Raw genomic sequence first — 144179 nt, forward strand, 5'->3', positions numbered from 1 at the left:
CCCTTTACCATTATGTAATGACCCTGTCTCTTTTGATCTTTGATGGTTTAAAGTCTGTTTTATCAGAGACATTTTACTTTTTTAATTTAGTTTTTTAAAAAAGAGATGGGATGTCACTATATTGCCCAGGCTGGTCTCAAACTCTTGGATTCAAGTGATCCTCCTGTCTTAGCCTCCCAAAGTGCTGGGATTACAAGTGTGAGCCACTGTGCCTGGCCCAATTATGAACATTTTAATTGATAAATTAGAAAATGTTCAAAACACTTAAAATTAGGTAGTGATGCCAACAGCCTGCCTCACTCATGCCAGGAGCCTAACCATGTAAAGCATGGTCCCCAGCTTTTTTGGCATCAGTGACTGGTTTTGTAGAAGACAATTTTTCCATGGACCAGGAGGTGGTGGGGATGATTTCAGAATGAAACTTTCATCTCAGATCATCAGGCATTAGATTCTCATAAGGACCATGAAACCTAGACCTCTCTCCTGCACAGTTCACAACAGCGCTCACATTCCTATGGGAATCTAATACCACTGCTGATCAGACAGGAGGCAGAGCTCAGGTGGTAATACTCGCTTGCCACTCACCTCCTGCTGTACGACCCAGTTCCTAACAGGCCACAGATCAGTACCAGTCTGCAGCCTGAGGGTTGGGAACCCCAGATGTAAGGCATCCCTTTGTGAGAAGACAAGCTCTGGGCCATTAATTCCTGCAGCCAGCTGCTCTGTGCACCTGGGGTGAGGGGCAGGAGGGAGTCAGGCAGGAGACTTCTGGTCCCCGGTACAGCTATTCTCACAATGGCCACTGGTCGATCTCCCCAGTCCCTGCCACGGCCCCTCTGCTCTCTGCACCTGCCGGCCTCAATGTGGAGCCTCTCTGAGAAACAGCTCCTCCCTCCCCAGCCACCTTCTGTGTACAGTTCAACTTCTATCTCCTTAGATCTGCTTCCCCATCAGTCAAAGCCACCTCTCCTATTTCAAAAATTACTCAACACTGTTTGTTTTTGGCCTGTTACAGATTTTTTGAAGGTCAGTGATATTTTGGAAGGACAGATAAAAGTGAGCAGTTTGCATCTCAAGTCATGACATTTGCCTTGTAAATGACCTCTGCTTCCATTTCACTGGAGGAAGCTGGCCAGGTGGGGTCTTCTTCCCCATAGGTGGCTGCGACATCAGGTGAGCTGCTCAGTCTCTTCTGACTTACTTCCTGTCCACATGACGAGGTCCTGGATGAGATTAGTATCCATCAAACTTGTTCCTGTAATATACCCCTTCTATCAGGTAAAACTGACAGCAGGATTTCAGTATATAAAACAAACTAAACTGGTATTTTCTTTTTCAGAATACATACTTAAGTGCTGAAGAGTAACTAAAACATTTTTTAATCAGAGAAAAAGGCCCTGGCCAGGGGCAGTGGCTCACGCCTGTAATCCCAGCACTTTGGGAGGAAGAGACGGGAGGATCACGAGGTCAAGAGATCAAGACCATCCTGACCAACATGGTGAAACCCTGTCTCTACTAAAAATACAAAAATTAGCTGAGTGTGGTGGCATGTGCCTATAGTCCCAACTACTCAGGAGGCTGAGGCAGGAGAATCCCTTTAACCCGGGAGGTGGAGGTTGTAGTGAGCCGAGATTGCATCACTGTACTCCAGCCTAGCAACAGCAAGACTCGTTTCAAAAAAAAAAAAAAAAAAAGGCCCCGAGGAGAAGAGAGAATGTGATGGGGCCTTCGGAGCTCACAGCTCCCCTCTTCCCCTCTAAGTGGCCCATGGTGGCAGTGCTGGCTGCCCCTGGGCAAACTGCAGAGGCACCAAGGAGCTTCCAAGGAAAGGCTGAGGCCTGGCCCTTCCCAGAGGAGGTGCAATGGTCTGGAAACTCATCAGATGGATCAACGGTCACGGTTTCTGGTGGCAGACACAGCTCGGAGGGACGTGAAGGTGTGTTTGGATGAGCGACTGTATTGCAACTATGGGATGGGCTGGAGGATAGGCCCAGCAGGTGGCCCAGGATGGAACCCCTCTGGAAGTGCCTGGGCAGGGCCGGGTCAGCTGCAGCTGCAGGTAAGCATGCATGGGACCCCACAGGAGTGGCTGTCAATGACATCAATGTGGAGACAGGTCTGTGGCCTAAGGGCAGAGTGAACCCCCAGGGTGTCATGGGACAGGAGGGAAGATAATGTTTTCCTGCTAAAATGGGCGGGTCAGACCTCAGTGTCTGAAGAATTTGACTAGAATTGTGCTTAGGATCAATGAAAAGGGAGGGGAAAGTCACAGTATTCGAGGATAAACTAATTTTTACCTTATTCTAGGATCAAAGTGACTATCAATGCTTTAAAATACAGTATATAAAGTGTTAGAAAAGGTATTTTTTTTTTCTTTTAAAGCATACTAGTTTTTATAGTATATAAATAGTTATGGAATCTAGGTAGTGGGTTTATGAGTGTTCACGGTAATTTTTTTCAGCTTTTCTGTATGCTTTAAATTTTTCAGGACAAAATACCTAGAAGTGGTCAAATATTTTATTTTGTAGTCGAGCATTTGAGGAACCCCTGGACGATTGTTGGGAAGCCTTCGGGTTAATGCAGCATGAAAACCACTGGGCCTCTTCTGAGCCCTCTGAGCTTGAAAATCTCTAACTTCCTAGGGGCTTCTCAGGCTCAGACCAGGCCTGGAGCTGATGTGTTTGAGAAGCTGACGTTTTTAGATGACTGTCATCTAAAACCTCAAAGCCTCAAAAGCGGTTTACATCAGTGGGGCTGCACCTGTATTCTGAGTTAGTTTTATCATAAAAATGGGTCATTGGCAGTTGCCTTTTAAAGGTGAAAACAGATGCAAAATATATTTTTAAAAAACTCAAACAAACTTTCAAAAACCACACACAGTGCCAAGTAGTCAGTGGATTTGTCAGCACCCTGCCTGAGAACAGCATTTTAATAAAGGCCCAGCTGCAAGGGTGCAAAATACCAGAGCTGGAAGCATTGCTGCCCTTTCTTTGTTCTGCCTTTCAGGACAGCTGTCCTCAAATATGGGGTGGGCAGAAGTGGTGTGCTTACTGCCAGCACTGCCTGCTACAAGGAAAAGAACTGTATGGCCTACTAATGTGGGGGAGTGCTGGATTAAACAGCATTAAGACGCTTCTCAGACTGTTCAATACACTGGTGTGCACTGCCAGTCGCCCAGGGATGGACACAATTGTGGTCCCCAAAAGTTCTACAGAAGACTTTTAGGGGAGGGACCACACTCTAGGACTCATGCTTTAAGAAGGCAAAAATCAACCAAGCACTGTGGCTCATGCCTGTAATCCCACAGCTTTGGGAAGAGGGAGGATTGCTTGAGCCTAGAGGTCTGAGGCTGCAGTGAGCTATGATTGAACCACTGCATGCCAGGCTGGGTGACGGAACAAGACCCTGTCTCTAAAAAACAAACAAAAAAAGGAAGCAAAATGGAAAATGCTTCTTTGCAAACTTTATGTCAATTAGTGATATATCTAAAATACAGCTTGAGAGGCTGGGGCAGGAGAATCACTTGAGGCCAAGAGTTTGAGGCCAGCCTGGGCAACATAGTGAGACCCCATCTCTAAAACAAAAAATAAAAAATAAATTAAAATGCAGTTTAACTGTAGCAGCTACACCCTTCAGTAGCATCTGTGAGAGAAGTGTTATTTCTGACCAAGCAGAGCTGTGTTTTAAAATGAAGGCTCCCCCAACCTGTGAAAAACATTCCTAGCTCAAGGATAACTAACAATATCAACAAAACATTACTTTAGCAATGCTTCTGTCTTCCTACCCACCGGGGACAACTGTCTCCATGGCTTGTATCTTACATTCTCAAATAACATCTAGTTTCTGGTTCCCGAGACCAGGCGCATCCTCCGCCTACCCCACTCCACTGAACCAAGGATCGGCTGTACACCCTTCCTCATTAGAAACTTCATCTCCACCCTCTTTCCACTCCCCCACAAAACAATCAAAGCACATGCCCAAATTTATTTTTATTTTGCACACATAGGAAACAGGATCCTATCAAAAGAGAACAAAAAAGAGAAATGAGCCAATTATCGCAGAGGAAAAGCATGCACAGATCTGCTTCAAGTTTACTCTGAACCACGGACACTCCAGGAATTCCACACACCAGGAGTTGTCTCACTCCAGGAGGTGGGCACAACCCACCATCTACACAATGGAAACAAGAATGGCCAGGAAATGTCAGCGAAGTGGGACTTCCATATGCAGGATCAGTGTTCACAGTAGCACAATTCTAATCAAGTTCAAGGGAAAACAAAATCTGTCTCACACAAACGTGGGAATACAAAATTGTTGAGCCCTAACCATCACTGTCTTTTAACATCATTTGCTATCAAAAAGATAAACAAAATTTAGTCACGGACCTTTGGGTGCCTATTTGGCTGTACCTGATTCCAGGGGCAGCTCTTAGTGTGCTTTTTCATCACAAAAAATAAAGGGAGAAACTGACATTAAAAATGCAAAACAAATGACCTGGAGAAAGAGGAGTGTTTGGACCCACGTAGTTGTCTTGATTGTAAACAGTGAACATTGTGCTTTGTTGTCTCATTTAGATGTAGGCCTGCAGCATGGGAGGTACCACCCTGGCAGTCAGCAGTCACACCAGGGTGGTCAGAGACACTGGTGGCGGCATCTGTGCTTGCAACTGCATTCCCAGGGTGTCTGTTTTGTTCCCAAGAGTTTCCCACAAAATTCCCCAGGAGGTTCTCTAATTCAATGTCCTCAGAGTGAAAAGCACAGCCACCAAATCACTCCATATCCACTTCCGTGAGATGTCTTGATGTTCCAGTTCAATGAGTAACAATTTCTCAAGAGGCTCTGATTAGTTCATTAAAAAATAAGCACCCCCACCTCATTCCCCGTGATACAGCACATCTAGTAATCTAGGCGCCTTGGCTAAGCTGCATGGCTCTTAGCACACAGGACAGGTCAGGGTTCACACATCAACACTATACGCAGCAGAACAGAGCTAGCTCCCTGCTAGCCAAACTACTCAGGAGACTACCTGTGAGATCCTGGGGTGAGCTGTGATTCCTATCCAGGAATATGCATTTCCAACCACATCTTCTTCATTCTAATTATAACAACATGGTCAGAGCAGTTGAGTCAGTACTTTTCCTGTCTTTTCCCAGCAAGCTCCTCCTCCTTGGAGCCCAGCACATACCCGCTTAGACCCAATACAATCTCACAGAGACACCTCAGCTGGTCTCTCTCCCTGGAAGGGTCCAAGTGACTTCCCAGCCAGATGTGCCCCCTGCTTTGAAAGCGCCCTTCAGAACCCACCACTGGAGCTGCCTGAGGGAAGGAGACTCCCGGGCCTGAGAATGCCCTGGAGAGGCGGTGATGTCCAGGGAAAACACACACCCAGTCTGATCTCAAAGGGCAGGACGCTCTACATACACTTCCATAAACACACCGAAAGAAAGGGTAACAGTCCTTTCTCCAAATCAGACCAAGAGCTCACAAAATGCAATGTCTTAGTTTAGGGCAGGAAGTGATTTCCCATGAATCTAAAGAACTTTGCTTAGTGGACGTCAGATCACTGTCAGGCCTCCAAGGCAAGCCTGATTCTAGGCCCCATCGTGCGGTGAGAGCCGCACGCACTACCCTTCCCTGGCGGTGCAGGAGAAGTCTATCTTTAGGATATGAACAGAGACAGAAACATGACAAGGGGCTTGCTCTCTCCTGAATGTCTCTCCAACAGCTTCTGGAAGAGGAAGGCTGACGACAGGACAGGCTGGAGCAGACGACCTGCTGGGTTCAGCTCAGCCGGCTGCTGCTTCGTTGGCTGAGCTGCCCGGCGTGGGGCTTCCTATGAATACCTGGCAGAAGGATGCTTGCCTGGGATGCTTGGTCTGGCCCTCCACATGCCACCTGCACCTCCAGCACTGCCTTCTTCCTCTCAGTCTCTCTCCTGAAGATCTGGTCACGCCATCGTAAGGACATCAGCCCTCAGGGACTATCACCACACTACCACCTGAGAGCACAGACTGTGTCAGAAACAGAAGCAACAGAGGAGACATAGTGTGAGTTCATATATTGTCCTCCGTGGAAAATCTGAAAGAGAGCTGTGCTTGCCGTGAGGATATCAGAGGAACTGCCCTTAGCGGCCCATGAGACCATTCCTGGAAGTGAACATCAACGGGGACAGAAAGGCCAGGGAAAGGCCTCCTCCTGTCGTTCCTCTTGCACGTGGGCGCCCCGCTACTTGGCCTTCACTACCTGTTCGTAGGGGGGCGGAGGCGTGTTGCAGTAGGCTGGAGGGGGCGGGCAGGCCACACTCCCCTGGGGTGAGTTGGGTGGGACCTGGAAAGCCATTGCCATGGAATTGCCGACAGGGTTCATCCCCGGTCCTCCTGGGTCGGTGTAATAGGGCGGCCCCGGCTGCTGGGCTCCTGAAAGACAGACGAACATAGGTGAGCACAGAAGGGAAAGCTCCATCACACCCGAGTATGCGCAGGCTGCAGCGCCAGCAGACCACGCCCCGCCGTTCACTCAGCGACAGTGTATGAAGGACCCAACATGCCTGGTAAGGGGGCACCTGGGGTGTGGTGACAAGCCCTCTCGGGGCTTTGATTCTAGTGGACTACACTCCACGCTACCAGTTCACACATTAGGGTGGAGGGAACTGGGTCACAGTAAGGTAAGGCCGTCTGCGGTGAACTATGGGAAGAGCTGCAAAGACCACCCAGGCTTTGCAACTCAGCCTGGCATGATCACAGCAGCTCCACAACCCCTCTGGGCACGCCGTTGCCTGGTGACCATTTCTTAAGTAGGGTCTCCATTCTCCCCTGCTGGGCTAGCATGTCCTCAGGGCAGGAGTTACTCATAGGCAGGGAGGCCGTGCACCTGGGCACACATAGCCGGGCTGCAGCTGATGGATGCTCCACGGGTCAGGAGTGGAGCCGCAGGCAGACTCCCTAGTGACAAGCTGAGGAGCAGGGCATGGGGGCACCACGGAAGGTGACGGGAGGGCACAGGCTGGACACCCGACCCCAAATCTAGCCCTCACTCTGAGGTGCTGTTTTTGGTCTTGTTACTGTGAGCATGCAGGTTAACACTATAGAATTCTGCATATGTAAATAAAGTATCAGGAGAAACTGTGGAAGTGCTGGGTGTTCCCTGGGTAAAGCTGATTTTGTGACAGGACTCAGGTATATTTGAAGTGAGGCTTCATTTAGCTCAAGGAGACACTCAAGTGTCAAAGAAGCTGCCCCTGTGTGAATATTGTGTAGGGTTTTTTTTGTTTTTTTTTTGCAATTCTCCCCCTGACACAGTGTGATATAGTTCTGACTCTAGAAATATGCCCATCAAGGTACACAAGATGTCCCAAACCTCCAAAGCCCACATAAGTCAGACCATGGGAATCTGCGCATGTGCAGAAGGAGAGCATGTAGAACAGCAGCACAGGCCAGGCCTGCACTGTGTCTCACCGAGCACTCTCTCCTGCCAGGAGGGCACTCGGCACAGACACCACCTGTGTGAGCCGCCGCCTTGCCCTGAACTGTGCCGTCCCACAGACACTACCTGATTGAGATGCTGTGTGGTCCCACAGATGCCACCTGCGCTGCTCTGATGCATCTCGCCCACCGCCTTGCGTGTGTTCTATTTACAAGTCGATCTACTGCCATTACCATGAGTTTCCCAAGGGGAGAGATTATGTTTTATTCAGATTGGATCCTGCTATATGTTATACAATTAAAAAGCCGAGGATTTTTAAAAAGAGGGCATTGCAATAGTCTAGGCAAGACATGATGAAGGCTTCTGAATATGAGAGAAAAAATGGAGAGGAGAGAATGAGGCGCTGAAGCTGTCAGCAATGACTGGCCTGGGATTGACACGATGGGGAGCACATGGGGAGGGAGACAAGGGCTGAGAAGAAAAGGCCCTAGGTTCTGGTCTCAATAAAGGCCCCTCCAACAGGCAGGGCAATACAGGAGTACAGGGGCTCTGCAAGAGTGAGTGCCTTACCAACGTCACACTACTGCTACAGCAGCACCAGGACAAGGGCAGGGCAGATGAAAAAGTCTGTGCTGGGCTGGAGAGGGCGGAAGCAGCTCTGGGGCCTCCTGTGGGAAGGTGGTGATGGAAACGTGGGCATGCCCAGGAGAAGGCTGCAGGAAGGAGCAGCACTGAGGCCAGGAGCGGAGCATGAAGCATCTAAGGCTGATGAGAAGGACGTGTAGGCAATGGGAAGACGTGGCAGGAGGTGGCTCACCAGGAACCAGGGCAGCAAGGGGTGGAAGAATTTTCAGGAAAAAGTGATGTCCTCTCCCCAGCTGAAGAGAGATCAAAATAAGCAGGCACATTTCCAGTGGTTGTGGCCCTGGGGTTACCGTGCTCTTTCTCTGCAGTTTCACACCATGGTAGACACAGGTCCCTGCCGCAGTAGGGAGAAAACAGTCCAGGGTGGGGGTGAAGACTGTAGGAGGGGACAGGTGGCAGTTGGAAGTCACACAGGGCAAGGGAAGGTGCCTTTGTGAGGATGGAAATGCTTGCACGTATGGGCAGGGGTGGGGAGAGACACACAGGACAGAGAGGACTTTTGGGGAGAAGACAGCTCGGCGAAGGCAGGGGCCTCTGGTGAAGCACTTGGAGCCCACTAGCTGGGAGCTGGTACACAGGAAGGCACCCGAGACAGTGGGCCGAGTGGACAGAGCCATGTGCGGTGCTGCCCTGAAAAGCACAGCAAGGGACTTGGCTACCACGGGTTTGGCAGAGGGGTGGGTGAACGTGGCCGGCAGCCTCCACTACCAGGGGAAGCGGGTCCAGGTGATTCATTTGCTGACAGGGATGTGGGAAAGGGCAACAGGAGAACTAACCAGGGAGATTCCAAAAGCCTCAAGGACAAAGGGAGCAATGTGTGATGGTCACAGATGGGAGCCAAAATAGTGACAAGGAGCGACAGGCCCACTGGTGCAGGATTTGATGTGGTGGGGACAATCTGCACAGAAGTGTCAGCCAGGAGCAAGGAGATTCCACCACACCTCCCTTCCCTACACGGGGTGTGCCCTGGGAGGAGCCCTTCAGTTCTGGTTTGTGGTTGATGGTTTGGTTAAAGAAAATACACAAAACATTCTAGGAAGAGGCTGGGGTTGCAGGAAGACTTTCTCCAGAAGATGGGGTAGAAAGGGTAAGAAGAGGTGAGTAAAACCACGGCTGCCCCTCATGTCGCCAGTGTCCATCAGGCCAGCCTGTGCCGTGTGCACACGGTGGGGAATGGCACAGGATGGGGATTGGGTGGGAGAACAGAGGCTCTGCAAGAGTGAGTGCCTCACCAAGGCCACACTACTGCTACAGCAGCACCAGGACTTGAACCCAGTAGTGAGCTAGACAGTCAGACTCTTCCTACGATGACAGGCGTCTCTCGAAACAGGATGGTGAAGTGCAGAAGGAAGTTCAGGCAAGGGTGGGATGGGAGAGCCACAGGAGACTGGGGGCATCACGGGCCCCTGTGTGGAGCGCTGTCTAAGAATTAAGGGCCGCCACAGCCAGCCTCCCAGCCGGGCTGCACTAGTACCCTTGACATGTCATCTGTCTCCAGACAATGCTGGAGTCGTTTTACTCTGAACGCCATCATCTCTTCCTCACTGGGAGTCTTGGCATGGTTTGAAAGGGAGCTCTAGGCTCAGCAAAGACTGGGAGGATAAGCTGTGATGTTAACTGACAACCATCCCTTCTCAGTGAGCTGGCCCAGCCCCGCGGGTGCCAGGGGGCCGGCCAGGCAGCCTGTATTCTTAGCAGGACCTGCCACCTCTTCAGCCCAGCTGACTGGCCAGTAGCGTGTCAGAGGGGTTGGGCCAATCTTCCCTGGGGGTGCAGGAAAGTCCAGCAGGCCGCAGAGTGAAGGGCAGAAATGTAGGGAGAGGGAGAGGCGGCTGACACGGCGTGTGGCCCAGGAGCGACAGAGGCCAGGGGCCCAGGGGCCTGACTCCTGACAGCGCTCCAGTTCCACCAGGATCCCCGCATCATTTTAGTCAGCCCCTTCCAACCCAGGGCACATGGGTCTTTGGTCTCACCTCTCCTCCTCTCTAGCCACGCCCTGGCTTCCCTGCTCTGTCCCCTCTGGCCCAGCTGCCCCTCCAGCCATGGGCAGGGGCCTCAACACAGGGCAGCAGGGGCAGAGCTCATTCCTACCACCCAAGCTGTGGCAGGCGTGGCCCTACACTCCTCGCCACCCATCACTCATGGGAGGGTGAGCTCTCCAGAGGGACAGGGCCTGCTATGAGGGGCTCCTGCCCACTTCAGAGCCTTGTGTCTCACCGTGTGCCCTATTCTCCTTCTCCAGCAGTAATCACACTGCCTGGATCCAGTCTGCCCTCCTGGGCCCTCACTAGATAACATATCCCGGGCTTTCACCACGCAGACCATGTCTCCTGGAATGCCTGTGGCCACCTCATGCCAGGCTCCTCCCAGCCTCTGGTCTGGCTAATTCCCATGTATCTGTTAGTCTCAGCTCAGAATCACCAGGCAGCCCCCTCTTGCTGCCTGTCACTGCCTTCCCAGCTGAGCAGGCACCCCTGTCCTCTGGCACCCAGAACAAGGCACGCCCGTGAGTATGAAGCAATTGCCCAGTATGGTATGATTTCCTGAGCCTTCTGAACACGAGGACAGAGCATCACTCATCCTGGTGCCCTGAGAGCCCAGAATGGCACCTTGCATGTGGCAGACATTCCATAAATACATGGGAGGAGTGACTGATGCAACGAGTGACGACTTGGATCTGGGTTTTGGCGCTGCCAGATTGTGCTGGGTGTGCATGGGTTTCCTGAGACACACCTGTTTCTGACATGACAGGAGTGACTGGCTGCCCCACTCAGCAAGCCTGTGCCAAGCCTGTGGCTCCTGTTGAGGGGAGGAGCCCAACCCCCTGCTGCAGGTGAGGGAGGGGCAGGAGTGTGGTCTTTGTAGCAGAGAGGCAGCCAGGCTATGTTTGCAATGTGGCCACTCACACTGCAGAACCAGAAACACCAGCACCTGCATCCAATCCAGTGGGTATATTTGTGTTCATAGCCGCAGTGATGGATCCTGCCAGGAATTGGTGGGATGGGACTGAAATATTTGAACATGGAGATGGAGAGGTATTTGGAATATAAAAGAGAATGGATAGGAGGTGAATAAACTGTGTACTTGTCAAGAACATGAACCCTTAGGTGAAAAAACTGGTGACCACACTGGAGAGGCTGCAGTTGAGGTTAAAGGGCAGCGGGGCCAGAGGCCGGAGCCTCATGTGAGCAGCTGAGGGACCCTGGCCAGGTGGAGGCAGTGCAACCGGGAAAGCAGCACGCAGAGGCCGCGCTGACCCAGACAGCTGCTCAGCTTCTGCTCATTTGGCATCATTTTAGTCAGCCCCTCCCAACCCAGGGCACATGGGCCACAGCGTCCTCATAGGACGCTGGCCATGCTTACCATTCAGGCTCTCACAGAGAAAAGCAACCAAGACAAGGTGGACCCAGTTCTCACAGAGGCAGAGACTTATTTAGGAAAGAGAAAGCAAGGACACTTCATTCCCTGCATGAAGCCCGCGGACAGAACGCCAGCAGGGCCTGGAATGTGCCCACAGACTTCAGAGAGATCACGGCAAAGACGTTCCCACACACACACAGATGATTCTATGGCACATGGCTTTGGAATCGAAAGCACCTTAAAGTCAAAACCTCAACTCCACAATCACAAATAAGCATGGTGAGAACAAAAATGTGAGTGTTCCAAATGAAGCCCTGTAACTAAAGAGCAAAATTACAAAATGAGCTTATTACCAGTAACAAATACAGAATGAAGTCAGGAAAACAAAGCCCAAGGGAGCTGCAGCTTGAAGCAATGACTCTAGCCAAAAAAAGGTGCTTTGCATGTGCACAGAGAATAAAGAAGATTAAGAAATAATACAACTAGCAAAATAAACTACCTTAAATGGTATTCTCTCCCAAGGGGAATGGTTTGCAAACTGAAAGGGAAAGAAAAAAGAAAATGCGTGAGGGAAAGTGAAAGACCAAGATAAATGAGAACTGACTGGATCAACGTTGGGGAGAGCATTCAGATTGCCTGCCTCTGAGCAAGTACCTCTCAGTGCAGGAAGCATGGAAGAGAACTAGGACCTCAGGGTCCTGTGACATGCTAAGTGCACTTCCCCCACAGATCCAAGTATCTCACATACAGCCTGTCATTCTAGCCACAGAGGAATGCTATGAGATACACACAATTTCCATTTTATAGATTCAAAAGCAGAAACCCAAATAAATTACACAATGTGCCCAAGGGACTCTCCTTCCAGTGTACACTGTTGCATCTGTGAGGACCCAGGCGGACCTCTCTGCCAGGAAGGAGAGCTGGAGGGGGAGGAGGAGGAGGAGGTGGAGAGGGAGGAGCTGGGGGGGGAGGAGCTGAGGGGTGCAGCAGGGGCCCATGGAAGGAGACCAGCCCGAGGATGTTGCTGAGCCATGCAGTTAAACCACGGCCGCTTCCTCTATATGACTTTCATGAGAGATAATTCTTTCTTATTTTTGAAGCTGGATGAATTGGGGTATGTGTTACTTGTAGCCAAAAGCCTTGAACTAACTCTTCCAGAGAACATTTTCACAAACAACAGACATGTTGCCAGCTCAGTATTGGCATTTCTGTGTCCTCTGAGCTTTCTAGTTTGGTTTGGTTTGAGGTTGTATCTGCTCATTTTGCTAAACTGTCTCAACCCTTAAAAATATTTCTGAGCTCATTCTCCAGGATTTTTAGGTAAGTACTGATAAACTGTTTACAAATAGTAATAGTTTTGTTTCTCCTTCCTGATGCTTGAATGGCTGTCTGGAGGGTCTCAGGACAAGCCACAGGCCAGTGAGTGGCAGGAGGGGAGTGAGCCAGGAGGGGTCGCAGAAGAGGTCAGAGCCCACTGGGCAGCCAGGAGGGGTGCTGAGAGAAGAGAGGGCCTCCTTGGCCTTTCAAAGTGCTTCTGTGGGCACAGTGGGTCCATGGGAGTGCTAGGAGCACAAGCCCTGGCTCCTGTTGTGACACTGGCTGCCTTGCTGGAAGCAAGGGGCAGCAAAAGAACCAGCAGGGAGGCTCTCAACAAAGGGTGGTGGCAGCCAGGGTGGTGTCGAGAGAAAAGGCCAACTGGCCCCAAGGCTCCTGACCTGGAAGACCTGCTGGAAGAACAGAGGTGGAGCCTGGAAAGAGGGCGGAGGAAAGAATCAGCCCTGCAGGGTCCTCCACTCCCACCTTTTTGACTCAATACATAATTCATGGGAGTAGTCTTTCATTTCCAAGTGTGGGTGCAGAGCACGCATTTGTTCATTTACCGACATCTACAAACTTCAGGTATCCTACTGGGAGTAGTAACTGCTGCCCCTCACTGAGTGCTGACTCTCCGGCCTGTGCTCAGCAGGGGACATGAAGGAAGTACTCTTAGGATCCCAGCTTCAGGGGCTTGAGGTTCAGAGAACTGAGCAACTTTCCCAAAATCGCCAGAGAGGCACGAAGTTTAATTAAAACGAAGCCCCTAGTATCCGGAGGTATGCAGCTTCTATTTCTATAAACATATTCAGACACCTTTGTAGTGCAAAATCTAAGAGCTTCTTTCAAATGTTCCATTTATTTTTATATTTTGATCAGTTTAACAGCAATGCATTGACACTCCTACAGTTTCCATCACTCTGTCCTCTTATTTTTACATTTTTGTTTTATATATTTTGAAAATTAATTTAAGACATGACTATTAAATCTTCCCCTTTTATAAAAGATGATTTTTATCCATATTAAAAGGACTTCCTTTTCATAGGCATATATTACTAAATCTATGGAATATTTCTCAAATACACACAAAAAACTGGTAAGTGGGAAGAAGGGAACTGGACTGCAGACTGTGTATTTCTTCTTCCACTGTATACACTGTACATTTCCTCTTGAGGTACATACATACAGAACCTCCTGCTACTGCCTTCTGGGGAAGAGAGGAGGAAGGGAGTTAAAAGACGTGGGTATTAGGTACCCAGCCTTCAGGCCGACCTGTTAGGGTTTACAGAGACCACACACTTGAAACACAGCTGGGATGCATGTTGACATTGCTTTAGGACATCGGGCTCTGATGTCCCACAAGAAAAGGCACAAATGTGGTGAGCAAGATTAAGTAGAAAATGAAACCCCCATGCTAAAAGTTTTCACTTTTTCTTTCCTAGCTGTATAAACCAGAAGTTGAGTGAAGACAATAGTTTTGCTTGCTGCTGCTTTTTTAAAACAAAAGCAAAAATAACTGTGTTAATAAAGAGAATTCCAGTGCATCCCACAGAGCAGATCCTCGAGCATCTGCCAAAAATTAGAGCAAAAGCAGTCATGTTATTCCAAAAGATGATTACTAACTTTCACTCCGGCCTTGCAGAGTTCACAAGTGCTCACACTATTCTTAATGCTCAACTTACAGGACTGTGGCCAGCACAGTCCATCCTTCAATGTTTGTGTCTTCATCAAACCTGTAGCACTTCTCAGTGCAGGGGGCATCCTGCATCACCTGAGGACCTTGCTGAAATACAGACCTAGACTCAGTAGCTCTGAGTGGGGCTGGGGTGAGGGAGAGCCTGCATTTCTAACAGGCTCCAGGGAGCATGCATGTCTTCAGGCTGTAATTTGAGTAGCATGTGCAAGGTACTTGATAAGCATCTATGGATCCTCGTAACATGTTATGATTGCCATCCTTCCTTACAGAGGGGGAATCTGAGTCATGAAGGATAGGTCCCTCCCTTCACTCAACCCTTCAGTAAGTTCCATGAGCTCTGGGCCCAGGAAGGACTCCATACGTGCTCTGTCCTCACCACCCCAATGCCCCACCCTGGCCAAGTAGGACAGTGCCTCTTACAGCTCTCTCTCAGGTTCCTTTGCTTAGGTTTATGATTCTCTCCAGAAGTTCTCCTGTGCGGCTCTCAAGTCACCTTTGATCTCGCCCCTTCTTTGCTAATCCCTCCTGGTGAATTCCTGTTAGTTTCCCATGTCACGCATGCTCTTTAGCCTCTCTCGTTAAAGCAGAACATACTTGAATTTTGATTTTAACACAACATGTCCTTTTTTCTTTTTTTGAGATGGAATTTCGCTCTTGTTGCCTAGGTTGGAGTGCAATGGCGCAATCAGATCACTGCAACCTCCGCCTCCTGGGTTCAAGCAATTCTCCTGTCTCAGCCTCCTGAGTAGCTGGGATTACAGGTGCATGCCATCAGGCTCGGCTAATTTTTGTATTTTTAGTAGAGATGGGGTTTCATCATATTGGTCAGGCTGGTCTCAAACTCCTGACCTCAGGTAATCCCCCTGCCTCAGCCTCCCCAAAGTGCTGGGATTACAGGTGTGAGCCACTGCGCCCGGCCGTCTTTTTCTTCTTACAGAGGAGTGTTAACACATTCCTCTTCACTGCCATGCAGACTGTGGATGATCTTCCTCTGTCATGTTTTGTTTCTGTTTCCTTGCTGTTTCTTATCTAGTCTGTTTCCCTGCCCTCTCCCCACTATTTCACTTTCGTTACTATCTTTGACAGTGGTTTAGAATGTGGATATGTTGCTTTAGATTTCAAGAGGAGCTACTGTAGAGACATCCCAGGAGCTGTCAAACACATCAGACATGACTTTGTGGAGATTCAGCCTCGTGAGCCTCCTTCCAACCCCTCACCAGTCTTTCTTCACTGAACCTGGAGAAGCACAGGTGCTGGGGGTGGGTAGAAGTGCAGGCTGGAGCTGCTGAGGACAGCACCATGTCCTCAGTGGAATGGTCTCTGTGCCGGCCAGCCGGGTGTGAAGTAAGGAGATTATTGGCACGGAGTGAGCTTAGGATGGGTGCCCTTGAAAATTCCATCCAGCCTTGAGATTCTTTTGACATTTTTTCCCTGAAATAATACAATGAACATGTAGCAAAACTAACTAAGAAAAAGCAGAAAAGGCACTCCAGAAACAGAATGGAGAGAAATAACTACAAAGACAACGGTTACTGTAAAAGATGTTTAGAATACTGTAAACAAGTATGCGTTCATTCTCCCTCAGAGTCTCCGGAAGCAACCTACCCCCACTGATATGCCAACTTCTGGCCTCTAGAACTGGGGGAAGACACATTCCTGCTGTTTTAAGCCATCAGTCTGTGTAGCACTTTGTGAGGGCAGCCCCGGGACATGAATCCAGTATGCACCTTCTCCCGCTGTCAACAGCACAAGCCCACGTCAGCCCACAGCACACGAGGCAGTCTCAGCACAAGAAAACCCCAGCACTGCTCCCAGAAGCATAATTAGTGGAAACATTTTAAAACTGTGCAGGGCTTCTTTTTGTTTGTTTGTTTACGACTAGACCTGGGATTCTGTGACCCTATAATTTTGTTCTCCCTTTTGCCTAAGTTAGATCAAAGGTAACTAATAACAAATCCCCGTGGCCACATGCCCAGTTAAGCGCCTCGCTTTGTTTTCAGTAATCATCATCACGTGTGCAGGCCTCATCTCAGCAGCCAGCCCACCTCCCCACCCGCCAACTTCTCCTCCACAGGGAACCAAGGCTTAAAATACTGATACTCAACAAACAGCAGACAGAAAAACACCACTTCACATCCTTTAAAAGTATTTTCCCAAGTCATTAGAAGTCTTCAGAGAACAAAAAGTAGATTTAAGGTTGAGAGAGTAAAAGGCAGATAGAATGGAAATGCATGTCATATTTTTGCTGAATTTCCACAGGCAATTTAAACGCGTATGATAAAAGGGACTTCCAACTTCAGCCTTTCACTTTGGGTGGTGCAGCATCCACGTTTTTCTATGAGAGGAGGTCAGAAGTCACTGTCATCTTGTCCTCATCCCAGGGACAGCTGCCTCATCACCCCGGCTGTCCTGTGGCTGCACCATGCCCCCACATAGGGCGCCCGCACACGGGACACGCACACAGTATGCTCACAGAGCACTGAGTGACAGACGGCAGGCTGGACGTGTAGGCACAGGGACTTCACGTGGGGCTGCAGGCCTCATTGCAACAAGGAGCCTCCGGTCTTGTTTGGCCCACATTTTCCCTCATCCACCCCTTGGAGGGGCTGGAAGCAGCCATTTCAAATATTAATACATTTAGGGAGAAAAGTGCAATGGCAGACTTGGGAGCTGAGGGATCTGAAGGAGGCTCTGCTTCCCAGAGGAACGCAGCCAGCAAGGCTGGGGGTGCCTGTCGGATGCAGAGGCCCATGTGAGCAAACATGAGGGAGACCCTTGGTGCGTGCAGTGCGCCCCTCCAGATGCAGGCACCCATGAGTGGACGAGGACGGGCCAGGAGCTCGGGCTCCATCTCAGCCCCATCACTGGCGAAGCAGAGGACAGCGGGCAAGGGACTTAAATCTGCTCGAAGTTTCTGTTCCCACTGATCAAAGATCACAGATGTGCAAGCTTTGTTTTGAGTAATGTAACAACAGAAATTGCCTACCAACAGAGCAGGCTGTAAAAAATTCTTTTTGAAATACAGTCTGTGCAAAGTGCGTTATCTGCCATTATTTATAGTGGCTAAGGACATTAAATGCTTTCACATGGAAAAAAAACAGCTGCCACTTTTGTATGGCAGAACATTCTAGATATATCCACTTTACACAAACTGGGCTGTGCAAACTGTAACAGCAAGGCAGAGGTCACAGGGAGGGGCAGCACGGGGGCTGGAAAGAGAAGTGCTGAGTAAGAATAACGGAGACAGAGATGGGATGTCAGATGGACAGAGCTGGAGGACTTCGTGGAAACATTCCCGCTGGTGTGGAGGCCCGCCATATTGGGAGGCCCTCACCAAGTAAGACAGTTCCCACACCCACACCCCCTCACCCTGACCCTGATCAGCCAGTTTCCTTCTGCTATCAGGGATGAACGGGTAAGGAATATTCTGGTAGCTATGAGAATGTATGAATAGACTGGCATTTGTGATTTGTAAACAAAAAAGTATTTCCAGTTGATTTCTTTCAGCAAAACCATAAACTCAAAAATCTCTATCCTGAAGGCTGCCGCCCAGGGCAGCACAGGGCAGGAAATGAGTGTGAGACCCCACAACAGACCCTTACAAAACCCCCACGGCTACACACCCTGGATCCCTCTGCCCTCCTGTTTCTTCAGGAAAAAACCCAGAATGAAAATGTTGGAGCCCCAGGGGCTGAAGAACAGGGAGAGGTGGCCTGCAAGGCTGTCCCATCATCATCCCCGCACCTCAGAAGCACCCTCAGAAGCACCGTCGCACTGGAAAAGAATGACACGCATTCCACCAGTTCTGAAGCCAGATGTCCTCACAACCGAAGCATTTGTGCTTGGGCTATGACTTGAGGGTAATTAAACTGTCAAAACACCCTCCCTACTATTTCCATTTTCTCTCAGTTGGTGTCATTTAGTCACTGCAGGCTGACAGACTTATTACAGGATTGAGACATGAGAACGAATAGTCAGAAACCCATAAATGAACTCACCACAAATGGCTGCTGGAAAGGAAGAAAACTATCGGTTGGGAAAACTCCATCTACTTCAGTCACATTAAGGAAATCATTTTTAAACAAAACTTAAATCACATTAACACCACAGATTTCATTATTGACTGTCCTCTGCAATCTGTCTCTATGCATCTGCGGGATTCTCTAGTGGAACTCAGGACCATTTTTTAGAGGCAGGGTCAAGCTATGTTGCCCAGGCTGGAGGACGGTGGCTATTCACAGGCATAATTACTACAGTCTTGAGCTCTTGGCCTCAGCCCATCCTCTCACCTCAGCATCCTGAGTGGCTGGAACTACAGGTGTTTGTCACTGGGCCTGGCTAGCCTCACGACCATTTCACAAAAAACATTATCCAATGCTCTCTTCCCTAACTGCACCTTGATGGTCTTGCTGTACCAGCAAATTGTCATCTTGACCATGACCTTTAGTGGCCACATAATATTCCACAAAGAAGATGGACCATAATTCAATCATCATTTCCTTTGGAGCTCCCTTAACTACCCATTTGCCACATTCAATCACAGGGGTACCACTCTCAGCTGAGGCCACCTCCTGCCAGCCAGCCCCTCCTTCCCCCAGGCCTACAGTGCTGCCTCAGCCTAGGCTTTTACATTTTCTCCACCCTACAGTTCCTAAAGAGCAGGGAGGATTCTCACCCACACCCTCCACCTGTGTGAACACAGTGGCTGGAGCTAATTAGCTCATGTTTTCAGAGTGAATGAACGAATAAAGTGAATAAACGAATGAAGACAATTGTTCCTCTCTACCCAGGAGAACATATTGGTGGGACCCTGCCAGCATCCTGATGGTGAAGGATTTGGGGTTGGGCATTTAAGGAGCTCTGACTTTCTGCTGCTGCTGCATCTTGGCTGATACTATATGCATAGATTACATAGAATGAGGAGTGCTTTTCTGCAAACCGTCTCATTTTGCAGTTAAGGTGCTGAGGTTTAGAAGGGACCGTGGCCTACACTGGGTCTCACAGACCTCAGGCCTCTTAACTCCCTGACCAGGGCCTCTTTCTCAAACCACAGCTACTCCACACTCCTCCCACTTTTCAGCCTCTGCACAATCCGGCCAGGCCCTGAGCCCTGTGGCCAGCAGCTGCAGCCTTTGGGTCCTGGTTCCTGGGCTGGCCTTGGAGCCCCACCTCTGAACCTCAGCCTCATGCTGACTTTGCCAGCCCCTTTCCACCATGTTCAGAGTCCTGCCCCAACCCACACCAACCCCCAGGACCACGATGCTGCCAATTTCCTCCCCTTCCCGACCAGGAGCCTCTGCAATGCACAGATTATCTGCTTTCCCATGCTCATCAGTGATGCTTGTCCCAGCAGGAGTGCCACGTGAGCCCCCCACCCCCACACCCCAGAGTATGAGCCACTGCCCTCCCCTAACACAGTGGATGAGTCTGGGTCCTCTAAATCCCTCTGCTTTTTCATCTTCATTAACAGGCATCCCACGCCTAAACCCACTTCCCCTCTCAGACTAGCAGAGAAATGAGGCTCTGCCGAAAATTCACTAACACCCACCCTGCTTTGTGCAGATGCCTGCATACCTTGGCACTGCCCGGGCAGCCTCGGGCATGACATTTACCCTGTAGACCACATGGGACATTGGGATCCCTCGGCTCCTCTCTCTCCCTGGACTGCCAACCTCTGTGTGGCCCTCCTCAGTCCCCATGCTCCCAGGGCCCACGCCACAGATAGTATGGGATCTGAGCAGACAGGTGCAGCAGGGTGAAGCCACCCTCAGGGGAAGTGGGTGTCCAGACCAACAGCAGGCAGGACCCTGCTGACTCCATTCTTGTGTTCACTATTACTCTGTCTAGGAAACAGCTGAATTCTTCCCAAGCTCAGCACTGTTAACAAATGATCCAGCCCTGGACCTGGCAGGGAAATGATGGAAACTGTACACTCCCGGGAGCCCTGGGAGCCTGCTTTCCTATGATAGTCTGGATATCCTGGGATCAGCCACACCACTGCAGGCCTGCAAGAAGTATAAAATGAAAAAGGGATGGCAAACCAAGTCTAAACTTTGGTCAGAGAAGATGCGCTGGGACCAGCAGCCCCTCACTCTAGAGAGCTGGGGGCTTAATTATTCTTAATCCAAATGGCCCTTCTGTGGGAAGCCTTCCTGGAGTTGTGCACCAGATGGAGTCTCCTACTTACACGGTTTCCTAGCATTCTCGACTTTCTCTCCCTTGCAATCATGATGGTCACTCACTACAGAGCTGTTTGTGCCAAAGCTCACACAGGTGCTGGAGCTATGCATGCAGCGGTGACTGAGGGCGGGCGTCCAGGCTGTGCGGTGTTCTGAGCTCCTGCAGGCGCCTCAGCAGGTGTGCAGTAAATATGGACCAAGACAGCAATTCAGGCAGGTCTGTGCTCCAGGCTGTGACTGTGGTTGTGATGCATTGCGACCCTGGTTTACCAGGCTGCAAACCTGGGAGCTCCTGCAGTTCACCTAGCCTGAGGATGAGGGCATCTACTTGGTGCCTGAGACCATGAGTCCTGTACACAGCCCCGTGGGGAGCCCAGTGTAAATGTGGAGGATTAAAGCTGGTAAAGCCCCTGGCAGGGCACCCAGGGAGAAAGGGGAGGATGTGAAGCAGCCAGAGACAACTTCACTATGGGCACAACACAGAGCGGCACCTTGGAGGAAGGCATTTTCCAGGCAGATGGAGGGTGTGTGCAGGCCTCAGTGCGATGTAGGATGAGAGAGAGGAGGTCACTCAAACTGGACACAGAGTAGCGGGGATGGGTCTGAGGAAGCTGTGAACGCGTCCTCGGTCCTCAGCTAGGGACTCTGGACTTAACACCGTGAGCCAGGTGAGCCGGCAGAGACGCTGCCACAGAAAAACAGCACGGCCAATGTGCTTCTGTTTTTTGTTTTTTAAGACCCTTCTGGTAGCCAAGTGGAAGACAGAGGAGCTGGCGGAGACCAGTGGCCAGCAGGCACTGCGCCAGGGTGAAATAAGGGATGTGGCAGATCTAATGGCCTGGTTGTTGGAGATTCTCCCAGACAGATGGGGTGGGGGTAGATGGGGTGCAGGGTTCTGCAGAACAGAGGGATGGGTCCAGAAAGGAGTGCATATAGGGATGCATTCTCCTCTCAAAACCCTGGCATGCCAGGGTTCAAAAGAATTATGCAGCTGCAGGCACAGTCTCAGCACCTCACCTACTCACAAGAGCCCCAGTTCACATGAGCGGTAGACTCTGAGGACCACAGACCAGGGACATGTAGCCTTCTGCACTGGAGGCTGTGGGGCCTCCCATGCCAAGTGGGGCAGGGGCTGCTCCTCCCTGCAGTAAAACCTCTCTGACTGATCCAGATGAGACCCAGTGAGTGACGGCTTGCATCTCTCATTTTAACAGAAATTTGCACTTTGCCCTCTGATACAGCACAAATCTGGAATGATTTAAATATTTCCAAATATCAAAGACTAAAATCCACTTATGGATTCAAAATGGTACTAACCTGGCTGAAAGTTTAAGGCACAGCTCCCAGTGAACTGCTGTGGAAAATACATTTTCTATTTTTCTGAGCAACATTTTTTAAAATAAAGAAAATTCTTTCTGAAAGGAAAACCCTGTGGAGTATCTGGTGGAAGAAAGCCGTACAAGAACAAATACGCAAATGACTTTGCATCTTGATAACAGCCTGTTCTCTCAGGAAAACAGAAGAGAGAAGATAATTTTCTCCTTTTACATTCAATCCCTCTACTTCTCTCCCATTTAAAAATCACTTTATTGATGTCTGATTGACAGACAAAACATTGTGCATGTTTAAGACTACAACCTGATGAGTTTAAAGACAGGGGCACATCCAGAAAACCATCGTCGCACTCTATTCCATAAACATCTCTATCACCTACAAAAGCTTTCTCTACTCTTCTTATTTTTGTGTGATAAAAACATTTAGCATAAGACCTACCCTCTTAGCAAAATTTTAATTATACATTATAGTTGTATTAATTGTAGGTCTTACACTGTACAACAGATCTCTAGAACTTATTTTTCTTAACTGAAACTTTGTAAAAGCGAAGGCAACCACTGCTCCCAGAACTGACCACCTATCCACAGTGTACAATCAATACAGAGTCCCATCCCCAGGCTCCCACGTGGAAACTGTGGCTGGGAGCAGGGTGGCACAGACACCAGCAACGCCCCTCTGCCCAGCCTCAATCTACACGTGGCCAGAAGACCAGTGCTCTGATGAGCGGAGCCAGCCCAGCCCTCCAGGACCCTTGGCTCCCCGCTGTCATCAGAGAGCTCCCTGGCCTGTGTCCTGAGGGAGTCCACACCACCCACCACAGTATGTAGGAGTTTTAGATGGCCAAGGCAATGTTTTACAAGAATTAAGAAACAGTTAATTCATTTTGACCCTGGGATGTCACTTTGGGTGATATGCACTAAACAGACTAAATGTGATCTGTACAAAAACATCTATTGCTACAGTCTTTGTAAGTATCTGGAATACTAGTAACGGCACAATGAATACTTGTTGAATGCACGAATAAAAGGCGAAACATGAGAAAACAAATTATCAGCAATAATAAGCAAATTACCATTTAGTAACATAATATCTAGTCCACAAGCATTAAGAATGGCAGGGGTATTACCGCTCCTACACAGAAATTTATATGTGAAATAATGTTTAAGGAAAAAGGCAGAGAGCAAATAAAATGCTTATACAAACTGCATCACATCACGTGCATATGTGGCACACTGATAACTGTAAGAATATGAGGCGACGGGTGTGCGATATACCTTACGTTTGTTATCTGCACAAATGCACAATGGAGCTGGTCATCAGAACTAAAAAAATGAATAACACACCTGAGCTCTCCCTTCTGGCACATTCTGCAGCAGTACACTTTATAAATGTTGGCAGAGGACACACACCGCGGGGAGGAGAGACAAGGACAGGGCTGGCTGACCTGGGCCGAGATTTGGGGGCTGCCTGGTGTAGGAAACATTGAAGGCTGGCTCCTCAATCAGCGGCGGGGGGTACATGCGCCTCCGGATGAAGAAGCCGGCTCCGCAGCAGAAGAGCACGCCCATCATGAGGAGGAACCTGAGGAAAGGACAGACGTGAGGGTGGTGCTGGCAGATGAGGGCCCTGAGGACTCGGCCCTGCAGCTCAAAGGCCTCACGCACTTCTCGGGGGTCCAGGACCAATGACTCCCCAATGCACGGATCAGAGGGCACAGGCATAGCCACAAGGCTCGCACCTCAAAGTTGGTCCTCTGGGGCCCATTTTACCCAGGGACATTCCTCTAGTGGAAGGCACCAAGTAGACGCTTGATCTGCGGCCTCTGGGACAGGCCCCAGTGAGGCCACCCACACAGAAGCACCGTAAGTGAGCTCTGTCTCAGCTCAAATGGCCAGCCAGTTTCAAAAAGCTCATGCAGTCACTTTCCTGTCCACGGCTCTGACCTCAGCTGAACATTTTAGTTAGAACAGGAGATGCCGTCTGAATCCTGTCTGAACGCCATGGCCGATCCAGCCTTGGCCTTGCTGCCTGTCTCCCTGTTTTCCATTCTTCACTGTCAAAACAGCAAGGCAGAGCACATTTATCCTTCCAAACCGTGTCTCCGTGACCACATGAACACCCACAAGGAAACAGAAGTACCCTTCCTGGAGCACACCTTAATTATAGGGAAACTATGGGAACAGAAATACAATCAATAAAAATAGAATCAAGAGAAATACAATCAATAACAGAAGCAGAGCTGAGCGCTTTAAGGGTAGCACCTCTGTCCAACCCATCTGTGAATTCTCATTGACTATCACTTCATCAGCATTCAGTAAATGACTGCAGAATGAACCAATGAATGGCTTCCTTCCATTCCTCATTTGCCCTATACTTTTTGTTTCTAGAAAAAGAGGAGAGTCACTTTGAGAAGAATTAGTAATAGACAAAACTGGCAAACTGGCAAAACTGGCAAACTCTTGCCCATCTCTGAACTGAAATTATGAGGGGATCCCTGGAACCATCCAGAAACCATGCAGACACCCACATGATGAGGGCACCTGCTGCCCTGTGAGGATGGGCACGCAGCAGAGTGGGTCGCAGTCACTGGCACCAGTCCACATATAAAAAAAGCTTAAGAGCGTACAATAAAGCCTTTGAGAATATTAATGTGATATTAAGTGGAAGGTCTTCAGCCAGCCCAAAAGTATTTACCAGATAACTTTGGAAGGCTGAGCAGGGAGAAAAGCCAGAGGCATGAGACAGGAATGACTCAGGAAAGACTGAAACTGTGGCCTTGTCATCTGCTGTCTAATTCATTATTCATTCAGCAAGTCATCTTCAGGCGCCTGCTATGCTCTATCACCACACTGATCATGGCAGTGAGTAGGCAGGTGAGGGCCCTCCATGCCCCCTGCTGACACTGAGCTTACAGAGGAAGGAGACAGATACCAACCTATACAATTATTTATCCACAACCTGGTAAGTGCTAAAAAGGAAAAACGAGAGATGCAAGAAGAATTTTGTGTGTGTGGGGGGGTAAAATATACATAAATATAATTTACTGTTGTAATCATTTTTAAGTGTATAATTCAGTGCACTGAGAGGTTTGAACAAGGGTATCTGTGGCGGTGAGCAAGACTGCGAACGCACATTTCTTTTAGTGACAGCTGGGCTGGGCTCTGAAGAATGAGATAAGCTGAAGCGGAGGAAGGGGCATTCTGGGTGGAAAGAACACAGTGCAGGTGCTGGGGCCGGAGAAGCTTGGAGCAGGACGCCTGGAGGCTCAATCCCCATCATGGGTGGAGAGAGCAGCCATGGGGAGCCAGGAGACCCAAACCATTCAGGAGTGTGGCAACGTAAGGCTTAATGTGCTTGGCATCAAGAAAACTTGCTAAGTTCCCAAAGGGAAAGGCTTCCTCTCCTAAAACTGATTTCCCTCAGGTGGACTCAGTGACAGTCTTACACTCAGCACTGAGTCCTGCTGTTAGTATCTGGGTAGAAATATACAAAGCACAGAGAGGCTGTATGTGTACAGGGTTTACTTTCTCAGCGCCACTGGCCACTTTCAAGAGACCAGGCTCCCTGGATTGAAAAATGCAGAAGGCACCTGAGATCTTGGTCTTGTCTAAAAGATAAGCTAAAATGTTGGTTCCACTGCCAACAGTAGTAGGAACATTTTGTTTTTCTAGACAAAAGAAAATGACATTGCAGCTCCCACCTTAGACTGATGGAGAACAAGCATAAAGCGAGGCTGGAATGGAGTTACACGGGATCCACCTCACCCCTTACAGAAATCATAGTCTGATAACTTTTTCTGTTCATTTATGTTTATGTTAAAAATTTATTTAAAATAATTTCTGGTAGAGATGGGGTCTCACTATGTTGCCCAGTGATCTCAAATTCCTGGCTTCAGTGATCCCCCCACCTTTGTCAACCAAAGTGCTGGGGGTACACCCAAAGTGCACCACTGCACAAGGACAAGAACTTATTTTAAAAGAGAGAAACTAACAAAGGGGCAGGAGAAAGCGTTTCTAAAAACAAGGAAAACGACGCAGCAGGGTGTTGGCTGGGGCAGAGGAGCAGTAGTAAGAAAGGCAGTTCTTGCAGTGCTGGGGGTGCAGGCTGGCTGTTCCCTAGATGTCCTCTTTGGTTGCTCAACAGGTTTTGGAAGCTTTCAAAGGGATTAAGAGAGGAAGTTTGTGCCTTTTTTTTTTTTAACATTAGAAGTTACCTGGTTACTTTAATTCAATTTGTTTTTTGATTCCTTCCCCCGACCCCCAGCCCCAAGTGTAGCAGTTCTCAATTCTGCAGTCCCAAGGACTGGTGCAGCTACCGTGCAATTCCTGCCCAGACCCACTCAGGACTCCGCACAGGACCCTGCTGTGGACTCACCCGCAGTGCCACCTAGGCCAGTTCTCACTCAGGCCCACTGTGCTTCCTGAGTCCACTCAAGGGTGCCATCAGTCCACCTTCTCTATTCTTGATGATTCCATCCAGACCTCCTTGGTGAAAAGATCCTCAAGATCTCAGAGTTGGCAGGAACTCTGAAGGCATTCTCCTTCAAAACTTTTTTTTTTTATGGTCAGGAGACACCTTCAAATGTCGTGGGGCCCAGGCGGCAGAGCAGCCCCTCCCTCCCATCCTGTCCCTTCCTCCTCTCCACCAAATGCCCATCCTCACCACAGAAGCTTCCCATCACCTTTCACACATTCACTCTCCTTATGCTCTGGCCCTGTAAGGTGCTGTCCCTCTGCCCCAAACGCCCTCTCTGAAGACCCAGTCAAAAGCTTTGTAGCTTTCTCCAACTTTTCTAGCTTCAGAAGTTCTGCGCTCTGGCTTTGAAGTATCCACACCTCATTATCTGCTTAGATATCATCTTCTTCAGGTGTCTGCCTGCCTAAGGCCCTCTCCATAAAACCCCAGCACAATGCCTGGTGCTTATCAGGCCCGATGTTAATTGAGAGAGAAAAGTCATGGGGTGGAACCCAGGTGCCCTTTGTATTTCAGGTGAGGCACTGCAAGCTCATACCCCCAGGTGCTCCCTGGCTACATCACCAGCTTGGAACCCTGTGTCAATCTCAACGTTAATGACTCAGCCCCATCTTCTGGCATCTGGCACTCAGACCTTGCAACAGCCTGACCATGTGTGATGCGACTTGTGGGAGTTTCTCCAAATGGGGCCCACCAAGTCGTCGTGTGCTGCCTCGCCAAGGTGCCCTGCCTCTGACAGGTGACCCTGGCCAGCAGCTAGGAAGCACCTGGCTGCCAGTGCAGGTACAGCTTCTAGGCAGCCCGACAGAAGCTGCCAGGCCCTAACAATTCAGCTGGACTTTCTCAAATTTCTCTTCTTTTTGATCATACAATGCCTGAACACTGACAAGCTTTACAAGCATTCTCACGCCCTCATCATCATGCGTCTGGTGCTTTAGACCAAGCCAACATCCTCACAAGCCCGTTCACAGTTCAGGGTTTCACACTCCAGACGGTTCGCCTTCTTCCACCCCAAGGTCCTGGCAGGAGGATCTGGAGGGAAGGCCTGCCCTGAAGCTGGGCCTTAGGCCCTGACACTGGGCCCTCCCCATCTCTGGTACTGGCCCCCTCCATCTGGAGATCCACACAGAGCCATCAACCTTTGGACAGTCTTAGGCTACAACAATTATTCTTCTGTTACAGAGTTTTAGGTATTGGCACCTCTGCAGTGTGGGGACCTGATACCAGCTCCCTTGTTAGTGGGGGTACACCTAGGTGGGGCTTACCGGGCTGGTCCTAAGGGAGGCCTGACCAGCAGTCGTAAGGTCAGGTGAGGCCAAGGAGGTGGTGAGGTGATGATGAAAGAAGGCATCACTATTAAAGAACATCCTGGTCACATAACACGTGGAATTCCCACTCCCTACAGACTTCCCTAATCAAACCCTGGGCACAGGTGTTAAGGCAGAAAGACAAAACCGCACAAAAATTCAGGTGGCTGCTGTCACATGCTCAGTAAGGTCTTAAAGCCTCAAAAGGTCAGTACAGTCAAAATCTTAACACCATAAAAAGGCTTGCGTCATGCAGCAAACAAACTCTAATACTTTTTGAAGTTTACTGAAGGGCATCACCACTGCATGGGAAAAGAGGAGCAGGTGGGTGCAAGAAATGCTGCTTTGGTTTATAAATCCTTTCCCACATGTGCTCTGCCACCCTGGCATCTGAAGCAATACTTGTCATCTCGAGTCCAACAGATGCTTAGGGCACTCCAGCAGGCATCCTGAGGCTCCCGCCCACAGGAGGCTCCCCCGATGGAATGCATTCCCACCCTTCCAGGATGCTGCAGGCATCGCTTCAGTTCCTGCTGAAGGAGCAGACTTCGGACTGCTCCGTATGCGCCCCAGAGGAGCTGGAGGAGGCACATGGGTGCAGGCTGCCTATCTTGAAAGTGAAGAGTCAGCCAACACAAGATGGATGGGGAAGAGTCAGGGCAATGGAAACTTGATTGCCCGCCAGTCTCAGTTGGGCGATTCTCTGATCCTTCAAGACAACCAGCCTTGGCTCCATTTCAGAAACTGGCCAAGGAACTGCTGAAGGATGAGGCTGTTTTGTCCAGCCACCTTCCCAAGAGCAGAGTTCTTCTTCCCACCCCCAAATCCTTGGAAACAAAAACAGACTCCCCACAAACTCCGTGTGTGCAATTGCCGGTTATGAAGCCAACCCAAACATACCCATTTTCCTGACCAAGGCTGTCCTTGAGGCCACCACCCAAGCGAAGGTGTCACACCCAAGGCTGTGACAATACTGACAGGCAGGCAGAGCTCTCGGGGTGGGGAACAAAGAGGGAGCAAGGAGGAGCTGTGACCTACCAGAAGTACCATAGCCTCTGTATGGAGAGGGCCCGCACACAGCACCTGGAGCCACAGCAGTCCTCGTAGGAGCGGCATCTGTGGAGAGAGGCACAGGCTTGTCAGCACTGAGTTGGAAGCAGCCACCGGACCAGCCATGTGGCCCAGGCTGGGCTTCAATGTAATCATTCTTGAAGGAAGAAATCATTAAGAGCAAAAAGGACAGAACTGCCTCTACGGCATTTCACACAACCAGCAGAACAGACTGACATCAGCCCGAGGCCCAAAGCAAGGTGCTGAGGTGGGCACAGTCAGTGTGATGCAAAGCCCTGCATTTACCAAGCATCCTGTGTGCCAAATCCCAATGGATTCCTTCTGGGAGGTGGCACAACCAAAGACAAGCATTAAGCCTACCAGGAATGCTGCTGGGAGGGAGGCTCCGCAGGAGCCCAGCACCCAGGTGGTGCTCATCTCTGCTGTCTTCAGTCCCCAACTATGAGGAAAAGATGGAAATATCCCACCACACCCACTGAGGCTAAAAGCAGAGGTTGTGGAGTTAGATAAATTGCAGGTGTGGTCCTGGTCCTGCCACTTACTAGCTGTGGGACTTTCGGCGAGCCTCAGTTTCTCCATCAGCAAAACAGGTGGAACCGCAGGGGCCCTGCACAGCACTAAGTTTTAAGGCCTTTATCACCATATAAAGTGCTGATGGTTCTACTACTGCTCATGCTGCCTCCCTCCCCTCATCCCCCAATGTGTCTGAGGTTTCCGGGCCCCTGGCAGGGCATAGCTCTTGGGGGTATTCTCAGAAGCTGTTCCCAGAGAGCTGCCTGAGCATGGGCCCTTGCGCAGGTCTCGGGTGAGGCACTCAGTGCCCTTGACTTCCCTGCCCTTCCCCAACCCCAAGTCCTCCTTGAAAAGAGAAGATGCCATGAAAGGGCAAACCCTTCCGTTTTACAGAGAAGTTTTCACTGGCGCATTTCGAGCCCAAGCGGCAATGGATTGGCAGGGATGTGGTGAGGACCACTTCTCTGTAATATTAAACCTTTACCTAATTGTGATCTAGGTTCCAGCCAGTTTTTTCCTTTAAAAAAAAAAAGTAGCTGGGAGAAATACACAATTCAGTCCAAGGTCTTGGGCACTTGTAGATTATTGCAGTACAAATAGGCTTGTTTTATGTAGAGAAGTATGTGTAGAAAACTAGTTAAGATGCGAAGTGGGATAACGGCAGCCTGGAACTCAGCAGAACCAAGCTCCTAAGCTACTCTTCCCTGGTTGTGCACCCAGTAGGCCCAAGGCTCCTGGACGTGGTGCTGTCTCTCTGTAAACACCCTGCACCCAATGGCAGCTAAATCCTCTATCGTTTCAAGGACAAACTGGGCTGAGAGACACTCCCTCCCCAATCCACCCGCACACCATTCCACAGACAATATGACAGCATTCACGTCCAGTCTTCCCCTGGCCCGTGAACGTGAATTCCTACCCAGTACCCAAAGTGTTGTGATTTCCACGAGATGCTCCCAGTGGCTCCCACTGAGAGTTACCTAAATGAGTGCTCAAGAATGCTGCTGGTCCTGGCCGGGTGCAGTGGCTCACACCTGTAATCTCAGCACTTTGGGAGGCCAAGGCGGGTGGATCACTTGAGGTCAGGAGTTCGAGACCAGCCTGGCCAACATGGTGAAACCCTGTCTCGACTAAAAATACAAAAATTAGCTAGACATAGTGTGTGCACCTGTAGTCCCAGCTGCTCGGGGAGCTGAGGCAGGAGAACTGCTTGAACCCGGGAGGCAGAGGTTGCAGTGAGCCAAGATCGTGCCACTTGCACTCCTGACACTTCATGCATCCAACAAGCAGCCACCAAGGGGCTACTAGGAGCCTGCTCTGTGCTTTCCTGAGGGTGGAGCAGGGAAAACCCACAGAAAAACCCTGCTAGGGAGGAGCTTTCTCTATAGAAGGGGGAGAAAATAGTAAACAAGAAAACATAAACTGTGTTAGATGGTAATAAGTTCTTCTGTGGTGAAAAATGGAGCCAGCACTGGTAGGTTGAGAGCACAAGCCAGCAGAATGCTCAGGGAGGACATGATGTCTGAACAGAGAGCACGCAGGAATCCAGTCTGTCAATGAGGGAAGCTGGCACAGGGTCTCAGCGCTCGGGACGGGGGAATGCTGGCCACTCCATCCTAGTGCCCCTGGTTCCACGGCTGCATGCTGGCGATGAGTGTGGGAGCTCTGCAGGCCAGAGCCCTGCACAAACAGTACCTCCTGCAATTCCCCTAGGCCTTCCCCTACAATCTCACTGGTCTCGGTTGATCAAGGTGTGTGTGCCTATGTGTGTGGAAGAGAAGGGAGCAGTCGAGGGAGATGAAGGGCTTCTTGCTTTTAGGGTGGATGGAGTTCAGATAATTAACAGTAAACTAGAAGAGGTGGGACTGTTTCCTCTCATGAGTGTGCAAAGACAGGCATCCTCAGCACTCTGGTGAGGTTCGTGGTGAATTCAGGAGTGTGGAAAGCAGAACGCAACCATGGCCCTGAGAATTGCGCCCCTCAGAGAACACACCCTGCATAATCCCCTCCTCTTCAGTGTGCAGGACCCTGTGAATATCGGATGGCCCCTCCCACGATCACAGAACATTCATGGAGATGATGTGTTATCTAAGGCTCTGCCCTAGCAGACTGAAGATTCTCCTGCTGGCTTTGAAATAGTATTAATAGCAGCCACGTGAGAGGGCCATGTGGCCAGCACTGAGAGTGGTCTGCAGGCACAAAGAGCAATCCCAGCAGGACCTCAGTCCTACAACCACAAGAAACCGAATTCTGCCAACAACCCAAATCAATTTGGAGGAAGACTCCAAGCTCCAGGTGAGAACACAGTCCAGCCCACTGCTTAATCTCAGCCTCATGAGGTGGCCCTGATCTCAGAACCCAAATGTGCTTTCCCAGACTTGAGATCTACAGAGCTGTGCAGTAATAAGGGTGTGCTGTTTCAGTCTGCTATGTTTATAGTGATTTACTACACAGCCACAGAGTCAAGGAGAACACAGCTTACAGGTTACGAGCACTTCTTACCTTACACCAGGTTAAATGCTTCACAAACGTCTCGTTACTTTTCAAAACATCCACATACGAGGTAAAGTATTACTAGTGCCATGTTTGAAGTTAGCTTAGAAGCAAGACATTAGGGATGTTGCACCTCCAGCCCAGGCCACTGTCTGCAGAAGCCAAGAGTGGACTTGGCTAGCACTTCAGGAAAGCATTTTGCACAGATGCTGCCTCTCCGGTAACATGGAGCCTTTCATGACCAACGGGTCACCTTCTCTATCCCCACTTGATTTTCCTATTCTTCTTTGGCCCTGCTTTTATAACCTGCTGTGGAAATTTCAAAGACCATGGTAACAGAGACAATGTGAAAAAAACAGACCCTTGGGCAAATGACAGGAGGTCCCTGAGACAGGACCCACAGACATGAACTCAGCAACCACTCTTTAATAGTGCTTGCATGGTTCTTTGTTCAGTTTGGAACTGCATATTGACCAGAAGGATTCCCAGAAAAGCCTGTATCATTTGATGTCAGTAATGCTCTACAATTAGCATATACAATTAATCATAGAGACAAATAATAAAGTAAGATGCGATATTAGGTGAAAGGACGGTGTCGATTTGTAGTGAACGGTGGATGCTCCCGCAACATTAGCTGTTTTCAGCAGACATCCACACACATGCACAAAAATCTATGTGTGCCAGGCTGTGACATAAGGCACATCTCTTCACAGCTGCTGCCAGGGAAGCCCCAAGTTAAAAGTGGACAGGCTCAAGTTTCTGGTGTGTCCAGGACTGGCCCCATTCAACCTCTTGGGAGATTCTGGGTGGCCTTCAGGCTCAGGTCCCCCTGTGAGGTCACTTTCTGCTGTTAACAGTGCTGGGCTAATCTTCTGTCTAGGTGAAACTGGCTTTAGTCAAATGGCTACTGCCATTTTTACTCCTAATTCTATTATATTTTGTCCTCAAGTGATCAAATTCTAGGAGATACAACTCTCATGAAGACCCTCTCAAATCGGACACCCCAGCTCACTGCCTAGCCATGAACAGCATTCTCTGCAGGTGCTGACGGTGAGGGAGGGGGGAGACGGAGGTGCAGAACAGAGACGACAGACACCCGTAGCTTAGGGAGAACTGGCCGTGATCCTCTGAGCTCCTGCTAGTTCCCTCCCATAGATCCACCACCCTCTGCCACCACAATGCTCCTGTGTCTCTCCCTCTCAGGTTTTACCCCAACTATAACGGCAGCTGCTCCAGGTCAAAGCACAGCCAATGCTTAAGAGGTATTAATACTTGGGTCCCTCCAATACTGATAGCCATGCACTTGATATAAAAGAGGAAAACAGGTACACACTAATAAATTTAGTGACTGAATTGTTTTTCGTGAGCTAAATTTGCTAAAATGCTTCCCTTTCAGCTTTACACTTACAAGGAAGCATTTGCTGCCTGGAAACCTAAGCCCTATGGCATTCTATCTCCCATGCTGGAGAGAGCAGACTACCAGCTTTCAGACATATGCAGAGCCCTCGTCCAGAATTAACACACATACACCCCTCAGCCTGAGAACATATCCGTCCTGGAATCTCTGGAGTATAACAGATTACAAGTTCCTCTTTGTTGGCAAGATACAACATCTATGTGCTCTAGCTCACTTTTCAGAATCCAAATTTGGAACACCAGCAGCAAATACACGCTGTCAACTGATTATCACTTTCTTCTCTCAAAACACAGGGACGCTTTATGCTCCTTCCATGAGCTGAAGACCCATTCACTCTCCACATTCTTGCGGCTCATCTGCGGCCCTGGCCCAACTCCCAGTGTGGATGCTGGCAGGCCCCAGCTACTCAAAGGAGCACACAATTACCTAGGTGCTGACACTGTTACCCCTTTTCTCTCTGCTGCTTTCTTCCTTTTGAAGCTGCTGGTAAATTGAGGCCCTAAGCACACACACCTGCTGATGTTTCAAAACGCTGCAATTACAAAGAGGTATTCACTGCAACACTGAGCTTAATTAAAGTAGTAAACATTACCAGGCAGTCGAGCACACTGAAGACACCCATCATGGATGCATCAAGTCAAACACTCCTAGTGCCCTCAGCCTCAGAATGGCAATGCTGCTCCCAAGGACGTCACAAGACTACACCTTTGCAGAACAGATCAGAATGGAGAAAATAGCAAGGGCTTTTTCATCTTTCTCTGTGTGCCGCATGTATAAATTCTCAGACTTGCCATAGAAAGGAAGAAACATTACTCTTAACTAAATTCGCTCCACAGCATATCTAATTATAGTCCTGAGACTCTTAAATACACATGATACTTCAAACGAATGAAAAGATCACGTATAGCAGCAGACATGGGCCCCTGGACTTGACTTACTGCTGTTAGCCAAGTATTCCTTACTGTACCCCTGGATACAAATGTAGATTTCTGCTGAGGTCAGAGAATGGGTAGTCCACGCTGAGCAGCTGCTGACAGGTAACTAGGTATATTATACAGATAAAATCAGGTGTCTGGCTTCTCTCCCCTAGACAATGATAGGACCTGCAGTCCCTGGGATTCCTCATGTAAAAGGAAATGTATGTCTGAGAGTCTATGGGCCACGATTTAGACATGTGTCAGAGCAACAAACAAACGCAAACAACAGGTAGCCACTGCGGGAGTTTGGAGCCTAAGAAGGAAGCATGTGTTATGCTTAGTCCTGTACAGGAGGAAAGAGGGTATGGCCACTGGACACATTTAATTCTTAGCCTTTGGGTTACATAAATCTCCAAAGTAGGAAAGGATAACATACTAGGTCAAGGAATGTTCAGTGTTAGTGAAGTCACAGAATCTTTCTATGTAAAAAAGAAAAAAGCCAAATGTCAGTTTGTAAACTTTTCCATGTGTTGTTGCTATGGATGGAAAGTGTCTCCCCCAGATGGTTGTTGAAAGGCTACCCTGCAATGGGATGGTGTTAAAAGGTGGGGCTTTTGGAAGGTGATCCGGTCACCAAGCTGAAGCCCTTGTGACAGGGTTGGGGTCTCTGTAAGAAGAGTCATGAAGAGGGCTTGCTGCTTGCTTCGTTCCTCACCATGTGAGGATAGAACAAGACAGCGCCTACGAACCACGGAGAGAGCCCTCATCAGACACCAGAGCTGACGGCACCTTGGTCTGGGACTTCCAGCCTCCAGAGCTGTGAGAAATAAACACACACTGTTTAAGCCCCACAGCCTCTGGTATTGCTGTTACATCAGCCTGAACTTAAGCACCACTTTAGCAATAATCACAGTTAAAAGGATTTACAAAAAATCATCTCTGCATCTGGTGGAGCAGCTAAAGTCTGAGTAAAATATTCAGGGTGCGGGTCTGGAGACAGAGTTGGTGGGGACTGTAACTTTTTTGGGGGAGTTCGAGAATCCAATCCTTTCTCCTGCCTGCAGGATTAACCCTCAGCAAACCTTTCTCTTCACTAAGCACTTGCTGGCACAACACCTCCTTTCTCCCGTCCAGTCCCAGTCTCTCAGTTTGACAGCTGGTCTGTTCTCCTCAATCACACTGCCCCTACCAGCTAACCCTGCTTTTCACACTACTCATTATCATCTGCATTCTCCACAGAGCTGAGCCCACAGCACATACTTGAAGGAGGCTTCCCGAGTTAGAAGAAGGAAGTACATTCAGGCTTATCAGTGGCCTTTGATTAGCTACCTATGAGAAACTGGGCTCTCCAGTAATCTAAACACAGAGCCCTATAAAAGTTTCAGTAGAAAACTCCAAAGGATATGTGAGCCTCTGGGGGAGCAGAGGAGGGCTCCATCCTTAGCCACCCAGTGGCCCAGCAAATCTCGTAAGGACTACAGAGCTCTATGCCTCACCTGGATCAAGGAATCCACCTGATCGTTTAGTGACTGACCTTCCCCTCCAACCTGCCCAGGCAGAGGCTGCCACTCACTGCCTTCCATGACCATGGGCACTGTTCCTTGTGCAGAATCCAAGGCAGGCCCCGCTAGGTTGATTCATGACTCACACAGTCTTTCTTTCCAGTGTCCAAAGGGACTCACATATTCTCCCAAGCCTTGTCTTCTCCAGGAAACAGTATCTATCTTGGGCAAAATTATGGTTTCTCTTTAGGGAAGAATCCCAGTTTACTCTCATTTCCACACTTACTGGAGCTTCAGGCAGGATTAACCTTTTTAACAACTGTGACACAGTCAAATCCTAATAAACCTTCCATCTAAACTTCCAAGTTCTTCTCAGTAGGTTCTGTCTTCCCATGCTGTACAGGTGTAGTACAGTCTGGGACCCAAATATAGGACTTCATGCTTATCCATAAAAAGGGTAAACTTATGCAATCTGGCCCTTTACTTTTATCCTGTCAAGAGCCTTTGGATCCTCATTCTGTCACTCAAGGCATTCACGATTTCTTCCAGTTTTCTGTCACTGACATGAAGGATATGAGTCAAGTTTTCCTGGGACCCAGGACTGCTGAATTTCAGGCCACTCGACCAACTCTGCTCCTCCTCTCTGCAATGATCACAAACATGACTTAGAATGGCCATGTCCAAAAATCCACAGTTGGGTCAGGAAGAGATGAGACTGGGGCCTGAAAATGAAGAGGAATCTTTCCATGCCCTGAAACTGAAATTCAAAACCTGAGATCTTACCAAAGTCCAGCAGGCTGCCTGCAGAAAGAAAACCAAAGGGAGAGAAAGAAGGCTGCACCACGAAGTGAGTCCTGGCTTAGCTGCAAGGAGTCCAGGAGTGTGCAGAAAAGGAGGGTGAGGTGGGAATACGGAAAGGTGAGAGCCCATGAGCTCAGCCCAACTCATAACCAGATGCTCTCTACTCAGATGGAGATCAGTTTCAGCATCGGGATTAAAAAAATGGGCACGTGAATTTTATAGTATGTGAATTATACCTTAATTTAGAAAGAAAGAGAGAGGGGGGAAGGAAGGAAGGAAGGGAGGGAGGAAGGAAGGGAGGGAGGGAGGGAGGGAGGGAGGGAGGAAGGGAGGAAGGACCTCCTCTACCTACAACTTGTACATATGATCAACATGGCATGCCTTCCCTATTTTCATTCAAGTCAATGCTAAAATACTGATGAAGTCAATGGTGAATTCCATTAGAGACGTTCCTTCTATGTTGAGATTTTACTAATCATAATTTTATAAATATAGCTATTATACCAGTTATAAATCCATCTAACTGGTCTATTTATTACTGATCTTCTCGGCAGAGTCAGATTACTGATGTCCTGGTCTCACGGTCCCATAAAAGACCAACTCAATATGACCTTAGAGAGGCAAACTCAAATTAATTGTAATCAAGCACAAAACACCCTTTTAATAATTTCCTGATGCCTTCAAGAGGTCCCCACTGCTCTGGCGACTGCCCTGATGAGCCCACCTCCCATCTCTCGCCCATGTCCTTCTAAAATCTCAGCCTGGTGGGCTGTCTTTGGGCACACTGGTGCCCTGGGCATTCCTGCCTCTTCCCTCCTAGACAAGTCATCTGTGATCATCAGGACGTTGTCCACTAACTCTTGCAAGCTCGCTTCCCTTTCAGATGACATCACTGCCTCACACTCATCTCTCCCAACTATAAGTCTATTACGAGAAAATGTATTACTCATCACCATTTTTTGAGACGGAGTTTTGCTCTTGTGGCCCAGACTGGAGTGCAGTGGCACGATCTCACCTCACTGCAACTTCCCCTCTCAGGTTTGAGTGATTCACCTGCCTTGGCCTCTCAAGTAGCTGGGATTACAGGCATGCACCACCATGCCTGGCAATTTTTATATTTTCAGTAGAGACGGAGTTTTACCCATGTTGGTCAGGCTGGTCTCAAACTCCCAAACTCAGGTGATCCGCCCGCCTCAGCCTCTCAAAGTGCTGGGATTACAGGCACTTTGAGTCAGTGCGCCCAGCCCCACAAGCTTCTTTATAACATTACTTAATACACTTGCGCATTTCCAGCCTTAATATGGCATAACCTTCTGGGTCATATCCTGGCTTTGCCTTTAGGAGTGTTGGGATTACAGGTGTGAACCACTGCACCTGGCCCAGAGTTTTTGAAACTCCACCCTTGTGTTTCTGCGGTAGAGGTTTTCCCTCTTTCTTCTTTCAGTAAACTGCTGATCATTTAAAATTAGTTCTATTCAATCCTACCCTGAAAAACAATCCTCCTAGTTTCTGGCTGACTAAATATAAGGTTAAAAAAATAAATCCTGGCCATATGTCTCTTTCAGAGACACAGTAATTACCAGAAACCACCTTCTCTGGAAGGAGTTTTTCATTTTCCATACAAAAGTGAAAAACAGAAGTCAGTTTATGAACTCACAGTGAGAACCTGTCGCTATAAAAAATCTTTAAAATTAGCCAGACATGGTAGCACATACCTACAGTCCTAGTGACTCAGAGCCTGAGGTGAGAGGATCACTTGAGCCAAGGGGTTTGAGGCTGCAGTGAGCTAGTACTGCACCACTGTGTTTCAGCCTGGGTGACAGAGCAAGACCCTGCCCCAAATTTATTATCCATTTTAATTTCATAATAAATTTCCTATCATTGAAATCACACAGGCATTATAAATACTAACGGAATTAGCTGAGTTTGGCAATGAGATCGGAAGGGAGATAGATTCTAGTACCTAAAAACTCTGGAAACTTACACTGAGGTTCACACCTGGCTTACTTTCTCAGCTCTATTTTTACTTGAGTTGGTCTTAGTCCATTCAGGCTATTATAACAAAATACCAGAGCTTGGGCAACTTATAAACAACAGAAATTGATTGCTCATAGTTCTGGAGGCTGGGACGCCCAGGATCAAGGCCCAGCAGATTCAATATCCAGTCAGGGCTCCTTGCTTCATAAATGATGTCTTGCTGCTGTGTTCTCACAGGGCAAAAGAGGGCAGGGGAGCTCCCCGCAACCTCTGTTGTAATCCCATTCATGAGGACAGAGCCCTCATGACTCGGTCACTTCCCCAAAGGCCCCACGTCTTACTACTAATACACTGGGTGTTAGGTTCCAACATATGAATTTTGTAAGGACACACACATTCAGACTATAGCAGCTGGTTAGCTGTTATATGCAAATGCTCAGAACTCTTAAGTCTGCATTCCAGCTCTGGACTACATCCTGCCCTCTTCCACCTCTGCTGCAAAAGTGAATTTCTCACTGGCTCAATTTCCTGGGTATTCTCCAAGAAGTCCAAACTCCACATGCATACATGACATTCTCTACTCAGTCTTCTAACTGAATCTTTCCCGGAACCTATTCTTTCCATGGTCTTCCTCTCACTGTCTTCCCAACCAGAAACCTGTAATTTATTTGTCTCCCTTTACCTCTATATCGACTCTTCTGTGAGATGCTTTTCATGACCACCGCCTGTTCCTCAGCCCTATTTCTACAGAAGTCAGACTGTCTTGCCTTTACTACAGCCACAACCTCCTCCCCTTTAGACCAGAGGACTGTGTCGTCATACTGTTCCTAGACCAAACTGAGGGTCAGGCTGCTATTTCTTGTGGCCCAATAATGAGATGCAGATGAACTGGGGAGGAAGAGAATTTTTATTTCTGCAACCAATTACTGGTAGAAGGCCTGGAAATTATGGCCAGACTGTTTGGATGAACGGAGGCAAGATGGTGCACTTCCGGGTTCTTCATCCCCCCCCCCCAACTTTTCCCACGCGCGCGAAAATGCAGCCAGCGACCCGGGAAGGTGCAGACCAACTAGGCATGCGCCAGGTGATGTCAATCCGAAGAGACCAACATTTACCTGGTCGCACCTGCGGAACGCCCCCCCCACCCCCCCCCCCCCCCGACACGCCCGTGCCCCGCCTATTGCCCTCCCACTCCTAGAAAAGCCGCTCCGGAGGGACGCCACGCGCGGCCTTCTCACAGCCCCACTCCTGTTGGGATGTCGGGACTGTGGGAACTCCGTCCGAGAGCCCCACCGGGGGACTCTGTCGGCCTTCTTTGCCGGAGGCCGACAGACCTCTTCCCCACACCTTAGGTGACCAAAATAAACTTGCAGTTTTGCTCCTACACTTGCCTAGTCGCTGGTTCTTTTGTGCCCGCTCTGGTGGTCTTAGAAAAACAAATCAGTTGGTGCCGAACCCTGAAGGAGACCCCTCCTCAGGGCCCCCAGGGTCTGGGGAGCCTCCTCCTCCTCCTAGTTCCACGCGGCAGACGGACCAGGACCTGAGACCCGCTTCCCTCACTCTCACGGCCTCTCTGGGGTAAGTGCCCTTGTCTCCTCTTTACCTCCCTCGGCCAAAATCCTGCGCAGGTCCGAGGTCCATTTGGAGCCACCAAGTGGCTCGGGAGACCCGTTCAGGATGGAGACGTCCGCCTGAAGGTAATCTCCACTTTGGCTCCATGAGCCTCCAGTCTGTCTCTGCTGGTTCCAACGGACTCTTTGAAGCCAGGCAGGGATCCATTTCCATTTCCATTGTGTCCATTGTGTTGGTAAAGAAACAAACGGGAAACGCCCCAGTCCAAATTTCCAAAAAGCACCCCCTTAGGGTGCCTCCTAGCCAATTTAAAAACCTTACACCTTGAACAAGACCTTAGGAGGAAGCGGTTAATTTTCCTTTCCACTGTGGCGTGATCGACCTCAGCAATTTCTGCCAGTGGCTAGGCAAGTGGTCCGAAATTAATTACGTACAAGGCTTTTGGGCCTTAAGCTCTCCTCCCTATACTCCTCCTTCTCTCCCCGCTCTCTCCACCCCCTCCCTTCCTGCCCAGACTCCTCCTCCTCCCCCCATCCAGACTCCTCCTTCCTCCTCCTTATCTACTAGTAATCCACTCGGTCCCGTGCCTCCTTCGGGGCCCCCAACTGGCTGTCTTGAGTCCCCTATCTCTGCCCACACCCTCCTACAGTGTTAGCACCTTTGTGAGAGGTGGCTGGGGCGGAGGGGGTAGTCAGAGTACATGTCTCTTTTTCATTGGCCGATCTTTACAAAATTGAGAAGCATTTAGGTGATTTCTCAGCTAATCCCACCATCTACATAAAGGACTTTAGATACCTTTGTCAGGCCTATGACTTAACTTGGCATAACCTCCAGGTTATCCTAACCTCTACCCTCAACTGACTGAGGTTCTAACCCACTATACCCGGTTAGATCCGGCCTCCCCCACAGGGGCCACCATTTTGGCGTCTTATTTCATTTCTCAATCAGCTCCTGACATTCGTAAAAAACTTCAAAAGGTAGAGGATGGTCCTCAGGCACCAATACAAGACCTGGTTAAATTAGCCTTTAAGGTCTATAACTCCAGAGAGGAGACGGCAGGCTCGCCTCAAACAGAAGTTACAGCTCGTAGCAGTGGCTTTACAGCCCAGTCGTAACCCCAGGCCAGAGAGCACACACTCTGCAGACTCCAAGGCTACGAAAGGAGCCTGCTATAAGTGCGGCAAGGCAGGACACTATGCCAACAGGTGTCCGCAAGGTCCCCGAGCCCCAACGCAGCCTTGCTATAAGTGCAAGATGTCAGGACATTGGGCCAGTGAATGTCCTAACCCACGTCCACCAGCAACCCCCTGCCCTGCTTCCTAGCAGGGAGGACACTGGAAGTCTGATTGCCCCACCCTGAGAACAGGTGCTGCGTCTCCACGTGACCCCCTTTCCCAGGATCCTGGGAGCTCCTTCCAGCTCCTACATCTGGACGACGACAACTGAAGGTGCCGAGACTCGGGGACCCCCATCACCCTCGCCGAGCCGCGGGTAACTCTCCTGGTAGCGGGTAAGACAATTTTTTAATCAACAGCGAGGCTACCTATTCTGTTTTGCCGTCCTTCTCTGGACCTAGCCTTCCATCCAATATCTCTGTAGTAGGAGTAAGCGGAAAGCCATTCACTCCACAAAAACTCCACTCCTTAATTGCTGCCTGGCCAACAACTACTCTGCACACTCGTTCCTCATTCCCAGCTAAAAAGGGCCCCTACCAAAAACAATCAGTGGAAATCAGTTTGGCTTTCCCCCACTCGCCTCAAACTTACTAAATTTTCTTAACTATCTCATACTCCTCAACCTTGCTGGGACCTTCCTTCTGGGTTTTGCCCCTATTCCAACAAATGCTTCCATTCCTCATTCCTATACTAATACTGTGCCTTATTTTATTTTTCATCCATGCGTCCAAATGCCAACCATGGGCCCCGACCTTAACGACGCCCCTTAACAGCAGGAAGTAGCCAGACAGACCACGGTGCCCCTTATCACTATTACCAATAAAAGGTTGGAATGTTTGGATGAACGGAGGCAGGATGGTGCACTTCCGGGTTCTTCATCCCCCCCCCAACTTTTCCCGTGCGCCCGAAAATGCAGCCAGCGACCCGGGAAGGTGCAGACCAACTAGGCATGCGCCAGGTGATGTCAATCCGAAGAGACCAACATTTACCTGGTCGCACCTGCGGAACGCCCCCCCCCCCCCCGACACGCCCGTGCCCCGCCTATTGCCCTCCCACTCCTAGAAAAGCCGCTCCGGAGGGACGCCACGCGCGGCCTTCTCACAGCCCCACTCCTGTCGGGATGTCGGGACTGTGGGAACTCCGTCCGAGAGCCCCACCGGGGGACTCTGTTGGCCTTCTTTGCCGGAGGCCGACAGACCTCTTCCCCACACCTTAGGTGACCAAAATAAACTTGCAGTTTTGCTCCTACACTTGCCTAGTCGCTGGTTCTTTTGTGCCCGCTCTGGTGGTCTTAGAAAAACAAATCACAGACCAACTCAAAATTACAAAGTTTTCCAGAGCTTATATACCTTCTAAGCTATATGTCTACCTGTAAGTGTGCATTCATCTAGACATAAGTGATTAACTTCTTTTAAACTACAACTATAACTGGAGCCTCGGTAAATTCACGTAAATCTAAATGGGTCCAAGTGCTGGGGTGATTATCCTTATCTTGTCTCCTGCTAAATCACAGAGGTTTGGGGAGTTCCTTCAGACCCCCAATAAACTTGTTTGTGGAGGCCTGGGGACTTTCTTCAGACACCAAAAAAAAACTTATTTAATCCTAAATGGGTCATGTTAAGAATTCCTTTGTTATTTTGTCATGCTTTAAGGCCCAGGAAAGGCCTAGGCAAAACTCCTGGTGGGCTTTTGTTACATCCCAGCCTTTATATAACGGCACTGGCTTTTTTTAGCTTTTAATATTTAACTTAACCACTCAGCCCATACTGAAACACTTGTTATGGAGGCCTGTGTTGGTGAGACCTGGCCTGCCACAGTGCTGCATGCAGGAGGGAGTCTCAGCCCCTCAGACTGAGCAGTTGAGATTCTTCTCGCTAGGCTTCTCCCTCCTTTTCCCATCTCATCTCCTGCCATCAACCAGGCACCCTGGACTCCAGCCCCGTGGTCCTCACTGCACCCTGCACCTTCATGCTCCCATGCCTGCACTCTTCCCAAATTCTCTGACTGCTCCGTGCTGCTTCAAAGATCAGCCCTGTGAGGTCTCTCCCAACACCATCTCCTGCTCTCCCCGATCCGTCCTGCTCCTCCCTTGGCAGGACCCCCATTTCTACAGTTCTCACCATGTGCAATATTGTGGTTAACTGTTAGAGGCCTCTATCTTTTACACCAGACGTGAGCTTGAGAGCAACCCCATCTAATTCCTCTATGCAGAGCCCAGGTATCCACCTTGGTTTCAGAACCTTGTAACGGTTTTGACTTAAACAGAAGGGATGTTGCAGCAGAAAGGCAACTCAGCAAAGCTGGGAACAATACATTAATTAGTAGGAACTCAAAGCATACAAAGGACACTGATTAAAATGTTAACACAGTGCTGGTGAGGACAGTTTGAAACAGGTGCTCCCAGGCAATGATGGCCTATTATCATGACGACCCTCAGGGAGAGCGGCTGGACAGTATTTAGTAGAATATAAAATAAGCATAAGCTTTGATTCAGCAATTCAATTTCTGCAAATTTACCCCATATAATATGGCCAGCATTAAAATATATGAAACATCGTACCAAATGGAATTTTTAAAGACTATAAATAGCCTGTCTGTTCAAATATGTTCTTGCTACCAAGTGAATTATTAAAAATTTGTTTATGCGCACAGCTAAAAATTTTAGAATGTAAAAGAAAAATATCTTTGTCCCTGCCTTTCTGGATAAACCAATGTACTTCTTATATATACTGATGATACCTCATGTCTCCCTAAAATATATAAAACCAGGCTGTGCCCCAACCGCCTTGAGCACGTGTTGTCAGGACTTCCTGGGGCTGTGCCACGGGTGCACGTCTTCAACTTTAGTAAAATAAACTTTCTAAATTAACTGAGACCTGTCTCAGATTTTCTGGGTTTACAAGAATTACAGACAAGGAACTGAGAACCTTCAACAGTTAAACAAAACAAAAACTCCAAAATATAGGCACTACCTGTATAAATGAATGAGGAGGCATCCCCAGGAAATATTCTGCTACTATCAAAAAGAATGAGGGGCTTTGTACACTGATTTAGAAGCATACTCACAATGTATAGTTAAAAGGAATCAAGTTCAGCTGGGAGCAGTGGCTCACACCTGTAATCGCAGCACTTTGGGAGGCCAAGGCAGGCGGATCACTTGAGGTCAGGAGTTCGAGACCAGCCTGGCCAACATGGTGAAGCCCTGTCTCTACTAAAAATACAAAAATTAGCCAAGCGTCGTGGTACGTGCCTGTAATCCCAGCTACCCAGGAGGCTGAGGCAGGAGAATCACTTGAACCTGGAAGGCGGAGGTTGCAGTGAGCCGAGATCGTGCCACTGTACTCCAGCCTGGGTAAGAGTGAGACTCCATTTCCAAAAAAAAAAAAAGAGAGAGAAATCAAGGTCACATTTTAGGGGTCTAAAGCGCTTAAGCAGAAGATCACCAGCGAAAATTTCTCCCTGTTATAGAGAAGGTGTCTTCAACTTACACTAGGAATCTTCATTGATAAATCCAAGAACTGAGAGAAAAGAAATTCTGCTCTTGAATATCTGCCCCCTCCAGGTTGCAACCCGAAAGCTGTGCTCCATCTCCTGATGGCAGAACAGTGAGGGTCTGCAGCAGGCATATGGAGCGCTCAGCCAGGGAAGTGCCCCCACCCCCACTGCCCTCTTCCATGCATCCTGGAAGGCCCCAGTGCTGTGGGAGGAGAGCTCAGCAAAGGAGTCCAGCTGACTTCTGCAAAAAGGGACCTCCCCATCAGGCTCAGTGTCTGCTTGCAGAGCCATAAAGGGTGCCTGCTGTTCAGAGGTGACCTTGTGTCCAGGGAGCCTCGGACTGACTCTGGCACCTGCGCTCCTAGCAGGAAGGTAAAGCAGCCCAGCGGTGCTGGCTCTGCCAACCCTGTCTCTGGATCTCGATTTGACACCTGTGAACAGCACTTCATCCACTCACAGCATTAATTATTCACAGCAGAGAAATGAACCCAGAGGCAGCCAACAACACAGGGTAATGTAAGCACTTTAAAAGAAGCTTCACACTCCAATAGCAGACCTCGGAATAGGGCCTGAAAGCAGCCTGGTCAAAATCGATAGTGTTGGCAGGAATGGGCTCCTCCTCCTGCTGGATAAGCCCTGGACCCTGGGCTCCTCCAGGACAGGTCCTGCCTCCCTCATCCCTAACTTCCCATCATCCCTACACACCAGCTCCCTCCCACTTTAGTAGCGCTCTGGACATTACAGGTACTCGGTAAGGCATGACACTGATGATAATATTCCTTAATTCTGTTTCATGGATCCTATCTTCCCTTTATCCAGCCATTTGACAACATGCAACCGTCCATTTTTTCCCTTCCATGCTCTCCTTTGAGCTTGGCGGTGTGTCAATTCCCTATCGTCTCAGTGGAGTTGACTTCTGAGAAGCTTCCCCACATTCTTTCCTTCAATGGAAAAACTAAAATAAGTGAGCTGAACAAAAAACTAAAATAAGTGAGCAAACAGAACAGCCCGAACCCAAATACCCTGAAGCTCTGCCCCATCCATGTGACAGCCAGAGATGTGACCCAGTCATGCAAAAGACCTCTAAAGATGCTGCAGGCCCAGGGAGACCGCATCTCCTGGTGTCAGCTGCCATGTCGGTAAAACTAGATGAGGATGGTCTTAGGGTTTCCTGGCATTCTATGAGAATGGAGGTAAGGGCCGGGCGTGGTGGCTCAAGCCTGTAATCCCAGCACTTTGGGAGGCCGAGACGGGCGGATCACGAGGTCAGGAGTTTGAGACCATCCTGGCTAACATGGTGAAACCCCGTCTCTACTGAAAAATACAAAAAGCTAGCTGGGCAAGGTGGCTGGCGCCTGTAGTCCCAGCTACTCGGGAGGCTGAGGCAGGAGAATGGCGTAAACCCGGGAGGCGGAGCTTGCAGTGAGCTGAGATCCGCCACTGCACTCCAGCCCGGGCGACAGAGCAAGACTCCGTCTCAAAAAAAAAAAAAAAAAAAAAAAAAAAAAGAGAATGGAGGTAAGTAAAGTAAAACTTCGGAGTCAAATCTTTTCCTTCTCCCAGCTTTTCAAAGGGCCACAAGGCTATTTTCACTTTTAAATCATTGGTGTCCAGTCAAGAATACTCCACCATTTCTAACCCATCCTCAATTTTCTGGGGGACAGAGAGTCATTTCAATACATAGTAACAAGAAATGTGCACATCTAAATCATTAGCTCTCTCTGGCTTATTAAAGTCACATGAAACAGTCATCGTCTGAAGTCCGGGTAACTGTCAGAAAGCACCTGATATGTCTAAGGAGCCACGAGATCTGGTCCAGTGAGGCCAGGCTCCCAGATCCACCCCAGTGCCTGACTGGAAGCAGCGCCCTTTCTCACACCATCATGTCAGTACCAAGACCTGCAGAAGAAAGAAGACTCACTGGCTTGGAAGGAGACATGAGGTGGTCGCTTTGTACTTGGCAGGCAGGCTGGGCCCTTCATGAGCTAAAATCCATCTCCCATTTGTCACTTGTCTCTGCTACAAGACACATGCCTGCTCAGCCATTCATCTTTTATTCTCTAAGCTATAAATTATTCCGAGCAGCCAGCCAGAGTGCTGTGGAATAAGCAGGATGAGACCTTGAAGGTGATCTAACACAGGAAACGGGGGCCCAGAGAGGTTGGACATTTGCCCAAGATCACACAGCAACCTGATGGCACAGCTGGTCTAAAGATGATCTCTTGAATTCCAGTCCCTTAAATATTTTCCATCCCCAAAGACTGCTTTCAGAATCACTCCTTCTGTCTCCAACCCTCCTTAGGCCACCATTTGTCTCCATTCCTAAAGGTATACTGAGGGCCTTCTATGGGCCAGGACCTGTGTTAGCACAGAAGGTATAAAAATCAGCAAGACAGGCTCCCAGTCTAGGGAGGAGACACACAGATGTTTTATTTCAGCAACTGTCGTGAAGGAGCATGGAACCCATGCACCAACGAGGGGTATGGGCTGCAGAGAGGGACCCTCATCCCCAGGTCTCTGGAGATGACACCGTAGTGTGCTTAGGCAAGCACTCCACAAATGTCAGCCATTGCATTCCCAGGCTGTGTTTCTGGCAGACTCTGTGTCTCAGCTAGTTTGGGACAACTCGGGGCCGTCCTCTGCTCTGTCCTGCTGCAAAGGCAGATGCAAAGAAGTGGGCAGGTCTCAGCTGTCCTTGTGGTGAGCTGCAGCTGTGCAGTGCTGCTGGAATGGGCTCTGCCTCCTGCTGGATAAGCCCTGGACCCTGTGTGACATACTTGCACCTCTGTCAGCTGTGGAGGAGCCTCCCGAGGTCCCTGTCCACACCCTGGCATACAGGCACGCCCTGTCACCTCCAGCCTGCTGCTGCCTCCCAAGCCACCGCCCTCTCTCTGCTCTTCTGTGCACCAAGTCCTCTTAGGGTGGTGGCTGTGAGCCAGGTGGCCTCTGGGGGGCTGAGGAGCACCTGGGCTGGAAATCTCAGTGGAGAGGGTGACGTTTCTTATAGTCACTGCTCCTGACCCAAGAGGCCTCCCACTACCCACAAAGGGGTGGTGGTGTCAACTCAGGCACCGAGGAAGGCCCAGGTAACCACTGGCAGATATTGAAGACGGGCTGGGACGGGCTGCCTCCCAGAGTGTCACCAACAGCATGCCCGGCAACGAGGTGAGTTTGTCCCCTGGAGCAGAGGTCCCCAGGTAAAATCAGGAGACCCATCAGCCACCTCTGGACACAGAACCCCCGATCTTCTCCAAGCTCCATGTTAAAATCTGCCAAACGAAACTGCAAATATCAGAGAGAATACAGGCATCCCAAATAGTGACTGAGTCCTTACTCTGTATCTCACAGGCACAGCAGTATTCATACTGCACAGCAACCCAGTGCAGCAGGCACCACAACCACGCCTTTTTAAAGAGAACTGAAGCCGTAGGCTGAATAGCACCTGGGGCTACCTCCTCCCAAGCCACTCCACTTCCCCTCTGTGCCACAGAAGCAGCAGGCACAGACTCTGTGACAGGCAGGAGCTCTCTGTCACCTGATGAGGAGGATTCAGTGCTGCCTGCAGACACCTGGACATCAGACTGAGCTCCCGGACGTGGACCTGCATCTAGGCTCTTCTCTGACAAATGCCACCTTAGTCGGCAGCACTTTTCTGGACTGAGAGGGAAATGGGCTGTTTGCTGCTTTGGATCCTGCAGGACATGCTCCTCAGTCAGTTCCCACCTTTATCTTCTCATCTCTGGGCTCCAGGAAGCTCACACGGTGGCCCCTGTTTCAGGCCGTGCTGGCAAAGGAGCTGAGGGAGCAAGGCCCAAGCAGAAGCTCGTCTCGAGGATAGAATGCAAGCCAAGGGGTGGGAGCTGCTGAGGCCACACAGCCACTTGCTGTTTTTAAACCACATTACTAAGAGGAGACACCTAGTAAGCCCTGAACCAAAGCACAGAAAGGCACATTTTAATTCAGAGCTCTTGGAAGGGCAGATTGCAACAGGAAAGGCAGGTAGTGAAGGGAAGTAAAGGGGGGAAACATTATTGGAGGGAACAGGAATGTGTTGCTTTTCTGTTCAGATCCCGAAGGGTCTTTTTCTTCAAAAATAAGTATATCTTGTTTATACATGTAATACACAGTCTCCCAGACCAAAAATGGAAAAATATCAAATTAAGGAAATGAAACAAACCTTGATGCAGGGATAGGGTAGAAAGAGAGAGATCATTTAGCACAAAGAAATCAGAATAGATGAGATGAGAGAAATCAGAACATTTTTTATGTCTAGGTAGCTGCAGTGGCAAACCTACATTTCATTAAAAGAGATCAGTCTCTGTTAGCTTACTAACTGGCACACTGGAATGAAATGCAGAGACAGGCAAAGTAGGGAGAAGGCGGCTGCCACCTGGGATTTCCGGTGAGACAAAATGCAATCAGATTATCAAATATAGGAATAAAATCTCTAAAACAAGTTTGCAACCTAGATGTTCCCTCCTCAATGCATTCTGCATGGTGAGTTACACTCACAAAACAGAGATGTTGTTTGAAATATATATTTTCTGCAGGGGAAGGAAAAAAAACAACCTCTAACAAAACAGGATGTCACCTTGAGTAAACATATTTGTAAGGAGTATCTATTTCGGAGAATCTTAGCACTTTACCCAGATGAAATGAAACATAGAAAATACTGGAAATGTACTTTTTAGATGAGATCTGTTATAATTTAAGGTTTTGTTTGTTTGTTTTGTTTTGTTTTGTTTTGAGATGGAGTCTCACTCTGTAGCCCAAGCTGGAGTACAGAGGTGTGGTTCACTGCAACCTCTGCCTCTGGGGCTCAAGCGATTCTCACGCCTCAGCCTCCCGAGTAGCTGGGACTACAGGCTTGTGCTACCATGCCCAGTTAATATTTTGCGGGGGGGGATTTTAGTAGAGACAGGGTTTCACCATGTTGCCCAGGGTGGTCTCGAACTCCTGAGCTCAGGAGATCAGCCCAACTCGGCCTCCCAGAGTGCTGGGATTACAGGCAAGAGCCACCGTGCCCGGCCTAATTTTTTTTTAATGTAATGTTGAAGATGCTTCAGAAATGACTAGTCACACTCACATGACTATACCACTGCTGCCTGAGGCACAGGTACCTTCCCTGTCCTGCACACCACAACGCAACACAACTGACACGTCGTGGGCCCTCCACAGACACCTGTGGATGAAAGTGCAGCCGTCACCATCTCCAGGACAGCACCCTGCACACCGGCCATGTGTTCAGAGGCCAGGCTGGCAGCAGTGTGCAATGGCAGCCTGCCTGCCTCCCTGCATCCCCCTTGGCCGAGGCCCCCGGCAGCAGGGCAAGCCTGGGCTACATGTGAGTCTCCTGTACCTGTACTGCCTTCTGCACCAAGGCAGCAGAAACCACAGTGGGCTTCAGAGATCAACAATAATGTAGCCCTCAAGGTTAACTCTAGGGCAGCTGTGCCTCCTGCAGGTCAAGCACTTCCAGTGGGGGTGTAGCTACCGTCTCTTGCCTGTAGCAGACCTCTCCTTGAGCGAGACAAGCTTGGAAGGAGTAGAATACAGCTAAGCAATTTCTATTCATTCCCCTTTAAGAAAAATGCTTCATGATCCCAACTTGATGGACAGCAGAGAAGAGAGCTTTGGAGAAGACAGTTTTTGAGTATTAAATATCTGGACCGGTTAGGATATTGGACAAGCCACCCCATGTATGCTGGCTGGCCCCCAAAAAAACAACTTTCTCCTTGACACCACACTGAGTTCACCTCTGTGTCAAGACACTGTGGTCCCTCGCATGTGCAGGGAAGTGGCACACTGAGTCTGTAGCACTCATCTCATGAGCATATGTAACAGAAAGGTGAGCTGGCCTTGGGTAGGTTATGTTCTTATAGGACTTCTGCACTGGTCATGTGCAAGCCCTGTGCCTCAAACCTGGAGGGTCAGAATTCGCAATCACATCTCATAGAGGAAGCAGCTGATAAGGTCACAGAGCTGGTAAACAACAGAGTGGAGGGATGGGAAGACTGGTACTAGACAGAGGTGAGGACCGCATCACGTGGGGAAAGTGCTCCATGCTACTTCACGTGTCACCTTAAAATGGTTAATTCTGTTCTTTGAATTTCACTTCAATTAAATAAAAAAGTAACAGAGCAAATATGTGAACTCTGCACGAACATGATGACAAACATCAGGTACCACGCACTGGGCCACGCAGCAGGGTTACGGAATGCACAGGCCATGGCCCCATCCTGAAGAACTTGCCGCGTGGTGGAGTTTGCTGGTGTTGTCAGCACTCTCTCACAGCCAAAACAGCAGGGGAGGAACAAACTCTTATGGAGACAGGGAACTGAGTCAGAAGAGGCTCAGAGAACTGGAGAATGATCAAAGGTCCCCTACGTGGGTTGGTGCTGCTGACTGCATGGTGGGAACTGCAAGGAAATGCATCCACTCAAAATCGAGGATGGCCGCTATGTGCCGGGCACTATCCTACGCCTTGTTGGGAAGCCAAGTATTTGTAACTTGTTGCCCTCATGAGACTCACAATAAAGAAGGAAGATAAACCCAGACACTCTCTTGAAAGTCTACTGTTAAAAGGACATTGTTCCTGATGGTTTTAAGCAAGAAAGTGACATGGAAATTTAGAAAGACGTGAGGACTGGATGGGAGAAGAGGTTGAAAGGAGACTAGTTAGAAAGTTTCAGCAAGGGTTCAGAGGGACATTCGCAGATCTGGATTTGGGTGAGGACACTGGGAAGAGAGGGGATAAACAGAAAGACCAGAGGCCGAACAGAGAAGACTAGTGGGTGGGGCTGGGGTTTCCTGGCATCATGAGATCAGAAGACCTTAATTCACGTACAGGGCACAGGGCAATGCCAGGGCCTGGAGTAAGTACTTAATAACTGTTACCTGCTGTTATTCTCACACTGAGCTTCGTGTTCTCATGGTGACTTCACTTTTCCATTTTTCTGGACAGTGCACCTAGGGAGCTCTGGATCCTTCTCCCCACCATGGGAAGAGAAAAGCACGAAAGGAAACTGGGCCACAGGCCTGAGTGACAAAAGCAGGGCTTGTCTTTGTATTCCCTGTCTCCAGTTCAATGCAATGCAAAACACTTTCAAAATATGCAGGGAACAAGTGAATGAATAAAGAACAAATGAACAAGTCAATACAAGAACAGCAGTGACCTCTGATGCCCAAGCTCTGACAAAGCTGACCTATAAAACAATTGGAGAAACAGGTTTTTAAGGAAGAGCACACAGGAGGAGGCGAAAGGTCCACATTTGCGCAAGAAGCTGAACAAGGAAATAAACCATACTGATGAAAATTCATTATGCTGAGAAGAACCAAAATATTTTCTCTTCCTGTTATCCCACAACCACTTCTGTTCAACCTGACAACTCTGTAATTACAGCCCAAGTCCTTACGCTGCTGCTTTATTTTCCAAGTGGGGTCTGTCTTTCTGCAGCTGCAGAGGCTTCCTTCCAGGGCCCCCAGGCCATAGGGCACATTGACTCCTGCTTGTCAGTATGAAACCAAGATGAGGAACATGGCCAGCTTCCTTGTGCTTCACCCCCCACTCACAGATACACAGCCCTTCCCTCATACACTGGGCTCCTCAAGAATGACAGGTAGGCTGAGCGAGGTGGCTCACGCCTCTAATCCCAGCACTTTGGGAGGCCAAGGCAGGCAGGCTGCTTGAGGACAGGAGTTCGAGACCAGCCTGGCCAACAGGGTGAAACCCCGTCTCTACTAAAAAAAGAAAAATTAGCTGGGCATGGTGGCACATGCCTGTAATCTAAGCTACTAGGGAGGTTGAGGCATGAGAATCGCTTGAACTCAAAGAGGCAGGGGCTGCAGTGAGCCGAGATTGTGCCACTGCACTCCAGCCTGGTGACAGAGTAGGACTCCATCTCAAATAATAATGATAGGTAAGAAAAATGTATGTTTTGGCAGATTAAAAAATAACCCTTTTTCCTATTATATATCTCCTATCCAATTACCCTATATGCTAGAATATATAGTACTTCTGCTAGACTACAATATATATGCCTGAAGAATCTCAGGTTTTACAAAACTCAATACTAAAAATAATAGAGCTTTTGGGAAATTTTGGTTAGGGCATTCCACTCAATACCTAAGGAACTTCAAAACAGAATCAAAAACAGTGACTGATAACCTGGAGAGTTAATATGGTCACCAAGGCAGGTGGCTCCACAGGGCTGGTGGTTACCACAGCAGATATTACAAACATACAAAAATCGCACGAAGAAAATGCAGCAATGCCCTCATTACAGAAAGACTGGCAGACACCGAGGGGGCACCGGAAGGATTATAACCCACTCTGAGCCAAGAGCCACAAGAGGCTGTGATGACAGCTCTCTGGGGAGGAGGCCTCAGACACAGGTGATCATTGTGATTTCCTACACACACGCACAGACACACACACACTGTCACAGTGGCTCCGCTGAGGACTGTTTCTTGTCCTGTTCAAGGTCGTAAGGCTGCTCCTATGATTCTTGCTCTTTGCCTAAGAAAATGTGTACACGCCAATATAATATTTGCCTTCCACAGATATCTCGCCCCCTTTAAACTCTCACAAGTGAGCTCACCTGCATCACAGAACAGGGCACAGGACTTCAGGCTGTCCTCAGTGCAACTGGTCTGAGTGGGCCGTACACCACGGTGAGGTCACCTGCTAATCCCCCAGCGAGGCAGGCCTGGCACCGCAGCAGAGGCTGGGCCACGTCGGGCTTTCCCCATCCCACACCCAGACCTTTAGCAAGACAATTCCCAGGGAAAGGTACGGCCACAGAATGAAACCACAGACAGGTGCAAATACTTACATATAATAGGTTGGATAGAGTCCTTCAAAATACCAGCAATGCTTTTTGGCTTCCGTGCACTGCAAATAGAAGCAAGAAAAAGTTTATCAGCACTCAGGAATCTGTATGTTGCTGAGTAGCTCTCACAAAGGCAGCAAAGAAGGATGAGAGGATATAGCTTAACCCATGAAAAGCTGGGATATCGGGGCAGACAATGCATTACAGGGAGAGCCGCCCCCTTTCTCATGACTTTCTATTTCTTTAAAACATCTGTTTTTCTATTTTTTCATAGGCTTTCGTATCTCTATATACACTGAGTGTCAGCATTTTATTAAAAAGGTAAATTAAAGACAATCCACTGTTTAAAATGTACTCGGTATGATACTTCAGATTACACAAGAATGCTAGAAATAAAGCACTGCAAAGATTGCCACTGCCCCCCAATTTCTGTTTTAGAAAGACATCTCCAATAGATTTAGCACTTCCAGAGCTGTATATTTCAGAATATGCTAAAGCCGCACTCCGACCTACGTCTGCCAGATGCTATGAGTCACGGTTCACTCCTTGCCCTCTCACATGCAGGAAGAGAAAGGAGGAACAAGGAAAGACAATGGGAGCCTCTCCTGGGCTTTCCAGGTAAGTCCAGCTCCTAACATCCCGGAGGCAGGGCCCAGCCCCACAGGGCAGGGCAGGGCACGTGAGCGTGCACAGGCATCAGAGCAGGGGCCAGATGCCACCTGGAGGCTCTCACAAACCTCCAGCAAGTGAGGCAGGCCAGCATCCCCACTGCTCAGGGAACTCTCTATGCAGAGATGCTCTTCCTATCTGAACAAGGCTTTTCTAAAATTATTCCATTCGTGCTGTCATTTTTGTTTTAAATTCACAACTTCCTACCTCCATGATCTAGTTTATTGGCCCCCATGTGTAAATAAAACCTTCAAAACATTATGGTGCAAAACTCCCAGCAGCAGGAACACTGGCAAAGGCACAGCAAACAAAGCTTTCTTTGGGGAAGGCAGGGCCGTCCTGCCCAAATCCCCTCCTCCGGTGGGAGGGTGGCTGGATCAGCTCCCTCTTAGCCTGTCCGCAGCCCCAGCAGGTGTACAGCAATGCCCTCCTGCCATAATTGCCCTGCAGCTGGAATGGAGTTAGAGACATGCCCCACACCTACAGTGGCATGCCATGGGAGAGGTGAGTGCCATCGTCATGCTGGCGACATATGATGGGTTATGAAAATGACGTGAACCCCTGAATTTTGGAGAATGTGCTTTAAGACACTCATTAGCATACTCTGGCAGCCTGGAGTGACCTAGTTTTATTAATGGAAAATGAGTTTTATTTAGACTAGGTTAGTTCCTGTCCAGTTTAAGAAATGAAGCTCAGACAGCTGATGAAATCAATTTATTTTGGCAAGGAAGAGCAATTTCAGGTCTCTGCCCCAAATTATAATTTATTTCACTAGAGTCTTCTGTGATAAACGGAGAAACCAGGCCTGCCTTCCATGTGTCACTTTAAACGGGTCTCCCTTATTCTCCATCACCGCCACCGACAGTCAAACGTTTCTGGAACCTGACACTTCAGTTCCACGCAACCAAGAAGTGAGGCCAGGGAACATCAGAACTCAAGCCTGAAGACCCCTCCCCGCCTGGGGCCTGGCTGCTCCACGGCTTCTCCTCAGAGACAGGCCACAGCCACGCAGCGAGAGCCGGGCGCACAGGCTGGCACTGGAAACAAGGACAGGCTCTGGCCTCTGCAGTGACCTTTTCTGCAATTCCTCTTGGTCTAAAGCGTTTCCAGATCCGAAGCAGTCACTTCATACTCTGGCAGCACACCTCCATCACTAATGCACTGCATTTCAGAAAGGACTTTTTCTTCCAACCAGACAAAATAATGCCACACATCCGAATGCACACTGTCTCTGGGATACAGCAATATGAGGAACACCACTTTACAAATTAAGGCACCAGAGCCCTTGGTGGGTGTCTTCTTCTGGGTCACACAGCTTCTTTGTGGTAGCAAAATAGCCCCCAGCACAGTGTCTTCTGCACTCAAGAGAGCTCCCCTGAGGAACCCACTCTGCCCACCTCCAGCAAGAACAAAGGCCTCTGAGAACCAGTGTGAGATGATCCCCAAGATATGGTGTTAGTGAAAAAGCATACGCAAAAACAAAAACATACGTCCAGTATGCCATCCTTGATGCAAAAGGAAACGTGTACATTTGGCCTGCTTTATACAAAAAGAATCATAGTTTGCACACATCAAAACATCACATGTATCCCATAAATATGTACAATTATTATATACCAATAAATGTTTTTTCAAAAAAAAATCACAGGAAGGATAGTGTGAAAATTGATACAAGAACTGGGTCATTCTTGTCATACCCAACTAACAGAGTCAAGGCCAGAGGGGCAAAGTACTCAGGGCACATAGCACTGCTCCAAAAAGTCATTCTCGGCAAGCCTGGCTGCTGAAACTGCCTGCCCTGACTCTCAGACTAGCTTGCCCAGCCCCATCACACACCAATGAGGGCTTGCCAGCTCCCCAAAACTTTACTTAGTGCCAATGAACAACTCTCTTTCAAAACAATCCCTTACATTTATCCTTTTTATAAAACTTCCAAACTTCTCTTTGTTCTTCAGACATACTGAAGACCATGCAATATATGGCCCAGACTGCAATGTTCACTTCTTAAACAAAATGTTTTAAATTTAGAGCTCTGTCTCTGTAAAAACTAATGAAAATGCTTACCTGTGGGGGGTGGGTGGAGTGGAGTGGAGTGGAAAAGACAGGGACAAGAGCCAAATTCATCTGAGTATATCTTTTTACATAGTTTGACTTTTGAAATGTTTTTTCATATTCAGATAATAAAGTAGAAAGTATTTTTTAAAATCACTTCTCAGACTGAAAAGATTTATAAAAGACTATTGTGACATGATCACACAGGTCCCCTTTAGGCCAGGGACAACAGGGACAACTAAGCAGGGTAGATGCCTGTGAGGTCAGTGCTCACAGGAGACTCGCACAGACACGCACTCTTCTGGGGGCCCTTCCGGGTGAAGGGCACCATTTCCATCCTACTCTTCTTCCCACATTTTTCTGGGATATTCCCTAACTTCACAGCTGTCTCCTTGTTGGTTACTCTTGCTCAGTTACTTGCTAATAACCTTTTATCATCTCTCACTAAGCTACACAAATAAAACATTTTGAAAAATTTAACCCCAGTTTGTTCCTTTACAAAAACTGTTCTTAAGAAAATATTAAGGCTACATTTCTTGAAACATAAAGTACCTTTAAACAGAGTTACCTTGCATTAAGCTATAGTTCCATTTTGTTGCTGCTGAAATTATTGTGTTTGCAATTTGCTAATATCCTGGAAACTGCTTCACTGTTTTTGGTAGCTGGACTTTTGTAGTAGCTTTCTCCTGAGGAATACCAACATCGTAATAATACAGACATATACTGTCTCACTACAGTTAATACATGGCATGATTCCATTTGATGGTCAGATAATATGAAGAACGCAAAGTCACAGATCTCATTATTCAACTGAAAAATGCTAAAATGAGGACTCAGAAGTCCTGATAAGTTGTAGTTGAGCCTTTCCTTCAACAAATGCTTGCTAACTGAACACCAGGTGTCAGAGTCAGCCTGTCCAATCCAGGAGGACGCAGCCTTGTGATGGGAATGGAGACCAGGAGGTGGAGAGGCACACGCCTGCCCGAGGAGCCCATGGTTGAGACAGGTGCTGCTAAGTCGAAGTCTGATGAGAAAGGCAGTCTCCGCCTAGCAAGTCCAAACTCCAAATCCAGCATCAGCACCAGGACTCAGGACAAAGCCAGATAGCTGGAGCTGTGGTCAAAGGGGAGTTTGCCAGGGACAAGTAACAGGTATCTTCAGAGTACTCCCAACCACCAGCAGGCACGCAGATGCGGCCTCACAAGCAAGTGGGACGAGGCAGAAAGAAGGCCCCGTGTTGGGTCACACGGAAGCACCAGAGTCAACGGGCAAAGGGGAACCCACAGGGAAAGGAGGAGCCAAAGAACCAGAGCTCTGGGTTCTGAACCTGACTGCAACCTGCCAGCCACGCCGCCAGCCAGTCTGGGTCTCAGTCTCCTCATTTGTAAGAGTATGGACTCTCTTCTCTGCTTTATGAATAAACTGAGATTGAATGCATCGAAATGCCTGGCCAGACTAGGGGATCGTTTCCTCATCCCACACCAGGTAGCACCTCTGTCCCTGTGTCTTCTCCGGAACAAACAACTTCCAAGGCTCATCTTACATGGTCCTCTATCATCTAAACAGAAGCAATGCTTCCAAACCTCTTGAGAACAAAGGTTCTAAATATGTAATGCCTTACATGTGTACAGTTTTTAGTGTTCCAAAATCTCCCTAAAAGGAACAAACCTCTCTAAAAAAATAAAAATTAAAAAAAAAAAAAATAAATAAAACCTTAAAATGTATGGAAACTAACGGGGGGAAAAGTGAATTTCCAGGTTTTATACCCACTCTGGAAAAATCAGTCTACCCATTTTGCGAAGATACTTCACCATGATTTCTTAAGGATCAACCATCTCTGGAAACAGAAATTGTGTATGTGAGGAGAGGTCGACTGCTTTCTGTTACCTAGCAGGCATCCTCAGTGTTCAGGAAGCTGTCCTAGGCTCTGGGAAAACAGCAGCCCTGCATGAGTGCCTGTGGGATATTCCCTCCATGTGCACAGCAGAGACAATACATAGAGCCACATGCTTCTTGAAGAGCTCATGAAAACAGTAACATACAACTTACAAACTATGAACACAGCAGAGGGTGTGGGCTCACGAGGAAACCTTCAGGAGCAACTCCCTTGAAGGCATCTACGTTTCACACTGGAGAGGCCTGAAAGACGTCTCTGCTCAGGATGGACTCTGGACGCCTGTGGTTCAAGGACTAGGGTATCTACAGATGTAGTTCAGCCATCCCAAATATAGTTATCCCTATTTAGGCAGGATCTAAATAAGCCCCAGAGAATAAACCCTTGCTGATCTCCACTAGTAATCCTCATAGTGACATAAATGACTCCTCCCTGTGCACTGAGTGAGGAAGGACGCAGGACACCTCTGATGATGAGTGCTTCTCCCTTTTCTATCCCAGGCTAAAACAGAGCCACACCATAGGCAGGCACAGCTGACTTGGTAGGAACTGAAGCTTATGACTCTGGGACATGAGGGAGTGGAGAGCAGGGTCAAGGATCCAAAACAACATGGATTTTACCTAAATTCCACCTGTTCTGCTTTTGTTAAGTTCAGGGGATAAGGTGAGATCTTTAGATAAATAGCAGACAAACTTGCAAACCAGCAGCTCACTGACAGGACTCGTTTCACTGACCTCTGGAAAGTTAAGGATCCTTATGCTACTTATCGCGGCAACAGCTTTGGTCAACAGTCTGTCCCCGGCCAGAAGTCCAGGATTTGCTTCAGGATGGTGGGATGGCCCCAAGGAAGATCAGCCCAAGGATTCCGTCTTTTTTAAAAGGGAGGGGCCCCCTGCTGTGCCTTGCACTGCTTTTGCATTCATCAAAAGCTGAACTTGACACACAGGCAATGAGATCCCAGCTGCTTTCAGCTCAAGCCCAATTAGAGTGGGCTCGTTACACTCCGCACAGGCTGAGAACAAAGGGAGCCTCACGGGTGCTGGCAGGCTTGATGCTCAGGACCAGGGACAGAAGCAGAGGACAGGGGGTAGCCTGCTCAATGCACAGAGAAAAATCTATGCAGGGAATGACAGGCAATTATCTCAAGGTCTCTGAATTTCAATTAATAAATAGGACCGACGATGCTTTAAATTCCTGTACTGGAATTTCAATCAGTTCCCTTAATGCTAATTACTTAATCCCCAGGTTTATAGACATTCTGTTTCTCAGGAATGTCTTATCTCCAAGAAAACTTGATTTTTTAGAGATGAGAGTATGAGGTTTCTCACAAGCACCATTTCTTAGAGGGAAGAAAGCAGATAGACTCTTAAGAAAATAACAGAAATAAAAGATCCCCTGTCCTATAGAAGAAACCACACCTCAAATTCATACATGGCCAGCAAATAACAATCAGAGATGAGGCATTATTGTGGAGATTCCGAGGATGCACGCTGTAAACCTTAAACGAATCCCAACCACAGATCCCGGGGGAAATTCTGTCAGCTCTCCTAGACTCTGAACAGCTGGTCTGCTTTACCTGCTTTTGTGTTCAACAGAAGGACAGGGGAGGAGACCTCCTCATGGCCTCTCATTCCAGTAGGTAAAAAGCCTCATCCTCAGCAGGTGAAAATTAATCAGTAACCAAACTAAAAAGGTTAGTTAGAAGCAAAGGAAACTATCCAAATATAATAGGGCTGATATCTTAAACAATAAAGACTTTACATGATTCAATGAGAAAAAGAAAAATTCCAACAGGAAAAAAAATAAAAGTGATATGGGAATTTTTCAAAGAAACACAAAAGGCCAATAAACCTATTTTAACAGCCAATATTCATTAATAACCAAATATAAATCACAATAGTATGGTTTTTAACCCATCAAATTGGTAATAAAAAAATCCCATAGTACGCTTTGTAGACAACGGCATGAGGGGAAAAAAAAAAAAATCACATAATTCTGTTGGGAAAATAAAATGTCTCAAGAAGACAATTTTTCAATATACATAAAAAATCTTTAAAATGTACATAATTTCAGCAAGTTTAAACAACTGAGAACAAATGTTATTTAAAAAACTAGAAATAACCAACATTTTCAAAATGGGTTTTGCTAACAAAATTATAAGACATCCAAAAGATGTATTTGTAGGTATTTACTATCAGAATGTAGACAAACATAATTAGGAATATTTTGCTGAGAAAAAAAGATCAATAAAGTAGTATATCTAGAATTCTATTTTTTGTTATACATTATAGGAAACAGAAAATAATATGGAAAGCCATGTACCAAAATACTGACAACTAATTATGTTTTACTTGGTGCTAGAGATGATTGTTTTCCACTATACATTCTGTTAGTCAGTCTCCAAGTTTTCTGTACAGAACATTTTATTTTTAAATCTCTATTAAATTTTACTTTAAAATGCAGACCACTTAGTACCCAAAAAAGAAGTGAAAACTGGATATGAAAAGACATTTAAACCAGCCTGGCCAACATGGTAAAACCTCATCTGTACTAAAAATACAAAAATTAGCTGGGCATGGTGGCGCATGCCTGTAATCCCAGCTGCTCGGGAGGCTGAGGCAGGAAAAATCACTTGAACCTGGGAAGCGGAGGTTGCAGTGAGCTGAGATCGCACCACTGCACTCCGGCCCAGGCAACAGAGCAAGCTCTGTCTCAAAAAAAAAAAAGAAAAAGAAAAGAAAAATATTTAAAATAAGAAAATGTAACTGTTCACAAGAAAGAACATTCTCCAGCTAGGAATGAAATAAAAATTAACAGATAAAGTTTGTGAAACAATATACAAGGCTAGAAAGGGTGTACTCAAACAAATACAGAGTCGGCAATTAAAGCTGTATTCATAGAAAGTTTATCATGGGAAATGTTTATTTCATATAGTTAATTTAAACACATTATATATATTTAATTTAAACAATGTAAAAATAAACATATTCATAGAAGAAAGAATGTAACAGCATAAGCCTAAATCACAATGTTATATTTGGATGGTGTGATTTCTTTTTAAAATATCTCTCTACTGAAGCCTTCAATTCTGATGATAGAGGCTGTTGTGGCAAGAGACAAGGGACACATAAGAGTCCTCAATGGGCCGGACGCAGTGGCTTATGCCTGTAATCCCAACACTTTGGGAGGCCAAGACTGGCAGATCACAAGGTCAGGAGATTGAGACCATCCTGGCTAACACAGTGAAACCCCGTTCTCTACTAGAAATACAAAAAATTAGCCGGGCCTGGTGGTGCTTGCCTGCAGTCTCAGCTACTTGGGAGGCTGAGGCAGGAGAATCGCTTGAAACTGGGAGGCGGAGGTTGCAGTAAGCTGAGATGGGGCCACTGTACTCTGGCCTGGGTGACAGAGCGACATTCCGTCTCAAAAAAAAAAAAAAAAAAAGAGTCCTCATTGAGTGCAAAGGACTGGATTCACTGCAAGACCCAACACACATGTGCACCCAGGAGCTCCTACTCATGTCCGCTGAACACAAGCATTCTGAAAACTATGCTATCTTTTAAAACATAATTATCAATATAAATCACATTTTATGATACTTGGATCAGGTGATCCAAGTTCTAGCTCAATTTACTTAGCTTTAGTTTATACACTATAAAATCACTCATTTTCAAGATATAGTTTGATGAGTTTTAGGAAATGTATACAGCTGTGCCTCCACCACCCCAATCCAGCTTCAGAACCTTTCCTTCACTTCAGAGAGTTCCCTCACGTTGTTCTGTAGTCAATTTCAACTCCTACCCCAGCCCCCAGGCGATACTGATCTGCTTTCTATCTTTATCCATAGTCTTGCCTTTGCTATACGGTTCAATTAAAGAAAATCATACAACTTACAGTCTCTTATGTCTGGATTGTATGTTGCTGCATATATCAGCAATTCATTCCTTTCTAGTGTTGAACAATATTCCATTCTATGAAGGCACCACATTTTGTTTATCCATTCACCAGCTCATGGACATCTGGGTTGATATTGCATTTTGGCTGCTATCAATAATGCTGCTATATCCATTTGTATATAGGTCCTTGCATGGACAGATGTCTTAATTTCTTGGGTACACACCAAGAAAAGTGGAATGGGTACGTACATTCCACTCCAAGACCTGGAGTGGAACTGTCAGGTCACACAGTAACTCCTTACATAACTTGTTGACAGACTGTCAAACTATTTTCCAAGGCAGCTGCACTACTTTACATTCCCACCAACAATCTAAGAGGGCTCCAGCCTCTCCACATCATCACTAACACTTATTATCTGTTTTTTGACATTAGCCATCTGGTACTGTACTGGTATCTCATCATGATTTTAATTGGTATTTCCCTAATGACCAATGATGTAGAGACTCTTTTTCATTCCAGCTCAATGAGAAGGCAAAAACCAGTAGCTGCCATACATGGAATGCCTGTGATCCAATAGGTGTTTTTCATGTGAAATCTCACTTAACATCGTAACAACCCTGAGAATTAGGTGGTTTACAAATGAGGAAACTAAGGTCTCAGAGAGGTGAACTGACTTGCAAAGGTGACACAGAAGCAAGCTGAAAGTCAGCATTTGACTTCAGTCTGTTGGTTTCCAAAGTCTGTGTGCTTTCTGTGGTAATGTCTAGAAGCCGCAGTTTTCTGTGTCATCATAATCCACGATTCACCCTTTGGAATGTCTGTCACATCATGCGCATGGAACTGGAATGAGATGTATTGTAGGCATTATTTTGCTGTATAGAAGAAAACTAAAATGACTGAATCCACGTGAAAGACCCTATCTCCATGCCCCCAAAATAACCTTTTATGAGTTACTAGGAATTCTACCTTTCAGCGTTCCTCAACTCTCAACACTGTCAATGACTACATCTCCAGGAGCAGAAATCAAACACAAGTGTGCCCAGCAGCTTTGCGAAGGAGAGTGTCTCTGCAATCAGCATGGCCAGCCCACCACGAACAAACCACAAGAGAAAGGAAAGGAGCAAAATCAAGGAGCCCAAAGCCCACCAGGGTGCAAACCATGAAGCATCCTTTCACTCTCAGAAATGACTTTTTAGCTGCCAAAAATACTTACAGGTGCCATTTTAGGCACAGAACTATATAAAATGAATGTAAGGCCTGCAGCCAAAAGGGATCACGTGACAAATTTTCCAAATGCCAAAAAACATCATTCATTCAAAAAACTGATGAGTGGGAGACTTCATTAGAATGGCTTGAAAGCAGTGATAACAGATGGAAATATCAGTGCTACTGTTATCTGCTGGCAATAAATGAATATGATCATCCTTTGTTATGGGCTCAATTCCAACAAAATCTATGAACAGGACCAAACCTTTGAATGCTCTCCTTAAAGGCCTAATCCAGAAAGGATTTGATTTTTTACTTTATTTTATTTTATTTTATTATCTTTAGAAGGAGTCTCGCTCTGTCACCCATGCTGGAGTGCAGTGGTACAATCTTGGCTCACAGCAACTTCTGCCTCCTGTGTTCAAGCGATTCTCTTGCCCCAGTCTCCTGAGTAGCTGGGATTACAGGCACACGTCACCACATCTGACTAATTTTTTTGTATTTTTAGTAGAGATGGGGTTGCGCCCTGTTGGCCAGGCTGATCTTGAACTCCTGACCTCAGGGGATCCGCCCGCCTCACCCTCCCAAAGTGCTGTGATTACAGGCATGAGCCACCGCGCCCAGAAAAAGTTGTCTTTTTTTGATGTAATTGCAGAGTGCAAGAATAACATTATGAAAAAAAAAGTCAACAGATCAGCTCTGCTACCTCCTAATCTATGATTTGGGCACCTGGCTTTGACGATCTCATATATGACTGAGAAGAGTAACAGGCTTGTTGTTTCCAACTACTGTGCCCCCAAAATGAAATAACTGAGATATGTACCAAAAGACTACTCTCCTCCAGTTGGGCCTAAATCTTGGCCAGCAGATCCAAAACTCAACCACCACACTTAAGAGAAAATATCACCTTCTTACCTTTTGCTGACAGAAATGCCCAGAAAGATTAATAAGTGGAGCAGCTTCAAGAGCAAAATGCCAAAAAATGCATAAGGATTTTCGCACTCAGGTTGTGTACTACCCTACCTATTTGACTTCTATTTTAGAAGAAAAATGTGTTGGATTCTCTGATGACATGTATTTCTGTAAGTCTAGATTCTAACTGTAAAGAGCACAAGAAATTGAAAAGCTGAGATGTGACTAAAATCTGACTAAAGGCTGAATAAATGATGGTATTACCCACATTTAAAGACAATGTGACTTACTAGAATAAACACACGCAGCACCTGCTGCATGCCTGCTTCTGGGCCTGAACAGTGATCCAACCATGGTCAGGTCACCGAAGGTCTCTAAGCTTTGGTTCTTTGTCTACAGAATGGAGAGGGGTATTTCTGTCTTGCCTTGAGGTTTACATGAAACAGCATATGCGAACCACCTGGCACATGCCCACTATTCTAGGAGGCCCCACTAAGTCGTTACACTGTGTGCTGTGTGGGTTTATTCTTGAGAATCATGGTCAAGTAAAGCTCAACCTAAAGATGCAGTTAACATTCTCTACAATCTACTTTTATGTCTCTATGAAGAGTGAGAATATGGAACCTGTGATCCAAAATGAATCAGAAAAAAAAAAACAACAACAACCAGAAGTTAGAAACTACACTAGTTACAACCACCAGCTTGGAAATGATACCCTGGTATGGAAAAATATAGCTCAAAGCCATCTGAGGGAGCTTCCTCCCCTTTCCATGGAAGTTTTCACGGCTTATGGCGCACCCTGTCAGCGTTCTCCTCCCAGGAAGGTATTAGGAAGCACTGCCACGTGTACCTCTGTCATTCCTTTTCACTACTACCAAATTTCACACCCCCTCAATTCTGGTAATATGCATTTTCATTAAATCTGGTAATATCTAACCTGGAGTCAAAAAGCGATTTCTTGTGCTTAGAAGACTTTCTATTTCTTGTCATGAATTGATTTATTATAAATGTTAAGGAACTAAGCCGTTACAGCAAATTTAGGGAGAAAGAGAGTCAGTTCCACGTGATGCCCCACAGCAGCATCTGTGTATTAGAAAATCTTCAGGGAGTCTCTGGTGGTGTGGAGGCCTAATCTAAAACCAGGAGGACTGAGAACATATGTGCCAGGAAGGTGATTTCGATGCCAGTTCTGTCTCTCTCCTGAACCCAATCAACTCAATCATTTCTGTTTAACACAAACTCACATGAGTGCCTCCTAAAAGCTGGTTCAGTCAGCTGCCTCCAGGTCAGACCAGTGAGGATGGAGGTTGGTCACTCAGTGTTGTCTGTGGGTGCATGCAAGGGGCAGTGTGGTGCTCTTGAAAGGCAGTGCCCAAGGACAGCAGCAGAGATGCCCCTGCCTTCCCCACTCAGGAAGGGCACCACTGTCCACCCACAAGCAGCTTCTGGAGCCATCACTCATAATATATTTCTTCTCTCATTTAGATTTCCCTGTGCCAAGAAAACAAACAAACAAAAACCTGCCTGCTGTGAGTCAGCCTCAGAGATGACCGTGGTTGACTGTGCTGCCATCTGCTTTTAACCACGAAAGAGGAAGCAGCTATGTGCGATACCACATCAGGGTACCTTCCGGACCTAGGGTCTCACTGCCTGGAAACTCCTCTGAGTCTCAGTTTCTTCAGACGGGAGGGACTCTGCTAACTCAAAGAACCCCTCATACTACCCACCAAAGGAAAGTCCCCATCAGGGAGACTAGCAAGGGAGGCTGACTTTCTATTTCTTGTCATGAACTGATTTATTATAAATGTTAAGGGACTGAGCTGTTACAGCAAATTTGAGGAGAAAGAGTCAGTTCCACGTGATGCCCCACAGCAGCATCTGTGTATTAGAAAATCTTCAGTCCTTTCATATCCTCTGATCCTCCCAGTCTTTTCTTCTTACCTTTTCTCGTACCCAGGGTGTGGTGGGTGGGTAGGGAGGTAGATGAGTGAAAACACCCACAGGAAGGAAGATGGCAAAACTCAGGTCCAAAAGTAACAACTCTGCCTCAGTGTTGTAAATAAGCAACAGTTTTTCCACCCAAAACAACTCATTTGTGCAAGGTTACCAGCAAACTGTATAGCTGTCTCCCAGCCCTGTCAGCTATAATTTCTAATAGCTGTCACTGTGTCCTGGCTTGTTAAAATCCGTGAAGGAAATCATTTCATGTAGCTTTTTTTTTTTTTTTAACGAGATGGAGAGAGAAAAGAATGTAGCAGAGTAAAACAGCAAGTGCAAGCAGATGACAGAAATTTCTACAAACACTTAATAGACAGACATTCCTTAGGCATAGTTAAAATATCTAAATTTCATTGGTGGAATTGGCTGTCAAAAGATAATCATCTCTTGCTTCACTTCTCATATTTCCTAAACCCTCAGGTCTCTCAGCTAGTGCAAGGTCCTGTCATGGTCACCTGTGGCTTGGGCCAATTCTCACTTCTCCTGGAGGGCAGCTGCGTGTAGGGAGCGGGGGCTGCCCAAAGTTTCACTCTGATTGGAGGTAAACTTAACATCATTTCTGCATTAGTCATTTAGAGCCCTGGGCTCAGTACTTTCCCCCAACTGGGTTTCTGCTTTTGAGCTCGCTCTCCAATTTGCCTAATTCTGACTCAATTCTGTCTGGGCCCAGGGAGCTATCAACAGCCACTCTTCCCCACCCATTTCTCCAGTTGTAGCCCTCTTGCAGGTGTCCTGCCCACAAAAGACCACCAGCATACAATGCCATGCAGGGTCCACCCTAAGCTGGGGGCCCTCTGCCAGCTGCCACCTGGGATCTCTGCCAGATGCCCAGAAGAACCTCACACCAGACATCTCTAGAGCTGAGTGCTGCTCCCACCCAGTGCGCTGGACTTTGGGGAAAGTACCACCGCCCATTAGCTCACCCCAGCCACATGCTATCCCCAGTGCCTCCTGTCTTCCCACTCCATCCACCTGGTCATCAAGACTTGTCTCTCCCCAGGACATTCCTGCCACGCCATCAAGGAGGCCAGCCTTGCTGGCATCAAAAGCCAGGGAGTGAGCTTGCTGATGGGAGAAGAGGAGAACAGGAAGACACAGTTGAAGAGTGGTAGAGCCTGCAGCATCTGTCCCAAGACCACTGCCACATCCAAGCCTGGCCGCATGGCCTCTAGTGCCAGGGCCTGGCTGGGGGGCTCCTGACACTGTACCTGCCCCTAAACTTCTCAGCAGACCTGACAAAGCTCAGGGGGCTATGCAGTGCCCTGTCAAAGAGAATAGGAAAGGAGGGCACACAGCCCACCAGTTCCTGCTAGAAAATCTCCAGGGGCTCCCCATTCACTGTGGGTTTCTCTTTGCTTCCCCTTGAAGTCACAAGTTCCTTTCTTCTGAATGCAATTTTATCTTCAGTGGGCTTCATAACACAAACAAGGAAGAGTGGGGCTGATTGATCAGGGCAAAGCTCAGAGAGCTCAAGGGCACTGGGGCAGGCTCCCCCTGGAAACCCTGCCACCTCACCAAGGGTGAAATACAGACCCCAGGGAGTGTCCTTCTGGCTTGGCCGCCCCCCATGCCATCAGCTCTTCCTGTCTCTGCCGCTCCTCCCAGTCCCCCACCCCGCAGCCATTTCCATCCGTGCGCCTCTAGAAAAGCCTAGGTCTATTCGCTTCCATCTGGAATACACTTCTTCACAGTTTCCACCAACGAAGCCTCAGCCTCAGTGTCTCTTGGATGAAAATTTTCGAGACTTCCAGAAGGTGAGTTGTTAGTTTTCCCCTTGGGGCTCTGATTAAATTTAACTCTCAGCACCTCAGCTTACAAGGAATCTTCCCTTCCATGAACTTATTTGGTTCTAATGAGACCATGGGAGGGAGCGGGCTGCCCTCAGCCAGCAGACATGCTTAGCCCTGTGTCTGCCATCCCAGCATGCGGTCAGGGGCACTGTCCCTCTGTGCAGAGAATGGGCAGGCAGACACCAACCCACGGCAGGTCTGAGGATATTTCCAAAGGCCATGTTCTTTCCCTGATGACGACCGACTCTTTCCTACACCTGCCCCACACTCGGTGCCAAGCTAGGATCATGCACTCAGGGCCCTGCCTCCTCCTGCAGGGCTGGGTCTTCAGGAGCTCCTGAGGAGTAAGGGCCCTGCCTCGGCCACCCTGTTGGCCCCAGTGTCTGACCCAGGCCAAGTGTTCAGGAAACTTCTGGTGGAAATGCTCATATATCCATTTCCTCCTCTGCCTGCTCAAGAGTTGTACCTGAATTTGACTACACACCCTGAAGTGTGGAGACTGGCCCTGACTGCCTTATATAGGCTGATTAAAACTCAGGCAAGGCCACGCGTGATGGCTCATGCCTGTAATCCCAGCACTTTGCGAGGCCAAGGCGAGCAGATCACCTGAGGTCAGGAGTTCCAGACCAACCTGGCCAACATCGTGAAACTCCGTCTCTACTAAAAATACAAAAATGAGCTGGGTGTGGTGGCATGCACCCGGTAATCCCAGCTACTCAGGAGGCTGAGGCAGGGGAATTGCTTAAACCCTGGAGGCAGAGGTTGCAGTGAGCCGAGACCGCGCCACTGCACTGCAGCCTGGGTGAGAGTGAGACTCCATCTCAAAACAAAACAAAGCAAAAAACCTCAGATTTACCACCAGGAGGATAGAGAACTTAGGAGCACAACATGCTGAGGGAGACAAAGAGAACTTCATTGTGTCTCTCAAAACACTTTCCCAGAGGAAGACGGGATAGAATGAGGGCAGAGCACATGGCACGCGGCGGGAATGAACAATGACACTGATACAAAAACAACTCGTGTTCACACCAAGGAGCATGGCCCAGGCACGGAGTGTGACCACAGGGGCAGCATGCTGATCTTGGCTCAGACAGCACATCTGCTGCACGGAAGGGCGTACTGTACCCGGTCTGGTTGAGGCAGGCACCCAGCCTCACTCGGTAGGGCATTCAATGTAAGTGCCCAGGAATGCAATAGACAGTGAACAGAACGGCAGCCAGACAGCATGAAATGCAGAGCTCTTGAGGCACCACCAGGGGAAGGTGGGGCCTGCCTCGCCACAAAACCTGAGACTTCATGTCACGTCTGAGAGGTTGAGAGGATTAAGGAAGGGGCTTTGGGAAGGGGCCGGACATTTTCTGATGAGAAACGCAATGCAGATGGTGACTCCAGGATCTCTCGACCTGACCCATCTAATTCCCTGACCCTGGGCTGTGCCTGAGTGGAAGGCTCTGCCCTTCGTCCCGCCAGCACTGACGCTGTCCTGTCCCAGCCAGGCTTGCATCCACTTCCTTCAGCTGAACACACCTATTTTGTACCCCAAACACCCAGGGCATGCAGCAACATCTGGGAAGCCAAGCAGGCATCTCACTGGCATCTCTCACACACCTCAGCTGGCACTCCGCCCCCACCTCTGGCTCTGGAGCAAGGAGAGGCCGACAAGTCAGACAACTGACTTTGTGCTCCAGCCTTCTGGAGGTAACACATGACTGCCCCCCATGCTCCTTTCCCAGAACTGAAGCCCAAACTCTGGGCCAGGCTTCACAGCAAATTGAACCACCAGCCAAGCAAGCACCTGAGCGTGTGAGCCTGTCCTTCGCGTTCCGCTAGGCAGAAGGATGCAGGCAGCGCAACTCCTCTCCAGCCAGTAGTCCACGGTCCTATCACTGTTGGGTCATACGCAGCCCTCCAATACGGAGCACACATAAATAAACTCTGGTGCCCGCAGAGCCTGCAGTATCCTCCTCTGTTGAGTGGTGAGAACATCTACCATGGAGGACGCTACAAGGATTCAAGAAGCCAGCATTTGTGACAATGTGAAAAGCGGGTCTGGCCTCCAGGCCCAGGCCACCAAGGAGCATGCACTTCCCACAGCCCCCACTTCCCCTCCAACTTTCACTACTCCAAACCCATGAAAGGGGGAACTGCCCACGAAAGTTCATTCTCCCCCAAACCACTTATTAAGTGCCAAGTGGCCCTGCCAGGCAGAGACAGAGGCCAGTGTGAATCTGGGCCGTCTCCTGCCCACCTGCCATTCCTCTCCACCAGCTGGCAAGGAGGCCCCGGGAGCCCCCACTAGGCTCACACACCCAGACCCAAACACTGCCTGTCCAGCCTGGCCCGACCACACTAAGCTGCCCTCTGCCTCTCCCACCTTATGGCTTCAAGACACCTCTTTCACCAGCTGAAGTAGTGGAGAACTTCTGCTGATCCCCTCTAGAGACTGCTCTCATGGCAGAAGTGTTTCTGGAACATGAAGTGTTGCAAAGTCAGTCTATTTTGCTACAAACAACCCTGAGAAGCAATTTGCAAAGGCTATCCCTTATCAGTCCGCACTTGGGAACTCTCTTCTGCAACTGAGCTATACCCTCTGGTCCTTCTCTAGGCCCAGGTGAAGATGCAGCCATAGTCTTTCCAGTATGCAAAGCATTATGAAGCTGCAAAGAATAAATCCAACATCTTACTCAGACTTATTCCTGAAATGAACAATGTTTACGTTCTTTACTAACTTGATGCTCAAATGTCCTCTCAAAATCTAAACACAAGACCTTCCTGCCAGGCTACACAAACCACACAAAAGAACAACCCTATGGTCCGAAGACTGAGGATTCCACAGTCCAGCCGAGGATCACTGTAAACTGCTTTACATGGTTTAATGACAAACATAATAGTCCATCTATACAAACTTGCAAGAGCACAGAAGACAGATACCCAAGAGTTTTACCGAGTATTGTGTGCAATGGCAGAAACAGCTACAAACGACTTAGCTGTTCATCAAGAGAGGGTGGATTAAAATGAGTCACGGCCATTCCTATAAAGGAACACTTTGTAACTCCAAGGGGAATGCTGTGGGTTTGAGTTGCCGCTGAGGAAACATCTCCAAGCAACATTTCTTAAGAAAAAAGGAGAAACAAGATGCAGAACACTGTGTATAATACGATCCCATCTGCGTATTTTTAACCCACTATTTGGGTATACAAACTTAAAAAAAAAAGTAAGAGTTACACAAGAAACTTATCAGAGAGGTAAGCCTCTTTGCTGAGGGTCTAGGGTTGAGAAGGTATTGCGGAGGGAAAGGTTTCATTCCTTTTTGTTTCATTCCTTTAAAAAGGGGGGAGGGGCGGGCACGGTGGCTAACGCCTGTAATCCCAGCATGTTGTGAGGCCGAGGCAGGCAGATACCTGAGGTCAGGAGTTCAAGACCAGCCTGGCCAATATGGTGAAACCCCCGCCTCTACTAAAAATATAAAAATTAGCCAGGCATGGTGGCACACCCCTGTAATCCCAGCTACACAGGAGGCTGAGGCAGGAGAATCGCTTGAACCCAGGAGGCGAAGGTTGCAGTGAGCCAAGATCATGCCATTGCACTTCAGCCTGGGCGACAAGAGCGAAACTCCGTCCCCCCCCCCAAAAAAATGTACGTGCACTCATCGTATTTAAAAACTTAAAACCACCAAATCAATTATCTATGAGAATCAGGAACAAGATCAACACATGAAATCCCCAGATGATTTAAGAATTCCATTCCAGTTGGTATTCACCCCTTTACCACAAAGATTCAACCAAACTGAATTCAGCTTCTTCCCATTCCTCTCTCCCTGCCTGTCCTTAAAACAAAACTAATGAGCTGTTAAAGGGACACATGTGAGACTCAAAGGGAAGGAAATAAATGATGTGAATAATTCACAACTGGATCATCAGCCCCGCTGTGAGCTCAACAGCCCCTGACACGATGGAGTTGAGTCCCTCTGGAGGTAGTGTGCTGAAGGGAGACTGACTTCTTGTGTGGACCTGGGACAGAGGTGGCCACAGGCAGGCTCAGTAAGTGGTTGCTGAACCAACTATATGGACAGGAACCAGGGCTCAATGGATAAACATGTTATGTATACACACATACACGCATATTTGCACACAACATAAAAGTGCGCACACACACACGCCTCCCAAATAAGGAAACAGCAAGAAGAACACTCATGAATTAAGACAGACAATCTCCAACTTAGGGATGGTTTAAAATTTAGGGCTCATTTTCTCGCAAAAATGATGGTATAAATGTTGGCGAATTTTCCTGGCTAGCTAACATATGTCTATTTAGCTCATAAAATAAATGAACTCCCAGTCAAGCGCGGTGGCTTGCGCTTATAATCCCAGCACTTTGGGAGGCCGAGGAGAGAGGATCACGAGGTCAAGAGATCAAGACCATCCTGGCCAACATGGTGAAACCCCGACTCTACTAAAAATATAAAAATTAGCTGGGTGTGGCGGTGCGTGCCTGTAGTCCCAGCTACTTGGGAGACTGAGACAGGAGAATCACTTTAACCCTGGAGGCAGAGGTTGCACTGAGCCGAGATCTCGCCACTGCACTCTAGCCTGGCGACAGAGCAAGACTCTGTCTCAAAAATAAATAAATAAATAGATAGATAGATAGATAGATAGATAAAAATGAACGCCCATTCTGTCCTTGTGTTTGATTGGCCCAGACTGTCTGCCGAGGAGACCCCACGTGCCCTCAGGGAGGCCTCCTGGTTAGACCCCTGAACTTCACCAACATTGCTGTACTTTTGTTCTCAGCAGCTTCAAGGGATGACCTCCACCTGGTGCCCAGTCCACTACACACAAGGAGCAGAAGTTCCATGTATATGAACTCAGGGCTCCTCCAGACACCACAGGCACTGCCCTCACAGAGCCATTCACCTGCAGGCTGCTTCCCCTAAGTGTCAGGTCTTCACCTCCGCTGCGGCCTCAACGCAGGGAATTTACTACTGAATTCGCTGCCAAGACGACACTGAGACAGAGTTGATGCCACCATTTTACAGCATTCTTTATTTTTATGTCTGGCTTAGATCTCAAAAAGGGTCTGAGAAGGCTTACAGAAATAAATACCATTTTAAAATACAAGGAAAAAGGCAACACCAAAAGCAAAAGTAATGAGAAAAAAATACATAAGGTGGACTACAACGAAATTTAAAACTCTTGGGCTGCAAACAATACCATAAAGACAGTAAAAAGACAACCCACAGAAATGGGAAAAAAAAAAAAAAACTTGCCCATTATCTAGCTGATAAGGAATGTGTTTAAAGTCTTACCGCTCAGTATCAAAAACAGAAGCCATTAAACATGGGCAAAGGAGTGACTGCTAGTGGGTACAGAGTTTCTTTGTTGGGTGATGAAGATATTCTTGATTGTGGTAATACTTGCATAACTTTGTAAATATATGAAAAACCTCAGAATCGTACACTTTAAGTGGATAAATTATATGATATTTAAATTCTATCTTAATAAACATGTTATTTTTTAAATGGACAAAGGATTTGGACACACATTTATCCAAGGAAGATAATGCAAATAGCCAATAAAGAAATGAAAAGAAGCTCAATAACATTAGTCATTAGGAATTACAAGTAAAAAATCACTGTGAAATACCACTTCACACCCACTAATATCACTGACTATAATAAAAAAGACAGACAATAACAAGTATTGGCGAAATGTGGAACAATTTGACCCCTCATACATTGCCGTTGGGAACAGAATGGTGCAGCAGCTTTGAAAATCAGTCTAGCAGTTCCTCAAAAGGCTAAACAGTCATCACATAACCTAGCAATTCTACTTGCAGATATTTATCCAAGAGAAATGAAAACATATGTCCACAAAGACCTGTACACAAATGTTCACAGCAGCATTATTCACAATAGTCAAAAAGTGGAGACAATCCAAATGTCCATCAACTGCTGAATGGATCAACAAATGTGGTGTATCTGGTTATTTAGCAATGAAAGTGAAGCACTGATTCATGCTATAACACAAGAGAAGCCCAGCCTAAGGGACCATGTGTTATATGATTCCATTTATATGACATGCCCAGAAAGAGTAAACATACAGAGACAGAGAGTAGATCAACGGTTCCTCAGGGCTGGGGTAGGGTGGGGCAGAATGAGGAGTGACTGCTAATGGTACAAGTTTTCTTCTAGGAGCAAGATATTCCAAAATCGGATTGTGATGACAGATGAAAAACCGTGTAATTGTATCAAAAATTGAATCATACAATGTAGATGGGGGAGACAATGGCATGTGAACGACATCTCAATAAAGCTGTTTAAAAAAATAAGAAAAATCCAGCATGTATTTTTTTTAACAAATGTGTATGGATTCCTAATAGCAGTACATATTCATGGGTTACACATGATATTTTGATCCAAGCATACAATGTGTAATGATCGAATCAGAGTAACAGAAATATCTACCACCTCAAATATTTATCACTTCCTGTGTTGGGAACATTCCAAATTTTCTCTTCCAGCTATTTTGAAATATATAATTTTTGTTAACTATAGTTGCTCTACTGTGCTATCGAACACCATACCTTATTCCTTCTAACTGTATTTTCATGCCCACCAAGTAACCCCTCTCCATCCCCCCTCTCCCCACTACCCTTCCCAGCCTCTGGTAACCACCATTCTTTTCATTATCTTCATGAGATCTAATATTTTAGCTCCCACATATGATTAAGAACAGGCAGACTGGCATGGTGGCTCATGCCTGTTACCCCAGCACTTTGGGGGGCCAAGGCGGGCAGATCACTTGAGGTCAGGAGTTCACGACCAGCCTGGCCAACATGGTGAAAGCCCATCTCTACTAAAAATAGAAAGTTAGCCAGTCCTGGTGGTGCATGCCTACAATCCCAGCTACTTGGGAAGCTGAGGCAGGAGAATCACTTGAACCCCAAAGGCAGAGGTTGCAGTGAGCTGAGATCGTGCCATTGCACTCCAGCCTAGGAGACAGAGCAAGACTCCATCTCAAAAAAAAAAAAAAGAACAAAAAGGAACAGGCAATATTTGTTTTTCTGTGCCTGGCAAATCACTTAATGTTCTCCATGTTGATCCACATTACTGCAACTATCAGGATTTCATTCTTTATTATGGCTTCATTGTGTATATAAAACCATATTTTCCTTATCCATTCATCCATTGATGGGCATTTAGGTGGATTCCTTATCTTGGCTATTAACAGTGCTGTAACGAACATGGGAGTACAAATATCACTTCAATATGCTCATGTCCTTCCTTGGACAAATGTGTGTGCAAATCCTTTGCCCATTTAAAATACCTGGCAATGGGATTGCTAGATCATAAGGTAGTTCCATATTCTTAGTTTTCTGAAGAGCCTCCACAGTACTAACTTACATTCCCACCATCAGTGTTCAAGAGGTCCCCTTTCTCCATATCCTCACCAACATTTATTTTCAGTCTTTTTGATAATCGCCATTTTAACTGAGATGAGGTGGTATCTCACAGTTTTGGTTTGCATTTCCCTAATGATTAGTAGTGTTGAGTATTTTTTCATATACCTGTTGGCCATTTATAAGGTTTTTTTTTTTGGAGAAATGTCTATTCAAATAATTTGTCCATTTTTAAATCAGATTATTTTGTTTTTTGCTATTGAGTTGTTTGAGCTCTTTATATATTCTGGTTATTAATCCCATGTCAGATGAATAGCCTACAAATATTTTCTCTCATTCTGTGAGTTGTCTTTTCACTGCTGATTGTTTTCTTTGCTGTGCAGAAACTTTTCAGCTTGATGTAATCGTATTTGTCAATTTTTGTTTTGGTTGCCTGTGCTTTTGAGGCCTTACTCAAGAAATCTTTGCCCAAAACAATGTCCTGAAGCATCTCCCCAAAGTTTTATTTTAGTATACTACTTTCATAGCTGCAGGTCTTACATTTAAGTCTTTGTTTGATTTTGAGTTGATTTTTGTATATGGCGAGAAATAGAAGTCTATTTTCATTCTTCTGCATATGGATACACAGTTTCCCCAGCACCAGTTATTGAAGAGACAATGTCCTTTCCCTAGTGGATGTTCTCAGCCCCTTTGTCAAAAATCAACTGGCTGTAAATGTGTGGCCCAGCATTCTTCTGTGTTAATTTGTAAAACACATTCTTTAAAAGATTTTAGCTGACCAAAAGCGACACAAGAAGAAGAAAACATGATGAAATTGGAACAAAATAAATGCACACAATGGCACGGTTTTCATGGTTTGGGGCAGTAGGGCTGGTGGGGGAAGGAGATGGCCCCACACTAAGCTCCAGGCTTTGGGCCAAGGCAGAATGGGGAACGCTGTTAGTCACAACATCACAGTGTCTACCGGATGAAAAACTTGTGAGAAGAGATAGTCTTTCTTAAGAAGAAAACAGTCTTTCTCATACTGGAATGTGCTGAAAACTTTTTTTTGGGTCTTCCCAAAAAGAACGCAGCTCCAACTGGCGTGGAAGAGTGGGGGTTTCAGGGAGGACCGCACCAGAGGGGAAACTGAAACTGACGAATGTAATCTGACATTTAACTCTGGAAAGTGTTGTGGAAGGCTTCCACAGAGTTGGTGGAGACCACGGAACTCAAGCGAACATCTGAAATAAACTAAGCTAATGAAACCATGAGTCCATTTTGAACTCAAGGAAAATAAAAAAGTTGTCCAATAAAAGCGCAATTTTAGTGTTCTACACAGCTCAACAGTCAGCAAAACGGAGTCACAATAATGACAATACTAAATGTGAATTTAAGCAGATATTTTATATACCTTTTACTTTCTTGTAATAGGTACTGATATTAACAGATATGCTGAGAGGACAGAGGAAGAGAGATTAAATGATGTCTAGCACTGTTAAATCAAGAGCTAGAAGGTATGCGTATTATTTTAAAATTCGGAGGCAAATAGTAAAAGAACCAGCTAAATAAGAGTTGAAAGTAGTTCTTCTGAGAAGCAGACCACAACGGTGGGGCATGGGGAAGATTGTGTTAAGCTCTGACATTATTAAACTTTCCATTTATATGCATGTATTAGTTTATTTAAAAATGAAATAAACTTGTTGAATACAGGAAAAGTCACTTATGGTCAATGTTGCCTGTGATCACTATTTCTTCAAAGGGGCACAGGTAAGACCACACTAGGAGACGAAAACTCTTTCATCAGGAGGGGCATCCCACTGGGTCACTGAAGCCCCCAGTTCTGTGAGGTCCAAGAACGTGGTGCTCTCTCCTGGGAGGCCTGTCTTGATGTCAGGATCCCACCAACCCCAGACAAAGCAGCACACACCTGACCCGTGGCAGGAGGGGGCCACTCAGAGGCAGAGTCACGAGGGAAGAAGCTTGCTCTCCCCCTCCCTCTTTCTGGCCCAGTATGCATGGCTGAATTTACCTTAGGATAAAAACAGGTATGACTACACTCCGGTGTGACTAGAAAAATAACACAGGCGTGACTGCAGTTGGAATCAAAGCTTGTGGGCCACACTGGTTACACATCCACCAGGACTCAAGAGGGATCCACTGAGCTGAACACCGCCTGCTCGTGCTCTGTGCCTAAGACTCCCTGTCTGACAAGCCCCATGGAAGCTCACAGATCTATCATTTGTGGAGAGTTGCAGCTCTTGTGTTTAAAAAGGAATGATTTGGCTGGGTGCAGTGGCTCACACCAGCACTTTGGGAGGCTGAGGTGGGCGGATCCCTTGAGCCCAGGAGTTTGAGACCAGCTTGGGCAACACAGCAAACCCCAACTCTACAAAAAAACACACACACACACACACACATACACAAAAATGAGCCAGGCGTGGTGGCACATGCCTGTAATACCAGCTATTCAGGAGGCTGAGGTAGGAGGATCACCTGAGCCTGAGAGGTCAAGGCTGCAGTGAGCTGTGATTGCACGCACCACTGCCCTCCAGTCTAGGTGACAGAATGAGACCCTGTCTCAATTAAAAATAATAATAATAAAGAAAAGAAAAAGTGAAAAAAAGGAAGGATTTATTGAGCCCAGCTGTTCAATCAGCTCACAGATACTCACTAAGCACTCCACAGCTCTGGCCTGTGCTAGAAGCCAAGGACTCAGTCATGAGCAGGGCAGAGGTGGTGCCATCTCCTGAGTTACAAGACAGTCAAGGGAGAGGTAGACAGGATCTGGCCCATGAATGAACGTATAATTCCCAGGCAATTCACTAAGTTGAGAATAGTTGTAAAAAGAGAACACTTAACACTTAAGGGAAAGGCAGAATTATATGCTCTATGGACCGTGAGGTGGTAGGATGCAAAAGTTTTGGCAAAACTGAAATAAGCGTAAATCAATATGCCATGCTGGACTGAATCCTGCAACAGAAAAAGGGACATTAATGGAAAAACTGGAGAGATCCAAATAAAGCAATTTTAATTAATAGCAATATACCAATGCTGGTTTCCTTTTTAGGCAAATACAGCATGGCAATGTAAGTTGTTAAATTAGTGGAAACTGAGTTATACGGCAACTCTGTATTTGCTTTGCAAATGTCCTTTGCAAATTTTCTGTAAATCTAAAATTATTCCAAAATTAAAAGCTGATTTTAAAAATATACAAATATATTGTGCTCCCCTGCTAAGAAATAAGTGATACCAGCACCACCACCACCACCCCTGAAATAAGGTCCCAGTTTTGAAGCACAGAGCCCAAAGGGAGTGGTGATGGAGCGGAGGCCAGCAGGCCGAGAGCTCAGGCCACACAGACCCTGGGAAGCTAAGCCACGGGATCAGGCCTGCATCCTAAAACTAACAGGAAGCACCTCCACAAATGGGAGCTACAGGCCTTGTCCCTCAGTGCCCCTGAACATGGAGAAGGACAGCCTTCATTTCACTGATGAGCAAGCCAGAGCAGAAATGACTCAGCAATGCAGCTCTCTTGACCCACATTCTGCCAACCGCCCAGACTGGCAGAAGGCCATGCAATTTGTAATCCCTCTGACCTGGATTTTAGCAGCCCCAGGTCAGCTGTTAAGACTTGGGAGAAGTCAACAGAGCTGTAGGAGGGAATGGTGGGTTGGGTATTGATTCCACTGTTCTCACCTAATGTCAGCTAACACCCAGATCCAACTCTGTCCTCCCTCTAAGGCTGGGGATGGGGGACAAAGAGGTTCCAGGGGTTCCACAGATAACAGGACCCCAACAGGACTGAGGCTACCTTCCCCCTGGGGCAAAATGAATAGAAGGAGTGGCAGGCAAGGTGAATTCCAAGGCTTTCTAAGGTTGATGTCACACATACACCGAGGCTGGGAGTGAAATCTGGGCTAATGTACTGTGAAACCCTAGTCTTCTCTGACATGTAAGTACAGGAATCTTTAATTTAAACATAAGCCTCTGCGTACCAATAAACCTTGCCAACTTTTTGGGAGTTACAGAATCTCATGTAAACTTGAGAAACAACAGGAATACACATTTACAGAGAGCTCTGGAGCACAGACCTAAAAGCATGCCCATCATGCAACCCTTTACTTGACTGACAAACCAGTCGAGTTGGGAATGATCGTCTCCTACTAGCTACCAATAGACATGTTTTTCTTGGCCCATGATAGCTTTAAGATAAAGAAACTACACAAAATCTAGATATTCAATTTTTCCTGAAAAATCCAAAGACTCATTAACAATCAGCTAGACCTGAGTGGTGCCTGGTTCCTTCTTCTCCACCATACCTTTCACATGGCAAGATCTTTTCCATTTTACCACACTTCCCATCACTCCCTAGTAGATGTGGCTGGGTAGGCTGTGCCCTGAGCCTGCAGGCACGTGCATTTACCACTCTCTGCTCACAGAATATCTCTTCTTCCAACTTCTCTTAAAAGCACACCAGCAGTTTCAGTTACCTGTTTGATTCCCCTCCAAGAGCTTTCTAAAAATTTCCTCCAAAATACCCCTGACAGTCACCTAAGAGCGTGACTGCAGATTCTGGGAATGGAAGCCAGGTGAATGGAGATGTGGTCTTAAATGACATTCAGTGGGATGCAAAATTTCTTTGACACCCAAAGCTTTACCTTAGAAGTTCACGCCCTTGCATTTTATTTCATTTACATGTTGTATTCTATACCATTATATATTTGCATCAACTTTCATACATAACGTTTTCAATTATTTATCAATCAAAAGGTTGCCTTTAACCCCCCACCCCAAAACATTTCAAGTAAAATGGAGGCTCCAGGAAGATCTGCCAGGTTTATGCTGCCTGTGTCTTCCCCTCCTCCCAGCACACTGCAATGACTAATTTGAGAAGAGCAGCTGCTGACTGCCTGGTCCTCAGAGGCTCCGCCCTCCACCCCTCAGGACTTGGGGATACCTTGGGGGATCCTTGGCTTGGCTCCCTGTTTATTTTCTCACATTACAGCTGGGACGTGTATCTGTCCTCACTTACAGGGACCTGCATTCGTTCCATGAGAGGCAAACCTACTACTTACTTAGCATTCAGATGAGTCCCACACTCCCAAACATGCTGTCTGCTCTGTGCAGGCCATCCCCAGCAAGATGCATGGGTGTGGGTGAACAGGTCTGCTACTGGGGAGTACAAAGCTCTCTTTCATGCACACTTTCTAACGGACTCTAACCATCTTTACTTTTATTAGCCTTGTGCTTGGGTTTACCACATTCCTTTTGGCCCAAGACTACATTCAGAAATCTGGCAAATATAGTCCATAATCACCAGCATTCTTGCACTGTAGATTATAAGTAGATGAAAGATGAAAGAAAACTGGCAAGCAACTGGGTTCTATAATAGGCACTGCAGGATCATGAGATCCCAGCATTTCCCAACCCCAACAAAATCCACAACCCTGGGGGGATGTTGTTTTATCATCATTTGTATCTAGGAAGAGCCCAGGGTGACCACAGTGAGACTGGCCATCTGGAGGCATGGAGCCTGAGGGCAGACCCACCTATAAGGCATGCAAGTTGGGAGATTTAAACACAGGGGAAAAACAGGTAGGAGCGTGCCTAGAAGTGAAAACACCACTTCCAAGAGGTTTGCCAACAGACAATGGGCAGTCCAGGCAGCCAGAGACCAGGTATTCCAAATGCACCCTAAATTACCTCAAGGTTTGACAGGGGAGATAGGACCAGTTTATCACAAACCACTCCAAAACACTGAAAGCATCCAAGCTCCCAAATCCAAGGGCCATTTACATAGACAGTCACAGGCAAAAAGATGAACAAGGGGTCTAAGCCTCCCGATAATCTGCCCTTCACTCAGGGCAAGTGGCCCTCACAATCAGGCATACAGACTCCCTTGGACCAGGCAGACTGATGGCGCATGCACGGGCCCATGGCTTAATTTCTCCTAAGATCCCCAAATCCGTAGCCAGTCTGGAGTCTGGACAAAAGCTGAAGAACCAAGTGTCCCTGAAACATGGCTTCTGCAAATGGGACTAAACCAGACCTCAATCTTCTACAGAGACCTTTTCCCTTTCTCCACTCTCAAAAAAAGGCTGTGCTCCATCCAGCTGTCTGCTGCAGGCGGCTGGCAGGGGCAGGACACACAGGCAGACACTCTGCAGTGCGACCAGTCGTGTACCTTGGGACCTGGGCAGTTACCCTGGGAACAGAAACAAGCGGAAGAAGCACCTGCAATGAGCAGAAGCTCATCTACTTCCTTTCCCCAAACAGTACACTCTAGGCACACATCCACTTACACAAAGAACACCTCCTTCTTTCCAGACAAGAAAGTATGCACACATTCTGCAAGATATCCCCCCTTACAAAAATCCCACATATTAAAATGCCATTGCTCCCCTCCTCCATGAGCGGTGCTCTCAGATCTTGCTTGGAAAAAGACTTTTTCCCACCCCCATCCCCATCATGGTGACTGCAGGGACTGCCTACATTGACCAGGAAAACCAACAGTCCCTGGTCATCCACATCATGAGCCAGGCCCCTCCTCAGCACGATAGCCTGAGTGCCACCACGGGCCGGGCCAAGGGAACTGCAGAGCTGTGCACAGGTGCTATCCCCAGAACAAGGGAGGGCCCTGGCAATGCCAGCAGCGCCTGGGAGAGGGAACAGCATTTCCTTCACTGCATCAGTCCAAGGAGTCCTGGCAGAATCCACTTCCTGGCATAGCAATAAGGCTGCCATAAAAGCCAAGGGTGCGACACCAGCCCAACAGCAGCCACTAGGTGCTGCAGTCTGGCAGGTGCCACCCTCTGGAGAGAAAATGTGCCAACACAGATTGTAAACAAACATACCTAAGTGCACACAAATAAGGGCGAAGATCCAAACCTGGTAACACAGGGAACACTTATTTTTGCCCTAAGAAGCAATGATAGAATGTTTAACCCCATGGTCTCGTACACTACTGGAGGGAATATAAATTTGGTTTGAAAAAAAGCTTTCTGAAACTTGACTGTCTGGAAAGATGTATCAGATGTCTTTAAATCTGTCAGTAAGCTCTGGTCTAGTCATTCCATTTCTAGAAATCCATCCTTTAAAAAAGTCCAAAATGTACAAAGATGTTCATTTCAGCATTCTTACAACACACAAAAATGGGAACAAGTTAAATATTCAATGTCAGGAGCACTTGCGAGTCCATCATTAGCCCTATCGCGAAGTATTCAGCCGCTAACGGGCTGATGGGTAATTTTTAATGGAATGGAAGTGCTCATGACAGGAGGATGCACGATTGGGTATATGTTAACGACCAGTGTATGGAAACTGCACAGAAAATGGCTGGAAGGAAAGAAAACATGATCCGTTTTCGTGTCTGTATATTTTTCTACTTTTCAATTATTCCACAATTAGAATGCATTAGGCTTATTTTCATAATAAAACAATGAAATTTTAGAGTCAGAGACTACATTGGCTTGAATGAATCAGGGCAGACTTCCTGGAGAAGGCTGTATCTAAAATGAGAACTGAGAGACAGGCAGTGAGGACAGCCCTAGAAGAGGGAAGGGCATGGTGACAGGCAAAGGGACACATGACAGCATGAAGACGCTGAGTACTCCGGTTGGGTTGGCAAATTATCTTCCTGTTATGCAGAGAAAACAACGAGCCATGAGCCCTACCATCCACCCAGACATAACTTCCCTCATCAGCCACTGCATTTTTCCAGACTTCTCTACAGCAAGGCACTCCGGGCTGTCGCTACCAATAAGATGAGCAAGGCTTCACGTGAAATAAACCTATTTGCCATGCTTGCTGCTGTTTCATCGCTCCTAGAGTCAATAGAAGTTTTCACTGACATCAAAGTAATGTCCTGGAATGTTACGACATGGAGCACCAGAACCCCACGTGCACACCACACACACCTGTGCTGGCAAATACGTCCCGTGGGGCTGAAATAGCACCAAATGCTTTCCCTTCAAAATCAGGTTCTGAGTGCTCCCCAAAGCATACCCTGAAAGTCAATTCTCCCATCAGATGCAAATGATCAAATGCACAAACACTTGGTGTTTCTTTCCCTCAGGAACTCTGTCAATAAGCTCTGGTCTAGTTATTCCATTTCTAGAAATGGAATAGTCACCTTGTTTTTCCCCCTTTCCTTAGGAAAAAGGGAAAGAAATTCCAAGTGGGGAAGGGTTCAACACGGTGACCTGTCAGGGCTGAGGTGGAGGAAGAGGACCCCTCTTTCATCTCACATGCAGTGGGAAGGAAAGCAGAAAAACTCTGAGGGAGGAAATTATCAAATACAAAATATATGCTGAAGGCTGGGTGGGGTGGCTCACGCCTGTAATCCCAGCACTTTGGGAGGCCCAGATGGACGAATCACTTGAGGTCAGAAGTTCGAGACCAGCCTGGCCAACAGGGTGACTCCCCGTCTCTACTAAAAATACAAAAATTATCCAGGAATTAGCCAGGCATGGTGGTGCATGCCTATAGTCGCAGCTACCTGGGGTGCTGAGGCATGAGAATCGCTTGAACCCGGGAGGCAGAGGTTGCAGTGAGCCTCCAGTCTGGGCAACAAGAGTGAGACTGTGTCCAAAAAAAAAAAAAAAGGTGTTGAGTGTTGATAAGGTGTGGAGGTGCAGGGAAAGCCCTCGGAGACAGGTTAGCCAGGTCAGGGACCAGTGACCCTGTGGAAAAGGAAGCAGTGGGCCTACAAGGGTCGAGGTCTGTGCCTCTGCTAGTTATTAACATGCACTGCATGGGCAAGGCAGTCCACTGAGGGACTGGGTGAGATGGACAAATATAAGCACCTTTTGGATTTAGAAATAGCAATGACAAAAAGAAGGTAATTTAGTTGATTTTAAAACCTCTGTACAAAATGCCTCTTCTCCCAAGAAGCTCAGACTATCATAAAATGCTGTTCTTTTCATAGGAATGGGGTGGGAAACAGGTTCCCATTTTTGTCTTAAATCAAATGGCTGCCTCTATCAGAAAGCAGATGACACATACTAAGGATGCCAGCTACCCCTTATTAGACACCCATTATTTTTCAGACCTATACACTCACACAGGATCTCCATGCTTACACATGCCCAGCAACACAAGCATGATTTTCCCAGGATGACAAATGAAGTCTAGGAAAATGCCAAGTGACTGATGCCTCAAAAGAAAGTGCTGGAACCAGGTCTGTGTGGCTCCAAAGTTGCCCTTTTCCTACCACATGACACCACCTTCCAACAAATAGGGGGCACTGAGGTCCTGAAGCCCCAGCCTCTCCAAAGGCAGGAGTCTCTTCGCCAGGTTGCCGGCACAGAGTTCACGCAGAAGCTAGTGAGGAGGCAGCAAGTGGAGCCTGTTCTCCTAGGAGCCCTCCCATGGGCTGAGTCACTCAGCTCTGCTCAACCCAGAAAGGTGACAAAGCACTATGGCAACATGACAGGATTTCCTCCTAGACTAAACTCTTGAACCCAAAGAAAAAATTATACACGCTGCTAGCTGCAAATTGCTGACAAATGCTAAGGCACTTTAGGAAAAGACATGCAACTGAAATCTGTCTGCTGCACCATTCCAATCAAAGTCAGGTGGGAGCTTTTTGTCTGGGTTTCAATGTTGTTGCTACAGCAAAAATGACAAATGCTTGACAATATAATTATGACTGTCAATCTTCCTAAAATAAACTTGGAAACATTCAAAGAATAACAGTATAGGCAGACGAGTTAATTATATCTCATAATCTCATTTCTAATACATGTGTTGCCCTAGCAGGAGGCATTGTTGGAAAGGAGCTGCAGTTCATCTGTTATATAGGCTATTTTTATATTTTAGATTCATGAATTTGGTTTTTCAAAAAGGGGGAATTTGTGGGAGACAGTTTTTAATGTAGCGCCTAACAGTTTCAACACCTAACAGGATTTTATTGGGGATACATTTTCATTTCTACTTTTGCAGTACTTGGGAGGACTCACCAGTAAAAACCTCTTTAAGGGGCCTGCTTCCCACAGTGAGGAAAATAAAAAGACTAGTCTGGGGAGCAACGGGCTGTCTTCCTATAAGACCCAAAGGTCACTAGGCTTGGCTGTAAACTCCAACCCATTTACTATAAAATAAATAGTATTTAGATTACAGATCTAGGCCTCACAGTTCTGGTTTTGGTTTAAATATATCCCTTAATGAAACCAATGATACAAATTGGGGGTCAAAAGTAAATACTTTTCTCAACCCTTCCAGAAGCCGCCACTCCCTGGCCTCAATCCCTGCAACCCCACCCCACCCCCACCACACACACACCACGACTGCTTCCTTCCATCACATCTCAGAAAAAGAGCTCCATCTTCAAGCCCTGGTTCCCCTGATATCTCTGTGCTCCCTTCCCCTCCACTCTATACACACACACATACACACAGACACTCACTCTCTTCCTAGGCTTAGCAACCAGGCATCATTTCCTTTCAGACTGCAGCCGCACAGCAGGGATGCTCCCAAGTCTCTCCTGTTCAGCTGCACAGGCTTGCACTGCACAACTCAGGGAACAAATTTACAAAGACCACGCTGAGGAAGGCATGTCCTGGAGGGATCCATCTTGGCAACTGTAGCTGCTACCTGCCCTGCTCAAGACTCACCATATTAGACCTCTTTCCTTATCATCCTTCATGGTTGCAAAAATGCAAAAGCTTATCCAAAATTGTGATTACTGGTAAAGAAGAGAGACAGAGAGGTATGCCAATAAGTTTTATCTCTTATTGAGAGGTAGGCTCTAAAACTTTTCAAGTGGCTGGTCAATCCTAAAATGAAACAAGGTTACACATGTGTGATGCCTGCTGCCTCCTTTCCTAATACAGTACCTGGTTTAGGGCAAGGGCTGTGGAGTTGCCAAGGTCGGGAGAGGGCAGCTCTATCTCGTTCCATTCAGGATCTCACAAGGCACTGAAGAGCACTGGGAACTAACTTGAGGGTGACTGGAATTTTTCCCATAGGCCAATAAGGCACATTAGTGGATTTCAAGAAGAAAAGGAACAGATCAGACAAAGGTTTCGAAAGCTCACATGGGCAGAATGGAGGAGAAACATCCCAAGGACTATACATGAGGAAAATGGCCTGAACTGAGCCAGGAATACAGAAAATGGGGGCTGGGAGAGGTACATTCTAGAAACTTTAAGGAGTGAAAAAAAAAATCGCAGAACTTGGGTTGCAGAGGATGCAAGGATGGTGGGGTTTCTCGAGCACTGTCCTGGATGGGTGGTGGTGCCACAGACTGACATAGAACCAATGGGCAGAGCTTTGGGGAAAGGGTGAGCTCTGCTTCAGATACAGTGTCTGAGGCCTTCAGGCCACCCTGGAGGAGGTCTCTGTTAGACAACTGGGTTGATAAGGGCTGGAGCTCAGCAGGGAATTCTTGGGCCAGAAACATAGATTTTGGAGACATTCATATAAACAACTGTCATTGAAGATTTAGATGTAGATGAGATTCCCCAGGATGTTTCACAGAATGAGGAGAGAAGGAAGACCTCACCCAAGCCCAGGAGACATCAGCATCTGAGGCTGAGATGAGGGTCTGGGAATAGAGAAGGAAAGCTACCGAAGTGGCTGCTTTTTGCTGCATCTCACGAAGGAGAAAATCAGGTGAAAGATCCTGTTTACAAATTAAACCACTACACTGAATCATGCCTCTTGGCCAAAAGAAAAGTCCATCAGAAACTTAAGTTACATAGAGGAATATACTTTTAAAAAGGAACCAGTCTTAAAATAAATTTCCAATCCACCTGTAGAACTTGGAGAAGTCGTGGAGGGAAAAGGAGAGACGGAAGCAAAGCACAGGACCGGGACCCAAGCCTGAAGGGAGAAGGGACAGGGGAGGGAGGGTGCTCTGCATGGACAGCTTGCCCTCCTGTGCCTCCCGACCACCCCCAGTTCAATCGTTGGCCCCAGGGAAGCAGACTGCACGACAAATGCTCACTTTTAGCACTACTGTTTCCTCACATGTGAAAGTTGGAAAGAACAACTACTGCCTGTTTTCACTGCACAGATGATCTTTGCTAAATCCCTTAACGTCTCAACCTCACTTTGTGCATCTGTAAAATGAGCAGCAACATGTAGCTTCCAGGGCTACCGTGAGGGACACAGTGGGGGTAACCACTAGGACATTGCATGGCACATTTTAGGTGCCAGGTAAGATCCAGCTCCTAGCGGTCGTGCCATTTGGGTCCACGGTATTGTTCTAAGCAGCCCTTCTCCTTTTCCTAAGTATCAGAGCTCCTCAGGCATAGGCTCCTCTTCATTTCACTAGTGTACACCTCATTATTATTAAATATGGTAGTAGTCATCAATTACCACTGACACAGCAGGAGGCTCTGCTGGGAACATAATTCTTTATGAGAATTTTGAAACAATAAACTAAATTTTGCTTACATAGTTCCTGCTTACAAAAGCCTTTCAGGGACTGTAGTATCACAGAGACTGCTTATGCTGGACTCCCTTCAGTGAGCTCTGCTGAACACAGCACAGAACAAATAAATATAAACTAATGAATAGCCCCAACAGCCATCAGCAACTCACTTGTTTTCTTTTCCATGTGTTGTTTCCCCGTAGATTTCCCCTAATAACCTGTATATGATAATACGAACATGGGTGTGTGCTGGAAGCCCCTCTGCTGCTTACCTATGTGGGGCCCCAAGCACTCAATGTATGAAGCAGAAAGCTGCTGCACTCACCTACTGCCCCTAATGGCAGCCTCTGCTCTCTCCCAGCCTCCTGCTGAGCCTCCTCTGAGACCTCCTGAGTCCAGCCTGCCACAAAGGGCTGGGCGAGTGCAGGTTACCTAGCAAGGCAGGAGGAGGTGGGAGAGGCAGGGGCTCAGCCCAGCAGGACAATGACCCTGACTCACTCCACCAGGTCTCAAGGCCACAGTGAGCCTTGCCAGTTCCTTCCTAAGCCACCCTCCAGTTCACAGACCTGTTCATCCGCTTCTGGATTCCATGAGCCAAAATTCTCATCTTCCAAATTTCCACATCCTATTTGCAATAAAGACACATTACTTAGGATAACATGATTGAGTTTCTCAGTCTCTTAATAACCAAAATGCATAATGTGAACCAGCAACAGGAACTCCCTCCGGCACAGGCCATGACAGAACCTCAAAGAGGAAGATGCTATGATTATATAAACTTTACACATTGGGGCCCTTAAGAACACACTCTGAAGTCTGTGAAAACAAACAAACCTAAAAGCTGTTGGAACTCCCCCAAAACACTTCAAGCTTTGAGACAAATGCGACTGTGATCTGAGTCCCATACGGTTACAATTTATGTTTCTCAGATTTTAGATTAACTCATTTTCTTCTTTTTCTTGTTCTGTACATTGGCTAAAGAGAATTAAACCACGTCACGGTCAAAAGCCTCCTGCCCTCTGAATTAATGACCCCTGATGAACTCCCCCTCCATTGCCCTGCTTTGCTTAGACCAGATGAAAAAAAACCCAGGACTATTACACCTTCTGTTAAGAAAATGTTAAACATCCCCTCCCCAAAAAGAAACACCACCTATAGTCAATGAAATTGCTATAACATACATACCAACCTTGTATGAATAATGTAATCCTGCTAAAAACTCCCGTCTCCGCCCACATAAACGAAGCCTTCACTTTCTACTTCAGAAAACTGACTCCATTTCTTTGGACTTCGTGTTTCTGAGTGGCCTACCTCACACTTTGCACTTATTTAAATGCTCTTTAAATCAGATTCTGACCCCTTTCATTATTGTAGGTTGGCAAGTCAATCTGCTGAGGTTTGAATGCTAGGTCCGACTACAGAAAATCTTGAGAAAGCCCCAGTCTCCTGAGCCACAGTCCACTCATCTGCAAAATGGACAGGAGGGCAGCACAGAGCCTGGGGCAGGGCTGGGAGGGCTTCACAGATTAAACACCATGTGCTTAAAACAATGCTGTCACACGGCAAGCACCTGCTAAGTGCTGGTTATCACACTGCCACCATCATCTAGAGAAATAAAATAAGGTTGGAAAGTTTAAAAAAATAGTCACACATAAGATGTTTCAAAAAAAAAAAGGACTTTAAAAACCCATATGCTAGCAAGAAGGCTCCTATGTCTGTCCATATTTCAATCACTGGCTTCACAACCTGAAAATACCGATTCTTCAGGACCCATCTAACAGTAACCCCACCCAAAATGAGTGCCCCATTAGAAAATATTGGAATATTGTGGGGATGGGAAAAGGAAGGGGCCAAGTAACACTGCCCAGCCACAAGAGAACAAAACACATACATAAGAAAGACATGCTGGATGCTGACTGATTTGCATTTTATGAGGAGCTGCTGCAACCTACACGTGACCACAAGGGCAGGACCAACCCCAGAGAATGGCAGAATGGAAGGTGCAAATGCGAGGGTGTGCAGAGCCTCTGAACAACCCAGGTCCGGGGACTCCAACAGGAGGACTCCTAACCATGCCAAATAATAAACTTCCTCCAAGTGTGCACTATTTGAATTGGGTTTCCTATCACTGAGGGCCAAAGACCTTCTAATCAATATACAGTTTAATAAGTACTCTGTGGGGCATTGTAAGTAGAGACAGACAAAAAAATCCTTCAATAGAGAGTGGAATGGTGCTGCGTGGGGTTGGGAGGAGGGGAAATGAGTGTTTGTCAAAAAGTACAAAGTTTCAGTTATGCAAATCAGTGAGTCCTAGAGGGCTGCTGTGCCACAAAGGTCCTGCAGTTAACACTACTCTACTGTGTACTTAGAAATCTGCTAAAGGGTAGACCTTATCACACACAATAATAATAATAATAACCAGAGGGCAGGCGGAAACTTTTAGAGGCTTATGCATAACTTGTGGAGGTGGTTTCGCGGTACATACTTATCTCCAAACTCATCAAGTTGTATACATTAATTATGTGCAGCTTGTTGTATGTCAAAAAAATTAAATACAAAAGAATGTTGAATTTTAAGAAAAAGAATATTCTTCATATTTTCAATATGTTCTTTAAACTTCCCTCAGACAACTAAATGAAAACTCATACAAATAATGTGTTTCTCACCTGCTTACTTGTTCAAGTGTGCACACCTGCAAGGGTGACAGATGATTTAATCAGGGAGAGGACCTGCCACCCCAGAAACACCCTGCTAATGCATTCCAACCATCTCTGCTCAGCCTCCAGAGAGCCCAGGCATCCCCGTCTAGAGGCTACTGTGCTGTGTCAGGTACTGTGAAGTCTCTTCACCTCCCAGATCCACCCACCCATCCATCCATGTCCCACCCCAGGCTCCTTGCAAAGATCCAAAAGACATAGTAAAAACTTCAGACCACATACAGCCTCAAACACAGCATGGCTACAGGGTGAACACCAAACCCTGGCATCATTAGTAAAGCTGACTGACAAAGAGCTAGTTTAGTGTTCTGAGACCTTTTCAGCAATAATAATGCAGAGTTGCTAAAAACCAAAGAAGAAAGCAAAGGAAAGGTCAGTGTTCAAGGTTAGTGACAAGATAGCCTCACTGAGAAGTTTAATACCATCCTGCATTTCCTTCTGAAGACATAATTGTATTAATTTTGTTTGTGCCCAAAGCTTTGCAAAGAACTTAGCTATATGTAAGTCACTAAGTGTCCAGGGCTTTTTAGTCTGGTCCCTCATCCTCTGGACTGATGGCTTCAATGGGATCCTGAGTCATCCATCAAAAGAAGAACCATACACACAACTGAATTCTGATAAACAGGGTGGGAGTTAAAAACGGTACTGATTCTAGTGGTGACAATCATCACTAAATAAATCCACTTCCACTCTTGGCAGCTTCTCTGAATATATCACTCGGTCATGCTGACACTCGGAAAGGGACCAGAGACTCCTAATTAGGATGCCTACCCTTCCCTTCTTATGGAGGAACGTAAGCACTGCCCATTAGCAAGCCCCTGAGAGCAGCCGCTGCCCCAGAGCTGACTGTTTGCCATTGGGCCGACCAACAGGCCACCACAGTGGAAGGACTCTAATGCCTGGCTCAGCTCACCAGGGCCCAGATGTCGTGATTTTGAAGTCCTGCTCCTTTTCTGCCAGGAAGTGATAAAAGCATCAATTGTATCAAGTAACCTGTGATCTCAATCTGTCCAAGGCTCTCATTATGAGAGAAAGCCTTCTCCCTATCTGCAATTTATCTTCTCATGCAATTCAGAAAGTCAGAGGTGAATCTCAGCTTCCACTGGGGTGATCAGCTATTAATAAAACCAACACATATTTTTCCTGTGTCATTCTATCAAGAACTCAAAGCATAAAACAGACCTGCAACCTACGTTAATGACTCCATCCCAACCCAGGGCACATGCAGTGGAACCGGCAAGTTCTCACTCATTCCAACACCCATGTCAGCCCCACAGAAGAACCTCAGAACATGGCAATGGAGTATAAAAACCTTTACTGGCCAGGCACGGTGGCTTACGCCTGTAATCCCAACACTGCACGAGGCCGCAGCGGGCGGATCACCTGAGGTCAGGAGTTCCAGACCAGCCTGGCCAACATGGTGAAACCCTGTCTCCACTAAAAATACAAAAATTAGTTGGGGATGATGGCACATGCCTGTAGTCCGTGCTACTTGGGAGGCTGAGGTGGGAGAATCGCTCGAACCTGGGAGGCAGAGGTTGTAGTGAGCTGAGATCATGCCACTGCTCTCCAGCCTAGGCGAAAGAGTGAGACTCTGTCTCAAACAACAAATGAAAACAAAAAAACCTTTACAAGTGATTTCACTATAATATCCATTTTAAGCAATATTTTTTCCAACCTCATGGCAAGCAAACTAATGCCACCTCCTGCCCACAAAGATGTCATCATCCTAATCCACCAAACCTCGGAATGTCACCTTAGGTGACAAAAGGGGCTTTGCAGACGTGATTAAGTTAAGAATCTTACAAAGAGGAGATTATGCTGGGTAATTCAGGTGGGCCCAATGTAATCTCAAGAGTCTTTACAGTGACAGAGAGGGACAGAAGCATGACAGAAATTAGAAGACGCAGAATCGCTGCTTCCCAGGGCCCTCACCACAATCGCTGTGCAACCTTCACTATGACCTGGAGGCCCAGGTCCTTCCCAGCTTACCTCTGTGGCTTACTTCAACGCAAAGTTCCTGACATCCCACCTGGGTCGCCAACCTTTCCCCACTGAACTTCAAGTCTATATGCACCTTCCCTCTTGATGACCTCCTCATCTCCTTCCTCACACCCCCACTCCCCTTCCTAAGGCTAACCGCTACACCCAAGCTCCCAATCCCATCCCCCTCACAGTGTCAAACCCTTCTGGAACAGACAGGTCCTCTAGGAGCTTAAGGTCTAAAGAATTCACAGACCAGGACGGGCATGGTGGCTCACGTCTGTAATCCCAGCACTTTGGGAGGCCGAGGCAAGCTGATCACAAGGTCAGGAGTTCAAGTCTGGCCAATATAGTGAAACCCCGTCTCTATTAAAAATACAAAAATTAACCGGGTGTGGTGGTGGGCACCTGTAGTTCCAGCTACTCGGGAGGCTGAGGCAGGAGAATCACTTGAACCCAGGAGGCAGAGGTTGCAGTGAGCCAAGATCACACCACTGCACTCCAGCCTGGGTGACAGAGCAAAACTCCGTCTCAAAAAAAAAAAAAAAAAAAGAATTCACAGACCCGCCCCCATCCCACTGCCCCCCCCCCCCCCCCAAAAAAAAGACAGGCAATTACAGTATCTGAGCTCAGAGCACGTGGGAGTGCTTGCCCAGGGAACAGCTTGCCCAAGTCAGGCACTTAACTCATACCTGAGTGCACAATCAGAATAGCCTTCCATGATACCACCTGAGGGTCTTCAATTATAGTGGGCATTGAAATGGCAAGGTCAAAGGGATGGGAAAATAAGAAGCGAAAGTATGGTGCCTTCACGACCCACAGCAGTCAGTTCAGTCTGCTGGGCTGGATGAAGACTTCTGATCCTCATCTATGCATCAGAAGCAATGTTCATCTGTTAAAAAATAAAGATGCCTAGGCTCCAGGTGCAGGTAATTGTTCAAAACTCCCTACCTCATTCTAATGTACAGCCAAAGCTGGGAATGGCAAGGAAGTCTCTGTAGACGCTGAAAGCTTTCCAAGGGCGCTCCTCCATATGCTAAAGGACTCGAATTCCAAACCTTCAACCTCCACGGGTCTGCTTTCCTAAAGCTGAGTGCCTGAGACACAGGCCCTGGTCCAGATGCTGGTCAAGTGACAGTGCTAATTCCCCATTTACAGTCACCTTTCTCCCCTTTTACAAAGAAAGGCACACCCCCCTTCCATTTCTAGTCTTACTGGGATGTGCTGGTCCAGAACTAAAAACTCTCTAAGGTACCAATCTAAGGCCACTGAAAATACTGGCAGTGACATTATTAAAGAGAAATTGTTCTGACACTTGTCAAAATGGTAAGGCTTTATTCAAGACTATTGCAATAGGGGTCAATCTATCACAACACAGAAGCGAAACTGAGCTCAACTCCAAATACAACCAAAATGAGTGTGAATTCACAGCCAAGGAGCACAGTGAGGGGGTCAATGGATACAAAATTGCTAAGAGGAGAGGCATGATGGGTAGAAGGAAGGAGGAATTCTTGCTGAAGACAGCCTAAGGTGATGAGATATTAAGGGTGAGGGGATGACTTGGCAGGACTCTTGCTGAAACTGAGCTCCACTGAGGACAGACACAGAGGGCAAGGTGGAGGCCTAGTGAGAAGAGGGCTCAGAGGATTCTAACCAAAGTCTGGTCAAGGGGAGAATTTTTGTCAATGCACGCCTTGCATTTCAACTAGTTTCAAATTCTTTGCTTTCAATTAAACTGAAAGATGACCTAATTGTAGATTACTATGCGTTTTGGGCACATCACTCGGAAGTTCAACATGAAACTTTTTCCATTTCCATCAGTTATACATGCCCTAACTTGAAATATCCTCGTCCATCTCACTCGGAAATTTATTTCTAGTAAATTTTACTGTTTATGTTTAATAATATTCAATTGGTAATACATGAATAATGTCAACCAAATGTGCAATAAAAATGATAAATCAATTAGCCACTTTTAAATTTTTTGGAGGTATATCTGAGGAAATATTTTAAAAATTAATTTGGATACACATTTTGTTACAAAAAATGACAGAGCAAAACTAGACTTTCAAGCATAAATATATTTCATTAGAAGAAAATTCTATAAAGAAAATAGAAAATCAAAAAAGGAATGCTATATTTGCAACCATTAGAGAAGATTATTTGCATATTTTTAAAGGAATGACAATCAGTATCAAATTGCTAATGTTATTTAGATTCCACTGAACACATTAAAAAAGTGATGTTATAGTTTAATTTTTAACAATGTTTACAATACATGAGAAATCAAATCTATTGTAACCATTTAAAATCTATGACAAACAAGATCACACAGGTTGAGTATCCCTTACCTGAGACATTTGGGATCAGAAGTGTTTTGGATTTTGCCATTTCTTTGGATTTTGGAACATTTGCAAATACACAGTGAAATATCTTGGGGACAGGACCCAAGTCTAAAGATGAAATTCATTTATGTTCATATATACCTTACACATATAGCCTGAAGGAAATTCTATACAATATTTTTAATAACTGTGTGCATGAGACAATGTTTTGGCTGTGATCTGTCACATAAGGTCAGGTGTGAAATTTTCCACCTGTAGCGTCACATTGGCGCTCAAAAAGTTTCAGATTTTGCAACACTTAGGATTTTGGAACTTCAGATTAGGGTTGCTTAACCTGTATGTTCCACTTAAAATTATGTGAGAGGGTATACAGTTTTTGAAAATTGCGTAAGAGAGTATAAGAGCCAAAATTCTGACAACTTTTGAGCTAGAGAAAGCTGCTCAATTTGAGAGGAAAGAAAGAATTCCTGAAGAAATTCTAAGGTGGAAAAACAGTGTTTGGAAGTTATTCTGAGAGCAGCAGAGAAGAACAGAGATTTGATGTTGTTTTACACAGCTGCCCTTAGGCTATAGGAACCTGGCTTCATAGCTTCACTCACCCCAGGCCTGGCTTCTTTTCTCTCCAACTAAAGGGAAGCAGGAGGAACTAGGAACTAGTACCTTCTTCAATAATAATCTCATCAACTCTCTCTCTCTCTCTCTCTCTCTCGCTCTCGCTCTCCTCTTCTCCCTGCTCCCCATAAGGGTTTAGGATCTGTCCCCACCCGCTCCAGAATACCACGTTTTGGCCCTTGATGACATTCAGCTCACAAAACAAGAGAATGAGGCCAACAAAAGAGCTAAAGAGTTTCACTCATCTTTCCTCCCAGTATTAAAAAGTCAAGCTAGCGAGACTCCATCTCAAAAAAAAAAAAAAAAAAAAAAAAAAGGCCGGGCACGGTGGCTCAAGCCTGTAATCCCAGCACTTTGGGAGGCCGAGACGGGCGGATCACGAGGTCAGGAGATCGAGACCATCCTGGCTAACACAGTGAAACCCCATCTCTACTAAAAAAAAAATACAAAAAACTAGCCGGGCGAGGTGGCGGGCGCCTGTAGTCCCAGCTACTCGGGAGGCTGAGGCAGGAGAATAGCGTGAACCCGGGGAGGCAGGGCTTGCAGTGAGCTGAGATCCGGCCACTGCACCCCAGCCTGGGTGACAGAGCAAGACTCTGTCTCAAAAAAAAAAAAAAAAAAAAAAGTCACGCTGTCACCTGAGTAGCTGCTCAACCATCCTAGGAGAAGAGATGGTTACGGACCCTTTTTTTTTTTTTTTTCTATCTTACTTAGGGCAGAAAGTAAGAGCCAACTATGATCATAATCACAATCTTGCTTTCCCTTTTGTGGACGCTTATGACAAAGTTTCTTCTTAATCTAGTCACAGATAGTAACAAGCAAATACACTTTTTAATTGACAGGATAAGGAAACCCTTCCTCCTGTCCGCAGGTGTGCAGCCACCTGGGCACAGGAAACTTGCGTGGGAATGACTGACAACATAAATATTCTGTTAATCCACTCTGGGCCACGAGTTACAGACCAAGTAGAGAATCGTCCAAAGGGCCTCCAGCAACACTAAGGGATCTCTCTTTACAGGTGAACATCAGTGGGAGGTTAGTTTTTCAAAGACTTCCAGGCAACTCAGAAGGAGTTGAGATTCTGTAATACACAGTCATGGCACTATCCAACCGTGACTCCTAACGACCACCAGATATGCCCTATACTTGAAGCAAGCAACTGATCGACTTCAAACCTGATTTACAGGATAATATCTCTTTGTTCTGGTCTGAGGACACTGTTCTCTTGTTGACAGTTTTGAAGTATATAGCTACACTTTCTGAAATTTTATATATATATATATGTATTAGTCACTGCCTCTCTGTCTTCACTGACCATTTGATTCTTTAACCCTGACAAGGGAAGGTCACTGTTTGCCAATTATCGAATCTGATGGCCTTCTGCAAGGTCTCTTCTCTACTGCTCCACAGTATCTGAGTGCAGATCACCTTCGCATTTAGACACCCTGCTACCACATTCTAGACTCTCATTTGTTGGATCTCTTTTCACCAAGGACAGATAATCAAGCACTTCAAAATCAGTATTTAAAATTAAACTCTGACTTTTTAAAAGTAAGGATATCATTTCCTCTCCAAGTCAAAATCTCAGTCATCCATCTCCACCCAGAAAAGATTTCTGTACTTGACTCTGCTTTGTTCAACATATTTGTATCAGTTGGATAAAACCAACAGGAGTATAATAATCAAATCAGTCCATGGCACAAAACAATACAGAACACTGGATTTTAAAAAATAGTGTTCAGACAGATGTTGACAGGCTTAAGGAGATGAGATGAATGAAGTAATGTGAAATTGGAACCAACGTAAAGTCCTCAATTTAGGTTTTAAAAAAATAATAAACAGCTCTACAACCATTATGAGATGTGGTGGGTTAGCAAGCAGCACATGTTAAAAAGATTTCGGTCTCACTGCAAACTTAGGGTGAATTTCCTGGCTGCAGGGGTGGAGGTGGGAGGACGCACTAGTATCATTTTATCTGCTTAATGTCAAGGGTCAAAGGTTCTGATGCTGCCAGTCAGACCACACCCACAGAATACTGTTCAATTAAGTGCCAATGGGGAGGAACTGGAGGGGAACCAAAGGTTTCAGGACAAACCAGAAGCAACACTGGATTCACCCCAGCCCACTTAACAGTGGCAGTTCCATAACTAATCTCTGATCCCAAGATCACAGGAGAGTGCAACCCAAATACCAGACACAGACCGCAAACAGGCCCTGCAGACCTCACAAAGGTGCAGCAGCTCATGAAGCCAATGAAAGTGACAAAAGATCTGGCAGTCAAGCCATTTAATATGAAACAAAAGGTGCCCAAAGGAGAATGATATGAATAAAAAGGACAAAGAGAAGCTGGAGATGGGGGTGGTGGGAGTTTCCAGACTAGCGCAACTAATTCTGGGGAAAAAATTTTTCACTATGATCATGCCACTGAAGTCCAACATCAAGTGAAGACTGTCCTACGTGCATCAAAGAATTTTGTCAGGAAAATTACACCATCCCCCCAAAATGGACTCATCATTCTAAAATGAGTACTCAGCACCTGACCAATATAGTGAAACCCTGTCTCTACCAAAGAGAAAAACACACACACACACACACACACACAAATTAGCTGGGCTGCAGTAGCGTGCACCTGTAATTCCAGCTACTCAGGAGGTTGAGGCAAGAGAATCGCTTGAACCCAGAAGGCAGAGGTTGCAGTGAGTCGAGATCGCGCCACTGCACGCCAGCCTGGGCGACAGAGGGAGACCATGTCTCTAAATACATAAATAGATTTAATATAAAATAAAATGAGGACTCAGGATGAAATTAACTTTTATGTTTATAATTTGATCTTTTTTTTTTTTCAAAATAAAGTCCCAACCAAACTTTTTTTCTACTTTGACTAGGAAATGTTGATCCCTGATTCACATGGATTAATGGCTAAGTGGCCTTTTTCTAGGACCAATCATTTTCAGATATTGAGGACATCCTCATCACCGTCTAGTCCAAAAATTTCAAACTGCAGCTATGAGGATGGTGAGATGATTCAAAACCACGTTTTGAAACAACAGAAGGTGAGGCCTGGAGAAGAACACACACACAAAAGGGAACCACACAGCTGTGTTAGAAGACTGAGGGCCTGTCATTGTGATATTTCTGAAAAGCCCATGAGTGCAGACCTAGGACCAGGCTGAAAATACTGTCATTTCCCCTCAATATTACGGAAAACTTTAACAACTGAAGTTGCCCCAAAAGTTGATACTTTGTCTTAAGACACAGTGGGTTTCCATCACTAGAGGTGCTCTGCTGCCCTCCAGCCCCTAATCAACTGCCTCTTCTTTTCCCACTGCCCATCTACTCCGCTCCTGCCCACAGCGCCCTGACCACTGACCGCTTTACTAATCATTTTCAGATATTGAGGACATCCTCATCACCGTCTAGTCCAAAAATTTCAAACTGCAGCTATGAGGACGGTGAGATGATTCAAAACCACGTTTTGAAACAACAGAAGGTGAGGCCTGGAGAAGAACACACACACAAAAGGGAACCACACAGCTGTGTTAGAAGACTGAGGGCCTGTCATTGTGATATTTCTGAAAAGCCCATGAGTGCAGACCTAGGACCAGGCTGAAAATACTGTCATTTCCCCTCAATATTACGGAAAACTTTAACAACTGAAGTTGCCCCAAAAGTTGATACTTTGTCTTAAGACACAGTGGGTTTCCATCACTAGAGGTGCTCTGCTGCCCTCCAGCCCCTAATCAACTGCCTCTTCTTTTCCCACTGCCCATCTACTCCGCTCCTGCCCACAGCGCCCTGACCACTGACCGCTTTACTCATTCAGGTCTCCATCGAGTCCCTGCTCTGTGCCAGGCATGCTTTCAGGAGCTAAGGATATATCGTCAATCAATAAATCAGAGCAAAACCTTTGCCCCTAAGTTGCTTACAAGGTAGAAAGTAAATTCCGTCATATTTTAAAGATAGTTGTGGGGAAAGGAGGATATTGGTCAGAGTAAGGTAGACTAGGAAGAGAACTGAGAAGAAATTTTCAATAGGGTGGTCAAGACAGACCTCACTGAGAAGCTGACATCTGAGAAGCTTCATCAAGAGGACATGATAGAGTGAGTTCTAGGATATGTCCTTGCCCTGCGGAGCCAATCAAGTGAACACTAGCCTAATCCTATCCTTGCCATATATTTCTAAGTCATTTACCCCCCAGTTAGCCTTTATAGCTGTGTCCAAAGTAAAAGAAAGCAAAGACCAAGGAAAGCCCAGGTCTGGGTCCAATGCCCACAGCCCTCCTCAGACACCTGGACCCAGGCTTTCCCCACTTCCGAGTAGAGCTCTTGCCAGCCAGTTCATTTATTGCTGCCACTTCTCACCCATGACCACCTGGCCTCCAGTGGAGCTTCCAGAGACAGTAAACTCCCTGCAGGATTCTTTTTCATTCAAATTGCATGTTGCTCGGTTTCTAAAAACTCTAAGAGTGGGTGGGCTGAAAGGTTTATTTCAGGAAATTGGCAGCCAGGGACTGCCACATTTGTTGGAATTCCAGGGCACAAAAGACATTTGGCAAGAGACAAAAAATACTCTTAAACATAACTCGGTTCTAATTTCCAGACTCTCAGGCATCAAAATACACAGAACTTCAGAAAAATACTCAGTAATCTTATTATTTTTCCCTAGTTCAAAGATAATGTCCATTTTGCAACCCTCTCTAAGAAACAAACGTTCCTTTTTTCTTTGAGACAGAGTCTCGCTCTATCACCCAGGCTGGAGTGCAGTGGCGCCATCTCAGCTCACTGCAAGCTCCACCTCCCGGGTTCTCGCCATTCTCCTGCCTCAGCCTCCTGAGCAGCTGGGACTACTGGTGCCCGCCACCACGCCTGGCTAATTTTTTGTATTTTTAGGAGAGACGGGGTTTCACCATGTTAGCCAGGATGGTCTCGATCTTCTGACCTCGTGATCTGACCACCTCAGCCTCCCAAAGTGCTGGGATTACAGGCGTGAGCCACCGTGCCCGGCCTAACAACTGTTCCTTTTTCTAATCCAAGAACTGTTCTTTTGCCTAACAGTACTGAAGCACAAGGCAACCTGGCTTAAGCGTTTCCAGTTCTTGGTTCCTGGGACAGATCAGAAAGACAATGAGATCAGTCCCTTCACTAAAATGAGTCTATCTCCTTGGAAGCAGAGGCACTGGGGCACTGGTATTGGTGAATTTTACACTAAATAGTATACTATACATTTCTGGCCTTACTTCAATAAGAACAGAGTCCTTCAAACAAATACTAAGTAGATTTCAAAAGTGTCAACAACCAAACCTCTAGAAAGAGAATGCAGTGACAATATCTAGAAAACAAAACACACAACAAAAAGCCCTGGGGAGGTGCACATGCTCAGGGCCTCATTACTCCCAGGATTCAACTGAAGTGTAGTCAGTTTTAAAACCTTTTTTTTTTTTTCCTTTTAGTTTCTAAGGAGTTACTGCCTGAAGACCACTAGGAATTACTTCAGCAGGGCTACTAGGAGACAGCTTAGTACTTTCACTCTTCTTATAAGGATTGTTTGCAGGACCTCACTTCAGCCAGCTGGCAGAACAGAAACATAGAACCTTAGCATTTTATGAACCAAAAAGGCCTCTGAGGTTCCCTAATCTTAGTCACCCTTGACAATCTGCCACATTCGTGGCCTGGGTCCCTGGATTATAACCAGCTGGCACAGAGCAACAGGGGAGAGGGAGATAAAATCAGGGCCCTTACTGGCTGTGCATATAATTCATAGGAAACTCTGAGTTAATAGAAAAGAAAAGTCAGTCCAGTAATGAGCTTCCAAGAAGCCTCCCTAGGGGAGGAATGGTGCTGTCAGCTGCTGCCTGTTCCTCCCTGAAGCCCTGCCTGGGCTTCAGGAGGGGAACACAACCAGGGTTTCTCAGAAGAGTCCTGGTGATGGCCACTGTCCAGGCACAGTTCTTAACAACATCCGATTTCACTCTTCAAAGTGTCACCGTTTGTAGGCTGAATCACACTGTCTTTCTAAGGAAGGGTGACTGAATTTCTAAGGGGAATACACTTTCCAGGGCCAACCACTGCCCTCGGGATGTAGAGCATGCAAATTCCTAACATGTTCCTGTGTGCGCAGATGGCAGAGGAAGCAGAGCATCGCAGCGGGGTACACACTGGAACCACACTGCCGGGGTTAGCATCTTAAGCCCTCACACTTAACAGCAGTGTTAAGTGTTCACTTCCCATTTGAAACAAAAACGAAGATAAAAGTAATTGCTAGGAGGATTAATGAGATAACATGTGTAACATTTATAGAACAGTGCCTGGCAGTTACCCTGGAGCACTCTATGAATGTTTGCTAAGCAAAAATAAATATGCAGTTCTATGCCTAACAGGTAAGTAAATTTCTATAAAAGGGATGGTGAGGCAGGGAAGGAAAGCCCTTCTCAAAACAGTCTTTGGATTGCCCTTCCTACTCAAGGACCCCTCACTAACATAAACCCCGGTGCATGTGAGATTCTGGATGGTGCTAGCTAGGGACAGGGTGCTGGGGGTGGGAACGGAGTTACCACTGCCACCACCCCTTAATTTCAAGTGGTTTATGATCAACCACATGGCAAATTTATACACTGAAACCAGCTCAGGCAGAACAAAGAAACAAAGACAAATGTCCCAGGTTGCAGCTAGCAGTCAGAAGCCAGAAGCCACCAAAGAGCTCCCTGGGTTGCTTTTATGCACTCAACCTGAAGACAGCCATTTGCCATGGCACATGCTCCACACCTGCGACTGCACATCCACGTATGTGATTCAGGACTTCAGAAGCATCACAGGTACTCATCAGAGCACCCCATCGGAGTTGAAAAAATCTCAAATATAAATCTCATACATGAAATTTCATGTGATGAATGATGACGAAATCTCCTTAACTCCTCAGAGAGACACCTCTCCAGCACAAAGTGGTGGTACTTAGGATAATCATCATGTCAAAGTGGGTGACATCACACTGTCCCCTCTGAAACAAAACTGGCCAATCAAATAATATTTGACTGTGAAAGTATCATCTTAAGCAATTACGTTTCAGTTTTACATCACACTTCTGCCTTTAAGGTCGTTTCAACTTTGCAGACATGATCTGAACTCCTATTAAGATGATACATTCCTATGCAACGAAACAGCTATTTTAGAAAGAATGGAGTCACTGAGGCAGTCTAGGCTACACATAGGGCACAGAACCACTGAGACAGAAGGTTTGGGAGACATGGGTGGCACAAACTAGAATGAAAGAAATGCTCAATAATTTAATCAAGTGCTGATTTTAAAAGATTGCAAGGCCGGGCGCGGTGGCTCACCCTGTAATCCCAGCACTTTGGGAGGCCGAGGCGGGCAGATCACCTGAGGTCAGGAGTTCGAGACCAGCCTGACCAACATGACGAAATTCCATCTCTACTAAAAATACAAAAATTAGCCGGGCATGGTGGTGGGCGCCTGTAGTCCCCGCGACCGGGGAGGCTGAAGCAGAATAGCTTGAACCCAGGAGGCGGAGGTTGCAGTGAGCCAAGATCACGCCATAGCACTCCAGCCTGGGCCACAGAAAGAGACTCCGTCCCAAAAATAAATATTTAAATAAATAAATAAATAAATAAATAAAATAAAAAATACAGATTGCAAGTGTAGGTACACACATTAAGGTACATACACATCTGTTGTCATGTGATTAGTGGTCTCTGATGCACTTCTTTGTTCTCTATGGTGAGTCACTCAGAGAATGTGATTCCTAAGGTTCTAAAATTCTGAACAAATGGAAAGAATGCAAGCAGAGCACTCCACGAAAACATTATAAATACCAAGCTAGGGAAATATTTCCGAACAGAAACAGGAAGTCTTGGCGATGGCGGAGGCTGGAGCAAGGACAAATTTGTCCACCAGCCTTCCTTTCAGGAAAACACTTTTCCTCCAACATTGTGTAATAATTACTTTTAAATAAAGGGCGAAGACAAACTAGTAATTTCCAGCACCAATCTCCAACGATTAAGGAAAACAGTTTCACAACTTCCTAAAACAGAGGCATGGGACTCATTACCTATTTACTTTGACTTCATTAATTTAATGCAAATTTCCTTCAGAATAACGAAGCTGAAGAGAAAGTTGAACAAGCCCTGATTCAGACTGGACACCCCAGAATTCCTCTAGTTCGCATTTTAAGGAACCTGCTTTAGTGACAAGTGGGTGGCCCCATCCGAGGATGCAATTTCACAGCCAGGAGCAGCCGCGGTCCCAACCAAGGCTGCGGTCACGGACGCTCTCAACCGGGAGCCGCTCAACAAGTTCCCCGCCGGCTTCGGCTCCGCACCCCCACCCAGCCAGGCTCTCCGCGGAATTTCCTCCCCGCACCTGAAGGCTGCGCTTCCTTTTCACACGCGGGAACGCCTCCTCCCGCTGCTCACCTCCACAGCTCCAGCGACACTTCCCCACAGTCCCCTCCGCCCGCTCCCCTTACCCCGGCTCAGCACCCATCCTTTCCTAATCCCGAACTGCCCGGCGCCCCGGACTCCCGGCGCCTGCGCCGCGCCCGAGGACCACCCCCACCCCGCTACCCGGGGTCCATCCATCCTCGGCCCTTCGAGGCTGGGAAAGGGAGCGGACGGTGCACAAAGGTCACCCCGAGCTAACGGAGGCGACCGGCGCGGGAAACGCGCTCACCCGCAGGGTGGGGGCGGGGTGCGAAAACCGAAGGAACGACGAAGGCGCGGACCGGAGCCGGGAGCCTCCCCGCCACCAGGGTCCCGCACCTCCCAGCTCCGGGAGGCGCGCAGGGCTGCGGCTCCCCGTGGCTCCATCGTCTGCGCTCTCCGGCAAGGTCCTCTCGGGCGCCTCGGAACTGCGCGCCCCCAGCCGCCAGCATGGTGGGAGCCGCGCCTCCGGCAGCGCCCGGTCCCCGGCCCCTACCTCCAAGAGCAGCCCGAGCAGCAGCGCCGCCACCTTCGCAGGCTGGCGCCTCATGGCTCCTCGCGTCCTCTCCGGCGCGCCCGGACGCCGGGTCGCAGGCGCGGTTCGCGACTCGGCCACCGCGCGGGGCGCGCGGGCGGGCGGACTCGAGCCGGGAGCCGGCGAGCGCTGGGGGGTCCGGCGGGGAGCGGGCGGGAGCCGGGGAACGCCGCGCAGCCCTCGCCGCTCTCCGCCCCCGGCCGCCGCGCGCTCCCGACACGCCCGACCAGGCGCGCGCCCGCGGGCTCCCGGAACCCGAGGCCGGGCCTGGGGCGAGGCTGCGGGGCGCGAGGCCCGCGACGCTGAAGTGCGCGCTCCCTGGGAGGGAGGAGGCGCTGCACCGCCCGGCGAATGGGAGGAGGACTGCCAGGCTCTCCCTCCTCGAGGGAGGTCGTCCTGTCGCCCTTGACTACACCCAGGAAGGCTTTTAAAAGAAGCAGAGTCTCCGCGAGGGGAAGCTTGTTCCCTGAAAGGTGGCCGCAGACGAACCCACTGTTTAGTCTGGCATCCCGAAGCCGCTGCGCTCCTGGCTCTCCCGCTGTTCCTGCGCGCCGCGGGGGCAGTGCCTCCACACCCACGCGTGATGGGAAGGTCGGCCTGGGGGTGGGAAGGCCCACCGAAATAGATGGTCCCCACACCTCACTGCTCCCTTGGATGTGGCTATTTTTTATGCCAGTGTCCTGTGCTGACCCTACATGAACTTGATCGCAACCGGCCCCGCCTTGCAGGCCACCCTCCCGCAGCAGAGAACTGTGCAGAGCTCGCGCTGTCCTCGCCTCTGCTGACCCCACCTCCATGTCCTCGCAGACACTATTTTCACAACACAGCTCAGATCCCACCTCATTCATGAGGTTATTCAACGAACACTATTGAACTTGTGAGATGTACCAGATCTGAGCTGCAGGTCGAGAGGAGGACAAGAAAACTGCTCCCGTAGCCTAGAGGGAGGGAGAGTCGCTTAAACCACCTGATGCAGAATGCTGAGTGCGGAGACCAGGAGGTGGGTGCATCACAGAGGGGCATAAAGGATATGAACTGCGCAGCACAAGAGGTGGAAGGAGGGGGGTAACACAAACAGATGTCACCCGAGGCAAGTCCCCAACTCTTTCCCAGCTTTCAAAGCCTCATTTGATTAATATAGAGCATGCACCACCTGACTAGACCTGTCAGAGCTAGAAATGATGCCTATGGCCTTCAGTCATGCTAAGGCACCTGTCTGACAAGCCTGCCAAAGGCCTTTGAACTCTAGTAGTTTTGATTTACTGTTTACGATGAGAACATTTTACAACTCTTTTTAATGGAAAAGTTAACTTGTAGAAAACTAAGCTGAAAGCTTGTGTATTTTCCAGTGGCGATAGAAGTGATTTTGTCCTGTAAAAATGCAAATGGACCGGGCAGAGTAGCTCTTGCCTATCATCCCAGCAGTCTGGGAAGCTGAGGTGTGAGAATTGCTCGAACCAGGAGTCCGCCAACACCAGCCTGGGCAACATAGCAAGACCCTATCTCCATTAAAATGTGTGTGGGGTGTGTGTGTGTGTAAGGCAAATGACCCCGGCTTGGGGTAGGAATCATAACCAGCTTCCTATCTGATTTAGCCACTTCCTTCCCAGCGTTTCCTTTCTCTTTTCTCCCCGCTTTTGATTGCGTGTGTAGGTCAGTTGCCTGCATTCTCCTTTGAAACACCTTTGTCATCCCACTGTTTTCCCTCATTAATGGGTTAAAATGGAACTTTGACATGTGTCCACGATGTATTCGTGTGCAAATTGTGGTTCTGTTGCATTGTGAGCAACCTACTAGTGTCTCACATAACCACCCTCCTGCATCTCTATCTCTGCCTAGAAGATTGTTTTGCTGAGCTCGACTTCCTGTAATTTGTGCAAATTTTTTTCCAAGTATAAAATTAGAACTGTGACTCTGCTTTCCCCTCAGTCTGACACCTCTCCTGTGTGCTCTCTGGTCCTGAATGATGTGGTGGTTGCTTGGCATGGTTGGAGGATGGGGTGTAGGCTAACCAGCCAGGCTGTTTCCTTAAGCACAAATTATAAGGGCATCAGATATCACTGAAAAAGTTACAAGATAAAGCTACATTCACTAAAACAACTGTTAGAGTGTGACTTGGGGTTAGAAGAAAGTTCTTGATGAGTTGTTTGGGGCAGGACTGGACATGTCCTGGTCTGCTCAGCTGCCCCTGCGGAGTAAGGACCCAGAGCCTGGGGCATGTGTGTTGCCAAATGAAACAAATAAGAGAGAGACTGGGCTTGGCCCATCTCTACTTTAAATATATATATATATATATGTATTTCTTTTTCTGAAACAGAGTTTCGCTCAGTCACCCAGGCTAGAGTGCAGCAGCATGATTTCTGCTCACTGTAACCTCTGCCTCCTGGGTTCAAGCAATTCTCCTGCCTCAGCCTCCTGAGTAGCTGGGATTACAGGTGCCCACCGCTACGCCCTGCTAATTTTTTGTATTTTTAGTAGAGATGGATTTCACCATGTTGGCCAGGCTGGTGTCGAACTCTTCACCTGGGGCAATCCACCTGCCTCAGCCTCCCAAACTGCTGGGATTAAAGGCGTGAGCCACTGCGCCTGGCCTAAAAAAAATTGTTTAATAAGTAATGCCTGTCTGGACAGGATTTGTGAGGAACATCTTAAATAACTTTTTTAAAGTGTGTGTGTGTGTATGTTTGTGTGTGTGTATGGAGGCTGGGGTGGGAGGATGGGGCAGTGGAGGGAACCAGCCGACCATTATTTCCAATTTCAAGAGATGCAGAAAGAAGTCTCAGAGCTTCCCTTATGTGATTAAAAGCAGCAACTGCTGAGAGATGAGGCTGCCATGAATTCTCTTCTGGCAGGTCTACTCCCAGAAAGAAAAGCAAGAATACACCTGTTATAGATCCCCTCTCTGGTATAGTTTCATGGCCATGAAGAAGAGGGAAAGAACAATGCACTTGCATCGACATATATTATTATGAAATTTTGTATCTTCTTCTTATTCTCCTGAAAATCCACTTATTCTTCTTCCCTAAAGAAATCTATTTGCAGTTAGGTCTGGTGGCTCACACTTATAATCCCAGCAATTTGGGAGGCTGACGCAGGCAGATCATTTGAGGTCAGAAGTTCAAGGCCAGCCTAGCCAACATGGTGAAATCCCTTCTCTACTAAAAAACACAAAAATTAGCTGGGCGTGGTGGCATGTGCCTGTAATCCCAGGTACTTTGGAAGCTGAGGCAGGAGAATCACTTGAACCCAGGAGGTGAAGGTTGCAGTGGGCCAAGATCACGCCACTGTACTTCAGCCTGGGTGACAGAGCAAGACTCCATCTCAAAAAAAAAAAAAAAAAAAAAGAAACCTATTTGCTCCTCTCTTAGGACAAATTTCTTCCCCCTCCCTTTCCTCTACTAAGTTAGGTATACTGTATAAGCCTCAAACTTTAAACAATTAGAGAGCTGAATTCTTACATTAATTTGTCTTTTGTCATTTTAATCTACAGGCCCCCACAGAATGAACCTAAAAGAATAGAGAAAAAGATTTTCTTTCCTGATCAATCAGGTGTAAGAATTGATGAATGAAAAACCAGAAAGATTGAGTGAGGCATGGGGAGGTTTTGAGATAATGATTTAGTTAATGATACTTCTAAGATATGAATAATCGAAACAGTGGTGGTAGCTTTAACACTCCATAGATGGGCATTGCAAGTCTAGCCAAGCCAATTAAAAAATAAGAGTCTTAAATTTTTTCTTCCACTAAATTTAAACAAATCACAGGTCTACTTATGCTTTTAATGTTTTTTTTTATTAAAACAACATAATTTACTAAATACTAGTGGCAAGGGAGGGAATTTTCAGTACTAGGTCACATACTATAAGAACCCTTTGAATATAATAGAATCATTCAACAACTCAGGAAAATAGATACTATTATGACTTTTTCACACATTTGTCACTACTATTCAGAGCAAGAAGTAACCTTCCCAAACCTGTCAACTAGCAGGAAATGAAGCTCCAAAGCCCATCCATCCTTCTTACACAAATAGAAAAGTTCCCTTGAGAGCAGTAAGCTGGGAAAGCTTTCCACTCTCATTCAGTTCTCTGTAAATTCACTGTAATACTGACAGTTTTTCAATCAGAAAAAAACAAGCATCTAGATTTGTTAATGCTTCACTTGGCTTCATCGTTTGGGTAGTTTTACATCTCTTCCATTCAATTCACTGGAAAGGACTGTCCCGACCCGCAGGACAGTCGAATGGGCCCTGGAAGGGGGAGTGGGAATGGAGGAGACAAGAAAACACGAGAAATGGAGACAAGACAAATAGCCTGATCAAGTCTCCTTTATTGAATGTAGGGTCATGCCTTATATAGGCTGGCAGGGGAAGAGGTTGGGCCAGGGCGGTGACGGGGGGCCGGGTCTTCTCAAATTACAATCGCGCATGCGCCGTGGGTTTGTACTTTTCCGGGGCGCGGGATCGCGCCTGCGCCCTAGGCTGCATATCTTCCTGGGCGGGAAAATGTTTGCGCGCGCGCGGGAAAGGTTGGCGCGCGCGGTAACAGTTTAGGCGCGCGCGGGAACAGTTTGGGCGCGTGCGGGAAAAGCTTTAGGCGCGCGCGGGAAGGGTCCGCAATAAAGAACCCGGAAATGTGCCATCTTGTCTCCGCTTTGCGGAGATCAAGCAACAAAGGTCGGCTAACTCCGGGCCTCATGGCTCCGGACAAAGGACAATCAAAATTTGCCATGCCCTTCACCCCCAGAGAAAGTCTCCACCCAGACCCTGGAGCCTGAAAGTTGTTGAGATTTTCTTGTCTCATCATTCACGTGGCTGTGACAATATTCTACACTCCTGTGCTGCCCTGTAGCCCTACCCAGACTCCAGCGTTTTTACTTCCATTTCTCCCACCCGAGAGCCCCCACAGTGAGTACTCTGAGACCCCTTTATAAATGCCTCTTTCTTCCAGGGTCCATCTGAACCTCAGGGTCCTCTAGGATACCCAGGACCTCGAGGGTCAAGGTAATTGACCTCCTGGCTGGGGATAAAGGACTGTGTTCAGGGAAGCAAGATAGAGTCTCAAGATTTTGGTCTTTTTAACCCACTTCCATCCCCTGACCACTCTACCTCTGTTCACCTCTAGGTCCAGGGTAGAGATGGAATTTGGAGTCTGAAGGGCCATGAGGTTGCAAAGGTGAGCACCATGTCCCCAGCTTCCCAGCACCTCACTCCTGCCTGCCCCACGCTACCCTCCAGCTCTTGAGCCCACCCTTCCAGCCATGTTCTCAGAATCCTACGTTAGAACTCCCAGCCCTGTCTCATCTGTGGGGGTCCTCTCACCTCCATTGGGGAGAACGACTGTCTGGGATTCATAGGTGACATAGGTGTGAAGGATATCAGGATGAGTGGAGACTTCACACTGGCCCCAACTTCATGTCCTAATGATTCACTCTGGAGCCCCCAAGCACCAGTTCATTCCCTGGAGGCCCTGGGCTCCCCAGTGCTATGCATCCTTGGGGGCCTAACCCCTACAGGACTGTAATCCCACAGTCTGCATCACGCTGGCCATGGATGACGACACTATTCATACACTTCAGCGTTCCCTGTCCAACAATAGCTCCTGGGATCTACCAGCCCCATTCAGTCTCACTGGTGACTGCTTCTCCTCTGGGTTCAGACCTCATCCCCAGACCCTAACGCTCACCTCTCCCACCCTCTCCCTCCCTGACTGTGCTTCCTCCACAGGGAGCATCAGGTTTTGATGGCCTCCATGATCCCCCAGAGAAAGGGTGTGGCTTGAGTGTCTTCCTCTGTGCTCCCCAGGCAGCAGCAGCATCAGAGTGCTCCCAGGGTGCCAAAGGGACACACTGGACCAACTGGAGACCCTGGGCCCCCTGGACTCACAGGCAAGGAGATGACAAGAGAGGGATCTGTGCCTGGACACTCTAGGGATGAAGGCACACGGGGTCAGGGTGGGCATGGGGGTGCCTGCAGCCAGTCAAAGATGGCTATGTGTTCATTATGCTCCTTTCTCTGTATACGGCACCTCCTGGCTGCCGATGGATTGAGGTGGGTATAGAAGTCAAGGAAAAGCCACTGGCGTGAAGACTTGGATGGAGACAGGCACAGAGTGTCTACAGGTCCAAGCAGAGTGAACATGCGTCCAAACTGAGCAGCGGCAGCCCCTAGAAGGGAGACACCAACAGCAGCGAGACTTGTGGTCTCCAGAGCTGACTTCTCCTGCACTTGCCACATGCAGGCACTGTGCGGGACCTCCTCTCCATTCTGTGAGGTGGGTGTAGCTGGTCTTATTTTGCAGGTGAGGCTTTGCAGATGCACAAGCAGGCCAAGTCATCAGAGGGTCATCAAATGACAGGACACATTGGTTGGGCTGCAGAATCACTGCTCCCAACCTCCTGCCCCACAGCTGCCTGGGCAGGATGAGCCCTGGAGCAGCAGGAGGAAGGGGTATGCAGGGGAGTTGGGTGCTGCACCGCGTGGGCAAAGGGCCGGAGACCTGTGGTGAAACTGGTTGTGGTGAAGCAAGAGTGGGTGCTGGGGCAGATGGAGCTGAGGGTAGCAGGTGGGCAGCAACTGGATCACAGTGACCCTGAAGGACTTGACAGAGTTGCAGGCATAGGGACGTCGGATCCCAGCACTAGAGTTGGAGAAAATTCACTCTTAGGAAGAGGGAGCCTGGGTGTGCTGGCTCCTTCCTCACCCCAAGGAGGAAGCTGAGTTCCCCTGCCCAGCACCTGCCCCATTCTCCTGACTCTGTCCACCTCTTTCTCTAGGGTCTCCCTGAATCTCAGGGTCTCAATGGATTTTCTGACCCCAAAGGGCCCCTGGTGAGTTGTCACCTGAGCTCTGACCCACCCCTGAGTCCTTCCCTGCCCTCCTTCCAGCCCAGAGTTCACCTGACATCTGGACTCCTTCCAGGGCACCCTGGGAATGACAAGCTGCGGGACACCCGGGCCAGAGAGGAGAGGTGGTGAGGGATACCCCTGGCCACCAATTCTCAGGGGGGCCATCAAATTCCAAAGCTGTCTGGAAGGACCACGGAGACATTCTCTGGGCAGAACAGAGCCTGTCCTAATGCTGTCCACACCCATGGGCCAGGGCTCAATGTGACCCTGTTCCTCCTCTGGAGCCCAGGCATCTACCCCACAGCACCCACTGCATGCTCCCCTTTTCCTCTCAGGGTTTCCAAGGGGAGAGCAGCCCCCATGGCCCCCCATAAGTGGTGGGACCTCAGCTAGGTCTCTCCCCAGGAGGGAACGGCTCCCAGACCCTGGAGTTAAGTCTGTCTGGCTCTCTTCTCTCAGTCACACAGCCCTGCCCCTGGCTCGCATGTCTGGAACAGGTAGCTAGGGACTTAAGGGGGCCCAGAAATCTCTCTGTTTAATTTGGCAGCACGGATAGCTGTGGCTCCTCACCTCTCCTTTTCTTTTATGGTGACCATGGGATTCAAGGGAAGGATGTTCCTGGTCTGAGGGGCTTCCCAGGAGAGAAAGGCCTCCTAGGCCCTGCTGTGAGTGTGACTCCTAGAGCCCTGCTTGGACCAAGCACCAAGCGACCTGACCCCTTCCCGGACCTTGACCCTGCTCCTTGCCACTCCCCACTCCCCACTCCCATCTCTCCTATCTCCTCTCACCGGCCCTCACCCTTCTCTTTTCTGTAAAGCTCCACCTTCCCCAAATCTCTGCTTCAGGGCGTGGACCCAGCTTGAAGGGGAATGAGGTCTAGCTGGCCCCCTTACCCTGCAGGGAGCCTGGGGTTCCTGGGGAGTGGGAGGAGGGAACCAGGAAAAGGGGTATTGAGGCAGGGTGGAGGTGGCATCCGGATCTAGGCAGGTGCTGTGGGACTGGGCAGAGGGAATCTAGAGTCAGCCAGAATGCAGCTGATTTGAGGCTTTTCTCCTGGGAATTGTGCTCTGAGGGTCCCGGTATGAGTGGGCTTGGGTCTCCCTTCCTAGGGGTCTGACTCATCTCAGCTCTCAGGGTTTCCCCCTAGGGACTGAGGTGCAGCAGGATCAAGGGACCCATTGTCCCCCTCCAGGGGGCCCCGGCCCTCAAGAACCCCTTGGATCAACAGAAGAGACAGGTGTCCCAGTGAGAGTGGGGATCCTGGGGAGGGGTTCTTGGGGAAGGGTCTGTGGGCTGAGGGGTGATGGGCTATGAAGGGTTTCCTGCGGGTGTTTGAAGGTGAGGGTCACCTCCAGGCCATGACTCCTTCTTCCTGCCCCACAGGGTGAAAAGGGCCCCATTTGTCTGCCTGGCCGTGATAGGGTGCAGAGTCATGTGTGACTTCCCAGTCCTGCTGGGCCTCCAGGTGTGGCTGGAGAAGACGGAGACCAAAAGAAGAACCCCAGAGAACCCAGCCAATCTTCTCTCCACATGAGAGGGCTGAGGTGGGCTTGACCCCTGAGCTCTATCATTTCCTCCCTCTAATATCTCCTTTGCCTTCTCCTCCAGGGTGAGGTGCGGGAACCCCAGAAAGAAGGGCACCAAAGGGAACAAGTGTCCATGACCTTGACGCCCTGGCCTTTAACCTCATTCCCTCCTGGTCCCTCCCTGCCTTGGTGTTTCTGACTCTCCTCTCTCCCCCAGGGCTCTCCTGGACCCCCTGGACTCATTGGTCTATGGAACAGCCTGGAGCAGTGGTGAGTGAACCCTTGGGCCCACCCGAGGCCCTGGCAGCCTCTGCTCTGCCTTCAGTTCCCCTCTGCCCCTGAGGCTGGGTTTGGGAGTGGGGGCTCTGGACCTGGTACCCAGCTCTGTAGGGGCTTGTGAATAGAGAACGTCTGACCCATGACCCATGACTGTGTCCTTGTCCCTGCTTCCCTCCTTCCCCAGGGAGCAGACTGGGAGCCCGGAGCTCAGGGACCCCAGGGACACTTTGGAGCCAGAGTGTGGGGGAGCCAAAGGCAATAAAGGAACAAGAGGATTCATGGACCTACAGGTGAGTTGCAGCTGGCGACGGGCTGAGAGGCAGGGTCAGGATGAGGTACTGTGTGTCCCAGACCCTGCTAGCAACATGCTTTGAGGACTGGGTCAGTGGGAGCAGAAGTCTGGGGGCCGTGTGGGGTCTGAGTGGAGGGGCTGTGGGACCCATCAGTCTAGGGCTGTGCTTTGGGTGGGCGGTCACCTGGGTCCATGCTTTCCGCACCTGCATACGTGTGCCATGCCCCTCTGGGAAGAAAGGAGAAACAGGAGATGTGGGTCCTATGGTGAATGTGACCCCTACTGACCCCAGACCCCAAATGGCCACCCCCACCTGGCCAGCCCCCACTCTACTGCTACCTCCCTGGCCTGACTGCTCTTCCTCCATCCACACTCCTTCATCGTGCCATTTCACGTCCCTTCCCCAGCTCTGGTGTATCTGTTCCCCCCCAAGGACTACCTGGACCCAGTGGCACTGATGTGAGTCATCCCAGCCCCTGCCCCTTCAGATCAACGTGTCTGATCCTCTGCCCCCCTTTCCCCAGATCATAAACTCTTCACCCCTAAGAAGCCCCTTCCCCTGGGAGGCCTCTACTGTCCCACTGCCATGACCTTGGGGCGCTCATCGGGGCCTCTGCCCCTGCAATAACCCCACCTCCCAAAGCAATGACACCTATTTCTTTCCTCTTTCAGGATCCACAGGGTCCCCTGACAGGTGTTGGGGACCTGGGTCCTCCTGGAGAGAAGGTAATTGGGAAAGGGGTGAAGGGGATGAAGGGACCAGTCTTGTGGATGAGGAATGAGAGTTGGATTTCTGCCAACTTTTGTTGAGGAGACAAAAGAGAATAAAATGTGGAGAATACCAGGATTTTGTGAGGGGGAAATGAGGTTTTTGACCCCAATCTCTTTGCTGCTGGAGCCAGGAGAGACAGGATCTCCAGGAATCCAGGGTGAGCCAGGTGTCAGGTGAGTGACAGCTCCAGGGCCCTGCTTCAGCTTCAGAATTCCCTTCACCCACCTCAGCTGCACCCCCCTCTTTTCCTGTGACTTCCTTAAGTTGGAGCTCCTCTGCGGCCAGGAGTCTCCACTCCCGACCATCTTCTGAACGAGCCTTTCCACCCTGTCCTTGAAGGGAAGGGGACCAGGGGACTCCCCTTATAGGCTAGACTTTCTTTGTGTGTCCCATTGTCCCCGAGGGCAGTAGGGAGTGGCTAAAGGTGTCTTGGAAGCAGGGACTGCATCCCTGTTCTTCAAGACCCTCTGTGTTCCCCACTTGTTCTGCAGGGTACACACGGGGAGTGTAGGGGGAAAGGAGAGTCAGGGCAGCCAAGTTTCTGGGAATATGGGTGTCTATGAGTGAGGATCTTGGAGTGTGGGGAGCCTGGGAGTGGGGGGATGCCTGAGAGGGAGGCTCTGGGAATGGGGTGTCCTGGGAGGATGCATGGGATCTGGAATCCAGAGAGAAAGTGAGAGAGACCCTGTGGTTAATACTGTAAGGCATTAGACAGCAGGCAATGTTCGAGGTGGGGATGGGGATGCAGAGACCCTCTTCCTAAGGAGGTGCCGACCTATGAACCTGTAGAGAGGAAGAGGGTCTCATGTGCCTGTGGGAGTCTGTGTTGGGTGGGCTCACGGAGCTGTGACCCTGACTCTTGTTCTCCCTCTGGATTAGGGTCTTGGTTTTCCTGGAAACCCTGGCCTCCTGGGAGAAGGTAGCTCATGTGAGTCTTACCCATGGAGGGGAAGGGATGAAGAGGTTGGGGCTTCCATGGGGGGGCCTCTGTGCAACTGATGGGCTTGGATGTTGGGAAGCTGGAGATATGGCAGGGCAAGCAGGGGGATGCAAGGTTTAGCTGTTTTAGGGGTGATGCCAGCCACGTCTGGCCTTGCTTCATCCCTGCAGGATCAGAACAGTGTTAAGGGTGACTACAGCAAGGATGGTGAGCCAAGACAGCCTGTGAGTGACCAATGACCCTGCCACCCCCATTAAGCTCCAGCCTTCAGTCCATTACCCCTCTCTTCTGTGCCCCACTCCTGAGGGGTCCCTTGGCTGGAGGCCAACACTCACCCACCCCAATTCCTCTCGTTCTGTGGATCCTCTGGTCCCACTGGGGAGAATGGACTACCTGGACCACATGGAAAGTAGAAGACCCTGGGACCTTGGGAAGCAGTCCCTGGGAAATGTGGCTAGAGGCTGGGTGGTGACAGGTGGCACTGACAGGGAGATGCCTGGTGTCTGTGCTGTCCCTGGATGTGGTGTGTTGCATGAGCACCTGGGTTTATGAGTGTGTTGTGTCTTGGGTATGTTGCTCCTGGGTTTTGGTGTGCATGTTCTCACCAGGGCTGGTTACATGTACTGGCCAATCAGAAAGGACACTGGAGGAGGGGTTGGCCAGCTTTTCTGCTGGGCCAGGGGTTAACCTGGGCCACCAGGTGGGGTGTGGGCAAGGGGTTCGTCCCCAGGCATCCATGCTTCTCAGTATTTTCACAGCAGACACAGCTCCATCTGTTCTGAACTCGCACTCTGCTTCTGTGCCTGTGTGTGCAGTGTGTGCACGCAGTGTGTATACATATGTGTGCATGCAGTGTGCACGTGCAGGGTGTGCATGTGTGTGTGTGTGCAGTATGTGTGCAGTGTGTGTGCATGTGTGTGTGTAGCACATGAAGGGGAATAGTGGAGCCTCACTGTCCAGGACCTCATATCTTCTCCCTTCTTGCCCCATCTGCAGGGTCAGCTAGGGATAGTCATGACTCTAACCAAGAGTCATTTAGGACACAGGAAGATACCGAATGAGGAAACTCTCCCCAGTCCTAAACTCATCCACAAATTAGAATACATAGGTCCAGCCCAGGTGCAGTGGCTGAAGCCTGCAATCCTCCCGCTTCCTGCTTCGGGAGACCAAGGCAAGAGGATCTCTTAAAGTGTGAGTTGGAGGCCAGCTTGGGTGACACAACCAGGAAAAGCAAGTGACCACCAGGTGGCGCCAGAGACCCGGAGAGCTGGGCCCAAGTTCCCTGGGAGGGATCTGCACCCAGCCCTGGGATGGCGCATGGGTGCCTCACGGGACACCCGGCCTCATCCTGGTAGCCCCGTGCTTGCATTTCCTGGCCCTGGGGTGTCCTCCCTGACCGCACATGTGTATAGAGACCATTCCTTATCTCCGAAGAGGGATTTGGAACAATTCTCACATGATCTGATGAGGGACGGCACCCAGGCTCAGGGTCCCCTGTTTGTCCTCAGAGCATGACCAGGCCCGTGGCTCTTGCTCATTGTCCAAGAGCATGGGAGGTTGCCTGTGGTGAGGCCCTGGAGGACCCTCCTGTGCTACCTGGGACCAGGAGGCCCAGCTGCCTTCTCCTAGCACCTCTCACGTCCAGGGGACTGTGCAGGAAATGGGTGCAGAGGCCGTCGCTGTGGCTGCTCCTGGGGTCCCAGCAGCTCTGGCCGAGGCAGGAGGAGCCGGGGAGCCCAGGAGGCTGAGGCCCCTGTCCTACCACTCTGGTCGTGCTGCAGTCTCTGTCACCACCACAAACTGCAGTAAGGTGAGCCACTGGGCTGCAGGCTCTAGCCTCCAGTGTGTGACAGGTGCCTCCCCTTTCTGACTCCTCCTGTAGCGGGACACAGAGCAGCTCTGCTCATGGCCGCCTCTTACCACTCTGACCACGCTGCAGTCTTGGTGGCCACCACTAACCACAGGGAGCCTGGCCAGGCGCCGCAAGTTGCAGCCTCCACCTCCTCCTCTAAGTCAGGCATGGAGCAGCAGTGAAGCCGTGGCAGAAGAGGCTGGAATGGCAGAACACACCCTCAACATGCATTATATAGAGAGAGTACAGAAATGAGGTCCTGGACTTTGTGTTCTGATTGGATGGGGGAAAACCTCTAGGCCTACTCTGATTGGACTTTATCTTCGTATCCTGATTGGTTATCCTAAGAGTTGCTCTCATCTAATCTTCTTTATAAGTGGTCATCTTTGTAAGTTCATGCCCATTGGGAGTTAGTGAAGTTGTGAATGATTACATTTAAACTTATCCTGTAATTTTAGTCTGACTTGTTAATTCCACCTATCTGCTAAAGCAAATTATTCTCTATAATGATGACCCAAGCAAATTCCTGTCCCAAGATGGTATCAGGATGATACCCCAAGTTCCTCTCCAGAATGGTATCTGGATATATGTGGAGGAAAATATTTTTTCTAGGCCTGTATTAAATATGGCACTAAAGCTTACTGGCTTAAAACAATACACTCGTATTATCTCACAGCTTCTGTGAATAAGTAGTTCAGAAGAATGTAGTTGGGTGATTCTTGCCAAGAGTCTCAAAAGGTGGCAGTCAATCTGTTGGTGAGAATTGTAGTTACTTGAAGACTTGGCTGGAGTTGAAGAATTTATATCAAAGATGGCTTACTCATGGCCATTGGATGGAAGCCTCAGTTTCAGAATGGCTCTTGGAAATAGGCCTTTTTACTTGCCACATAGACCTCTCCATAGGCTGACTGAATGTCCTCCAATGTGTCATCTGGCTTTCTCTAGTGCAAAAGATCCAAGAAGAGAGTATAAAGGAACACGTAATGCTCTTTATAATTTTGTCACAGACCGTCACTTTTGCCATACTGTATTGTTTGGAAGTTAGTCACTAAGTCTAGCCCACACTCAAAAGAATGAGAATTAACCTCCACCTTTGGAAGAGAGTCTAGTCAAAGCACTTGTGGACATGTTTTGAAACCACAAAGGGGTATGTCTGTTGGTCTCCAAGATGGCCCCCAGTGAGTCTCATCAACTATTATTAATACTTTTGTATAGTCCCTTCCCACAAGAAAAAAGGGTTGATCTGTTTAATTAGTATGATTTTGTTGAAATGACAGAGTCTGACTTCCAAGTTTAGGTCATAAGAAGAATTTTAACTTCTGCCTTGTTCTCTGTTGGATCAATATCCCTAGGGGAAGCTAGATGCAATGTCATGAAACCATTCAAACAGTCCCATGGAACAATCCATCTAGCAAGGAACTGATATCTCCTAGAAATAGCTGGCATTAACTTACAGGCCGTATGAGTGGGTCATCTTAGAATTGGATTCTTCCGTCCAAATCAAGTCTTCAGATAACTGTAGCCCTGGCTGACATCTTGATTACATCCTCAAGAGAGACCCTGAGCCACAATCACTCAGTTAAGCCACCGAGTTCTTTTTGCCAATAACTTTTTTTTACCAAGTTCTTTTTGCCACCAACTTTATTGAGGTATAATTGACAGTTACAATTGTATATATTTAAGGAATACAACTTGATGATTTGATATACGCATACATTGTGAAATAATCGTGACAATTAGGTTAACATATTCATTACTTCACATAATTACCATTTTCGTGTGTGTGTGTGTGTAGTGAGAACACTTAAGATCTATCCTCCTAGCAAATTTCAGGTGTACAATATACTGTTGTTAACTACGGTCATATTATTGTATACTATGTCTCCAGAAGTTATTCACCTTGTGTAACTGAGATGCTGTACCCTTGGCCAATGTCTCCCCATTTTCTTCTCCCTCCAGCCCCTGGTAACTACCCTTCTACTTTCCAGTTCTATAAATTTAGATTCCACATATAAGTCAAATTTTTGACCCTTGGAAGCTGGATGAGATAATAAATATTTATTGTTATTTTCAGCCTCTATGATTTTAAGTAATTTGTTATGCAGTAATAGAAGTGGCTAAATAAAGCTATGGCACTGGTTAACTTATTTATTCAGTAAATATTTGCTGAGAGCAGACTAAGTGCCAGGATCAATTTTAAAATTGGGGATACAGGGTTAAGTCAAAATGGCAGACTAGAAGCAGATCATGTGCACTACTCTCATGGAGAGGAAACATAATGACTAGTGAACACTGATCTTGCAATTTGATCCTCCAAGAAGCCACATCAGCATCCATCAAGGCAGCAAGGGGACACAGACAGGAGAGAGGAGTGAAGCTGGGCGGCCCATCTGGGATCAGCATGGAGCTAGGAGAAGCTCCCAAACATAGGGAAAGGGTAAGTGATTGAGAGCCCCTGGGGGATTCAGTCTTCACAGGGACTTGTGCAAGCCTTGGAACAGGATAATCCCTTTGACCCACCCCCTGCACCTCTAAGCCAATGCAGAGAGACACCCAGAGTTTTGTGGAGGCAACTCTCAGGTCCCCAGGGATTGCTGGAAGCCTCGGACCCTGGAACAGTCCAGCACCAGTGCCATAGCCCCAACAGAGGCTGCAGTCATGGTACCTGGGAGCAGTAAGATTGCTCTACCCCAAATCACTTAGACAAAGCTCAGCACCAGCCTCTGACCCAATGGTCCTGCTTCTGTTTTCACTTTACCAACAGGTGCAGCCTCCTGTTCCTCCAGGAAACACCCAAACAACAGGACAGGCAACATCACCCAATCCCCGCCACTTGTAGCCAGGCAGGCCATACTTGCTAGAGCTTCCAGCCCAGTGGTACCACTTCTGTCTGAACTCTGCTGACAAGCACAGCCTCTTGTTCCCCTAGGAAACACCCTAATGGCAGGGCGAGTGACTCCACCCACTCCTACTGCTCACAGCCAGCAGCCCACACCTGCTAGAGCTTCCAGCCCAGCAGTCCTGCTTTTATATGAACTCTGCAGGTGGGGGCAACTCCATGTTCCCCTGGGAAGCACCTGGACAGAATAGGTGACTCTATTCATCCCTGCAACTCCTAGCCAAGCAGTTCTTGCTGGCTTGGGTGGTGCCCAAGCCATGGGGGAGTCCTCACTCTTGCATCACTAAAGAGGTGAGATGCCCAAGTTCACAGGCCGGTGGAGGAGTGGGTTGTGCCTCCCTCTGTACAGCCATTCCAGAAAGGATATGACCTGTTTGCCAACTGTGGCCCCTGCATGAGGAAGCCCCATGGACGAGAACACCTAATAAAAGAAATACAGGCATGGAGCCAGTGATCAGAGGGGGCTCTTTCAAGGCTCAGGAGTGGACAAGGTGAGGGGAGTCATCTCTCCCCCACCCACTACAGAGCACTCCTGCTAACTTGAGGAAAACACAAAAGAGCTGTGCAGCTGAGAAACAGCCTATCTGCCTATCCACTGGCGAACACTTTTAAGTGCCACCTACTGGATCACAGCCGAAAATACAACACAAAAGTATTTTGTCAGTATACAGCACCTGTGAAAACTAAGGCAAAGATTAAGCAACAAATACACATTCTGTACATACTCCTGACCCTCTGAAAACATCCTAAAATGAAGCCAACTGACTATACTCAACTTACATCAAGTTAAAGGAACACTAACTCTTACACATGAAAAAGAATCGATGCAAAAACTCTGGCAACTCAAAAAGCCAGTGTGCCCCCTTACCTACAGACAAACACACTAGTCCCCCAGAAATGGTTCTTAGCCAGATTGAGATGACTGAAACGATGGAAATAAAATTCAAGATCTGGGCCGGGCGCGGTGGCTCAAGCCTGTAATCCCAGCACTTTGGGAGGCCGAGACGGGCGGATCACGAGGTCAGGAGATCGAGACCATCCTGGCTAACACGGTGAAACCCCGTCTCTACTAAAAAATACAAAAAACTAGCCGGGCAAGGTGGCGGGCGCCTGTAGTCCCAGCTACTCGGGAGGCTGAGGCAGGAGAATGGCGTAAACCCGGGAGGCGGAGCTTGCAGTGAGCTGAGATCCGGCCACTGCACTCCAGCCCGGGCGACAGAGCGAGACTCCGTCTCAAAAAAAAAAAAAAAAAAAAAAAAACAAAAACAAAAAAAAAAAAAACAAAACAAATAAAATTCAAGATCTGGATGGCAAGGAAGCTCAATGGGATCAAAGAGAAAGTTGAATCCAAGGAATCCAGTAAAACAATCCAGGAGCTGAAAGATTAAATAGCCATTTTAAGAAAGAACCAGCCAGGTGCGATAGCTCATACCTATAATCCCAGCATCCCAGCACTTTGGAAGGCCGAGGCAGGTGGATTACTTGAAGTCAGGTGTTTGAGATCTGCCTGGCCAACATGATGAAACCCTATCTCCACTAAAATACAAAAACTAGCCAGGCATGGGGGCACACATCTGTAATCCCAGCTACTCGGGAGACTGAGGCAGGAGAATCACTTGAACCCGGGATGTGGAGGTTGCAGTGAGCTGATATCGTACCACTGCACTCCAGCCTAGGCAACAAAGCAAGACTCTGTCTCAAACAAAAAAAAAAAAAAAAAAAAAAGAAGAAAGAAAACCAAACTGAACTTTTGAAATGGAAAGATTCACTTCAAGAATTCTACAATAACATCAGAAGCATCAGTAGCAGAATAGATCAAGCTGAAGAAAGAATTTCAGAGCTTGAGGCCTAGCTCTTCAAATCACTTAGTCAGACAAAAAACAATTTTTTTTTTTTTTGAGACGGAGTCTCGCTCTGTTGCCCAGGCTGGAGTGCAGTGGCATGATCTTGGCTCACTGCAAGCACCACCTCCCGGGTTCCCGCCATTCTCCTGCCTCAGCCTCCCGAGTAGCTGGGACTACAGGTGCCTGCCACCTTGCCTGGTTAATTTTTTGTATTTTTAGTAGAGACAGGGTTTCACCATGTTAGCCAGGATGGTCTCAATCTCCTGACTTCGTGATCCGCCTGTCTCAGCCTCCCAAAGTGCTGGGATCACAGGCATAAGCAACCATCCCCAGTCTTTTTTTTTTTTTTTTTTTTGAGACAAAGTCTCGCTCTGTTGTCCAGGCTGGAGTACAGTGGCACAATCTTGGCTCACTGCAGCCTCCGCCTCCCAGATTCAAGCAATTCTCCTGCCTCAGCCTCCTGAGTGGCTGAGATTACAGGCGCCCACCACCACGCCCAGCTAATTGTTGTATTTTTAGTAGAGATGAGGTTTCACCATCTTGGTTTGGCTGGTCTCAATCTCCTGACCTCAGGTGATCCACCCGCCTCAGCCTCCCAAAGTACTGGGATTACAGGCATGAGCCACCATGCCCGGCCCGAAAAATAATTTTTAAAAAGAATTAAAAAGTGAAAAAAATATTTGAGAAATATGGGATTATGTAAAAAGACTAAACCTACATTTCATTGGCATTTCCAAAAAAGAAGTAACTTGGAGAATATATTTGAAGATATAGTCCATGAAAAGTTTCCCAAACTTTCTAGAGAGGAGAACATACAAATTCAAAAAATACAGACAACCCTACAAGATACTACACAAGATGACCATCCCCAAGGCACATAGTCATCAGATTCACCAAAGTCAAAGCAAAAGAAAAAATTCTTAAAGGCAGCTAGAGAGAAAGGTCAGGTCATCTATAAATGGAACCCCATCAGGCTAGCAGTAGACGTTGCAACAGAAACTTTACAAGACAGAGGAGAATCAAGGTTTATTTTCAGCATTCTTAAAGAAAATAATTTCCAAGCAAGAATATTGTGTCCCACCAAACTAAGCTTCATAAGTGAAGGAGAAATCAAATACTTCTGACATAAGCAAGTACTTAAAGGAGTGCGAAACATGAAAACAAAGAACGGAAACATGCTCCTTCAGAAACACATGCAAGGACCTAGCCTACAGAGAATGTAAAGCAACCACACAACTAAGTCTACAAAATGAACAGCCAACAACATGATGATAGGATCAAAATCTCATATATCAATCCTAACCCAGAATTGTAAATGGTCTAAATGCCCGACTTCAAATGGATAGCATGTCAAGCTGGACAAAAAGACAAGCCCCAATAGTCTGCTGTCTTCAAGACACTCATCTCTCATATAAAGATACTCACAGTTTCAAAGTAAAAGGATAGAGTAGATCTACCAAACAAACAGAAAACAAAAAAAGAGCAGGAGTCATTATTTTTATATCAGATAAAACAGATTTTAAACCAACAACAATCAGGAAGGATAAAGAAGAGCAGTACATAAGAAAAGGTTTAACGCAACAAGAAGACCTGACTATTCTAAACATATATGTACCCAACATAGGAGCACCCAGATTCATAAAACAAACTTTTCTTGACTTACAAAAAGACTTAGACAGTCACACAATAATAGTGGGGGACCTTAACACCCCACTGACAGTGTTAGACAGATCATCAAGGCAGAAAACTAACAGAGAAAATCTGGGCTTAAACTCGACATGTGACCAGTTGAACCTAATAGATGTCTACAGAATATTCCACCTAACAACCATAGAATATACATATGTTTCATTCATACTATTCTAAGATTGACTACATGCCATCCTGGCTAACATGGTGAAATCCCACCTCTACTAAAAATACAAAAAAATCGGCCAGGTGTGATGGCACGTGCCTGTAGTCCCAGCTACTCAAGAGGATGAGACAGGAGAATCACTTGAACCTGGGAGGTGGAGGTTGCAGTGATCCAAGATCACTCTACTGCACTCCAGCCTGGGTGACAGAGTGAGAATCTGTCTTTAAAAAATTATAGTGCTAAATGCCTTTAACAAGAGGTTATAGAGATCTGAAATGAATGACCTAACGGTGCAACTGGAGGAACTAGATAAAATGAAAAATCCAACCCAGAGCTTGTAGAATAAAAGAAACAACTAAAATCAGAGAAGAACGGAATGAAATTTTGACCCAAACGTCCATACAAAAGATCAATGAAACAAAGAGTCGATTCTTCAAAAGAATAAATAAGATCGATGGTTGTTAGCAAGAATAACAAAGGCAGAAATGACATAATCATTAGGAATGAGAAATCTAATATCTAATGAGAAATGAGATAATCCAAACAAGCACAATAAGAAATGACAAAGACGATGTTATTACCGATCCCACAGAGATACAAAAGATTCTCAGAGACTATTATGAACACCTTTATGCACACAAATTAGGAATCTAGAGGAAACTGGTAAGTTCCTAGAAACACACAAACTACCAAGATTCACTCAGGAAGAAAGTGAAAACTTGAATAGACCAATAACAAGTTTGGAAATTGAATCAGCAATAAAAATCCTACCAACAAAAAAGAGCTCTGGACCAGGTGGATTCACATCTGAATTATTTTTTCTTTCTTTCCTTCTTTCTTTCTTTCTTTCTTTTTTTGAGATGGATTTTCACTCTTGTCGCCTAGGCTGGAGTGCAATGGTGTGACCTTGATTCACTGCAACTTCCACCTCCTGGGTTCAAGTGATTCTCCTGCATCAATCTCCCAAGTAGCTGGGATTACAGGCATGTGCCACTACGCCTGGCTAATTATTTTTGTATTTTTAGTAGAGATGGGGTTTCACTATATTGGTCAGGCTGGTCTTCAACTCCTGACCTCAAGTGATCCACCTGCCTCGACCTCCCAAAGTGCTCACAGGAGTCAACCACTGCACGCGGCCCTGCACATCCAAATTCTATCAGATGTACAAAGAAGAACTGATACCAATTCTATTGAAACTTTTCCAGAAAATCGAGGAGGAGGGGCTTCTCCTTAACTCATTCTAAGAAGCCAGCATCATCCCGATACAAAAATCTGGCAGAGACACAATGAAAATGAAAAACTTCAGGCCAATATCCTTGATAAACATAGATGCAAAAATCCTCAACAAAATACTAGCAAACCAAATCCAGCAGCACATCAAAAAGTTAAACCACAATGATCAAGCATACTTTATTTCTAGGACACAAAGTTGGTTCAAAATATGCAAATCAACAAATATGATGCATCACTAAGCAGAACTAAAGACAAAATCCATAAGATCATCTCAATACATGCAGAAAAAGGCCTTTGGTAAAATCCAACATCCCTTCATGATAAAAACTCTCAACATATTATCCTGAGAGTTGAACATATAATAGTGAAGGAATATACCTCAAAATTATAAGAGCCATCTATGACAAACCCACAGCCAACATCATACTGAATGGGAAAAAGCTGGAACCATTCCCTTTGAGAACTGGAACAAAACAAGGATTCCCACTCTCACCACTCCTATTCAACATAGTATTGGCAAGTCCTGACCAGATAAATCAGGCAAGAGAAACAAAGAAAATGCATATGAATAGGAACAGAAGGAGATCAAATTCTCTCTTTGCCAATATTATTCTACACCAAGAAAACCCTAAAGACTCTGCCAAAAGGCTCCTGGAACTGACAAATTTAGTAAAGTTTCAGGGTACAAAATCAATGTACAAAAATCAATAGCATTTTTATACCCCAATAACATTCTACCTGAGAACCAAATCAAGAACACAATCCCATTTACAATAGCCACAAAGGAAATGAAATACCTATGAATTCATCTAACTAAGGAAGTGAAAGATCTCTACAAGGAGAACTACAAAGCACTGCTGAAAGAAATCAGAGACAATACAAACAAATAAATGAAAAAATGTTGCATGCTCATGGATTAGAATGATCAATATAGTTAAAATGGCCATACTGACCAAAGCAATTTACAGGTTCAATGCAATTCTTATTAAAATACCATCATCATTTTTCACAGAATCAGAAAAACCTATTCTAAAATTCATTTGGAACCAAAAACAGAGCCCTAATAGCCAAAGCAATTGTAAGAAAAAAGAAAAAAAAAAAAAAGCCATAGGCATCCTGTTGCCTGACTTCAAACTATACTACAGTATACAGCTACAATAATCAAAACAGCATGATACTGGTACAAAAGCAGACACATAGACCAGTGGAACAGAATAGAGAACCCAGAAATCAACCTCAACACTTATAACCATCTGACAAAATCAACACAAGTAAGCAGTAGGGAAAGGAGTCTCTATTCAAAGAATGATAGTGGAATATCTGCCTAGCCATATGCAGAAAAATAAAACTGGACCTCTACCTCTCACCATACACAAAAATGAACTCAAGATGGATTAAAGATTTAAATCTAAGATTACAAACTATAAAAATCCTAGAAGAAAACCTAGGAAATACCCTTCTAGACACAGGCTTTGGCAAATAATTTATGCTAAGTCCCTCAGAGCAATTGCAACAAAACCAAAAATTGATAATTGGGACCTAATTAAACTAAAGAGCTTTTGCACAGCAAAAGAAATTACCAACAGAGTAAACAGACAGCCTACAAAATGGGAGAAAATATTTGCAAACTATGCATCTGAGATCTAATATCCAGAATTTACAAGGAACTTAAATCAACGAGAAAAAAAAAATTAAGGAATGGGCAAAGGACACGAACACTTTTCAAAAGGAGACATACATGTGGTCAAACAAACAAAAATGCTCGACATTACTAATCTTCAGAGAAATACAAATCAAAACAAAGATGAGGTACTATCTCACGCCAATTAGAATGGCAATTATTTAAAAAGTCAAAAAATAACAGCTGTCAGCGAGGCTGCAGAGAAGAGAGAATGCTTATCTACTTTTGGTGGAAATGCAAGCTAGTTCAGCCGCTGTGCAAAGCAGTTTGGAGATTTCCCAAAGACCTTAAACAGAGCCACCATTCAATGCTGCAATCCCACTACTGGTATACCCAAAGGAGAGTAATTCACTCCATCACAAGGACAGATACACCTGTATGTTCACTGCAGCACTATTCACAATAGCAAGGACATAGAAACAACCTAAGTGCCCATCAACAGTGGACTGGATAAAGGATATGTGGTACATATACACCATGGAATACTACACAGCCATAAAAAGGAATGAAATCACATCCTTTGCAGCAACATGGATGGAGCTGGTGGCCATTATCCTAAGTGACCTAACACAAGAACAGAAAACCAAATAACACATGTTCTCACTTACAAGTGGGAGCTAAACACTGAAGTCACATCATTGTAAAGTTGGTAACAATAGACACTAGGGATCACTAGATGAGAGAAGGAGGGAGGGAAGCATGTGCTGAAGAACCACCTGTTGTGCTTATGGCCTGGGAGATGGGATCACTGGGACCCCAAACCTCAGTGTCACATAATCTACCCATGCAACAAACCTGCACATGTACCCTTTAATCTACAATAAAAGTTAAATTAAAAAAGGACTTAACACCTGAAATAAAAAAGTAAAAAACTAAAAATAAAAGAAATAAAACCAGCTTTTGTAAACAGAATTTGAAATTAGACATGTCTCCTGAAAGTTTCATCTGACTCTATGAACTGAGTTCACTTTCAAATGTCTGAGACACCAACTAAATGAAGTAGCAAGGTGAAGTGCATAGAGAGGGCTGCCTCTTTTGTGGAGGCCAGTGTTTCTCATCTCCAGCCGATTGTCAATATACAGAAATGAAAATTCAATATTGTCTGATCATGAAATTTTTCGTAAAATGTTGGAAATTTTAATTTTTATCTGAAAGCTTCCAATGACTAAGTGATGACAATTACTTGAAAATGTTTCAAAATCCTCTCTAAAACTTGCTGTACTTCATCCAGATGTCTGTTACCTTGCTGTATCCAATCTCAGCTCTAAAGGTTTGCCTTATACTTTATGGATTCCACCTTTGCCTTTCATTTCTACTCACATTGTGTTCTCAAAAGCATATTACTGGAATAAAATTACATGCTTGTATCAGAATGTTATATTGACATTCATCTCTGAACACGAATTCCCAGGAAAACAGTTTGCCAATGAGATGTTTTTTGAGATTGACATTTTTTTTTTTCCCCAAAACAGAGTCTTCCTCTGTCTCCCAGGCTGGAGTGTAGTAGTGCGATCTTGGCTCACTGCAACCTCTGCCTCCTGGGTTAAAGTGATTCTTCTGCCTTAGCCTCCTGAGTAGCTGGGACTATAGGTACATGCCACCATGACTGGCTAATTTTTGTATTTTTAGTAGAGATGGGATTTCACCATTGGCCAGGCTGGCCTTGAACTCCTGACCTCATGATTCACCCGCCTCGGCTTCCCAAAGTGCTGGGATTACAGTCATGAGCCACTGTGCCTGGCCGAGATGGACTTTTATGCTCAGAACTGCATTTGGTACTAAAATCTTGACATTCAGGATACTTAAATATCTAGGGTTTTTTTGTACTTTTTTTTTTTTTTTTTTTTTTTTTGGTGAGACAGGGCCTTGCTTTGTCACCCAGGCTGAGTGCAGTGGCTCAACCATGTTTCACTACAGCCTTGACCTCCCTGGTTCAAGTGATCCTCCCACCTCAGACTACCAAATAGCTGGGACTATAGGTATGCACCACCATGCCAAACTAAATTTTAAAATTCCTGCCCTTTCAATTCAAGGGGGGATAGGGTATGATTGTAGAGACAGGGTCTTGTTACATTGCACAAGCTGGTTATGAACTCCTGGGCTCAAGTAATTCTCCCACTTCAGCCTCCCAAAGTACTGGAATTATAGGCATGAGTCACCCTGCCTGGTCTTCTTTGTACTTCTAAGTTTAGTTTTAAAAATTCATATTCTATTTTTGCATTTCAATAAAAGATTTTAAGGGGACTTTACTATATGATCTCAGTTTAAAGCTTAATTAAACTCTAATATTTTATATTGGATTTATAATATATTTGACTTCCTTTTAAAATACTGTTTTGCAATTGTCTAATATAACAAATATTCCCAAGCAGATAAGCATTTTTATAAATTGAGTAAATTAAGCTTATAGATATGAGAAATTTAAGTTCTTATATATTATAATATTAAATATAAATGTCATAATATTTCAGCTTAAAATTCTAAATCTGTATTGGCTGCTAAAATTTCAGTTTTTAATTTGGATTATAGTATTAATACATTAATATATATGAAGTACTGACAAATAGTTACAATGTTAGGTCAAAATATATGTATTTTTTAATAAAAACTATTAATTCCATGATTCAGATTTTCTTAAATACTTATGCGCCTAATACTAAATCTTGAGGTTAAGAAGATACTTCACAATGAAAGATACCACTATTTTATCTAAACACTTGTTTGTAACCTGGGCTGGCTGAGATTTTTATATACAACCAGAGCTATAGACCATGGTACTCACTGCAGTGCTGTCTGAAATGTCAAAAGAATACCAAGCCCTATTAATTATTCAGAATATAGGGGCAATATCTTACTTCCTAGGGCACTTATAGTTCACATCCTCTGATTCAACTCACTACTATTACTGTGCTGGAGCTGGTCTATTCAGGTTCATGAGAAGTGACTGTTAAAATTTCAGGAATTGTGCAAGCCAATTGTTAAATCTGGCCATTATACAATTATATAACCCTACAATTAAATAAATTGTATTAACAACAAAAAAAATAAGTTGGAGATACAGACATGAACAAAACATATGTACTTTTACAAAGCAATTCCTGTCCTTTCATCTCAGGGGGGATGGGGTATGTTGGTCTCTTAAATCTGAGCCAAGATTTCTGAACCATTACCATCTCTGCTATAGAGTGACTGGTCCACGGTGGCCCTGGACCGGTTAGATGGGGTATGTATGGTTCTTCCTGTGTCCTTAAAAGGACAAGTGAGAGCTTCTGGAACCCCAGTACACCACACACAAGCCACAGGAATGGGAAACTCTCTTTAGGCTCACAAGGTTGAACACTTTCTACTATTGCTGATGCATCATTATTCCACACTATTGCAGAAATGGCTGCATCTAGGATTTTCTTAGCTTTCTGTGCCCTTTATATTCAAGAAAAATTATTCAGACACTGTTAAAAATGGTAAGGGAGATTTATTCAAAACTATTGTAAGAGGGGTCATGACTTAGCGATAAAGAAGAGAAATTGAGCTCAACTTCAAATACAACAAAGACAGGAGGTAGAAATTATAGCCAACAAGCACAGTGAAGGCATCAGTGGATGCCAAATTACTAAGAGGAGAGGGCAGAGGGATTCTTGCTAAAGGCAGGCTAAGCATTTAGACATCAGGGGTGAGAAGTGAGGAACTTGATCAGATATCAAGGGTGAGGGATTCTCACTAAACTGAATTAGTAGGATTCTTATTAAAGACAGGCCAAAGTAGAGGCTTGGTCAAGAAGGCTCAGAGGAGCCTAACTAAAGTTTGGTCAAGGAGGAAATCTTTGTCACTCGTGCACCCAAGAAAGACAGCCATTAGCCCTGGAGTTCTTGAACTCTCCCATTCTCATCAGGATGTTTCTAAAATCTTTAACAACCACAATAGAAGAGGATAAATGAGAACACTGGTGCCTAACTTCTTTGCTGTCATTCTGGCCTCTTTATGATCCCTTATTCTAGAAAATATGGGATTCATTTTCTTCTTCCATGTCATAAGTTCTTTTACCATGGGGCAGCAAGCCTCCTTGGAGAGATGTCATAATGGATGAGTGATTTTTGTTTCATTATAGAAGAAACTCTGACTCTTTCTGACATCACTTAATATCTGTGAGTTGAGGGAACAATTTGGAACTAATAATTTCTGAAGTAAAAAATATTACTTTAAAAACACTCAAAATTATTCTGAATACATATGCATTATGTCTTTAATGGCCACAATAATGATAATATTGGTTTGACTAACTAAGGAAACCACAGCTGGAAGAAGTTATCTATCTGGCTTCTGCTTCAAACATACTATTTTCTCTCTAGTATAATATTTTAGAGAATCATTGAAACAGTTTTTATTGACTTCAGTATATTGACTAAAAGGCCTTAGCATGTTCATTTTGTAGAAATGTATTTGTAGAAATTTGAAGCTGAAAGTGGTAGCAGTTTCATTTATGGAAAGGTTAGATGGAATGGGAAGGACTTTTCCTCATACTTTAGTGGCAGGATAATTTTCTGAGATATTAATTTGGGTTTTTTTTTCCTTGATGTCATGAGGATTGAGACCAACGTAATTCTGTGTCTTTATGTTAAACAGTTCTGAGACTAGGCATACTTTCCTGGCTTAAACGATACTGAAAACAAGTAAAAATAACTTAGCTCTTTGCTCTAGGAATTACTGCTTTCAGAAATAATATTGTAAATCGACTAAAACAGCTTACTTACCACCCCAAACAGCTTAGTTATAAGACTAATTTCATGACCGTGGCTTTGCTGTGCCTATAAATTTTAGTCTTGAAATACCCATCATAAAATCACACAACTCACACCTTAAAACACTATGAATAAATGTCTTCTCCTGGCTGTCCACGCCTCATAATCAGTTAAGGTGGTGTTCTCTCTTACAGCATTAAGTTTAATAAACTTAGTTCTGGTGATCTTTGGGGGCAGTCAACAATCCAAAGCTGTTAACATACTAGAAAGGGAACAAAGTGTTTATTTTTTGAGTCTGAGCCCCTTTACTCTGGGAGTTATAGTTGACCTTTATGTTTATGTACAATAAAACATGTTTCCAAGAACTGGTAGATACCCTTTCCCCAACCTTGCACACATTTTTCTTTAGGAATATAAGCTCTCAGTGGTGAGGGAGACAGGAAATGAATTTGGGGAGAGCAATTGGAGGAATCCGGAAGAAAATTGGAGTGGGCTAGGACTTAAGCTCATTCTTCTGCAGCATCTAATACTGACATGATATGTTGAGCAATAGGCCCTAGGGCCTTCAGTCTGAGAAAATATCTTTGTACCCTTGGCTGGGAGGGAGCAGAGGCACCCCATTCCTGGGTAATTTTTCAATAGCTATCGTAAGGAAAATGTCCTGCCCTAATTTTGGAAATTCACTCCAGGGTTGGGGGAGGGCTGTTCCAGGGCAAAACAGATTTTATTTCCCATGAACATGCAAAGAGGAGATTCACAGCTAGATTGAATTTTCTCTCCACTCCTAATGGAAAATTCTTTCTCTATGCCAGGACAGAAGAGTCTGTTTCACTTTGCTAGTAAATATTTCCTCGCCTCTGTCTTCCTGTAAGAAACTTGATTCTCCTTAGATGAATCCACTTGGCAAGCATTAGAACTTCTCTCATCCTCAGTTTCCTCCAAGACTCTGTGGATGAAGAATTAGGAAATAGCTTATGTGGGTGGTTTTGATTTGGCATCTCTCATAAAGTTTATTCTTCTAATAAACACATATATAAAAGATGTTTAAGAGAATGCAAGTCATTCATTCAGGTGATTCAGAACAGTGTTATTTTAGTGAATAGAAAATTTCAGCATTCCATGCAATGTATTCTCTTGACATATGTATAAAAGAGGTTTCTGAAGCAGGTGCACCCCAAAATTAGGGCTTAGCCTGGGAAGGTTCTTGGCTTTGCTCAGGAAAGCATTCAAGAGCACACTAACAATGAAAAAAAGCAAATGTATTAGAGCAAGAGTGTACAGCAAAGTGACCTCTCATAGGCAGAGCAGCCTAGAGCAGGAGCCACAGCCACAGCCCCCATGGACTGCTGGCTAGCTATACTGCTTACTGGAAATTTGTGAAGAGAGTAGATTATGTGTCCTCTTAACCACAAAAAAATGGTAACTATGTGAAATCACGGTTTCTAATCATAGCGTCTAATCTTAATTAGATGCTAATAAAGGGGCGGGTTATTCAGAATGTTTTAGAAAAGGGACAGAGGAGTACACAGAACCATGTAGAGTGAGTTCTGGGTTGTTGCCCATGCTAATGAGGGGTGAGGGTAACGAGAGGTCACTTTTGTCACCCTGTACCGGTTTTCTGTCTCTTTTCTTCTTTTTTTTTTTTTTTTTTTTACTGCATCCTGTTTTAATCAGTAGGGTCAGGGTCATTACCAGTGCTCAGAAAACAAGTCCTGTTGATCTACCACATTTGTAAGAATATAAGTTGTCCAGTGATTCAGAACAATGTTCACTGTTCCTCACTCAATCTTGTAAACACAGTTATGACACGTGTATAAAAGATACGTCTAACAGTGTTAGTTGCATAATGATTCAACACAGTTATTTCGGTGAATGGAAGTGTGCACCACTCTCCATCTAATACATTCTAAGACACATGTATAGCACTTATATTTTATTTTTGAAACATATTTTTATTGTATATATTTAAAGTGGACAATATGTTTTGATATACATATGCACAGTGAAATGATTAATGCAGTCAAGTCTATTAACATACCCATGATTTCACATGGTTACCATTTTTTGTGGTTAAGAGCACACATATTCTACTCTCTTAACAAATTTCCAGTAAACAATATTATTAACTGCAGTCCTCATGCTGTATTTTACATCTGTAGATTTATTCATCCTACATAACTGTTACTTTATATCTTTTAACTTAATCTCCCCATTCCCCTTTCCTCTTTCCTGCCTCTGATAATCACAGTACTACACTCTGTTTCTGTGTATTCACAGAATACACAGAATTTTGTTTTGTTTTATTTTTTAGATTCCACATATGAGAGATTATGTAGTGTTTTTCTTTCTGTGCCTAGCTTATTTCACTTAGTATAATGTCCTCTAGGTTTATCCACGTTGTCAAAAATGGCAGGATCTCCTTTTCTAAGGCTGAATAATATTCAATTTTGTATACAGATATACACACAACCTCTGCAGTTTTTCATCCATTTATTTCTTGGCAATTAGATTTTTTACCTATCTGAGTTATTATGAATATTTCTGAAATGAACATTGGAGCGCAGATATCTCTACAAGGTGCTGATTTCATTTCCTTTGGGTATATACCCAGAAGAGAGATTTCTGGGTCATATGGTAGTTTAATTTTTTTCAGCAATCATTGTATTGTTTTCCATAATGGCTGCACCAATTTACATTCTCATTAACAGTGCAAAGGGGCTTTTGTTTCTCTATACCCTTGCCAATTTGTTATCTATTGTCTTTTTGATAATAGGCTTTGCATTTGCCTGATTAGTGATGTTGAACACCTTTTCATATACCTGTTGGCTGCTTTTTATGCCTTCTTTTGGGAAATGTTTATTCAGGTACTTTGCCTATTTTTTAATTGGGTTTTTGTGGTTTTTTTCTTTTTGCTATTGATTTTCTTAAATATTTTGGATAGTAACCTGTTATCAGATATGTGGTTCACAAATATTTTCTCCTAATCTATAGATTGCCTTGTTGTCCTCATGCTGTATTTTACATCTGTAGGTTTATTCATCCTCAAAACTGTTACTTTATATCTTTTAACTTAATCTCCCCATTCCCCTTTCCTGCCTCTGATAATCACAGTACTACACTCTGCTTTTGTAGTAGATTCTGTAGATTGCCTTTTCATTTTATCGATTGTTTCCTTTGCTTTGTAGAGCTTTTCAGTGTGATGTAGTCCTACTTGTTTGTTCTTGCTTTCATTGCCTGTCCTATCAGAAAAATCATTGCCAAGGCCAATATGTATCAGTTTCTTTCCTATGTTTTCTCTTAGGTGTTTTACAGTTTCAAGTCTTTTTTTTTTTTTTTTTTTTTTTTTTTTGAGACGGAGTCTCGCTCTGTCGCCCAGGCTGGAGTGCAGTGGCCGGATCTCAGCTCACTGCAAGCTCCGCCTCCCGGGTTCACGCCATTCTCCTGCCTCAGCCTCCCGAGTAGCTGGGACTACAGGCGCCGCCACCTCGCCCGGCTAGTTTTTTGTATTTTTTAGTGGAGACGGGGTTTCACCGTGTTAGCCAGGATGGTCTGGATCTCCTGACCTCGTGATCCGCCCGTCTCGGCCTCCCAAAGTGCTGGGATTACAGGCTTGAGCCACCGCGCCCGGCCAGTTTCAAGTCTTACGTTTAGGTCTTTAATCTGTTTTGAGTTGACTTTTGCTTTTGGTGTAAGGTAAGGGTTCAATTTCATCCTTTTGCATGTGGATATCCAGTTTTTCCAACACTAGATATGAAAGAGACTAACCTTTCCCCATTGTGTCTTCTTGGTGCCTTCGTCTAAGACACTTCTATGACAGTTGTTTCTCAGACCGGTACTTGTTTAGGTGATTCACAACAGTGAATGGAAATGTTCACCACTCATCACTCCATCTAATACACTGTGTTGACACATATAAAAACTGTTCTAATAGTACCTGTTGCAACTATAACTGAAAACAGTATTATTTTAGTAAATGGAAGGGTGCACTACTCTTAACTTCATCTAAAAACTCTTAAAACAATGTGTAGAAGCTATTTCTAAGAATGTAAGTTGCACAGGTGATTGAGAACAGTGTTATTTCACTCATTGGGTGTGTTCAACACTCTTAACACCGTATAATAAAAGATGTTCCTAAAAAGTGCTGATTGAGTGTATCTTTCAGAACAGTGTTATTTCAGTAAATGAAGTGTTTACCCACAATTCTAATATACTCTGTTAAGATCCATGTATGAAATATGTTTGTAAGAGTGATTTTTGCAAGCTTAATTCACAACGGTATTTCAGCAAATGGAAGTGTTCAATATTTTTAATTCAATATTTGTTATATTTAATCTACATGTATTAAAAAGTTTCTTTATATTATTTATTTATTTTTCATAAGAGACCGGGTCTCACTATATTGCCCAGCTGGTCTCGAACTCCTGGGCTCAAGTGATCATCCCACATCAGCCTACCAAATTATTGGAATTATAGGAGTGAGCCACCATGCCTGGCTGAAAAAAGTTTCTAAGAATGGTAGTTGTGCATGTGATTCAAAACAATCTTACTTCATTGAATGAAAGTTTTCAGTCCTCTTAACTTCACTTAATGCACTCTGAGAAGATACCTATGAAAGATGTTTTTTAGGATGGAAGTCGAACATGTGATTCAGAACCTCATTATTTCAGTGAACAGAGTTTAGCCCTTCAATGTCCAACACTCTGTTAACGCACATATATAAAAGGTGTTTCTACGAGTGCTGGTTGTTTCCATGATTCAGGCAGGGTTTTTTCCCCTATCATTTCATCATTTTTAACTCCATTTGTATACTTTGTTCAAACATAAAAATAAATGATATTCTCAGAATGCAAGTTGCACAGTTGATTCAGAATAGTGTAATTTCAGTGAATGAAGCAGTTCACCACTCGAAACACCATTTATAAAATCTCTTAGGTCACATGTATAAAAGATGTTTCCAAGAGTTCAGGTATGTAACTCAAAAAAGTATGATTTCAGTTAATGGAAGTGTTCTTCATTCTTAACTTCACCTAGTATGTGTATACTGCTTTAAGACAAGTGTGTAAAAATGTTTGTACAATTGACAGTTGTGCTTGCTACTCAAATAAGTATTTCAGTTAATGGAAGCGCTCACCATTTTCATGCCCATGTAACACACTTTCATAGAAAAGATCTTTATAAGAGTGCTAGTTCATGTGTGCTCCAGTATTATTTCAATGAAAGTGTTCACTGCTCAACTCCATTTAATACACTGTAGTGAGACACATGTACAAAATATGTTTGTAAAGGAGCTATTTGTGTGGTGTTTCAGAACAGTGTTATTACCACTCTTAAATTCATTTTTTTTTTTTTTTTTTTGAGACGGAGTCTAGCTCTGTCACCCAGGCTGTAGTGCAGTGGCGCGATCTCGGCTCACTGCAAGCTCCCCTTCCCGGGTTCATGCCATTCTCTTGCCTCAACCTCCCGAGCAGCTGGGACTGCAGGCGCCCGCCACTGCGCCTGGTTAATTTTTTGTATTTTTGGTAGAGACGGGATTTCACCGTGTTAGCCAGGATGGTCTCCATCTCCTGACCGCATAATCTGCCCGCCTCAGCCTCCCAAAGTGCTGGGATTACAGGCGTGAGCCACCGTGCCCGGCCGTCTATCTAATACGCTTTTAAGGTAAGTACACAAAAGATATTTCTAAGTTTCTAGCTGCGTAGTGATAGTGATTCAGAACAACACGGTCACTGAAAAGAAGCTCTCAACACTCAAAACTCAATCTACTACATTCCCTACATTCCATTATGACAAGTGTAAACTTTCTTCTAGGAGTACTGGTTGTGAACGTGATTAAAAACCATGTAATTTCAGCTTAAAGATGTGTTTGAGGCACTTAATACTATTGTGGTATGACACATGTACAAAATAAGTTTCTAACACAGGTCCTTGCCTGAATGACTCAAAACAATTTTTTTTAATTGATTAGAAGTGTTCACCATTCTTAAGTTCATTTAATACATTCTCTTAAGACACTTACCAGAAATGTTTCTAAGGGTATGAGTTATATGCTTGATTTATAACAGTTTTATTTCAGTAAATAGAAGCGTTCATCACTCAAACTCCATCTAGTAGACTTAAAACACATATATTAAACACCTGTCTAATTTGGTAAGTTGTGCAAGTAATTCAGAATGGTGTGAATTCAGGGAAGGGATATGTTAACTACTCTTAACTATTGTAATACATTCTGTTAGGACACATGTATAAAAGATGTTTCTAAGAGGGCTAGAGTGCAGCTTATCTAGAAAAGTTTTATTTATTTATTGACTTATTTTTTTCTTTTTAGCATCAGGTTGGTGAAATTTTTTATTTTAATTGACAGATAAATGCTTTATGCTTTTTTGTGTGTGTGTTTTTGGTGGAGTCTCACTCGCCCAGGCTAGAATGCAGTGGTGCAATCTCAGCTCACTGCACTCTGCCTCCCAGGTTCACACCATTCTCCTGCCTCAGCCTCCAGAGTAGCTGGGAGGACAGGTGCCCGCCACCACGCCCAGCTAAATGTTTTTTGTATTTTTAGTACAGACAGGGTTTCACTGTGTTAGCCAGGATGGTCTCGATCTCCTGAGCTCGTGATCCACATGCCTTGGCCTCCCGAAGTGCTGGGATTACAGGCATGAGCCACCGCGCCTGGCCAGATAAATGCTTATTTTAATTAACATATATTTATTTATTTTTAATTGACAGATAAAAATATGTATTTTTAACTGACAGATAAAAATATTTTTAACTGACAATTTTTAATTGACAGATGACATTGTATGTTTTTATCATGTGCAATATTGTTTTGGAGTACATATATATTGTGTGTATCTAGATTATTATGATTATGATTATTATTAATGTTGAGAAAGTGTAGTTCTGTTGCCCAGGCTGGAGTGCAGTGGCCTGATCTTGGCTCACTGCAACCTCCGCCTCCTGGATTCAAGCAATTCTCATGCTTCAGCCTCCTGAGTAGCTGGGTTTACAGACATGCACCACCATGCCCAGCTAATTTTGGTATTTTTATGGAGACAGGTTTCATCATGTTGTCCAGGCTGGTCTCAAACTCCTGACCTCAGGTGATTTGCCCGACTCAGCCTCCCAAATTGCTGGTATTACAGGAGTACACCCATCCAAATCTAGCTAATTAAATGCATCATCTGACATAGTTATTATTTTTGTGGTAAAAGCATATAACACTAGTTCTCTTTACATTTTTTTCAAGAATATAATAATTGACTGGGCAGGACGACTCATGCCTGTAATCCTTGTACTTTGGGAGTCCAAGGCAGGACATCCCTTGAGGACAGGAGTTCAAGGGCAACATAGACTCTATCTCTACAAAATAATTTTTAAAAATTATTTGGGCATGGTGGCATATACCTCTAATCCCAGCAACTCGTGAGGCTGAGGCGTGAGGATCACTTGAGCCCAGGAGGTTGAGGCTTCAGTGAGCTGTGATTGAGCCACTACACTCCAGCCTGGGTGACAGAGTGAGAACCTGTCTCAAAAAAACAAATGAAAGAATACAATATATCATCAACTAAACCATAGTCACCTTGCTGTACAGTAGATCTCTTGAAATTTATTCCTTTTATCTAATTGTAATCATATATCTTTTTACCAGCATCCCCCTATTCTCTCTTCCCTGCTAAACACTCCAGCTTCTAGTAACTACCATTCTACTCTCTACTTTTATGAGATCAACTTTTTCAGATTCCACACGTAAATGACAAAATGTATTTTTTTCTGTGCCTGGCTTATACCATTTAACATAATGTTCTCTAGGTTTATCTATGTTGTCAACATGAAAGGGTTTCATTATTTTTTGTAACTAAATGGTATTACATTATGCACATAGACTGCATTCTGAACATTTGTTCCTCCATTTATTGACACTTGGGTTGATTCCATACCTTTGCCCTTGTGAATAGTGCTGCAATAAATATGGGAGTGCAGGTGTCTCTCTGACACGTCGATTTAATTTCCCTTTGATATAGACCTAGTAGTGGGATGGCTGAATCACATGGTAGTTCCATTTTTAATTAAATAATTTATAATTCATATAAAAATACATATTTATGGAGTACAATGTGACATTTCAATGCATGTATACATTGTATAATGATCAAATCAGTGTACTTAACTTACCATATCCATCACTTTCAACAATTATCACTTCTTTTGAGGGATAACATTCAAAATAATCCTTTCTTGAAATTTACACTAACTTGTTTTTAGTCGTCCTACTGTGAAATAGAACACCAGAACTTATTATTCCTGTCTAACCTTTTGCCAGTTGACTAACCTGTTCTGGTCCTTCCTCCATCCTTCCCAGGATCTAATAACCACTATTCTACTCTACCCTTTTATGAAATCAACTTATTTCTATTCCTCATATAAGTGCGATCATACGGTATTTGTCTTTTTATGCCTGGATCGTTTCTTAACGATCTTAAGATAATGATCTTAACTTAAGAGAATGGCCTCCTGTTCCAGCTATGTTGCTGCAAAAGACATGATTTCATTCTTTCTTATGGCTGAATAGTATACCATTGTATAAGTACACTGCATTTTCTTTATTGATTTATCTTGCTTATGAATACTTAGGTTGATTCCATATATTTGCTATTGTGAATAGCGTGATAAACATACAAGTGCAGGTTTTTGATACCTGTACTTTTACACTTAGGTTGATTGCATATCTTTGCCATAAATTTATCACAACACTATTCACAATAGCAAAGATAAGGAATCAACCTAACCTCTATCAAAAAGATAGCTGTACTCGTATATTTTTGATACAAGTGCAGGTCTTAAAAATACCTGTAAAAAATACCTGTACAAATCAAAAATCTTATTGATTTTTTTAAATTAAGAGGTGGATTAATAGTAGTAGGATTACTATAGTAAATGGTAGTTTTATTTTCATTTCTTTGAGAATCGCCATACTGTTTTTCATAGAAGTTGTACTAATTTGCATTCCCATCAAAAGTATATAAGAATTCTCTTTTCTTTGCATTCTCACTAGCACCTGTTATTTTTTCTCTTTTAATAGTAGCCATTCTGACAGGGGAAAGATGATACCTCACTGGGGTTTTAATTCACAATTTTCTGATGATTAGTAATGTTGATAATTTTTTCACATGAAGAACATAAAACAGAACTACCATCTGACCCAGCAATCCCATAACTGGGTCTACACTCTAAGGAAATAAATTATTCTACCAAAAAGACGCCTGTACTTGTGTGTTTATTGCAGCAGTATTCACAATAGTGAAGACATGGAATCAATCTAGGTGCGCAACAATGGTGGACTGGATAAAGAAAATATGATATAAATATACTCTGGAATACTATGCAGCCAGAAAAAAGAACAAAATCATGTTGATATGGTTTGGCTTTGTGTCCCCACCCAAATTTCATCTTGAATTGTAATCCCATAATCCCCATGTGTCACGGGAGGGACCCGGTGGGAGGTAACTGAAACATGGGGACAGTTTTTCTCCATGCTGTTCTCATGACAGTGAGTGAGTTCTCATGAAATCTGATGGTTTTATAAGGGGCTTTCCCCTTCACTTGGCACTCATTCTCTCTCCAGCCACCCCGTGAAGAGGTGCCTTCTGCCATCATTGTAAGTTTCCTGAGGCCTTGCCAGCCATGAGAAACTATGAGTCAATTAAACATCTTTTCTTTACAAATTACTCAATCTCAGGTATTTCCTCATAGCAGTATGAGAATGGTCTCATACAGTAAATTGATACCACAGAGAGTGCAGTGCTGCAGTAAAGATACCTGAAAATGTGGAAGCGACTTTGGAACTGGGTAACAGGCAGAAGTTGGAATAGTTTGGAGGGCTCAGAAAAAGACAAGAAAATGTGGGAAAGTTTGGAACTTCCTAGAGAATTGGAGGGCTCAGAAGATGGGAAGATATGGGAAAGTTTGGAACTCCCTAGAGACTTGTTGAATGGCATTAACAAAAGTGTGGATAGTGATATGGACAATGAAGTCCAGGCTGAGGTGGTCTCAGATGGATTTGAGGAACTTATTGGGAACGGGAGTAAAGGTAGTCACCCACTGTGACTGGTGGGTCCTTGCCCTAGAGATCTGTGGAACTTTGAATTGAGAGAGATAATTTAGGGTGTCTGGTGGAAGAAATTTCTAAGGTGCAAAGCATTCAAGAGGAAACACAGTATAAAAGTTTGGAAAATTTGCAGCCTGACAATGCCACAGAAAAGAAAGCCCCATTTTCTGGGGAGAAATTCAAGCCAGCTGCAGAAAATTGCATAGTAATGACGATCCAAATGTTAATCACCAAGACAATGAGGAAAATGTCTCCAGGGCATGTCAGAAACCTTCACAGCAGCCCTCCCATCACAGGCCTGGAGGCCTAGAAAGGAAAAATGGTTTTGTCGGGACCTAGGGGGCCCCCTGCCCCCATGCAGCCTCGGGACATGGGGCTCTGTGTCCCAGCTGCTTCAGCTGTAGCCATGGCTAAAAGGGGCCAAAGTCAGCTCAGGCCGTTGCTTCAGAGCGTGCAAGCCCCAAAGCCTTGACAGCTTCCATGTGGTGTTGGTCTTGTGGGTGCAAAGAAGACAAGAATTGAGGTTTGGGAACCTCCACCTAGATTTCAGAGGATATATGGAAATGCCTGGATGTTCAGGCAGAAGCTGCTGCAGGGACAGAGCCTTCATGGAGAACCTCTGCTAGGGCAGTGAAGAAGGTAAGTGTGGGGCTGGTAGCCCCGCCAGAGTCCCCACTGGGGCACTGCCTAGTGAAGCTGTGAGAAGAGGGACCCCATCCTCTAGACCCCAGAATGGTAGATACATTGTCAGCTTGCACCATGTGCCTGGACAAGCCACAGGCAATCAACATCAGCCCATGAAAGCAGCCAGGAGAGAGGCTGTAAACTGCAAAGCCCTGGGAGTGGAGCTGCCAAGGCTGTGGGAGCCCACCTCTTGCATCAGCATGACATGGATGTGAGATGTGGAGTCAAAGATTATTTTGGAATTTTAAGTTTTGACTGCCCTATTGGATTTTGGACTTGCATGGGGCCTGTAGCCCCTTTATTTTGGCCACTTTCTCTTATTTGGAACAGGTATATGTACCCAATGCCTGTACCTCCATTGTATCTACGATGTAACTAACTTGCTTTTAAATTTACAGGCTCATAGGTGGAAGGGGCTTGCCTTGTCTCAGATGAAACTTTGGACCTGCACTTTTGGGTTAATGCTGGAATGAGCTAAGACTTTGGGATGCTGGCAGAAAGGGCATGATTGTGTTTTGAACTGTGAGGACATGAGATTTGGGAGGGGCCAGGGGAAGAATGATATGGTTTGACTTTGTGTCCCCACCCAAATCTCATCTAGAGTTGTAATCCCATAATCCCCACATCATGGGAGGGACCCAGTGGGAAGTAATCAAATCATGCAGGCAGTTTCCCTCCATGCTGTTCTTGTGATACTGAGTGAGTTCTCATGAGATGTGATGGTTTTATAAGGGGCTTCTCTCTTAGCTTGGCACTCATTCTCTCTCCTGTGAAGAGGTGTTTTTGCCATAATTGTAAGTTTCCTGAGGCCTCCCCAGCATTTTGGAACTGCAAATCAATTAAATCTCTTTTCTTTATAAATTACCCAGTCTCACATATTTCTTCATAGCAGTGTAAAAATGGACAATACACATGTCTTGTGCAGCAACATGAATACAGCTGGAGCCATTATCTGAACAAATCCAGGAACAGAAAATCAAATACCACATATCCTCTCTTACACATAGAAGCTAAACATTGGGTACATATGGACATAAAGATGGGAATAATAGACACTGGGGGTTACTTGGTTGGGGGCAAAGGCTAAAAATCTACCTACTGGATACTATGCTCACTACCTGGGTAATGGGATCATTCATGCTCTAAACCTCAGCACCACACCATGTAACAAACATGTTACCCATGTAACAAACTTGCACATGTACCTCCAACTCTAAAATATAGAGATGTATAAAATAAAATAAAATTTGTATGATGTGATTGTAGACACGTTTGAAACCTGATTCTAAGACTGTTAGTCTTAAGATTATTTGTTAGCAGTGTTAATTCTGTGATTTTAAGTTGTTACTATTGAGAAAAGAAAAATAATGTCTCAGAACAGTCTGAGCTATGCAAAATTTACTAGGCCCAGAGAGACATGAGTATGGGGCTTCAGTTGTATCCCTAACCCCTATGCCCAGGGACAACTGTTTAAAGGCATTTTTGTTCCTTACTAGCCGACCCACCCACTATACTCATATTCCCAAAAATTTTGATACAAAGAACAATGTACAGCCAATCAATAAATTATGTTACTTTTGGTAAACAATTTGGAGGCTAGCCGGGCATGGTGGCTCACACCTGTAATCCCAGCACTTTGGGAGGCTGAGATGGGCGAATCAAGAGGTCAGGATTTTGAGACCAGCCTTGCCAATATGGTGAAACCCCCTCTCTACTAATAATACAAAAATTAGCCAGGCGTGGTGGCGTGAGCCTGTAGTCCCAGCTACTTGGGAGGCTGAAGCAGAAGAATTGCCTGAACCTGTGAAGCAGTGGTTACAGTGAGCCAAGATCACACCACTGCACTCCAGCTTGGGCAACAGAGAGGCCGTTTCAAAAAAAATAAAAAATAAAAATAAATTTAAAAATTTGGGAGCTGCCTTTTTTTCCTCAAAAATTCCCTTGTAACTATTGCTAATTGGAGGGTGTAATTTGTATCATACAAATTATGATTTGAATTTTAAATCATTCAATCAACTTGAATCTATACCCCAGGGTAGCTATCCTGAAGCTTTGTGCTTGAATAAACTCTCTTGAAAAAACACCTTGAATAAAATAAACGTTCTTGATTATTTTAGGTTAACATTTTGGTAACCACAAAAGGGTCCGAAGTGAACTTCCAGAGATTCCTCCGTTTCACCAACAATCAAGACCTTGGTACCAGCACAAACACATTTTTATTTATCCTACCTTGCTGAACCTCCACTGGTCTCTTTTAAGGAGTCTCTTCCTGGAGTGTGAGCCTCTCTGATTTTTGGATTGAGATCCAGATTTTATTCAAATCCAATTCCACACTTGATGTGAAACTGA

The 144179-nt window shown here is 46.3% G+C and overlaps 2 protein-coding genes across 3 annotated transcripts; one reads left to right on the plus strand and one right to left on the minus strand.

Annotated features, from left to right (window-relative positions):
• Positions 1-3974: 3974 nt before the first annotated feature.
• On the minus strand, positions 3975-104499 carry VOPP1 (VOPP1 WW domain binding protein). Of its 2 annotated transcripts, XM_033194508.1 has the most exons (5): positions 104251-104499; positions 53496-53554; positions 28770-28847; positions 23396-23532; positions 3975-6416 (listed from the first exon to the last, which is right to left on the minus strand). In XM_033194508.1, the coding sequence occupies exons 1-5, from the start codon at positions 104302-104304 to the stop codon at positions 6226-6228; spliced, it is 519 nt and encodes a 172-aa protein (XP_033050399.1). In that variant the 5' UTR covers positions 104305-104499; the 3' UTR covers positions 3975-6225. The 2 variants fall into 2 exon arrangements, with proteins under 2 accessions (XP_033050399.1, XP_033050400.1); XM_033194509.1 differs by lacking the exon at positions 23396-23532 and having other exon boundaries at positions 104251-104476.
• Positions 104500-104608: 109 nt separating this feature from the next.
• LOC117073511 (collagen alpha-1(I) chain-like) lies at positions 104609-118874 on the plus strand. The gene is made up of 15 exons (XM_033194507.1): positions 104609-105289; positions 109239-109291; positions 110015-110561; positions 111064-111800; positions 112270-112380; positions 112519-112679; positions 112879-112931; positions 113125-113230; positions 113640-113691; positions 113914-113958; positions 114044-114177; positions 114884-114932; positions 115115-115168; positions 115941-116135; positions 116827-118874. Exons 6-14 carry the CDS (start codon positions 112666-112668, stop codon positions 116130-116132), a joined length of 699 nt encoding a protein of 232 aa, XP_033050398.1. The 5' UTR covers positions 104609-105289; positions 109239-109291; positions 110015-110561; positions 111064-111800; positions 112270-112380; positions 112519-112665; the 3' UTR covers positions 116133-116135; positions 116827-118874.
• Positions 118875-144179: the final 25305 nt, after the last annotated feature.

The sequence above is a fragment of the Trachypithecus francoisi genome, unplaced genomic scaffold, assembly GCF_009764315.1.
Source record: "Trachypithecus francoisi isolate TF-2019V2 unplaced genomic scaffold, Tfra_2.0 Lachesis_group4, whole genome shotgun sequence".
NCBI classification, from domain to species: Eukaryota; Metazoa; Chordata; class Mammalia; order Primates; family Cercopithecidae; genus Trachypithecus; species Trachypithecus francoisi.

Bases quoted from the DNA above. Each gene is read 5' to 3' on its own strand.
- LOC117073511 (XM_033194507.1), top strand. The intron at 114,178-114,883 runs GTGAGTGACAGC...CCTCTGGATTAG, and splicing joins CAGGGTGAGCCAGGTGTCAG to GGTCTTGGTTTTCCTGGAAA. The intron at 114,933-115,114 runs GTGAGTCTTACC...TCATCCCTGCAG, and splicing joins CCTGGGAGAAGGTAGCTCAT to GATCAGAACAGTGTTAAGGG.
- VOPP1 (XM_033194508.1), bottom strand. From the start codon at position 104,304: ATGAGGCGCCAGCCTGCGAAGGTGGCGGCGCTGCTGCTCGGGCTGCTC. The intron at 53,555-104,250 runs GTAGGGGCCGGG...TTCTATTTGCAG, and splicing joins TGCTCGGGCTGCTCTTGGAG to TGCACGGAAGCCAAAAAGCA. The intron at 6,417-23,395 runs GTCAGCCAGCCC...TCTGTCTTTCAG, and splicing joins GCCCCCAAATCTCGGCCCAG to GAGCCCAGCAGCCGGGGCCG.